At 45.0% G+C, this 144,179-nt stretch overlaps 4 protein-coding genes and 1 pseudogene across 4 annotated transcripts in view; all 5 read left to right on the top strand.

Moving 5' to 3' along the window:
- The first annotated feature begins 6,685 nt into the window (after positions 1-6,685).
- LOC139310086 (E3 ubiquitin-protein ligase TRIM39-like) lies at positions 6,686-45,349 on the top strand (annotated as a pseudogene).
- Positions 45,350-53,365: 8,016 nt separating this feature from the next.
- Positions 53,366-80,327, top strand: LOC139312086 (E3 ubiquitin-protein ligase TRIM39-like). Its single transcript, XM_070936609.1, has 7 exons — positions 53,366-53,779; positions 65,803-65,898; positions 69,729-69,959; positions 72,305-72,327; positions 76,477-76,595; positions 77,744-77,776; positions 79,679-80,327. Exons 1-7 carry the CDS (start codon positions 53,366-53,368, stop codon positions 80,191-80,193), a joined length of 1,431 nt encoding a protein of 476 aa, XP_070792710.1. The 3' UTR covers positions 80,194-80,327.
- An 8,244-nt stretch (positions 80,328-88,571) lies between these two features.
- LOC139312087 (E3 ubiquitin-protein ligase TRIM11-like) lies at positions 88,572-104,638 on the top strand. Its single transcript, XM_070936610.1, has 7 exons — positions 88,572-89,008; positions 96,168-96,263; positions 97,774-98,004; positions 99,014-99,036; positions 101,553-101,671; positions 102,487-102,519; positions 104,001-104,638. The coding sequence occupies exons 1-7, from the start codon at positions 88,595-88,597 to the stop codon at positions 104,522-104,524; spliced, it is 1,440 nt and encodes a 479-aa protein (XP_070792711.1). The 5' UTR covers positions 88,572-88,594; the 3' UTR covers positions 104,525-104,638.
- Positions 104,639-111,458: 6,820 nt separating this feature from the next.
- Positions 111,459-120,245, top strand: LOC139309332 (E3 ubiquitin-protein ligase TRIM39-like). Its single transcript, XM_070933389.1, has 7 exons — positions 111,459-111,872; positions 112,650-112,745; positions 113,324-113,554; positions 114,768-114,790; positions 117,184-117,302; positions 118,114-118,146; positions 119,624-120,245. Exons 1-7 carry the CDS (start codon positions 111,459-111,461, stop codon positions 120,136-120,138), a joined length of 1,431 nt encoding a protein of 476 aa, XP_070789490.1. The 3' UTR covers positions 120,139-120,245.
- A 14,368-nt stretch (positions 120,246-134,613) lies between these two features.
- Positions 134,614-144,179, top strand: part of LOC139312084 (E3 ubiquitin-protein ligase TRIM39-like) — a 10,761-nt gene continuing 1,195 nt past the window's right edge. The window contains exons 1-6 of the mRNA XM_070936606.1: positions 134,614-135,033; positions 135,861-135,956; positions 136,547-136,777; positions 139,080-139,102; positions 141,296-141,414; positions 142,722-142,754. Of these exons, the coding sequence (XP_070792707.1) occupies positions 134,620-135,033; positions 135,861-135,956; positions 136,547-136,777; positions 139,080-139,102; positions 141,296-141,414; positions 142,722-142,754 (916 nt within the window). The 5' untranslated portion in view covers positions 134,614-134,619. The remainder of the gene's footprint in view (positions 135,034-135,860; positions 135,957-136,546; positions 136,778-139,079; positions 139,103-141,295; positions 141,415-142,721; positions 142,755-144,179) is intronic.

Raw genomic sequence — 144,179 nt, 5'->3', positions numbered from 1 at the left:
GTCAGCTGTGTTAGTCCAATACAGCTCAGATTTACTCCTCACTCTGACAGCTGATGCGTCCCCATTCGGAATTGGGGCAGTGTTGAGTCACCGTTTTCCGAATGGGTTAGAAGCACCGATAGCGTTCTACTCGAGGACTTTGTCCTCCGCAGAACGTAACTACAGTCAGCTTGACCGGGAGGCTCTTGCGGCTGTCGCTTCTATCAAACGCTTTCACGAATATGTGTATGGCAGGCCGTTTGAATTAGTAACAGATCATAAACCTCTGTTAGGGTTACTGGATGATTGCCGCCAAACGCCTCTGGTCATGTCCCCTCGCATGTCCCGGTGGTCAGTATTCCTGGCCGCTTATAACTACTCATTAGTCTACAGACCAGGTAAGCTCATTCCCCACGCGGACGCACTGAGTCGTTTCCCTTTGCCGGCCCCTGTACTGGATCCATCTCCGGCCCTGCCTGTCCTTCTGGTGGACAAGTTGTCATTACCACTGACCTCCACTGACATAGCAGCCCACTCCCTCCGTGACCCGATCCTCTCTCAGGTTCTCCACTGGGTTACTAAGGGGTGGCCTTTAGGGCAGGTGCCTCCTGCTTTTGCTCCTTACCGTACCCGCCAAAATGAGTTATCGGTCCACCTAGGGTGTCTACTGTGGGGACACAGGGTTGTGGTTCCTCCCTCCCTCCAGCCTGAGGTTCTTAGATGTTTACATACAGGCCACCCAGGCATCGTACGTATGAAAGAGTTAGGGCGTAGTTATGTGTGGTGGCCCTTATTCAACCACGATGTCTCTCCATGGGTCTCCGAGTGTCAGCCTTGTCAGCTCTCCCGGCCAGCCCCTCCGTCCACCCCGTCCAGGGATTGGGAAACTCCCCGCGGCCCCTGGTCGAGGCTGCACCTGGATCTTGCCGGCCCTTTCCGGGGCCGACATTTCTTAATCGTAGTAGATGCCCTATCAAAATGGGTGGAACTGGAACTCATGCCTTCCACAACTGCTGAGGCCACTGTTAGGGTATTACGACGCCTTTTTACCACCCATGGGATCCCGGATGTGATCGTTACTGATAATGGACCTCAGTTCATCTCTGCCACTTTCCAGTCTTTCCTCGTGAGTTTAGGAACCCGTCACGCCCAGATTGCCCCTTACCGGCCGTCAGGGAATGGTTTGGCTGAACGGGCTGTGCGGTCTGCCAAGGACGCGTTGGCCCGGTTTACCTCGGGGAGCTGGCAGGACAAGATTGACACTTATCTGTTTGCTCAACATGTGACTCCTTGCCCGCTCACCCATCGCAGTCCCGCGGAGGTTTTGATGGGGCGGCGGCTGCAAACGGTGATGGATCGTTTGCACCCTACCTATGCTCCAGAGGGCTATCAGGGTGTTAGTGTGGGGCTCAGGGCATTTAAGGAAGGAGACCTGGTGTTTGCCAGAAACTATGGGGGCGAACCTCGTTGGTTACCGGGATGGGTGATAGATGTAACCGGCCCCTGTTCTTACAGGATTCAACTGACTGATGGTCGATCGTGGCGCCGACACGCGGACCAACTGAGGGGCCGACAAGATACCCCATCAGACGCTGGGGACAGAAGAGACCCAAGCGTAGTCCTACAAGATGTAAAACCACCCAGATACGCCCTGGTGGCCGTCACACGTCCTCCAACCCCCCAGGGGCCGAGTCTCACCCAAGACTTACCAGCACTTCCGGATGTCCCCATTGGCTATGACGGCTCGCCGGCCACGCCAGCTCCTGACACTGATCTGCCCCCCTCTGCCGCTGCAGCCGCGCCGGCGCTGAGACGTTCATCTCGTCTGCGCAGGCGCCCAGAGTACCTTAAAGACTATGTCTGTTCAAGCCAGGGGTGAAGGAGTGTTGTGTTCAGCGGCCCCGGCAACTGGGGACGCCACCCCGTTATTGGCCAAGAGGCGTGGCCTCCCTAAAGCGGGAGTATCTGTGGTTGCTGATTGATTATCGTTTGACAAGCTAAGGAGTATAAATAGGCTGTCAGTTCTCCTCAGCCTTGTTCGTGTTTTCTCAATGCCTGTTGCTGTTTAATAAAGTGTTCTGTTTAAACGCAACCTCGGCCTAATTCATGCCTGAACAAACTATTTAACAGAATGGTGGTAGCTTTATGGTAGAAGGCCAGAGAAAGGCAGGATATGCAGTGGTGACAGCATGGGAAGTTGGAGAAGTCAACCCATTACCAGTAAACATTTCTGCCCAACTGGCTGAACTGGTCACTCTAACTAGAGCCTTACAGCTGGCTCTGGCAAATATACCTTTGGAGCCTTGCGTGCCCATGGAGCCTTATGGAAGGAAAGAGGATTATTAAATGCAAGAGAATCAACTGTTAAATATAGCCCACAAATTTTAAAATTATTGGAGGCTGCTTGGCAAGCAAAACAAGTAGGAGTCTTACATGTCAAGGGACATTCTAAGATTCCCCTTTACACAAAAGGAAATTGGGCTGCAGATGGAGCTGCTAAGGAAGCCTCCCTACCACACTTAGAATGAACAGCCTACCTCATTCCTATTTCTCCCTACCCACTTCTCCACTCTCTTGGACTCCCAAGGGTAGGACATGGGCCACATCAGTTGGAGGCAGGGAGAGGAAGGATGGGTGGTGGAAGGTAGAGGGCAGACCTATTCTACCAAATACACCTCAGAGGATTCATTTATAACAAATACATGCCAGCACACAATGGGGGGTCAAAGGCACTGGTAGACTAAGTGACATGCTGTGTAGTAGACAAGGGTCTCTATTCCGCAGCCTCCCAAGCTGTAGCAGTTTGTCTGATCTATGCCAGAAATAATCCAAAAGTAGCCAGGCGCCCACCCCTTAGGAGTCCAACTTAAAGGCAACTACCCAGGGACAATTTGGGAAATAGACTTCACTGAATTCCCTAGAAAGCAAGCTTTTGAGTATGTTGTGGGACTAGCATGGACCTTCACAGGATGGCCTGAGGCTTTTGCTTGCAGGACTAATAGAGAGCATGAAGTAGTAAACGTCCTACTGGAAGAAATCATTCCTGGGGTTGGGCTGCCAAATAGTATATCCTTTGATTGTGACCCATATTTCACAGCTAAGGTTTGTGTGAACGGTTAAAGATCACTCGGAAGCTTTACTCAGTCTACCACCTGGCAAGTAGTCCTATGGCAGAAAAAGGTAATGACTGAAAAAACAACAACAGCTAGCTCACTTATGCCAGGAGGCTCACCTGTCCTCATTGCAAACTTTGCCACTCATGTTGTTAGGGCTGCACATTGCACCTCGACAGCGAATGGGCTTGAGCCTCTTTTGAGGCCCTTTTTGGGCGACCACATCCCTCCCTAAAGGCAGAGGAGAGGTCCATCCCACTGATGGGAGAACTGACCTTGTACCAATATGTAAGACAACTCCCTGGGGTTATGAATTTTTTCCCCTGTTATCTGCTGGAAAATCAATACCCTGGACTAGATCATCCAGTACATCCGTTTCAGCCTGCAGACTGGGTGCTTGTAAAGACATGGGGATTAACAACCTCCTTGGATCAGAAGTGGAAGGGACCGTTTCAAGTGCTTCTGACCACCCATGTGGCACTAAAAGTGGAAGGCCTGGCATCTTGGACAGATCACTTCCAGAGTGACGAAAAACCCACCATCTGATTCTTGGACTGTGCAGCCTGTGACTTCCTCAGTAGGAGAACTGGGACTTAAGTTATTGTTCTGGAAAGAAAAGCTTCCGGAACCATCGTTGCGTGAGAGGAGAACTACCATCTCCCATAGGTCTTCTCTCAACTAGGAAATTTCCCCAAAAGGTATTTGTAGCTCCCCACACTAGAATTAGGAGAGTTAGCCAATTATTACCACTAGCTGATTGGGGTGTGTGTATGTGAAGGCTAAGATATTAAGCCAAGTAGACTTAACTACTGTCAGGATGAGACCATATGATTTGTTATGTAACTGTGCTCCTCCCACCCACCTATATTATGCCCACTTTACCTGAAAGGAAGATTAGAAACCAGAGGGACCTTGAACGATCCAGAAAGTACCTGAAGAACTACCAACCCCTTTCTTTGTTCGGTGGGCTCTGGACCCTCAATAATGCCATGCAAGGCAGTGGAGGAAATCCAAGCTAACAAGACTGGGGAGTTTCTTTATTGCTGCAGCAAAAGATCAAGAAGCCATTCAGAGAATGACAGTTCAGTTCAGAATAGGATGGCTCTAGGTATATGGCATCCTAAGGAGGTGTGACAACAATGGACAACAATGCTGTGTGCAGATTCTGGACAAATCAGAGGAATTCCAAGGCCGAACTACACACATCACAAAGATAGCTGCAACTCCTCCCCCCACCCCCCATGGACGAATGGAAAGGCTGGTGGCATTGACTGACAGGATGGTTGCCTGATTCCAACTGGTTAAGAACCAGATATTGATGTTGGGTGAATCTTGGAAAATTAAATAGTTTTCAGATTCAAAGTGGGGGAGGGATGATGGGCTGGCTGCTAAAATAAAGCCAGGTTTTGCACACACTTGAAAGTAAGTCAGGAAGCCTGTAATTGTGGAGTCTGTCTGGCAAGAACAAAGGCTGCTTATCCACAGGAAATATGCATGTGTAAAGCTTGTAACAATTCTGGGTAGTTAGAAAGCTTATACAAGTAACTAGAGTTAGGCAAATTACGGACCTCAGCTAAAAGTTAGGAATAGAGATGGCCTGCAGCAAATCAAAGGGGTATTAGATAACTCCTGGGGCATTCATTAGCCAAGGCTTAGGAACAGGGACAGCTAGAGACCAATAGAACAAATTGTAGAATTATTACTAAAATGTTTATTAGATGATATTTCTTACTATCCCGCCTTGTCCTGCCTTCTTCTTTAGTGAAAATGTATAAAGCTTTCTTCATCCCTTGTTCTTGGCTCTCTTGGCATTTTGGCCAGGAGCCCTTTTCCTTGGGGTACCCCAATAAAAAGCAATCAAAACCTGCACCTCGTTTCTGACATTCTTCATTGGCCTCAGCACCAGACTCAGACCCCAATTGGGGACAACAATTAGTTAGGAACAGAATTGTTACCTAAGAGTGTCCATTAGTGTAAAAAAGAATGGTACAGCAAGATATAGAGAAATGTTTTCAGTGATTTTACTAGTAAGAATACGGACTTAAAAAACCAGATAGGATTTTGCTATACAGTACTTCCCTTTAACACACTAGATGATAAAATGTTAAACTTCCTAGGTTGAAGGTTTTCCTCCAACATAAATATGGGATATCAAAAAGAGATTTAGATGTGAATGTTATGGAAATTAGGTCTCTATAGTTTCCAGGCCCCAAATCTGTTTAATAGTACTATGGTAGCCTCAGTCATATTAGTAATTCCTTCCTTCCTTCCTTCCTTCCTTCCTTCCTTCCTTCCTTCCTTCCTTCCTTCCTTCCTTCCTTCCTTCTACCCTCCCTCCCTCCCTCCCTCCCAACAGAGAAGGGTTTTCACCTGGTGCCAAAATGCAGCCACTGTGGGTGCCAACTGAGGGTCTCTGGGGAGGACATTCCATAAATGAGGTGCCACCTCTGAAATGGCAAGATAAAGGAAGGGTCTTGGGAGTGTCCATGTCCCCTTGGGGAGCCCATTGTGACTAAGGAAGCCTCCCCCAAAAGCCCTTGAACAAAGGGCCTATAAGATGTTCTCCACCCACCAGATTCCCTCCACCCCCCCATGGGTCCCCCTGTCCTAGGTTGGCCTGAGACTCCTAATGGCTCTTTCTATCCATCTTTTGCCTTAAGATTTCCATCCAGCAAATGACCCCATTCCCAATTCTACGTATTCCACATTCTACAAGGTAGTCTTTGCCCAATTTTAGAGCTTTTCCTGATCCATTTCCTGATTGACTGGCTGGGAAAGGGACAGTTCAGGCAAGTCTTAATCTTCCGGATATTCATATTAGAAGTTAGAGAAAGGATTATAATTTCTACATTCTCCTTTATCTGTGAGATCTGTTATCCTATTGATAGCAGCCTTGGCTTTGGGGTTTTATCAAGGGTTTCTCCCAGTTTCTTCCATGCCAACTTTACTCCCATAAACGTTTCTGTCCCATAAACGTTTCGTTCTTCTCATTTTTTAAAAAAGCATTTTCCCCTTTAACAAGTGGCTGGCTGAATAATAATTGATGGTGAATCAGCCCCATGGAGGTTTCTTTCACCCCAGGATTTTTCAATATCTTTCCCTCTAGCAGGATACTTGGATCAGTAATTGACTGGGGGTCCGTCCCAAAAATATTTGCTTCTCCCCAGATTTTAAAAAGCAGCACTTTTTCGTGCCGCTGTTGATAAAAATAGGATCACCAACATGATTGCCAACGTCCGATGAGGGATATGAAGGAGAAGGAAGAGGAGGAGGAGGGGGAGGAGGAAGGAAGGAAGATGGAAGAAAGAAGAAAAAGAAGGATTATTATTTTGAAAACTCCCCCCCCCCTTTGATGAGCTGATTGGGCCAATAATAATTGATCGGGGGTCCATCCTGCGAATGTTTGCTTCTCTCCAGTTTGTTGTTTATAAAACATTTTTTCCCCTTTAAGAAGCCAGCGAGGCTGACCGCAAGAGCAACAACAATTCATTTCAGTTTCCCATCTGGGCACAGCCCAAAGGCGGTCACCTGATTTGGAGGAAAAGAAACGAAACTTAACTTTCTCTTTCTTTGTCCCGGCGGAGGAGGCGGTGATGGCGGCCGAAGCATCCTTCCCTGTTTTGCTGGAAGAAGCCACCTGCTCCATCTGCCTGGACTATTTCCAGGACCCCGTGCTCATCCCGGAGTGCGGCCACAATTTCTGCCGGGGCTGCCTGACCCGCAGTTGGGGAACGTCGGAATCAGAGGCTTCCTGCCCCCAATGCAGACAGACCTTCACGCCCCGCAGCCTCCTCTCCAACTGGCAGCTGGCGCGGGTGCTGGAAGGGGCCAGCCTATGCAGCAGCCGTCCGGGTGAGGAAGGAGGGAGCCTCTGCCAGAAGCACCGGGAGCCCCTCAAGCTCTTCTGTAAGGACCACCAGACCCTCATCTGCTTGGTCTGCTACCTATCCAAAGAGCACAGGGGCCACTCGGTGATCCCTGCGGAGGAGGCTTTTCAGGAATACCAGGTAGGAATCAGCCAGGAGGAATCGCTGTGGAGGGGCATCCAGATCCTTGGTCTTCCTGGCAATCCTTGGACCAATTTACTTGCTTCCTCTGTTGTCGGCAAACTGGGTTTAGCCTGGCGCAGATGTGAATTAGAACCAGACTGGAGAGGCCTTTCAAGGGACTTTTAATGAGGTACTTGAGCAAAAGGGTCTCAGCAGCTAAAGGAGCCAAGACCCCTGAACGATGTAAAAATTCAAAATATAGGGTTAAGGTTCCTTGACAGGAGTTTCTTTTGATTTCTTGTCCTGGCCTACTTTACTCACATTCCTCATACATTGCGTATTTGTGCTAATTAGCTTTCTTATCAAAAGAGCTGTGTGTTTTACTATTATAATAAGCAAGAAGTTTCCAAAGTTGATGTCTATGTGTTACCCCCATTGGTTACTGGTCTTATTACACTCCTCTACAACTTTCTGCCTCGGCCATTCCTTTAACAAACTTACCTGAGACCTTCACCTCCTGCTTTATCCTCTGTGGCTGAAATTTTTTTGAAGACTGATTTACCATAGTCTTTGATTTACAACCGTTCATTTAATGACCTTCTCATAAGCAAAGTCAATTGGGAAGCCAGAATCGCTTCACAACTGTGTTACTAAAAGTGAACAACTGCAGTGATTCACTTAACAACTGCAGCAAGACCTTGGAAATTTAAAAACAGAACAGCATTTAAAAAAACAAGGAATAAAAATTGACTGGTGGCCATATTTGCAAATTTGGACAAAATATAAAAAAGACAGGGAACAATATGGTATACACAGAGAACAATTGGAATTGGATAAGATATTATTAGGACCAGGAGAAAAAATTATCACAAAAATATATAATTTTCCGTTAAAATTTAAAATGGAAGAAGAAACCGTGAAGGAAACAATGATTAGCTGGGCAACAAATTTTGGCTATAACATTCATTTGGCTCAATGGGATTAATTATGGGAGAGAAACTATAAACTAACAATGTCAGCTGCTTACAAGGAGAATCTTTATAAGACGTTTTACCGATGGCACCTGCCACAAGCAAGATTGGCAAGGATGTTCTCAAAACAGGTCCCCAGATTGTTGGAGGTACGGCCATAGCCGAGGGACCTTCTACCATATGTGGTGGACCTGCCCTAAGATTAGGAAATTTTGGTGGAAGATAAAAAAATGCCTGGAAGAGATAATTGGGTGGAAGATAGAAAGAAAACCGGAAGTATTCCTCCTTGGTATTTAAGAAGGGAAAATGAAAAAAAAATTACAATATATCACATTACACATACTAACTGCATGTAGACTTGCCATAACACAAAATTGGAAACAACCGGATATCCCCTCCAGACCAATTTATAATTTAAAAAATTTTTGACTGCGCAGAAATAGACAGATTATCTATGGAAATTAAGAAAAGGGAAGACACCAAGTACTATTTAATTTGGAATAGATGGTATTCCTGGCTGGAGAGGAAATCTATAATGTAAGCGATATTTTGTTACGAAACTGAATTGTGAATAGAAGATATTGTAACTTAGATAAGGATGTAAGTTAAGACAGATAGAAGTAGAATTTGTGTATGGAAGTTAATTAGGATAGAGATACCGATATAGAAAAGCTGTTACTAGTGCTTAGGTTTGATGTGTTTCTTTTTGTTTGTTTGTTTTTGCTGTGTGTTAGTTTTTATTTTTTATTCTTTTCTATTTTTTGTACTGTACATTTTAATCTTTGAAAATTTAATAAATATTATTTTTTTAAAAAAACAACTGCAGCAAGAACATCACTTAACTGTCTTGCTTAGCAATGGAAATTGCCTGTAGGGCGAAATAGGCTCCCTTTGCCAGCTCCCTTTCCACATTTGCTCTAGGACGAAATTATCATTCTTCCAAAGTCTTGAGTGCAGACCCCGAAAAACACTCCTGCTGTATCAGGCCAAACGTTCATTTTCAGTGATGCTTCTGGATGACTGCAACCAGGAGACTCAGGCAGCTCACTTTAATGCCATTACAGGTAGTCCTCGACTTAAAACCATTCGTTTAGTGACTGTTCAAAGTTATGACGACAATGAAAAAAGTGACATAATGTTTTTCACCCTTATGATCATTGCAGCATTCTGTGGTCACATGATCAAAATTTGGACGCTTGCCAACTGTCATGTATTTATGATGATTGCATATATCTTCTAACTGGGTCTTCCCTCCGATGTAATCCTTTACCGAAAAGAAACTCAAAACTTGTATTTTTCAGATCAAGGTAGAAGATTGCCTGAAGGCTCAGAAGGAGGAGAAAGAAAAAATAGCTACATACAAAGGAGACACAGAGCAAACAGTGCAGGAGATGCTTGTAAGTATTGATCCAACGGTTAGGAGCTTCTGAGCTAATAGGAAGGAAAACACCATCTGCCATCTTTGATAATAGGCAGCCTGTGTTTTAGTACAAATTCTGACTTAAATGAAATTCAAGTTCATTTATTTATTTATTTATTTATTTATTTATTTATTTATTTATTTATTTATTTATTTATTATTGTGATTTATATGCCGCCATTCTCCCGAAGGACTCAGGGCGGCTTACATACAGCAATCAACAATACAAATCACAGTGTTAATTCAAATTAAAATTAAAACCCCCATTAAAAACAATTTAAAATTATAGCATTGTACAACCCCACGATCAGATTATTGTTGGAACAGCCACGCCTTCAGTTGGCGGGGAAAGGAGAGGAGGTCGGGGGCTATCCTGAGCTTGGTGGGCAGACCATTCCAGAGGGTCGGCGCTCCAACAGAGAAAGCTCTCCCCCTAGGGCCGCTAGCCGACATTGTTTGGCCGACGGCACCCTGAGGAGGCCTGCTCTGTGGGAGCACACAGGACGGTGGGAGGAAGGCAGAAGATGGTCCCGTAAGTACCCCGGGCCTTTAGGGCTTTATAGGTAAGCACCAGCACCTTGAAATGGACCCGGAGAACAACCAGCAGCCAGTGCAGCTCGCGCAGGAGAGGTGTAACACGGGAGTAACGAGGAGCCCCCGTAACTGCCCGCGCGGCCGCATTCTGGACTAGCTGGAGCCTCTGGATGCATCCCAAGGGAAGCCCCATGTAGAGGGCGTTACAGTAGTCCAACCGAGAAGTAACAAGGGCATGAGTGACCGTGGCGAGGGCATCTCGGTCTAGGAAAGGGCGCAACTGGCTCACAAGATGCACTTGTGTGAAAGCCCCCCTGGTTACGGCCGTCAGATGATCATCCAGGGACAGCCGAGAATCCAGGAGGACACCCAGATTGTGAACCCTGTTGGAGGGGGTAAGCATCTCCCGTCCAATCACTAAAGATGGTACTTATAGATCCTGAGATGCCGACATCCTCAGCCACTCAGTCTTGGAAGGGTTGAGTCTGAGCCTGTTCCTTCCCATCCAAGCCTGCACTGCCTCCAGGCAACAAGACATCACGGAAAGGGCATCCCCAGGGTGGCCTGGGGTGGAGATATAAAGCTGGGTATCATCCGCATATTGGTGATACCTCACCCCAAAACCACAAATGATCTCACCCAGTGGCTTCATATAGATGTTAAAAAGCAGGGGGGAGAGAACTGATCCCTGAGGCACCCCACAAGTGAGGGGCCTCTGGGAGGATCTCTGACCCCCCCGCCGATACAAACTGCGAGCGGCCCGAGAGGTAGGAGGAGAACCACTGCAACACAGTGCCTCCTATCCCCAACCCCCCGAGTCGCTGCAGTAGGATACCATGGTCGATGGTATCAAAAGCCGCTGAGAGGTCAAGAAGGACCAGGATGGAGGAACAACCCCCATCACGGGCCCGCCAGAGATCATTCACTAGGGTGACCAATGCCGTTTCCGTGCTGTGACTGCGCCTGAAACCAGATTGGTAAGGGTCCAGGTAGTCTGTTTCCTCCAGGAAATGAGGGAATTGCTGTGCCACCATGGTCTCAACAACCTTCACTAAAAAGCGGAGGTTGGAGACTGGACAATAGTTGTTAAGGGAGTCCGGGTCCAGGTTGGGCTTCTTAAGGAGGGGTTGAACCACCGCCTCTTTGAGTGCAGCGGGGACGAATCCCTCCCTCAGCGAGGCGTTAACAACAGCCTTGATCCAGTCTCCGGTCACCTCTCTGGCTGCAGAAACAAGCCAGGAGGGACATGGGTCCAATGCACACATGGAGGCCCCCAGCCGACCCATAATCCTGTCCACTTCATCCAACGAAACAGGCTCAAACTCAACCCAGGTCTAGGCCTGGTCTCCTCAGTGGACTCTGCTCAGTCAGAGTCCAACCTGGTCCGGATCTGAGCGATTTTATCTTCCAGAAACTGTGCAAAATCCTCAGCTCAGCCCTGCAAGGGTTCCTCCCTCGCACCAAGGTTAAGGAGGGAGTGGGTCACCCTAAACAGGGCGGCTGGGCGGTTTTCTGCAGAGGCAATGAGAGCGGCGAAATATTGTCGTTTTGCCGCTTCCATCGCCACAAATAAGACCTAGTTCTTAACTGTGTTCGGTCGGATTCAGATCAGGAGGACCTCCAACCACCCTCCAGGTGTCTTTTCCAACGCTTCATTTCCCTGAGCTCCGCGGTGAACCATGGAGCCGCCCGGGATCTGCATCGAATCAGAGGCCGCCACTAGGGCCTCGGAGGAATCGTGGGTTAAGGAGGCGGGAAATGATCCAAGCTCCATCAGGAACCTTTCGGGTTCCATCAGGCGCCTGGGGCGGAACCATCTCATTGGTTAAAGTTAAAGACGGTGTTAGGGCACAGAACGTGTTCTTAACCTGGGGACTAAGATGTCACCATTGGCTGAATGAGTCACAGTTGGGTTAAGTGCCCCTATCCCATGAGCCATCTTTCATACAATGGGTTTGTTTTGTTTAATAAATTAATGCAAACCATATTTCATCCTATTGAAAAAATTGTGAACACAAACATTTTTCTGTCTCCTTTTTTGGAATCCCTGATTGCTAAGAAAATTTTCATGAGAGGTCATTAAACTAGAGCCTTTAAAAAAAAAAAACCCTTTCCCCCTACGCTTTTTATTATCAAATGGGTTTTTTGTTTGCTTCGGATATTCTCCCACCTCACTTCTGGATTCTTCAAGGAATCTGTTTAATTATTATAACAATTAAAATAAAAGAAAAAATAATTAAGTAAAACAATTAAAAATAAAATTATGACTTTTGCTTTTTCTCTTTCTTGTCCTAGGACCTCATCAAAGACGTGAAGAAAAATGTAGTGGCTGAATTCAGAGAGCTACAACTCTGGTTAGAAGGACAGGAGAAGCTTCTATTGACTCAAATGGAAGAAACGGAGAAGGATATTATGGCAAGAAAGGAGAAGGGTTTGGCCAAGCACATGGAGGAACTGGGCTCTCTTGACCATCTCATCCAGGAGATAGAAGAGAAGCTTCAGCAGCCAGCCAGCAAACTCTTACAGGTCAGTCAGGAAGTTGAGATCATAGAATCCTAGGGCTGGAAGGGACCTTGGAGGTCTTCGGGTCCAATCTTCTACCCAAGGCAGGAGACCTCATAACCATTCACCAAAAATGGTTGTCCAAACTCTTATTGGAATCCTTCAGTGATGGAGCACCCAAAACTCAGGGAGGCAGGCTGTTCCACTGATAAATACTTCTCACTGTCAGGAAATTCTTCCTTATTTTAGCTTGACCAAGTTCAAAATCTTTTCTTCAACTCCTCATTTAGTAAACTTTTTGACTCTTTTTATGGAAAGGAAACTGGAAGGTATGAAGACTACAGGTAGTCCTTGACATATGAGCACACTTGGGCTTGAGATTTCTGTTGCTGAGGGAAACAATTGTTAAGTGAATTTTGCCCCATTTTACGACCTTTCTTGCTGCTGCTGTTAAGTGAATCTCTGCAGTGGTTAAGTTAGTAACACGGTTGTTAAATGAATCCGGCTTCCACACTGACTTTGCTTGTCAGAAGGTCACTAATGGTGATCACATGACCCCAGGAAGCTGCAACCATCATAAATATGAATTGGTTGCCCAGTGGCTGAATTTTGATCATGTGACCATGGGGATGCTGCAAGAGTCTTTTTTTTTAAAAAAAAAAAGTTTATTTACAACACAGTAAAACAATACAAGACATACAACACTTATATACAAGACTCTTTTTACAGCTTTTTCATAGTGGTCCTTCCTTATTATTTACTATTTCCACCAATTTTACTTCATTTTATTCCAAATTACTATCTGTCCCCAATATTTCATTTACAATATATTTCTCTTTTTCATTTCAATCACTAAATTGTATTTTACCAATTTTTCCCATTATTTTTGGACATTTCTTTATCTCCCCCTTATTTTTCTTCTTCATTTTTCCTTTCCTCCAACCACTCATACCATCTATACCAAATTTTATAGTATTCTGTATCCTCTTTTTCTGCAAGAGCCTTAAGTGTGAAAAATGATCATAAATAATTTTTTTCAGTGCTGTGGTAACTTCGAACGGTCACTAAATGAACTGTTTGGTCAAGGACTACCTGTAATGGCTAATATTAGGGATACATAATGTAATTCAGAAAAAGCAGGAATTCAAAGTTCTGGTCAATTGTCTATATATTCTTCACAATTTTAGGAATTCCTTCTTAGGGTTCCTATCCTATATTGGGGGAATGTGGTGGTGGGTGTTCTTTGTAGGGTCTCCCCCTCCCCTTAAATCTCTAGGCCAAGGAGAAATACAACACTGATCAGCTTCTCCAAAGTATTATCACCACCTGGATTTTCCAAAGTGCCTTCATTCTGGAAGCATAAATGCAGGGGATTTTTTTATCCTATTGATGCACTATTTTGTTTTTCAAATAGTCTTTTCTTTTTGCTATCATGTTTTATATATAAATATATATCTTCTGTAATTGTGTTGGATTCAATCTGGGTCTAATTTTTCTTAGACAAGAAAGTAAAAACAATACCACTCTAAAAAAAAAGGGGGGGGGAAAGAGCAATGGATTTTTTTAAAAAAATTGAAGTATTTTGTATGTCTGTTAGTGTCTGGTTGTCCAGAGGTTTCACTCATGTATTTTGTGACTGTAAGAATTTAATTTTCTGCCTAGGAAATGGCTCCTTTCAGTGCTTCCTCTCTTTATTTTTTAGGACATTGGAAGCATCTTGAAGAAGTAAGTAAATCCACCCTTTTCTTTACAGACTCAGAGATCAGAAGCTCTGCCAGCAGTTTTCCTATTTTGGAAAGGTTTTTCTTTATTTCACAGTATTTTATTGTAAGGACAACGTACTGTATTTCAGGGCTTTTTAGACCTTTCCTCAGACAACCTCAACACAATATAATTAGCAATATTTAATTCTCCCCAGCCCCTCCCCCCCACAGCCCTCCTCCTTCCTGGGCAGCACATCACAGGTGGCAGTAGCCAGCCAGGCATGCCGCCCCCCCAGCCCCTCCCCCCCATCCGCGGCAGCCCACCTGCAACTTACCAAAAGCTAGGAAGGCAACAGCAATCAAGCGGGCGAGGAGCAGAGCAGCTGGGCCTGGGCCGAGTGGTTTGGGCAAGCAGCGACTGATAGCAAGCAAGGAGAGCAATAAGTGAGCATCCAAGAGTTCAGCCTCACACACTTGGTAAGAGGAGCTGCCCAGTGGCATGCGTGCCCCGGGAAACAAACTTTCAGTTTCTGATGCACACATGTGCACTGGCCAGCTAGTCTGATGATCTGAGCTTTGGGTTGTGAACCCGGAAGAGGAATGGCCGATGCCGCGCGTGCCAGGTGACATGGCTCCACATGCCACCTGTGGCACGCGTGCCATAGGTTTGCCATCACGGACTTACATATCACGTCTGATTTAAAAAGAGTTACAGTTGCAGGGGGGAGCCCAACTCCAGCACTCTCTGCCACCCCCTTTGCCTCTTAGCGCATTCTGGACCAGTTGGAGCCTCCGGGTGCTCCTCAAAGGGAGCCCCATGTAGAGAGCGTTGCAGTAGTCCAGGCGCGAGGTGACGAGGGCATGAGTGAGTGTGCACAGGGAATCCCGATCAAGAAAGGGCCACAACTGGCGAATCAGGCGAACCTGACAAAAGGTCCCCCTGGCTACAGCCATCACATGTTCCTCCAAGGACAGCTGCGAATCCAGGAGGACTCTCAGATTGCGCGCCCTCTCTGCGGGGGCCAAAGACTCGTCCCCGATAGTCAGTGATGGAGTCAACTGACTATATCGGGATGCCGGGAGCCACAGCCACTCAGTCTTGGAAGGGTTGAGCTTGAGCCTGTTCCTCCCCATCCAGATTCGCACGGGACATCACTTCAAGGGCATCGTTGGGGTGGCCTGGGGTGGAGATGTACAGTTGGGTATCATCAGCGTACTGATGGTACTTCACCCCAAAGCCACGGATGATCTCACCCAGCGGCTTCACATAAATGTTGAAGAGAAGGGGCGAGAGGACCGACCCCTGAGGCACTCCACAAATGAGAGGCCTCGAGGTCGACTTCTGCCCCCCTGCCAACACAAACTGCGACCGGTCTGAGAGAAAGGAGGAGAACCACCGTAACACGGTACCCCCCATCCCCAACTCTTCCAACCGGTGCAGCATGATACCATGGTCGATGGAATCAAAAGCCGCTGAGAGGTCTAACAGGGTCAGAACAGAGTATCAACCCCTGTCCCGAGCCCTCCAGAGATCATCTACCAATGCGACCAATGCCATTTCTGTGCTGTGCCCAGACCTGAAACCTGACTGGAATGGATCTAGATAAGATCCGTTGGCATGTAGCGAAGAGGGGGCCGCTACATGGCATGTAGCGAAGAGGGGGTTGAGGGGTTTTTTATCGGGTTTTTTAAGGAAAATTTTAAGGGGACCCGGGAGGAGGGGAGGGGGTTGTAGAGATGGACCTGGGGGGGTTCATATAGCCACTGGGCGGGATGATGTGTCGCTTGGGCGCAGCAGAGGGATCACAGAAGAAAATTGGTCTGGGGAACAACGAGATGTCAGGAAGGGCAGTGTAATTGAAATAGTGAGTGGGAGGGGCAGATATGATGGGCGCAGGGGACCACATCATGTTCCGGGGGTGCGCATACGCTGTCTACGAGCGATTGCACACTCCGGCCCCCAATGCGCAACTTGGGTCCTGGGTTGCACACAGCCTCAGGCCCTGGGTCCACGGTTGATGTTATATAATGCCAGGTCAGTTGTTAACAAAGCCCCCCTCATTTGTGATCTTATTTTGGAGGGGGGTGCAGACCTGGAAGGTATTACAGAGACCTGGTTGGGCCACGACGGCGGGGTTCCCCTCGTTGAAATGTGCTCACCAGGTTTCTGTGCATTTCACCAGCCAAGGGCTCAGGGGAGGGGTGGGGGAGTGGCGGCGATTATTAGGGAAAGTCTTAGTCCGAAGGAAACCACTGTTCCTCAGATTGCCGGATGTGAGTCCCTCCTCGTGAAGTGGGGCCGTGGGAGACAGATGGGTTTGCTGACTACGTACCTGGCTCCCTGCCACGTGGCGGCGACCCTGCCCGAGCTGCTCGACGTTATTGCCGGGGGTGGCGGTTGATACCCCCAGACTTATTGTTATGGGGGATTTCAACCTGCCATCTGCAGTTGAGGCGTCAGAAGTGGCTCGGGAGTTCATGGCTTCCATGGCAGCCATGGACCTGACCCAATTAGTTCAAGGCCCTACTCACACAGGGAGACACACTCTGGACTTGATTTTTGTCTCTGGTCAGTGGTTGAATGATCTTGGTAGAGGGGACTTAGACATTAAACCGTTGTCATGGACAGATCATTCTCTTCTTCGCTTGGACTTTCCTGCCGTTTCCCCCCACTGCAGGGAGACGGAACCGATGAAATGGTTCCGTCCCAGGCGCCTGATGGATCCCGAAAAGTTCCTGACGGAGCTTGGGCCATTTCCTGAGACCTTGGCACACGACTCGACTGAAGACCTGGTGGCCGCCTGGGAGAGGGTGGCCGCCTGGGAGAGGGTGGCCGCTGGGGCTTTGGACCACGTCGTGCCTTTGCAGCCTCTGACCCGATGCCGAGTTCTCCGAGGAGCTGAGAGAGATGAAGCGTCGGAAAAGACGCTTAGAGAGCATTTGGAGGACTAGTCAATCCAATTTCTACCGGACACTGGTGAGGTCTTATATCAAGACCTACCTAGTGGTGATAAAAGCGGCGAAATCTAACTATTTTTCCGCTCTTATCGCATCTGCAGAGAATCGCCCAACCGCTTTGTTTAGGGTGACCCACTCCCTTCTTCGGGGGGGAGTGCGGGAAGATCCCTTGCAGGGTCAAGCTGAGGATTTTGTGCAATTCCTGCATGATAAAGTCGCTCGGATTTGGGAAGGCTTGGACTCCGACTGGGTGAGTCCAGGGGAGGAGACGAGGGCAGGTCTTGAGAACATTATCTGGGAGGAGTTTGATCCTGTGGCTTCCGAGGATGTGGACAGGGTTCTGGGTAGGATTAGTGCCGCCACATGTTTATTGGACCCGTGTCCCTCCTGGTTGGTACTGGCCTCCCGGGAGGTTACACGAGGCTGGCTCCAGGGGATCATAACTGCTTCTCTGAGTGAGGGTGCCTTTCCTGCTGCCTTGAAAGAGGCAGTGGTGAGGCCCCTCCTCAAGAAGCCTTCTCTGGACCCGGCTGAATTAGCCGACTACCGTCCGGTCTCCAACCTTTGTTTTGTGGCGAAGGTTGTTGAGAGTGTGATGGCACGACAACTGCCCGGGTACCTGGATGAAGCTATCTATCTGGACCCGTACCAGTCGGGCTTCAGGCGGGGGTACAGCACAGAAACGGCATTGGTCACTTTGGTGGATGATCTCTGGAGGGCTCGGGACAGGGGCTGCTCCTCTGTCCTGGTCCTGTTAGATCTCTCAGTGGCTTTTGATACCATCGACCATGGTATCATGCTGCAGCAGTTGAGGGGGTTAGGAATAGGGGGCACCGTTTTGCGGTGGTTCTCCTCCTTCCTCTCTGACCGCTCGCAGTTCATGTTGACGGGCAGAGGTCGACTTCGAGGCGCCTTGCATGGGGGGTGCCGCAGGGGTCGGTCCTCTCGCCCCTTCTGTTCAACATTTATGTGAAGCCGCTGGGTGAGATCATCCGTGGTTTTGGGGTGAGAATCCATCTGTATGCTGATGATACTCAGCTGTACATCTCCACCCCTGACCACCCCAATGATGCCCTCGAAGTGATGTCCCAGTGCCTGGAGGCCGTGCAGGTCTGGATGGGGAGAAATAGGCTCAAACTCAACCCCTCCAAGACCGAGTGGCTGTGGTTTCCGGCGCCGCGATATAGTCAGCTGGTACCATCGCTGACTATTGGGGGTGAGTCTTTACCCCCCACAGAGAGGGCCCGCAATCTGGGCATCCTCCTGGATGCACGGCTGTCTTTAGAAGAACATATGATGGCTGTGGCCAGGGGGGCTTTTTATCAGGTTCGCCTGATGCGCCAGTTGCAGCCCTTTCTGGACCGCGACGCCTTGCGCACAGTCACTCACGCCCTTGTCACCTCCCGACTGGACTACTGCAGTGCTCTCTACATGGGGCTCCCCTTGAAAAGCACCCGGAGGCTCCAGCTGGTCCAGAATGCGGCCGCGCGGGTGGTTATGGGCGCAACTCGTTGTGCCCACGTGACACCCCTCCTGCGTGAGCTGCACTGGCTTCCAGTGGTCTTCTGGGTGCAATTCAAGGTGTTGGTTACCCCCTTTAAAGTGCTCCATGGCATTGGACCTGGGTACCTTTGAGACCGTCTTCTGCCACCAGTAGCCTCCTACCGGCCAGTCCGCTCCCACAGAGAAGGTCTCCTCAGGGTGCCATCGGCCAAATTATATCGGCTGGCGACACCCAGGGGGAGGGCCTTCTCTGTGGGAGCCCCTGCTGTTTGGAATGAACTCCCCCCAGAAATACGTAAAATCTCTGATCTCCGTGTATTTCGCTGTGCCCTCAAAACCATGTTGTTCCGCCAGGCTGGGCTATCAATATAAAGATTTTAATTGGTTTTAAATTGGGTTTTTAAATTCGGGGTTTTATAAATTGGGCCTATTATTTAATAATTTTAATTATTTTTAAATATTGTCTGTCTTTGTGTTTTTAATTAGGCTGTATACCGCCCTGAGTCCTTCGGGAGAAGGGCGGTATAGAAATAAGATAAATAAATAAATAAATAATAAATAAATAAATAAATAAATAAATAAATAAATAAATAAATAAATAAATAAATAAGATGTTTCCTCCAGGAATTGTGGAAACTGTCACGCGACCACACTCTCAACAACCTTCGCCGCTCCCCCCTCCTGTATAAGATCGTGAATGAGGGGGGCCTTATTTACCACGGACCTTGCGTTGCACAGCATCAGTTGAAGGCCCAGATCCTGAGTATCTGTGCCACCTAGTATCTGAGAGGAGCCTTGGGGACCAGGGCGCACAATTGCTCTCAAACAGCAAGTGCGCACCCCCGACACATGATGTGGTCTCCTTCCCCCGCCATAACTGCCCCACCCATCAACTGTGCTGATGGTACATCCCTCATTGGAATAGCCCTCCATCCCCTCCCCAATCCCTTGCCTTGCACCCTCCAAACCGCCAACCTGTGCCGGGCTCGGCTCCGACCTTAGTGGATTACCCCCCACTCCCATCCCCTTTGGTCGTCCTCCTGGTTCCCCTTAAAAAATTATTAAAAAGCTCCCTCCCAGAAACCTTTAAAATCTTATTTAAAAACTTCCCCAGAAAACCCCACAGGCCCTTCCTCGCGCCATGCCATCTCTCAGGATTCCAAAATCCGTCATCGAGGTAGGCCCTCGATAAAGTGGAAGGCCAAACCTGCAAGAGGGGGGAATCTCGCAGGGCAAGGAGTTCAGACACTGAGTACATCCAATCATTAGGGGTGACAGTAGTCCATGGTCAGGAGACCACCATGATGTTATAGCACATGGGAAAAATTCCAGTCCATGGCTCAAGCAACCAGACTCCATAGCCCTCTCACAGCAGTGGAGGGGGAGGTACATGCCATTCAGCACCCAGAAATTTCTTGGCCAGACCGTCCTCTCACGAAGGCCGACCAGTAGAATTTTGATGGAAACCCAGTAGTGAAGGCAGCCATACACCGACTCCCGCCGGCCTTGAGTCCACAGATCCAGTTCTGCATCTGGGTTAGGAGGCGTCAAGGAGCCCAATCCTCCAGCTCATGGACAGGATTTAGTTCAAAATTTAGTTCAGAAAGACTCTTACACAGGCAGGACAATCAGAGATGGCTTGATGGAAGTAGGGGAAGTAGGAATAACTCAGCAGGCCAGGATAAGCACGGTAGCAATGACCATAATGAGGCCTAATAGAGCCTAAACTCGGTCAAAAAAGGAAGGAGGGAGGGGGAAATACAGACAACAGGTGTCAGTAGAGATTTTCCGGTCCCTCGAATCCCTCAGAACTTCCAGTTAATAGTAATAGTGCTCCCCAGTTTTTCCCCCTCCAGCTCACCCTGGAGGTCTCCAGGTCCGTATGGGGGGGGGGGCTACTCCCAAGGGCCAAGCACACATCAACCGCTCAGGAAAATCCAATGTTAGAGACTGCTGCCAAGAGTCCCACGCCATCTCGGTTAGGGTCTACAGGCCTGTGGGGAGCCGCCCTGGCACCAGCCGCCGTCCCCCGCGACCGCTGTCGTGGCCGCCATCGCCGCCGCCGACACCGTCGCCATTGGCCCTCCCGAGGTCATCTCCAGCTGCCCCTCGCCTCCACGAATCTTTCTCGAGGCATCCAGGGGCACGGGAAAACTCCGCAGGGGGCCTCAACGCCACCATTGTCTGATGTCGCCGACCGCCGTCCCGCCAATCACCAGGCAGCTGCTGAACCAGCCACAGCCGTCCCGCAAGGCTGCGCCCACCGTTTTGCTGCAGTTTTTCTGTCTCCCACTGTCTTTGCTGAATGCCATCCCCCTCAGAGCTGGGATAACCCGGAGAGCTGGCGAAGCTCTCAAAATGCTCCACAGACACTCCTTTACCCAGGCGGGGGGCTGTAGATAATCAAACTGGCCCCCCTGAAGCCTCTTTGAACCAGGACATCACCCCGAAGATCGGAGCTCTAGCACTGGGGTGCCATTTTGGACATGCGCAGAAGGGAATGACTTAATAGCTGTCCATCAACACCCCACTTAACAACTAAAAGCCATACACAACCAGGCACTGTCACGGGTAAATGCCTTATTCTCAAATGGAGAAAATATATGTTCACAGGATATCAGGGGTTAATTCATCCTTCCTTTCTTAATGTATTCATATGTAACCACTCCCACCTATAACCCCGCCTCATTGTTATAAAAGGGGATGTACGCACCTCCTACTTGCTTCTATCTGCAACCATTCAGAGAATATAGAATGCCTACTGTAAATAAATAGTACTTTGTTTTTAATACTTCGTTCCTGAATTATTTATTGAGTCTGATCCTCAAATTTATGCAACAAGCTGGTAGCAGAGGATGGTTAACTGACTCAATAAAAATAGACATGCCTAAGAAAGAAAACTCCAGAAACAAAAGAGAAAGACCCAACACCAGGGCACACAATAAAGAAATGGAAACAGATCAAGAAATGATCGATGAATATACAACTATAATAACAAAAGAATCTGAAGACTGCACTACAGACAACGAAGAGGTAATCGATGAATCTGACAACCAAGAAGAGAACGAGATAGAAAACAACGATCTCAGATCAGAGATACTGAGACTGCTGAAAAGCCAAAAAGACGACAAAAATCTCATCGCGAACCTCCAAGACATCATAAAAGACAGCAGAGCAGCGAGAGAAAATCACATCGTAGCAACTGAATCTAAAGACCTCAAAACAGTGAGCGAATTGCCTATAGATGAAAATATAACAAAAAGAAAGACTAACGGTCCCACGCAAAATTTTGAATGGCAGCCATCTTGGTTTCAACAGACCACTAAGATGAGCGAAGCAGAGCCAATCAGAAAACAGAATTCAAAATGTCTAGCGCGAAAAGTACTACACAGTGTGAAAAGTAAAAAAGAAAAATTCTACTCTTCAGAAGAATCTGATACAGACATCGAAGAAACTCCAATTGAACTGCAAATAGAATCAGCCATGAAAACGCTTTTTGCAACCTTTGGTCCAAATCTGAAAATAACAAAAAAATCAACAAAAGCTGCCGATCAAAAAATAAAGAAAAGGCAAGCAAGCAAGCAAACGTCTCAGAATCTACCCGCTTCTATCCGGACGGCAAGAACGCCAACTCCTGAACCCAGAGAACCTTGCAAATACTCGCCAATGCCGCAGACGCTTCCGGGAGCCAGAGACCTCAACCAGGACAGCTTCGGTGAAAGGAAGCAAGCGCCAATCGTCGCCTGGACATCCAAGGTCGAACCGGAGACCGAGTCATCAGAGGAAGAGCGCTACGAGAGAGCTACAGTGACGAGAACCTCTCCCGACAGCTTCAGGGACGAAATGAACAACGCGCATGCACAAACACACGCAGACAACTACAGAGGCCATGAAGAACAGAGAGAACCATTCAGACTGATTGCAAGCATTCCTACACCATTCTGCAACTATCAACATTTACAAGATCATGGACAGCCTCCAGTTGTAAGTAATGCAACAAATAATATTGGGAACTTGCCTAATGATTTCCCAAAATTGAGAATAGACGGTATTAATTTACAAGAATGGTGTCAACAACTTCAGGTTGTTTTCCTAAGAGAGAATTTATTATTTTTCATAACTAACCCTACCAAAAAACCTTGGACTCTAAAATTGGACTGCCTGCACCACAGAGCATTCTACTTATTAATATCTAGCATATCTCCTGCTATGTATCATAGTATTAAGCATAATCTGACTGTCTCAGAAATAATTCATTGCATGTTTAAATTGTTTCATAGTGAAAGTGTAGCAACCACAACAAGAATGTCTAAAGATTTCTTCTCAGCCAGGATAAAACCTGGGACTACTGTAAGTGAACATTTAATATCGCTAAACAAAATCAGAGCAGAACTTCATTTAAGGGGAGAAATAATATCAGACCAAACAATGAAAAGTGTTATCATTAACTCATTAGACTCATCATGGGATAACTACATATCACATTTAGACACAATTAATTTGGGATACCTATCCATAGAGAATTTATCAAATAGACTAATAGCTGAAGATAATTTAAGAAGAAGCCGCAGCAGTGCATACATGGAACATATACAGACTAAGAGAGTAGTATTTCAAGAAAAACATCGAGAATCAATTGAATGTTATAATTGTGGATCCAAAGAACATTGTAGAAGAGATTGTCCTAAGTTTCTTAGAGAAAGACAAAAACATGACTATAGAAGCAGATATCATAACAGACAATCATCTATTGATAGATACAGGTATAGAAACTCACCAAATTTTAGAGAACGTAGAGGGGGCAGAGATAACTCAAGAGATAGGAAGTCTGGATCATTAAACGGATTAGATAAACATACCATAACCAACAAACAAAATTCAAAAGATAATGCTTGGCTCATTGATTCTGGGGCAACTAATCACACAACACATGATAAGAAAATACTATCTTCCTTCATAGAAGATAAATTTGTAATCAAGGTAGCCAATCAAGAAGAAGTCCAAGTTATTGGAAAAGGAAGTGTAAATTTACCCGGTCTAGGGAAAATAGAGGGGGTATTATTGATACCCGAAATACCTCATAACATACTTAGTGTAATAAAGCTAAGCAGAGACTCTGACATAGATATAGTCTTCTCAAAGGGAAAAGCAATTCTAGAGAAAAACAAAACAAATTTAGGTAGTGTGGTTATCAAAGGAGGCCTACCATATTTAATCACAGAAGAAAAATGGCTACACAACATTGATTCAAACATGGAAAATGACACTAGCATAGAAAATGAAAACATCAGTAATAGTGACAATGAGGAACATGAAACAAATCATAATCACGAAAATACATCTATTGGTGATACACTCAATAACAAAAAACCAACGATTGGAAAACCAATTCATGATGAATGTGCACATATATTACATAGAAAATTAGGACATGCTAGCTTTCTTGTAATACAAAAAATGATTGAACATGCTGAAGGTGTTAAAATAAAAAATTGTAAAAATTATTTGGAATGTTCAGTATGTAAGTCCTCAAAACTCAGAACTAACCCCAGACCAAAAAAGGCAACAAGATCATCTAATCACATTTTTGACCTGGTACATATGGACCTAGTTGGTCCATTAACCCCATCAATCACATATAGAAAACGATATTTTCTTACTATTGTAGACGACTATAGTCGTTATGGATTTGTCTATACTTTAAAACACAAAGATGAAACATTTCAAAAATTTAAAGAATTTTATAAACGTGTAGAAACACAACACAATATTAAAATAAAACAAATCATGACAGACAGGGGATCTGAATTCATGTCAAAAGAATTCTCCCAATGGCTAAAAGACAAAGGAATGTTACACTTCACATCTAGCCCTTTCTCTGCATTTCAAAATGGAGTGGTAGAACAAAAGAATTCGACACTACAAACCATGATTAGATGTACATTAGAAGATGCTGGCTTAGGAAAACAATTCTGGTCAGAAGCCTTATTATATTCCAATTATACCCTAAACAGAACTTGGTCCAGTGTCATAAACAAAACACCATATGAATTAATGTATAATAAAAAACCTAAGATAACCCACATGCACGTATTTGGAGTTACAGCGGATGTACACATACCAAAGTGCATGTCCAAGATGGCGGCGCCCGCTGGGATCGCGATCTGACAATGAGGGGGGCCGACCTACCCTTTGGGTCCTTTGGGGGTCGTGTTGAAGATCTCCGACCCCAGGACCAGTCAGGGGAGCTCCTCGCCAGCACGGAGAGGGTTTTCTTTCCCTCTGTGACTGGGTAGAGAGGAAGGGGCGATGCGTGGAGCGCCAGGCTGATCAGCTGGGCGTCAGCAGCGTCGGCAGCATTTTTTCACAGCCGGCGGCCATCAATCAGTGGGAGCGGTGCTGTGCTGGGGGCGCCGCCGCGCGGCAAGCTTCTAAGCCCAGGGGGGTTGCCCGAAGGGCTGCAAGATGTGTCGGGCACCCCCGAAGACCTCTGGGACGTCGCCAGGCTCTTTCGGGGGCTGGCGACGATGGCGCGGTGGCGGCGGCGATGGCGGTTGCTGTGGAGGCTAGCTGGCGGTCAGACGGCGCTGGGGACCCCCCCCCTCAGAATAGGAGCTGGGGGGGCAACAAACCAACAATCCAACAGGCCTGGGAGACCTGCCACCATGGTTGGGGCGGAAAAGACCCGGAGCGATTTTCTGGGCCTTGGGAAGCCTCAATTTGTGGTTGTACGGGGGGCTGGGGACTCGAGAAAACTGCCCCATTTCTGCCCCATTTCTCTCTCCCCCAGCGTTCCTCGTTAAAACTGGGCCCACCTGGACCAACTGTCAGCCTGTGGGACTCATTGGCGCGATGCCCTATTATTATTACTATTCTGAACCCCCCTGACTCTGGAGAGGGCTATTTCCATCTGAATGGGAGACCGGTACAAGACTGCATCCCGTCAGCTGAGGGGGCTAGACATTTGCCTGACCACCGTGAGAGGGTGGCCAGGTGCCAGAGCCCCTGAGGGCTGAACCGGGAGGCTTTTACATAAATGCACTTTATCAGCGAGGGGATTTTACCAGCGAGGAGACTTTACCATAGGTCTTTACCTCCAGACAAACCGCCATGAGAGGGCGATTTTGGACCTGACCCCCGGACGCTGTCTTTATGCATCGGTTCATTGCTACCACCTCACCACAAGAGGGGGCTGTCCAGCTGACCTAACCTCCGTGAGAGGGTGGTTGGATCTATTTCCCCCTTGGAACTGTGGTCGTCTTGGCTTGGACTATGTCCTCTGTTGTGAGGGGACAAGGGACTTGGTCCTGTAAATATGTCTCTGAGACTCCCCATTCCTTTGTCTTCTCCCCGGTCCTTTATATATACCCTCAGGGTATGGTCTTATTACCCATTATGATCAATGTACTCAGCAGCGGAGCTTCTTGGTCTGCGAGACTCCCCCCTCTCGCAGGCTTGGCCCTCCATTCTATCGAGGGCCTACCTCGATGACGGGCTCTGGAGTCCCGAGAGGTGGCATGCCGCAAAGAGGGGGCGGCGGGGTTTTTTAAAATTGTCCTTGTCTAAACTTTTAAGGGGTTCGGGGAGGGGGGTGGGATTGGAATTAGGGTTGTGGGTTTGGGGGATAACCCACTAGGGGGAGAGTCGGGCTTGGCCAGGACGTTCGGCGGGGGTGGTGGGGAATCCGGAGGGGGTCGAGCTGGTCCAGATGGTGTTTTTACCATCGGTACTGTGTGTGGGAGAGGTAGATATGGCGGGAGCAGGGGGCCATATCATGTTAAGGGAGCACGCGCCCGCTGTCTTCAAGCGGTAGAGTGCTCCGGCCCCCAAGGCTCCACCCATTCTCCAGGTAGTACAGACCTTCAGGGCCCGGGCCTTCGCCTGATGTTGTGCAACGCCAGGTCTGTAGTAAATAAAGCCCCCCTCATCTGTGATCTTGTTTACGAGGGGGGAGCGGACCTGGCAGGTATTACGGAGACCTGGTTGGGCCCAGAGGGAGGGGTCCCTCTGGTAGAAATGTGCCCACCAGGTTTCCACGCATTCCATCAGCCAAGGCCACAGGGGAGGGGCGGGGGAGTAGCGGTTATTATTAGAGAAGGCCTTAGGCCGAGGGAGACCACTGTTCTCAGCTCTCTCGCTTCACACCTGAGGTCGGTAATAAACCACGCTGCAGTCAAGGCTCGTTAAGGCAGGAAACAGTTTATTCAGCGTCCGGAGGTGCTGCAAACGCTTGCTGAGTTCAGGTAAAGATAATACAAAGTCGGCGTTGGGCGTCACCGCCACTCAGCGCAGGTTAAATAAGCACGCCCATTAGCCGTATTTCCGGGCTCCTCTCTGCCGGCGCGCCCCAGCAATTAGGAACGGCAACGCGCAGCAGCTGTTCAGCATCCTATCTCGGCCGCATTGTGACCGCCCGCCTACTCCTTCTCACACCCACCGTCACCAGATCGTGCTCAGAACTGACATCCCGAATCACACCCCACCACCCCCCCTGCTCGGTACTTCTGCTTCTACAGGAAAGATCCCATCGTCAGATTGTCGAGCATGGGGTCTCGACAGGCGGCTCCCCCTACCAGGGGTCCACCTGTAAGAGATAAGATAAGAGATTAACATGTAATTATGCAGTTGCTTGTACACTATTCCCAGGCTTGTGGGGGTATTTCTTGTGATACCGTTTAAGCAACTTTTCAGCCCGAAGATTTTCAACTGGTACCCATGAGGCATCTTCCAGAGGATAGCCCTTCCACCTCACTAGATATTTTAATGTCCCTCTACTTAATTTGGAATCCAAGATTTCTATAATTTCGTAATGGGAGCCGACTAAAGGCCCTGGACGTTGTGGAGGGTTACGCATACCAGTTGCGGGCTTTAACAGGCTGCTATGAAACACCGGATGGATCTTTCCCAGTAATGGTGGTAACCGAAGTTCAACTGTTACTGGATTTATAAGCTTTACAACAGTAAAAGGCCCGAGGTATTTGGGACCTAGCTTTTTACTGGGTATCTGTAACCTAATGTATTTAGTGGATACATATACCTGATCTCCAACCTGAAACGGTTTGTGGTCTTTCCGTTTCCTGTCTGCGAATGTTTTATACTCTTGTGCCGCTTTTTGTAACGCCTCTTTGATTTTCGGCCATTGGACTCCAATCCGTATTCCCCACTCCTTAGGAGATACCTTCTCCAGCTCACCTACGTCAAGTTCGGGGATTGCAATAAAGTCTCGTCCATACACGATTTGGAATGGAGTAGCACCAGTACTTCGGTGTACCGCGTTGTTGTAGGCTACCTCAGCGAGTGGTATGAGCTCTGACCAATCGGACTGCTGATATGATACATAACAACGTAGATATCTCTCTATCATAGCGTTCGCCCTTTCTGCAGCCCCATTGGTACTAGGGTGGTAAGCGGAGCTTAACCCTTGGGATGAACCGATCAAACCAATAAACTCACGCCAAAAGCGCGCTGTAAATTGTACCCCCCTGTCCGATATGATTCGTTGGGGCGTCCCATGCAACCGGTATATGTGTCGTATGAACAACCGAGCCAATTGTCTTGCAGTTGGCAGGCCTTTACAGGGGATGAAATGAGCCTGCTTAGAAAAAAGATCAACCACAGTCCATATAACCGTGTGGCCTTTACTATCAGGCAGGTCTACCACGAAATCCATCCCTATTTCTTCCCATGGTCTGCTGGGCCTAGCGACCGGTTGTAACAAACCGAGTGGTTTACCGGGCTTTGTTTTCATTACAGCACATACGTGACACTCTTTCACATATTTTTCTACCTCCTTCCGCATACGAGGCCACCAGAACTGTCGCCGAACGAGATGGAGTGTTTTCAGAAACCCAAAATGTCCAGCGGTTTTGGAATCATGACATTTATTCAACACTGTTGTCCGCATGGATTGTGGTATATATATCTTGGATCCCATCCACGCTAAGCCCTCACGCATGGTTACCATTGTTCTGTGCTCAACCAACCAAGGGTCGCACTGCACTGCCTTTTCCAATTCTACCTTCCACTCGAATCGGGTTGATTTATCGCCCACCCCTGCTATCGGTTGGGGTTGTGGGATTATCGCTTGCACCACATCTTCCCGTTTACTATCGAATTGAGGCATCCGGGACAATGCATCGGCTAGGAAGTTCCTGCCCCCTGGGACATATTTTAACTCGAAATTAAATCGCTGAAAGTACTGTGCCCAACGAACCTGTTTTGGCGACAGTTTCCTAGGGGTTTGCAAGGCCTCTAGGTTCTTATGGTCTGTCCAGACCTCGAACCTTCTGTCCGTTCCTTCCAACAAATGTCGCCAGGTCATTAAAGCCCATCGCACCGCAAAGGCCTCCTTCTCCCAAACAGCCCAACCCCGCTCTGTGGGTGTCAATTTGCGGGATGTGTACGCACACGGACACAGGGTTCCATCTAATGTCCGCTGCAACAGCACAGCCCCCACCGCTACGTCACTAGCATCTGCCTGTACTACAAACTCCAACGAGGGATCTGGATGTTTTAATACAGGTTCCCTAGCGAACAGACTTTTCAACCGCTCGAACGATTGTTGACATTCCATGGTCCATGGTAACAGTTGTCCTGGTTTTACCTTACCCCCTCCTAGATGCTTCGTCTTTAACAAGTTTGTCAATGGGAGGGCTACCTGTGCGAACGATGGGATAAATTGCCGATAGAAATTGGCAAAACCAAGAAAGCTTTGTAACTGCTTCCGAGTTTTGGGTGCTTGCCACTCCAGTACTGTTGACACTTTTTTTGGATCCATCTCCACCCCTCGTGCTGAAATACGATACCCAAGATAGTCTAACGTAGTGCAGTGGAATTCGCACTTCGACAATTTGACAAAGAGTTTTGCGTCCAGTAATTTAGACAGCACTTTCCTCACTAGCTGGACATGTTCCTCCATCGTATCGGAGTATATCAAAATGTCGTCCAGGTACACAAGAACGCCCCGATATAGATGCTCATGCAACACCTCGTTTATAACCTGCATAAACACGGCAGGTGCGCCTTGCAACCCAAAAGGCATGACACGGAACTTATAGCTTCCTAACGGGCAATTGAAAGTTGTTTTCCACTCATCTCCTGCTCTTATTCTTATTCTGTAGTAAGCTTCCCGTAAATCCAGTTTCGTGAACACCTTCCCAGTCGCCAGTGTGGCTAATAAATCCTTCATCAACGGCAAAGGGTAAAGGTGTTCGACACAAACAGCATTCAGGCCCCTGAAGTCAACACAGAGACGGAGACCACCGTCTTTCTTTTCGCGAAACAGAACCGGGGCTGCCATACGCGCCCGACTGGGCTGGATAAACCCCCTAGCTAGGTTTTTATCAATGTAACGCCGCAGCTCTTCTAACTCTGGTTTTGTCATGGCGTACATACGCGGTTTAGGAAACTTCGCCCCCGGTATCAGCTCTATGGCACAGTCTGTCACTCTGTGAGGCGGCAGCGTCTCACACTCACGTTCGTCGAATACAGCTGCTAAATCTTTATATACATCCGGATATCCTGACCCAGCATGTCCTAAGCCATGACACTGCTGGACCTGTGATTGGGGTTCGGGAATTGGGTCTGGCCCTAAACTGATCTGCAGCTTCCGGTAACCTCCCTCCCACCATATAGTGGGACGCCACTTATCCAACCATGCAAGGCCCAGGATAATCGACTCGACCATCCGGTCGACTACAATAAACCGGATCCGCTCCGTGTGTTCCCCGATCTCCAAGTAGACGGCCTCTGTAACGTGAGAGGCCGGTAAACCTCCTAACAATGACCCATCCATCTGTTCAAAACGGATAGGGGTCTTTAGTTTCACCCGTTGTAGTCCCAAACGATCCGCAACTGTACTGCGGATAAGACAACGAGTACACCCCGAATCTATGAGCGCTCCCTGTGGAACCCCCTTTAGAGTGCGTATATTGCGTAGCACCACTGGTATTACAAACGGACGTATAGGACCGCTTACCATAGGGTCCTCTGGTCCACTGTCATCGCTGCCATCCGTTACTGTTGGCAAAGCCCCTTCCCCCGAAGGGCTCTGCACACCGGTTAACGTGGATCGGGAACAGCTAGCGGGCATCGGTGTGGACGTGGATGTTCGCTCTGATGTTGACCGTGCCCTTTCCCGCACCTTGGCTCCAGACGGCGGGGTGCGTGCTGGTGAAGCTTGCAAGGGGGGTATGGGACACTCGGCAGCCCGGTGTCCTAGTTGGTTGCACCGGAAGCAACGGAAAGCCCCTCGTCCTCCGCCTGCTGTTGGTCTGCCGGGCGCGGGGCTCACCCCATACTCCTTTGGTTTCGGTCCGGTTGGTACAAATCGTTGGGGTTGTTGGCCCACGCGCCCCCGAAACTCCCGTAGTCCAACCTCTAACTCCACTGCGGCCTTAAACCATTCGGACAGTTTTGGGGGTAACCCACGGTATACGCAGGCTTGTTTCACCTCCCTGTCCAGGCCAGATCGAAACTGGTGTACTAGTAACCGTTCGGGCCAAGACCTAAGTCTTCCTGCCAGCGTCCGGAAGTCCTTCACGTATTCTTTGGCCGGCCGGCCTCTCTGTCGCAGCGCCAATAATTCCCCCTCGGTGACCTGGACTCTGGCGCTGTCTTCAAAACGTCCCCGCAGCGCCTCTAAAAACAGCCCCACGTCGGCCAGTTCCCTAGCATGTTCACTATGTAAGTCTGCAACCCAATTAGCAGCCTCCCCCTGGAGAACTGCGGTTATGGCCATAATTACAGCCCACTGAGAGGGATACAGATGGCCATAGAGATCCGTGTGACTGAGCACCTGGCTTAGGAAGATAGAGACCCTATCAGGGCTCCCGTCAAACGTAGCCTGTATAGGGGGAGGACCCCACACAGCGGGGAGTTGCTGAGGCCACATTCCGGGTGGCAACATCATGGGGGGGAGATGGCTGCTGGCTCCACTGTCCTGCACCGGTGCCCCTGACCGAGGCTGTCCTCCAGCACCACTCTGGTCCATCCCCCTCCTTGCCACCCTTGGCTGCCGTTCGTGGGTAGTGTCGCGGGGCGGCTCGCTTACTGAAGAACCCCTGGGTCGGGACTGTCCCATTGGCTGGCCTCTGCTGCCTTCCCTCCGTTCTACCCGCAACTTTGGGCTTGCTAAATGGAAGCGGGACTCCCGACCCCCTCCTCCTCTCTGCCACGAGTCAGGGACTTCCGTTCCCATCCAGGGCTGCCAGGACGCTGCATCTCTGAAACTCCCTTCCCCGAATTTTTCCCTTAAGATATCCAGAGTGGATGCTCCAAGGCCAGTAGACTGACTCTCATCCCATTCTTCGTCTTCTAGCCATTTCCTCTCCCTCCAGCCACGGAAGGAAGACTCCCCCGAGTAACCCCCGGGGGTTGGGGCTTTATAGGTGCCAGAGCCCACGAGAGCGGAGCTCTGCCACCACTCTCCTGCCGAGCTCTTCAGCCGCTGCGTCTCGGTCGAGTCCTGGGTCTCGACGGCACCTTCGGCGGGTTGAAGCTTCCTCTCCTTCGCTCTAACCACTGGAAGGTCTTTGGGGCTCGGTTCCTCCGCCTGCAACACGGCGTTGTCGTCCTCCAGTCCCTCGGGAATCGCCGCCCCGGCATCCGCTCCCTCCGCCATCCCTTCGCTCTCGGCGTTACTCACGGTGAAAAAGGGGGGGCAACGCCGACTTTCTCTCAGCTCTCTCGCTTCACACCTGAGGTCGGTAATAAACCACGCTGCAGTCAAGGCTCGTTAAGGCAGGAAACAGTTTATTCAGCGTCCGGAGGTGCTGCAAACGCTTGCTGAGTTCAGGTAAAGATAATACAAAGTCGGCGTTGGGCGTCACCGCCACTCAGCGCAGGTTAAATAAGCACGCCCATTAGCCGTATTTCCGGGCTCCTCTCTGCCGGCGCGCCCCAGCAATTAGGAACGGCAACGCGCAGCAGCTGTTCAGCATCCTATCTCGGCCGCATTGTGACCGCCCGCCTACTCCTTCTCACACCCACCGTCACCAGATCGTGCTCAGAACTGACATCCCGAATCACACCCCACCACCCCCCCTGCTCGGTACTTCTGCTTCTACAGGAAAGATCCCATCGTCAGATTGTCGAGCATGGGGTCTCGACAACTGTACCTCAGACAGCTAGTTGTGAGTCCCTCCTTGTGAAGTGGGGCCACGGGGTTCAGAGGGGTTTGCTGATCACGTACCTGGCTCCCTGCCACGTGGCGGCAGCCCTGCCCGAGCTACTCAACGTTATTGCCGCGGTGGCAGTTGATACCCCCAGACTTATGGTCATGGGGGATTTCAACCTGCCATCCGTGGGTGAGGCGTCTGAGGTGGCTCGAGAGTTCATGGCTTCCATGACGGCCATGGACCTGACCCAACTAATTCATGGCCCTACGCACACTGGGGGAAACACACTGGACTTGCTTTTTGTCTCTGGACAGTGGTTGAGTGATCTTGAGATAGGGGATATAGTCATCGAGCCCTTGTCATGGTCAGATCACTCGCTCCTTCGCCTTGACCTTCGAACCGCGGCACCCCGCTGCAGGGAGGCGGAACCGGTAAGATGGTACCGCCCCAGGCGCCTGATGGAACCTGATAGGTTCCAGATGGAGCTTGGGCCAATCCCGGAGGTTCTGGCTCATGCCTCATCTGGGGACCTAGTGGCCGCCTGGGATAGGGCGGCTGCTGGAGCCCTGGATCGAGTCGTGCCTTTGCGGCCTCTGACCCGGCGCCGATCTCGCCTGGCTCCTTGGTTCACCGAGGAGCTGAGGGAGATGAAGCGCCGGAAAAGATGCCTAGAGAGCTGTTGGAGGGCTAGTCTTTCTGAATCTGACCAAACACTGGTAAGATCTCATATTAGGAGTTACCTAGTGGCGATAAAAGCAGCAAAATGCACTCATTTTACTGCTCTTACTGCGTCATCAGATAATCGCCCGGCCACCCTGTTTAGGGTGACCCGCTCCCTGCTCCACCAGGAAGCGCGGGAGGACCCCTTGGAGGGAAGAGCCGAGGATTTTGTTCAGTATCTGTATGACAAAATCACTCAGATTCGGGCAGGTCTGGACTCTGACGGGATAGATCCAGCGAGGGTAACGGAGACAGGTCTTGAGACTGTTATCTGGGATGAGTTTGATCCTGTGACCCCAGATGACGTGGACAGGATTCTGGGTAGATTGAACGCGACCACATGTTTGTTGGACCCGTGTCCCTCCTGGTTAGTGCTGGCTTCCCGGGAGGTGACGCGAGGCTGGCTCCAGGGGATTATAAATGCTTCGTTGGGTGAGGGTGTCTTTCCCGCCGCCCTGAAAGAGGCGGTGGTAAGGCCTCTCCTCAAGAAGCCTTCCCTGGACCCGGCAGTATTGGCTAATTATCGTGGAGTCTCCGACCTTTGCTTCGTTGCGAAGGTTGTTGAGAGTGTGGTTGCGCGACAGCTACCCCAGTACCTGGATGAAGCGTCGTATCTAGATCCGTTCCAGTCGGGCTTCAGGCCTGGGTACAGCACGGAAACGGCATTGGTCGCGTTGGTTGATGATCTCTGGAGGGCTCGGGACAGGGGTTGTTCCTCTGTCCTGGTCCTGTTAGACCTCTCAGCGGCTTTTGATACCATCGACCATGGTATCATGCTGCACCGGCTGGAAGGGTTGGGGGTGGGAGGCACCGTTTTACGGTGGTTCTCCTCCTTTCTCTCTGACCGGTCGCAGTCTGTGTTGACAGGGGGGCAGAGATCGACCCCGAGGCCCCTTATATGTGGGGTGCCGCAGGGATCGGTTCTCTCGCCCCTTCTGTTCAACATTTATGTAAAGCCGCTGGGCGAGATCATCCGTGGTTTCGGGGTGAAGTACCATCTGTACGCTGACGACACCCAGCTGTACATCTCCACCCCGGACCACCCCAACGGTGCCCTTGAAGTGATGTCCCAGTGCCTGGAGGCCGTACGGATCTGGATGGGGAGAAACGGGCTCAGGCTCAACCCATCCAAGACCGAGTGGCTGTGGTTTCCGACGTCCCGATATAGTCAGCTGACGCCATTGCTGGCTATTGGGGGCGAATCATTGGCCCCCACGGAAAGGGCTCATAACTTGGGCGTCCTCCTGGACTCACGGCTGTCTTTAGAAGAACACTTGACGGCCGTGACCGGGAGGATTTTTCATCAGTTTCGCCTGATTCGCCAGTTGCGTCCCTTTCTAGATCGGGACTCGTTACGCACAGTCACTCATGCCCTCGTCACCTCTCGTCTGGACTATTGTAATGCTCTCTACATGGGGCTCCCCTTGAGGTGCGCCCGGAGGCTCCAACTGGCGCAGAGTGCGGCCGCGCGGGTGGTTATGGGAGCAACATGGAGCTCCCATGTAACACCTCTCCTGCGCGAGCTGCACTGGCTCCCGGTGGTCTTCCGGGTGTGCTTCAAGGTTCTGGTTACCACCTTTAAAGCGCTCCATGGCTTAGGACCTGGTTACTTACGGGACCGCCTACTACCATTAACAGCCTCCCACCGACCAGTACGCTCCCACAGAGAGGGGCTCCTCCAGGTGCCGTCGGCCAAACAATGTCGGCTGTCGGCCCCTAGGGGGAGAGCCTTCTCTGTGGGGGCACCGACGATCTGGAATGAGCTCCCCCCAGAGATACGGAGGATTCCGGATCTGCGCACCTTCCGCCGCGAGTTGAAGACGCTTTTATTTCATCAAGCTGGCCTCGCCTAAATCTTCTCCCTTTTAACTGTAAATTTTAAATTTTTAATGTATTTTAAAATTATGGGTTTTTAATTATGGGTATTAATTCAGCCAAATTTATTTAATTCATTTTTATTTGATTTTAAATTTTGTATATTTATGTGTTTTACTTCATGGCTGTGCACCGCCCTGAGTCCTTCGGGAGTAGGGCGGTATAGAAATTCAATAAAATAATAATAAATAAATAAAATAAATAAAACAATTGAGACGTAAAGGAGATAACTTATCCAGAAGACTTAGATTCATGGGATATGAAACAGGTACAAAAGGATACAGATTTATTGATAATAACAACAAATTCATAATTTCTAGAACAGCTGTATTTCATGAACAGGCCAATTGGTCTAAGATACATCTTAATGAGATATTTCCAATCACAAAGACAGACATTAAAAACCAAGATAGGACAGAAAAGGAAGAGCATAATCACCCCAGAATAAAAACAGATTCATTAACTAAAAAGGAAGCAAGATACTTACACGATAACGATAGCAAACCAGAAAAAACAATTAGGTGTAACAGAAATCAAGTACCAAATAAATATAAGGATTACGTAATGTATATAAATAATGAAGCATCAACACCCAACACATACGAGGAAGTATTAAAGCTCCCCATTGAAGAAAGAAAAAAATGGGAATTAGCCATGGCCAAAGAAATGGACAGTTTACGAGAATTAAATGTATTCACACCAACACCTGCACCAAAGGACAAAACAATTATAAGCACCAGATGGATATTCAAAATTAAAAATCTGGAAGAAGGCAACACATTATATAAAGCTAGATTAGTTGCACAGGGTTACGCTCAAAAGTATCCTGAGGATTATACAGACACATATTCTCCCACTGTAAGGACTGAAAGTGTTAAGACAGCTTTAGTTATAGCATCTGCACTTAATCTTGATGTCTTTCAATATGATATACAAACTGCATACTTACATGCAAAGCTTGATAAAGAGATATATGTAAGGGCCCCTCATAGCCAATATACAAATAGAAATGAAACTTGGTTATTGAACAAAAGTTTGTACGGACTAAAGCAATCCGGCAAACGTTGGTATGAATGTTTGGTCAATGTACTCAAAACTATGAATTTCAATGCTACAACTGCAGACAATTGTTTCTTTGTCAGAAAGGATGGTGATTCACTAGAATTTGTGTTAATTTATGTGGATGACATTTTATATATTGGTAAGCATAAAGAGAAAAGAGATACATTTGTAACAAAACTGAATGAACATTTTTCTTTAAAGTCACTAGGAAAAGTAAATAAATATCTTGGAGTTCAAATCAGTAAGACAAAAAAAGGATTTAAATTATCTCAAAAAGATAAAATTATAGAACTCCTGAATAAATGTAATTTGAGTGATGCGAAGCCTTGTGATACTCCAATGCAAGCTGATTTTTTAAGAAACATGAATGAATCATCCCCTGAATTTAAAGATAATACACTTTACAGATCAGTTATTGGTTCCCTTTTGTATATATCTAATTGGACTAGACCTGATATTGCTCTACCCCTTAATTTATTATCTAGATATGTTAGTAAACCCTTAATGTATCATTGGGAAGCCATTAAACGAGTATTAAGATATCTGAAGCACAGCTTAGACTTCTGTCTACTATTGGAACCCAACGATGTTAATGAACCCATTCTCACTTGTTACGCTGATGCAGATTGGGCAGGTGACACTAAGTGCAGAAAAAGCACTTCAGGCTATGTATTTTTTCTTCTTTTTTTTTTATTGAAAAAGTTTTCAAATACAAATTTTTTCCCCACATTTTTCTCCCCCCCTCCTCCCTAACCCCCCCCCACCACCCATCCCCCCAATGACTTCCTCACAACAAAAACCTAATTCATAACAGATTATATAATATTTTACCATCCCCTTACTCCCTCCTCTAAATACTAACGCTTATTTACTAATAATATTATTAATATTATTACTTCCCCCTTTTAGCATACATTTCAAAATATCATTTTACTATAACATTGCATAACTTCTAATTTAACCTAATAATATTATTATAACTCCCGATTTAACAGTAATCTGCCCTATTTCTCCTCCCCATACTTATATCTGTATATTAATACAACATTTCATAACAACCTTCCATTTTAAAACTATGTAATAAATCCTGCTTTAACATTTAATCTTTTGTATATATTAATATAACATTTCAAAGCAGCCTTCCCCATAAATCCTAATTTAGCATTTATTCAGCTCCATCCATTTGCTCCACTCCCATAGGTATATCACTTAAGCATCCCTTTTCTTAAACTAAACAATCAGTAAACTAACCTATCTCCACCCACTTTCATACAAAGTTGCCATACACAACAGTTCTTAATATCTTTAATCTACTACCCACCCTACTAAAAAAAAATTCCATTATGTAGAAAAAATCAATAACTTTAAGTTTATAATCCATATAATATCTTCTTTAGTGTCTTTCCACTAGATTGTTGAATACATCATCCATATTAGGGTAACATAGCATCCTAGTTGCAACGGATGGTTCCAAATCCTCAGTTGTCTTCTGCCCCCATCAGTAATAAATCTCCTCCTATATATATATATATATATATAAAAAAAAAAACAACAACCACCCGAGTGACATTATAATTATATTCCATACAATATCTGTAATTGTGGTTTTCTTCAGGATTATTAATTCCCATCATCATAATGGGTAACAACCAGATCTTCTGCATGCCCCAGCGTAATTCTCTTGCCTTATAGCTCGACATAAATATAATACATTTATCAATAAAAAGAACTCCAAAATAGATAATTCCAATCCAACCAGTTTAAGGCTCTTTTCACATCCCAAAATTACGGCATTGCAGAGGTCTGTCACTCTCCTCAGGATATTGTTAACCAATACTTCGCCTCATCTGTCTTTTCATATGTTCATTCATTTTTTTTTTTAAAAAAAACTGGCTTCACTGTTGCTTAATTTAGAAATTTTTATTTTTGTGAGACCTATTTCTTTTTTTCTTTTCCTTTTGTGGGTTTGTTCTCCATCCTAATTTCCTTTCTGTAAGTTGTATATCGACTGAGCGATTTTCGTTCTGCTTTATAACTTGATCTTGTTGGTTTTGCTTTAACTCATATTTCTTTTCTGACAATTGTATATCAGCTAATTGATTTCCATGCTTGTCTGTGACTTGATGAGTCATAATCACGTTGGAATCCGATGCCACTTCTCTTTTATTTATAAATAATCCAGCTGGGGTGTCTAAAGAATCCGAAGGCAAAGTCTCTATAATTCTGTGTTTTCCCTTTATTTCCAATTCCTTCTGCTTATCCTGTATTGTGCATAGAGATGTTGAATTCATTTTCAAAATTTTTTGATAAAATTCTTCCGCTTTTTCAATAGTATTTAATTGATATCTTTCTCCTTGATATCTCAATATAATACCAACTGGGGCATCCCACCTGAATAGGATATTTCTCTTTTTAAGTTCAGTCACCAGAAAACCAAATTTCTTTCTTTCCAATAAGATCTTGGGCGGGAGCTCTTTATATATCCAAATCTTTCTTCCAAACCATTGCAAAATAGAATTGTAAGAATTTTGCACAATATTATTTCTTATCTCCTTGTCTGTAAAATAAATCACCACATCTCTAGGCAGTTGCCTTTGCTTTGCAGTCCAGGAATTTATTCTATAAATTCTATCAATCCTACAAAATACTTCCTCAGGTTGAACCTTTAAAATCCCAGCCAGAATTTCAGAAGATATTTTCCTTAAATCATCCCTGTTGTTTTCCTGCAGTCCTCTCAGTCTAATCGCATATTCAGTGAAATTATATTGCATCATTAAAACTTCTCTTTCAATCCTTTGTTGCAAATTTTCTACATTACAAGTCTTTTGATCAGCCTCCATTTTAGGTTTTTCTTCTGAGCTATTATCTTGAGTATTTGTCAAGTAACTTTCAATTTTTTGTATTCTATTGTCCAAATTGTCCTCAGTTTCTTCCATTTTAGACTCTAATAACTTAGTATTTGCGTCCAACTGGATCATAAATTCTGAAAAACCATTAGCCATTTTTATAATCTTTCGTTCCAAAAAATCAAACTTTGATTGCACCAATTCTTTAATTTCCTGCTTAAATTTTTCAAAGTGCTGATTCACAATCTCATCCCTTCTTACAATCTCCTCTAAGAGAAATTCTATTATGTTGAAATCAGATTTCTGAGACTGGAGACTTAGAACTTGTTCATGTAATTTGTTAATGGGGGAATCCCCCCCCCACTGCTTGTTTGTCTGACTTTATAAATCTCAATGCCATGTTTCCGCCCAGACAAACTTTTTTTAGAAAAGAGAAGAAAAGCAGAGAAAAAAAAAACTTCTTTCCAACCAAGATCAATATCAAATCTCCAGGAGAAAAAAACAAAACACAAAAGTGAAGTTTTATCTTCAATTGTAGCCAAAAGTATTTATTCCACTACTTTGTAGTAATAGAAAACAGAAGGACTTTCCCTTTCAGCCCCTTCTCAAGCTGCGGCAGTCGCCATTTTTAAAAATCTTTTTTTTTCCTTCTTTCTTTCTTGAATAACTTTTATAAAATAAATAAAATACTTGCGATTCAGGATCACGGGTCCAGCTCACCTCCTCTTTAATTAATCTGTTAAATTTGTGGGTTTGTTCTTGTCGCCTAGCTCTGCATAAGCAGAGGTCTCCCAAAGCCCGGAGCGGTGGCTAGGGATATGGGGAGTCTCATCTGCTCCATCCCAAAAGTAAAAAAAAACTTTTGGGGCCACGCAGAGAGCTCTACCCACCCCAGCCGGCTCTATCTCCATTTCCTTGTGGAAACGGAGTTTTTTCGAGCCGCCATTCCATTGTGAAGGCGGCTCTTACAGGCAGTGGGGCTGGCGATCCCGAGAGATCGTCTGGCGGCAACAAGCAGCAAACCGGAAGGCTATGTATTTTTTCTTAACAATTGTCCAGTCTACTGGTATACTGGGAAACAAGATCTAGTAGCCACATCAGCAACTGAGGCAGAATATGTTTGTTTGTCTAAAGCCTCTAATAATCTTGTATGGTTTAATGATTTATTATCAGATGTCTGGAAGAGTCCTTCATTACCTTTTATTATACATGAAGATAACAAAGCTGCTATAGAGATATCTAGGTCTGATGCCATTGGTCAAAGATCTAGACATATAGATATCAAATTCAAACATGTAAGACAATTATCTCAAGATGGATTCATTAAAGCTATTCATTGCGAAACCTCAGAACAAACAGCCGACATACTGACTAAGCCTTTGCCATCAAAACAACACAAATATTTAACTTCAAAACTACAAGTTTTATATTGTTCTGAATCTGAGTGTAATTACTGCTGTATGTCGAATCGGCATTTAGAGAGGGATTTGTCACGGGTAAATGCCTTATTCTCAAATGGAGAAAATATATGTTCACAGGATATCAGGGGTTAATTCATCCTTCCTTTCTTAATGTATTCATATGTAACCACTCCCACCTATAACCCCGCCTCATTGTTATAAAAGGGGATGTACGCACCTCCTACTTGCTTCTATCTGCAACCATTCAGAGAATATAGAATGCCTACTGTAAATAAATAGTACTTTGTTTTGAATACTTCATTCCTGAATTATTTATTGAGTCTGATCCTCAAATTTATGCAACAGGCACCACATAAATACAAGGCATGGAACAGCCCAATGCACACATTCTGGAGAGAGTGTTCCAATATTTGAGGGTCTGTCACAGAGAGAAGGGGGTCAATCTGTTTTGCAAAGCACCTGAAGGCCAGGCAAGGAATAATGGATGGAAACTGATCAAGGAGAGATTCAACTTAGAAATGAGGAGAAATTTTCTGACTGAGGACAATCAACCAATGAAACAGCTTCCCTCCAGAAGTAGTGGGAGCTTCATCACTGGAAGTTTTCAAGAAGAGGCCGGACTGCCACCTGTCAGAAACAATGTGGGGTCTCCTGCTTGGGTGGTTGGGGGGGATGCTGGACTAGATGACCTACAAGGTCGCTTCCAACTCTGTTATTCTGTTATTTTGTCCTTCCAGGTACCAGGCTAAGGAAACATATGAGAATCCGGTGGATTTACTTCTAGAGCCAAAGGGGACAATGTGGGATTACAGTGATATGACTGAGCTTCTGAAAAGTGCCATGAAAAAACTGAGAGGTAAAAAACAGCCACCAAGGTTTTACACTGGATGACATTTTGAGCATCCAAGAGAGATTCTGGGTCAATGTCACATGGATCAAATAGGGATCGATTTCAGGATCAGTGTCTCAGTTAGGATTGTAAATGGAGACTACCTGTAGTCTTCGTAGCCCAAATCAGTAGTGGGTTCCTACCGGTTCGCTCTGGATCTTGCAAACTGGTAGTAGCGGTGGCGGGAGGCTCCGCCCATCCACCTGGACATCATCACAGACACTCTGCGCACGCACGCACATTGTGAACCGGTAGCGAAGGTAAGTGGAGCCCACCCCTGGCCCAAATCCATATGCCCTGATCACTGGGGAAGCAGAATAAGTTTCCACTAAGTATAATGGAATACATAGAGGTAGTTCTTGACTTACGACCTCAGTTGAGCTGAAAATTTCTGTTGCTAAGCAAGGCAGTTGTTAAGTGAGAAGTGCCCCATTTTACGAACGTTTTTGCCTCAGTTATTCAGAAAATCACGGCAGTTAAGTGAATCGTGGTTGATAAATGAATTTGGATTCATGCATTGATTTTGCGTGTCAGAAGCTCCCCAGGAAGGTTGAAGAGGACAATCCCAGAATCATGGGATGCTGCAACCATCGTAAATACAAGCTGGTTCCCAAGTGCCCAAATTTTGATCACGGGACTGGGGAGGCTGCAACCATCATAAGTGTGAGAACCGATTATAAAGCTCCTTTGTCAGTGCTGCTATAACGTCACTAAAAAAATAGTTGTAAATTGAGGACTACCTGTATATGGAATTTATTCATTTATTTTTATTATTTATTAGTCCAATTTATATGCCGCCCTTCTCCGTAGACTCAGGGCAGCTTACAATGCATTATAGCAATAGCCTGCATACTTTTTGTCTATACCTGCTTATTAGGGCTCCCCCCCCCAAGCAGTGTTGTTCTATACAAAGTTGGCTTATTGGCCTCACAATCCAGGTTCTCAATTTACCTACCTCGAAAGGATGGAAGGCTGAGTCAACCTTGAGCCTGGTGAGATTTGAACTTGCACTAATTGTAGGCAGCTGGCAGCTAAGTGCTAGCACTTAATAGCACTTTAGTCCACTGCACCACTGAGGTGCATATATAGTAGAACATATTTATACCTAATGGAATATATATAGCCACCAATGACATTCTGGCTTGTAGCTTTCCCTATTCCTTATTTCCTGATCTGAGGCCAAGGAAAGCAAACCAGGGAATCTGAGGGAGGCCCTTCTGTTGCTCCAATTCCAGGGATGAGATGCTGAATTCCTCCCTTTTCTTCCCCAGATACTCTGGAAAGTGGACTTCAACTACAGGAAGGTAAATATGAGTTACAGGAATTGGATTTCCTTGCTATTTTAAGCTCTGATGCCAGTAACTTTAAGAGAAACATAATAGATGAAAAAAAAAAGAAAAATAAAGGATTAATTACTATATAAGACTATGATGATCCAGTAAACTTTAATGATTATATGATTTATGAACTATTACTTGCCATTTATATGTACAATATTAGCTAATGCAGTGGAGAAAAATTCCTTGTGTGTCTGATCACATTTGGCCAAATCAAGTGGTTGTTCTGTTCTGTTCTGTTCTGTTCTACTCCTCTACTCCTGCTCCGCTCCGTTCTGTTCTATACATACCATATTTTTTGGAATGTAAGACGAACCTTTCCCCCCCCTAAAAGAGGCTGAAAATTTGGGTGCAACTTATACTCCGTATGTAGCTTTTTGGAAGCTTTTTTCAGCCCCACCGAGGCACTAATGAAGCACTAGCAAGCAATCTTCCCAGCTTTGCCTGCTCCCTCAACTCCCTGAGTGAAGCAGTCTCCCTGCTTTGCTCTGACTCTCAGCTGTTCTTTAGAAGCTTTTTCCTGCCCTAACCAGGTACCAGCCGAGTGAAGCTTTGCCTGCTTTTCTCATTGCTGCTTCCTCTCAGCTGTGCCTTAGAGGCTGTTTTTTATCCCCAAGCAGGGGATAAAAAACCAGCAAACTAATGTGCTGAAGCTGACCAGACTAAGGACGATAGCCAGATGAATACCTGGTAGGCAGATTTTTTTTTCCTATTTTCCTCCCCAAAAACTAAGCTGTGTCTTATACTCTGGTGCGTCTTATACTCTGAAAAATACGGTAATCTAAAAAACTGAAGCCAATCTTGGTGTAGAATGAAATACCTGGACAAATGGGAAAATATGACCTGGGAGTGAAAGGAATCTTGAATTCCTACCAAGCTAATAACATCCTCTTGATTTTACTGCCTGACTATAAGTTGGTGAGAGACCAGGTCTTTGGGAGCAGAAATTAGGTCCTTTGGGTCAAAGCAAATAGCAAAGTTGGAGCATCAGGGTTGCCTCCACTCTGTGGGCCATCAGACTTGTGAAAGCAGAGGTTTCCTGTATAAGATCCTCCCCTTTTGTACATCCCTGTGATACCCTGATGCTCATAGAGAAAAAGATGGAGCCTCCTCACATCCCATCATGTGTCCTAAGTTACCTCTGGGGGATCCTTCTGACTTTTCCCAGTTCAGAATTGAAACATGGCAGCCTCTTGTTCTGCCTGATCTTCTGGAAGAGGTGGAGCCCTATGAAGTGTTTGAAGGACTTGGCCATTGTGAGACTTGTGGACTTCAGTTCCCAGAATTCCCCATCCAGGATGGCAAAGCTGGACGGTAATCAGCAGAGTGGTGGCCACATGGGAGACTAGAGACTAGGGGAATTGACCAGTGGAGCCAAGAGACGAAGAGCTGAGGGGAGGAGCCAAAAGCTGTACAGGTAGTCAACGTATCCTGAAGGTGTGCAGCTTAGTAGCAGCTGGAGGGGAGGCAGATGGACTGGAAGATGGCGAAGGCAACCTAAGTGAATGGAAGGAGAAGGCCAGAGGAGCGCTGAAGAGGCCGGCAGTTAACAGAGGATGGGACTAAGACAGTGGGAGAGCCCGAGTGCTTGGAGAAAAGGGAGCAGAGGGACCTGGACAATAGCAGCCCCATCAGCCATTGGAATTCTGTTAGTTGAAGTCTACAAGTCTTACAGTTGCCAAAGTTGGAGGACTCTTGACCAGGCAATGCTTAGGTGTTGTTTAAAAGAACAATGAGTCCTCCAGTCCTGGGGGCGGGGTGGTGTTTGGAAGCTGAACTCCATTCACACAAGAGGGTTAAGCTCTTGGGGGTGAAGATACAAACCAGGCCTGCAGCTGAAGCTCTTGTTTTTTTCCTTCTTCTCTTCCCCCTTACAGAGAATGTAACTCTGGATCCAGACACAGCCAATCCTGACCGCCTTGAAGTCTCCCAAGATCGAAAAAGTCTCAAAGGAGTTAAGCCAGTTAAAGAAAAATATCTTGTCTCAGACCCCAGGAGATTTCTATTTCAACCTTGTGTCCTTGGCTGTCAGAAGTTCTCAACAGGGAGACATTTCTGGGAAGTTATGGTAGGAGGTAAAGGAGAATGGAGTGTAGGGGTTGCCAAAAAGCCAGTGAACTTAACAAATCTTGATGAGGAGACCATGTTCTGGATGTTTTGGAAATGGGAAGGGAAATACTCAGCTGTATCTCCATCAAAACACTCTCAACTGGTCCTGACTGAGGAGCCCACGAGGATCCGCATCTCCCTCAGCTGCGAAGGGGGACAAGTGAGCTTTTTTGATGCCAGGACAGCAACTCTGCTCCATACATTCTCAGACGCTTCCTTGGTTGGAGAGACCCTTCTGCCCTCTTTCTTTTTGGGTGAGGGTGCCTGCATGACACTCCCCTAAAAGAAGGGACCTCCATAAACAAAACTCCCTATTTGCCAAGCAGGGATCTCCGAAAGCCTTTAAAGCAGAGATTCCTTAGCTTTTTGCTACTTCAGCTTTTTTTATTGTTCTATGCCACCCTGGTCAGTCAATCAGTCATTATAAAGGAATAACCTGATCATCATTTCTATTTGTCTGGATAAAAAAAAAAAATGAAGTGTCCTAGGATCTTTATCGGCTTTAGCATCATGTGTTCAGGTGTATCAGTATTAAAAATACCTTACAGCTAAGCCTGTCAATCATGGTTTTATATGTCTGTCACAGCTCTTCATCCCATTTATGGATCATGCTTGTTTGTTTCATGTTAGTTGCAATCAATGATTGTGTAGGTGTCCATAACTCCGTATATTCTATAATCATCCCCTTCTTTTTTGCTTTCCTTCCCCCTTTTTTCCTCCCGTTTCCTTTTAACACATAATTGTCATAATCCAAGGAACCCTAGCAGGGCTTCAACAAGTATTATACTCGATATAAGCTTTATAGCCTCACAGGTATAGGAGGAGGAAGATGGGTTGGATATGTTTGCCACCTTGAGTTATTTGTAAAAATAATAAAAGGAGAGATCAAAATAAATAAGGGGAGTGAAACTTAACTGATATGGTGACTTTGAATGCTGACAGCAGATCTCTGGAACCCCTCAAAGCATCTGAAGAACTGAAGATTGACAAGCTGCTGTTGGCAAAGGAGCAAATGAGTAATCCTAATGAACATACCTAATACAGGTAGTCCTGGACTTACAACTGAGCCCCAAATTTCTGCTCCCAAGTGAGTCAGCTGTTAAGTGAGGTTTGCCCCATTTTAACTCTCACGGGGGAAGAAGGGAATGAAAAGGAGGAGGTTTTGGCAGGAAAAAGGAGGGGAGCAGTGGATAGAGAGAGAGGGCGAGAGGGATAGGTGGGTCTCTTTGGGGGCAAACCTGAGGGAGAAGGGAGAGAAGGGAAGTGGGGCCTCCTGGCTCACCTGGCCTCCACCCCACCAAGTGAGGGGGGGAAGCGACACATGAGGACGGGTTGAGGAAAGGGAGAGAAAGGAGTGGGGGGAAAAGGAGGGAAAAGTGTGTGAGGAAAGGGAGAGAAAGGAGGAGGAGGAAGGAGGAAGGAGTGGAGAGAAAGGGAGGCAGGCAGGGGAATCACGGGAGGAGCAGAGGCAGTGGCAGGAGAGACCAGCAAGCAGGAGGGGGCGGGGGAGAGAGGAGAGAGAGGGAGAACTGGCTGAATAGCCATCTGACCCCCACCCAACCATGTGAGGGAGCTGAGTGGAGTGGCAGCCACAAGGAATGGACTGTACCAGGGGAAGGCGCCTGGATGGTTGGAAAAGAAGGCAAGGGGTATCTATCACATGACTCGGGGACCCTGCAACCGTCATAAATATGAGCCAATAGCCAAGCGACTGAATTTTGATCAAGTAATCATGAGGATGCTGCAATGGTCATAAGTGTGAAACATTGTCATAAATCACTTTTTAATGTCTATATACATTAAAAATGAGAAATATTAAAATGCCTATTATTTGACTTTGCATATGTCAAATTGGGAGCCACTGATCTAGCCCAACAGACTATCAAAAGGGATGGGGATTATGGTATCCCAAGGCATGTCAACAAACTCAAGATGGCAGCTAGCTCCTCCTTTTCCCTATAAGTAAATAAGGGGTGGGGCTTCCCTCCCTTAGGTCTTTGTTGACTCCCTCTAGGGTTGTTTCTGCGTTGCATCTCCCCACTTCTGAGAATATTTAAAAGAGATTTAGATGTGAATGTCCTCTAAATTAGGTCTCAACCCTAAACCTGTTTAGTAGTAGTACTGTAGTTGCAGTCATATTTTTTTTTTATTTATTTATTTATTTTTGTGATTTATATGCCGCCATATATAAATGAGATGGAAGTCAGATCCAGTGGGATCTAGTGGTTAAGGCGCCAGGCTAGGAAGAGGAAGACTGAGTTCAAGTCCTGCCTTAGCCATGAAAGCCAGCTGGGTGACTTTGAGCCAGTCCTTCTCTCTCAGTCCAACCACCTCACAGGATTGTGGGGAAAACAGGAGGAGGAAGATGCGTTGGATATGTCTGCCACTTTGAGTTATTAGTAGAAAGAATAAAGGCCAGATACTCAATAAATACATACCGTAGGTGTTAGGTAGGTAGATATTTAGATAGATATTTAGATATTTAGATAGATAGATAGATAGATAGATAGATAGATAGATAGATAGGAAGGAAGGAAGGAAGGAAGGGAGGGCCAGTGGAGTCGGGGTTCTCCTCGCCCTCTTGATATGGCTGCTGGTCCACACTGGTTCCTCACTCAGACACCTCTACTGGCCTGGATCATGTAGTATGGTGGTCAGTCTCTCAGCAGGCAGGTCAAGTGATGAGATGGTATTCATGTGGCTGGTAGCCCCCCTCTTCCCCTCCCTCCCTCCCCCTCCCTCCCCCTCCCCTCTCTTGAATTGCCTGCTGGCATCTCCTTCCACCCCCTCTGCTCCTTCATGGATTCCTCTGCCTGCCCCACAGAAGCCTCTCCTCTCCTCCCTATTGCCATCACTCCCTCTCCTTTCCCTCCTTAAGCCTCCTTTCCTATCCTCTCATGCCTCCTTTTCCCCAGGAATCCCTTCCTATCCTATCACAGGACTGTTGTGGGGAAAACAGGAGGAGGAAGGTGTGTGGGATATGTTTGCCACCTTGAGTTATTAGTAGAAAGAATAAAGGCAGGATACAAAATTAACTTTGATATGGTGACTTTGAATGCTAACAGCAGCTCTCTGGAACATCTCAAAGCATCTAAACAACTGAAGATTGAGAAGCTGCTGTTGGCAAAGGAGCAAATGAGTAATCCAAACATACCTAATACAGGTTGTCCTTGATTTACAACCAATGAAGCCCCAAATTTCTGCTGCCAAGTGAGACTGCTGTTAATTGAGTGTTGCCCCATTTTAAGTGCATCAAGGCAGAAGAAAGGAATGAAAAGAGGTTTTGGCAGGAAAGAGGAGGAGAGCAGGGGGGAGAGAGAGAGAGAGAGGGTGAGAGGGATAGGTGAGTCTCTTTGGGGGGAGAAGGGAAGTGGGGCTTCCTGGCTCATCTGGCCTCCACCCCACCAAGTGAGGGGGGATGAAGCAACACATGAATATAGGTTGAGAAAAGGGGGAGAAAAATGAGGGAATGGAGAAATGAGTGTGGGGAAAGGTAGAGAAAAATGTGTATTGAAAGCCTGAGGAGGAAGGAGAAAGAGATGGAGAGAAAGGGAGGCAGGCAGGGGAATCAACGGAGCAGAGGCAGTGGCAGGAGAGAGAGAGAGAGAGAGAGAGAGAGAGAGAGAGGAAGAAGGGCTGACCGGCATCTGGCCACCATCCCACCGTGTGACCCGCCAGCTGAGAGGAGACTGCAGAAGGGACCGGCTGGAAGGAGAAGACAGGAGAGTCCAGCTGAGCAGGGCAAGTGGAGGGCCTGAGCAAAGGGACCAGAGTGGAGTGGCAGCCACAAGGAATGGAGGGTAGCAGGGGAAGGCGCCTGGATGGTTGGAAAAGAGGGCAAGGGGAACCCGGACCCCAGGGAAACGGGGGTAGCGTTATATGACCATCTTTCCTGTCACAGTTGTTAAGTGAAGCACTGCAGTTCTAAACTTAGTGACACAATTGCTGAGTGTCTTGGGCTTCCCCGTTGACTGCTTGTCAGAAGGTCCCAAAGGGCGATCATGTGACTGGGAGACGTTGCAGCTGTCATAAATACTTGCCAATTGCCAAGCAAATGAATCTTGATGAGGTAATCATGGGGATGCGGCAATGGCCATAAGTGTGAAAATCTGTCATAAGGCATTTTTAATGTTTTATATACATGAGAAATGTTAAAACGCTTATTTATTTGACTTCACAGACTCCAAATTGAGAGCCACTTATCTGGCCCACAGAATCTCAAAGGGATGGGGATTACAGCAAAGGTATCCCAAGGCAGGTCAGCAAAGTCAAGATGGCAGCCTGCCCCGCCTTTTCTCTATATGTAAATAAGAGGCGGGGCTTCCACGCCTAGGCCTTTGTTGACTCCCCCTAGTGGTGGTCTTGCTTTGCAACATCTTCCTTCCTTTCTCCCTCCCTTCCCCCCTCTCTCCCTCCCTCCCTCCCTTCCTTCCTTTCTCCCTCCCTCCCTTCCTTCCTCCCTCTCCCTCCCTCCCTCCTTCCCTTCCTTCCTCTCTCCCTCCCTCCCTCCCCTCCCTCCTTCCCTCCCTCCCTCTCTCCCTCCCTTCCTTCCTTCCTTCCTCCCTCCCTTCCTCCCTCTCTCCCTTCCTCCCTCCCTCCCTTCCTTCTTCCCTCACCTCCCTCTCCTTCCCTCCCTTCCTCTCCCTTCCTCCCTTTCTCCCTCCCTCCCTTCCTTCCTTTCTCCCTCCCTCCCTTCCTTCCTACTTCCCTTCCTTCCTACCTCCCTTCCTTCCTTTCTCCCTCCCTCCCTCCCTCTCTCCCTCCTTCCCTTCCTCCCTCCCTTCACTCCCTTCCTCCCTCCCTCTCTCCCTCCCTCCCTTCTCAGAAAGATCTTCACCTGGTGCCAAAATGCCACTATGGGTGCCAATTGAGGCTCTCTGGAGAGGGCATTCCATAAACGAAGCGCCACTCCCGAAAAGGCAAGAGAAAGGAGGGGGCTTGGGAAAGTCTATATCAGCGGTCACCAACCGGTGGTCTGCAGACCTCTGGTGGTCCACGAGAAACTTTTGGTGGTCCGTGGAGAAACCTTCGTGCTTTTGCCGTTGCGCCCTGTTGGAGGAGCTGCTCCGGGAGGACCAATGGGCCAGTCCTGGGAGGGCGACTACTACAGCTCTGGATACGGGAGCGGCCGTGGCGGGGCTGGGAATCTCTGCACCCACTTTGCAGGTGGGGCAATTGGCAAAAGGCGCGCAGCCTCTCCGTCCGGGAGGGAATCCTGGCGCTGGGGCCGCGGCGGGGGAGGGGGCGGCGCAAAGGGGCCGAAGCAGCGACGGCGATGGCTGGAAGCTGCGGGAGCGAAGCGCTACGTGCACCTGCGCGGCATCCGCCTTCCGCCTCGGGAGATTTGCGCCAGCCGGGGGGGCCACGCAGCCCTCGTCTCCTGCTGCTTGGGACGCGGAGCGGTAAACGGCGCCTGGTCCGGGGAGCAGCCAGATTTTGCTCTCCATTGCAGACGCCAGATCGGCCCCCCGCAAGCTCTCGTCTCTCGAGGAGCCCGGCCGAAGTTTCCCGCACCGCTTCAGCGAGCGCTCCTCCAGAGAGAGAGAATGAGACAGAGAGAGAATGAGAGAGAATGAGACAGAGTGAGAGAATGAGAGAGAATCAGAATGAGAGAGAATGAGAGAGAGAGAAAGAGACAGAGAATGAAAGAGAGAGAATCAGAGAGCAAGAATCAGAATGAGGGGGGGGGAGAGGGAGAGAAAGAGAGATGTGAGAGAGAGAAAGAGAAAAGGGGAGAGAGAGAGTGGGAGAGAGATGGGAGAGAGAGAGGGAGAAAGAGAGAGAGAAAGAGAGAGGAGGGAGAGTGCCTGAAAGACAGAGCAGAGATGCCCAGCCCAGTCACAGCCAGTCCCATATTCCAGAGCTGTAGTAGTCACACTCACAGGACTGGCTCATTGGTCATCCCGGAGCAGGTCCTCCAATAGGGTGCACCAGCAAAAATACGAAGATTTCTCCACGGACCACCAAAAGTTTCTGATGTGCATTACAATGCCTTCTGCTTTGCCTTTCCACCTGTAAGCAAGCTACGGGGTCTCCCAGTACAGGGGTGTTGATGTTGGGTGAATCTTGGAAAATTAAATAGTTTTCAGATTCAAAGGGGGGGGGGCAGGGGGGAGGGATGATGGGCTGTCTGTTAAAATAAAACCAGGTCATGGCACACACTTGAAATTAAGTCAGGAAGCCTGTAATTGTGGAGTCTGTCTGGCAAGAACAAAGGCTGCTTATTCACAGGAAATATGCATGTGTAAAGCTTGTAACAATTCTGGGTAGTTAGAAAGCTTATACAAGTAACTAGAGTTAGGCAAATTACAGACCTCAGCTAAAAGTTAGGAATAGAGATGGCCTGCAGCAAATCAAAGGGGTATTAGATAACTCCTGGAGGATTCATTAGCCAAGGCTTAAGAATAGGGACAGCTAGAGATCAATAAAACAAGTTGTAGAATTATTACTAAAATGTTTATTAGATGATATTTCTTACTATCCCGCCTTGTCCCGCCTTCTTCTTTAGTGAAAATGTATAAAGCTTTCTTCATCCTTTGTTCTTGGCACTCTTGGCATTTTGGCCAGGAGCCCTCTTCCTTGGGGTACCCCAATAAAAAGCAATCAAAACCTGCACCTCGTGTCTGACATCCTTCATTGGCCTCAGCACCAGGCTCAGACCCCAATTGGGGACAACAATTAATTAGGAACAGAATTGTTACCTAAGAGTGTCCATTAGTGTAAAAAAAAGGATGCTACAGCAAGATATAGAGAAATGTTTTCAGTGATTTTACTAGTTAGAATACAGACTTTAAAAATTAGATAGGATTTTGCTATACAGTACTTCTCTTTAACACACTAGATGATAAAATGTTAAACTTCCTAGGTTGAAGGTTTTCCTGCAACATAAATATGGGATATCAAAAAGAGATTTAGATGTGAATGTTATGGAAATTTGGTCTCTATAGTTTCCAGGCCCTAAATCTGTTTAGTAGTACTATAGTAGCCTCAGTCACATTAGTGATTCCTTCCTTCCTTCCTTCCTTCCTTCCTTCCTTCCTTCCTTCCTTCCTCCCTCCCTCCCTCCCTCCCTCCCTCCCTCCCTCCCTCCCAACACAGAAGGGTTTTCACCTGGTGCCAAAATGAGGCCACTGTAGGTGCCAACTGAGGGTCTCTGGGGAGGACATTCCATAAATGAGGTGCCACCTCTGAAATGGCAAGATAAAGGAAGGGGCTTGGGAGTGTCCATGTCCCCTTGGGGAGCCCATTGTGACTAAGGAAGCCTCCCCCAAAATCCCTTGAATAAATGGCCTATAAGATGTTCTCCACCCACCAGAATCCCTCCCCCTCTTAGGTTGGCCTGAGACTCCTAATGGCTCTTTCTATCCATCTTTTGCCTTAAGGGAGCTCATTGGTCAACCTTGAAGATTTCCATCCAGCAAATGATCCCATTCCACATTCTATATATTGCATATTCCACAAGGTAGTCTTTGACCAATTTTGGAACTTTTCCTGATCCATTTCCTGATTGGCTGGCTGGGAAAGGGACAGTCCAGGCAAGTCTTCCTTTTCCAGATATTCATATTAGAAGTTAGGGAACAGATTATAATTTCTACATTCTCCTTTATCTGTGAGACATCCTATCGATTGCAGCATTGGCTTTGGGGTTTTATCAAGGGTTTCTCCCGGTTTCTTCCATGCCAACTTTACTCCATTCCGTTTCTGTCCCATAAACGTTTCGTTCTTCCCATTTTTTAAAGAAGCATTTTCCCCTTTAACAAGTGGCTGGCTGAATAATAATTGATGGTGAATCAGCCCCATGGATGTTTCTTTCTCCCCAGGATTTTTCAATGTCTTTCCCTCTAGCAGGATACTTGGATCAGTAATTGACTGGGGGTCCGTCCCAAAAATATTTGCTTCTCCCCAGATTTTAAAAAGCAGCACTTTTTCGTGCGGCTGTTGATAAAAATAGGATCGGCAACATGATCGCCAATGTCTGATGAAGGATATGAAGGAGAAGGAAGAGGAGGAGGAGGGGGAGGAGGAAGGAAGGAAGGAAGATGGAAGAAGGATTATTATTTTGAAAACTCCCCCCCCCCTTTGACAAGCTGATTGAGCCAATAATAATTGATCGGGGGTCCATCCTGCGAATGTTTGCTTCTCTCCAGTTTGTTGTTTATAAAACACTTTTTTTCCCTTTAAGAAGCCAGCGAGGCTGACCGCAAGAGGAACAACAATTCATTTCGGTTTCCCCGGCTGGGCAGAGCCCAAAGGCGGTCACCTGATTTGGAGGAAAAGAAATGAAACTTAACTTTCTCTTAAGTTGGAGGAGGCGGCAATGGCGGCCGAAGCGTTCTTGCCTGTTTTGCTGGAAGAACTCACCTGCTCCATCTGCCGGGGCTTTTTCCAGGACCCCGTGCTCATCCCTGAGTGCGGCCACAACTTCTGCCGGGGCTGCCTGACCCGCAGTTGGTGGACGTCGGAATTGGAGGCTTCCTGTCCCAAATGCAGTCAGACCTTCGGGATCCTCAGCCTCCTCCCCAACCGGCAGCTGGCGCGGGTGGCTGAAGTGGCCAGGCGATGCGGCGGTCCTAGGGATGAGGAAGGAGGGAGCCTCTGCCCGAAGCACCGGGAGCCCGTCAAGCTCTTCTGTAAGAACCACCAGACCCTCATCTGCGTGGTCTGTGACCGATCCAAAGAGCACAGGGGCCACTCGGTGATCCCAGCGGAGGAGGCTTTCCAGGAATACCAGGTAGGAATCAGCCAGGAGGAATCGCTGCGGAGGGGCATCCAGATCCTTGGTCTTCCTGGCAATCCTTGGACCAATTTACTTTTTCTGTTGTCCACAAACTGGGTTTAGCCTGGCGCAGATGCGAATTAGAACCAGACTGGAGAGGCGGCTCAAAGGACTTTTAATGACGTACTTCAGTAAAAGGGTCTCAGCAGCTAAAGGAGCCAAGACCCCTGAACGATGTAAACATTCAAAATATAGGGTTAAGATTAAGGTTCCTTGACAGGAGTTTCTTTTTATTATTATTAAAAAGTTTTTAAAAAGTTTTACACATGTTTTCCCCCTCTCCTCCCCCCCTCCTGCCCCAACCCCCCCTGGACTTCCCAGAGCAAATACAGGATATAGAATTTAACAAACACAAAAAAGAAACCTGAGCTAACTATCTATAGATTTATCTCCCCCTTGCACTTTAACTCCCCTTGTTCATATCTAAATATAACTATTTAAACCAATTATTGCTTGAAAGTAATCAATCCAACTTCGTTCTTATCCAGTATTCAATAATAAGCAAGTCTTCTTTCTTCCAGCATTACACAATCAAAGCCCAATTACAGTTAACCATCAGATCCCCAACCCTTACATATATTAACACATTGACAAAATATTTTAACCAATCTCAAATAAAGTATATTGTAAGAGCCTTTTTTTTTTACTTTTTACTCCATAAACTTATATTAAATCTTACTGGAAACATTCCTTGCTTAATAACTTTGCCTGAACTTATTCATCTTATTTTCTACTATATAAAATATTATCAAAAACCTTCCCTCAACCCTTGCACCACTTATATTTTCCTTATACCCCACTAGTTTATATTTTTTTTTATTGAAAAAGTTTTTCAAATACAAATTTCCCCTTTTTCCCCCCTCCTCCCTAACCCCCCTCCCCCTCCCCTCCCCCTGTGGCTTTTTCAAAATAAAACCCAAATTCATAACAGATTATATAATACTTTACCATCCCCTTACTCCATCCCCCATATGCTGACCCTTTCTTTCTAATAATATTATTATATCCCCCTTATACTATACATTTCAAAATAACATTCTACTATAACATTATATAATAACTCCTAATTTAACATAATAATATTATTATATCTCCCAGTTTAGCAATTTCTACTCATAATCTACCCTTTTTCTCCCCCCCATACATATATCTCTTAAATCAAATCTTTTATGTATATTAATATAACATTTCAAAGCAACCTTCCACTATAAAACTATATAATAAATCCTAATTTAACATTTATTCAACTCATAGTCTGCCCATTTCCTCCACCCCCATAGATATATCTCTTAACTCAAATCTTTTACATATATTCATATCTAAACATAATATCCCTTTTCTTAAACTAAACAATCAATAAGCTAACCTGTCTCCACCCACTTTCCTACAGGACTACCATACTTAATAATTCTTAATATCTTTATTCTTCTGCCCACACCACTAAAAAATTTCCCCTTATGTAAATAAAATCCCCTTAAAATGACTTTAAGCTTGTAATCCATATGATATCTTCTGTAATGTCTTTCAGCTGGATTGTTAACTCCATCACCCATGTTAGGGTAACATCACATCCTAATTCCAACAGTATGTTCAGTATCTTCAATTACCATCTGCCCCCATCAATAGCAAATATCTTCATAAAAAAAAAAAACAACCACCCGGGTGACTTTATATTTGTATTCCATATGGTGTCTATAGTAGTGTCTTTCATCTAAATTATTAATTCCAACCACCGTAATAAGGTAACAACCAGATCTTCTGCGTGCCCCAATCCCATAACTCTCTTGCCTTGTAGCTCAGCATAAACATAGTACATTTATCAAAGAATCCAAAAAAGATAGTTCCAATCCATTCAGTTTAAGGCCCTTTTCACATCCCAAAAGTACAGCACTGCAGAGGTCTGTCACTCTCCTCAAGATAATATAAACCAATACTTTGCCTCAGCTATCTTTTCATATATTCAATCATCTCTTAGATAACTGGCATTACACTGTTGTTTAGTTTAAAAGTTTTTGTTTTTGTGAGACCTGCTTCTTCTTTTCTTGACTTTTTGTGGGTTAGATCTCCATCCTGATTTCCTTTCTATAAATTGTATATCAACTGTTTGGTTTTCATGCTGATCTATAACTTGATCTTGTTGGTTTTGCTTTTGTGGCTTAAATCTCCATTCTGGTTCTATAAATTGTATATCAACTGATTGATTTCCATGCTGGTCTGTAACTTGATAAGTCATCACATTAGAATCCAGAGCCGCCTCTCTTGTATTTATAAATAGTCCAGCTGAGACCTCTAAAGGAGAATCCAGAAGCGGCTCATCTACAAAGACCTCTGTAACTTGTTGTTTTTCCATTACTTCCACCTCCTTCTGCTTATCCTGAATTTCTATCTCTTGTTGATTTTGCTTTTCTTTATTCCACTCATATATTATACATGAAGATGTTGAACCCATTTTGAGAACCTTGTAATAAAATTCTTCCACTTTTTCAACAGTATTTAGTTGATATCTTTCTCCTTGATATCTCAATATTATGCCAACTGGAACATCCACCTGAATGAGATGTTTTGTTTCTTTAGCTCAGTCACCAAAAATCCAAATTTCTTTCTGTCTTTTAACATCTTGGGCGGCAACTCTTTATATATCCAAATCTTTCTTCCATACAGTTGTAGAGTAGAATTAAAGGATTTTTGCACAATATCATTTCTTATTTCTTTATCTGTAAAGTAAATCACCACATCTCTAGGCAATTGCCTTTGCTTTGCAATCCAAGAATTTACTCTATAGGCCTTGTCAATCTTACAAAATACCTCCTCAGGATGAACCTTTAAAATCCCGGCCAGAACTTCAGCAGATATTTTTCTTAAATCATCTCTATTATTTTCCTGTAACCCTCTCATTCTAACTGCAAATTCCGTGAGCCTGTATTGCATCATTGTAACTTCTTTTTCAATCCCTTGCTTTATATCTTCTGCATTGTAAGTCTCGTGACCAGCTTCCTTTTTAGACTTTACTTCTAAACTATTGTCTTGAATATTTATCAAATCATTTTCAATTCTTTGTATTTTATTATCCAAATTATAAATCTTATCATCAACTTCCTCCATTTTAGACTCTAATAACTTGATATTTGTATCCATCTTTATAACTATTTCTGAAAAAGCATTAGTTACTGTTACAATCTTTCATTGCAAATTATCATACTTTAGTTGTATAAATTCTTTAATTTCCTGCCTAAATTTTTCAAGATTCTGGTTCACAGTCTCGTGATGTCTTGCCATTTCCTCCAGGACAAATTCTTTTAAATTAAAGCCATTCTTCTGAGTCTGTAAGCTCGAAACTTGTTCACATAATTGTAAATGGGGGAACCCCCCCCCCCCGCTGCTTGTTTGTCAGGCTTTATTAGCTTTAACGCCATCCTGCCACACAGACAAACTCTTTTTAAAGAAAGAGAGCTTCTTTCCAAACAAGATCAATATCAAATCTCCAAGAAAAAAGAAACTTAAAATAGAAATTTTTCTTCTAGATTCTAGCCAGCACTGTTTATTCCACTACTTTGTAGCTTGTTACGGAAGGACTTTAGCTTTCGGCTTTCTTCTTCTCAAGCCTCAGCGGTCGCCATTTTAAACTTTTTTTTCCTTCACTTAAGATCGCTTATAAAATCGTTAAGAATACTTGCAATTTAGGGTCCCAAGTCCAAATCTCATCCTCTTTAATTAAACAATCTGTTGATTTTCGTTGAAAGGCTTGGTCTCGTCGCCTGGCTCTGCAAAAGGCAGAGGTCTCCCGAAGCCCGGAGCAGCGGCGAAGAAAATAGGGAGCCTCATCCTGCTTCGTCCCCAAGAGTAAAAGAAAAACTCTGGGGACTTCGCAGAGGGCTCTACCTGCCCTCGCCTGCTCTATCTCACATTTCCTTATGGAAATGGAGTTTTTCGAGCCGCCTTTCAGATGTAAAGGCGGCTCTTTACGGGCGACGGGGCTGGCGGTCCCAAGGGACCGTCTGACAGCGACGGAACCCCACTAGTTTATATTTATTCTTCAACAAAGCATTATTTAATATAGTATTAATGTAATTTAAAACAAAATATAAAGGTTTAATTAATATCCTTCTTCTAACCCATAAACTTATATTGAATGATCTACACTGTCCATAACTTTCTCATCCACAATATTCAAACATAACAATACGTAATATAACTTTATCTTTATCTTTAAATACAGATTTAATCATTCCTTTTCACTATTACTATCCTCCCCAACAAAGAGGATTGTAATTTTCCCTTCTCCATTTTTTCCTGACTTTTTTGCGAACTTTCTTCTTTCTTTCTTTCTTCTTCAGTCTTATTCCTCTGCCACAATCCTGTTCTCTTTGCAAAGTAATTCCTTTCAATAAAAACACCTCTTTAACTGCGATTGGGAGTCCATTTTTGTAAAAAAGTTGTAAAGTTTCACTTCGAATCTTCCTTTTTGTATAAAGAATCCCAACGCCTCCTGACAATTTTCCATTTGTCTGTATCAAAGCCTTTGGAGGAATGTCTCTCAATATTTCCTGGTTACACTCCTTCAAGCCTCTCTGCCTTTCCTTCTTAATTTGAAGAACCTCCATTTCATTTTCCAAAGGCACAATAAACTGGGTTTTTTCTTCCGCCTCCTCATTCAGCAACTGAAATACCGATACAGTATCTTCACTTATATCTTTGTTTGGGATTTGAGTAAAATCCTTCTTGAAAAACCCTTCAATTCTTTCCACTAACGTGGAGGTAAATGATTCTAAAATTTCTTCAAAAAGATCCACAGTCAGCATTTGTGAGCCTTCATCACTTTCAGAAAAGCCAGCCATTTCCCCCCCCCAATAAAACTTTTCCTTTTATACTTTTCCAACAACTAAGTCAATTATTCCAATCCTTAAGTGGTACAAGTCTTTTTTTTTTTTTTTTAGAAATAATTTTTAAATCCTTCTCCTCTTAGAATAAAGTCCTCTTCTTTTAAGCAGGGGCTTTCAACACCACATAGTACTTTGTATCTAACTTTCATTTCTCCACGCCCCGTTAGAGTCAAACGCCATCTTACTTTCCCTTTCTCCCATAGAAATTCAGAGGGAAGTGATAGATTTTTCGGAGTTAAAGTTTAGTACTTGCAATTTTCGTTTCTCCTGTATTTGCTCTGCCAGCTTTCAAGTCCAAAATTTTTTTTTCTTTAAAATTGTGTTGCTGGGGTGGTCGCGACGTCTGGTTCTGCTTGAAGCAGAAGCGTCCCAGGTCCAGAGCAATGACGGGCTTCCTGGGGAGCTCTCACCCTTTAAGCCCCAGATTTAAAAAGAACCTGGGGCTTTTGGAGAGCTCTACCCACACCCGTCAGCTCTCTATCCCCCCTTCTCCCAGGGGGAAAGTTTTCAAGCCACTAGACAGCTGATTTTCACTGTTCTAGCAGCTCTAACGGAGTCCTGGGGCTGGCACTTGCAAGGGAGTGTCTTTTGGTGCCGCGGAGCCACTGGAAGTCCGACAGGAGTTTCTTTTGATTTCTTGTCCTGGCCTACTTTATTCACATTCCTCATGCATTGCGTATTTGTGCTAATAAGCTTTCTTATCAAAAGAGCTGTGTGTTTTATTATTATAATAAGCAAGAAGTTTCCAACGTTGATGTCTATGTGTCCCCCCATTGGTTACTGGTCTTATTACACTCCTCTGCAACTTTCTGCCTCTGTCATTCCTTTAACAAACTTCCCTAATTCCAACCTGAGACCTTCACCTCCTGCTTTATCCTCTGTGGCTGAAATTTTTCTGAAGACAGATTTACCATAGTCTTTGAATTACAACTATTCGTTTAGTGACCTTCTTACAAGCAAAGTCAATTGGGAAGCCAGAATCACTTCACAACTGTGTTACTAAGTGAACAACTGCAGTGATTCACTTAACAACTGCAGCAAGACCTTGGACATTTTTAAAAAACAGAACAGGATTTAAAAAAACAAGGAATAAAAATTGACTGGTGGCCATATTTGCAAATTAAGACAAAATATAAAAAAGACAGGGAACAATATGGTATACACGGAAAACAATTGGAATTGGATAAGATATTATTAGGACCAGGAGAAAAAATGACCACAAAAATGTATAATTTTCTGTTAAAATTTAAAATGGAAGAAGAAACCGTGAAGGAAACAATGATTAGCTGGGCAAGAAATTTTGGCTATAACATTCATTTGGCTCAATGGGATAAATTATGGGAGAGAAACTAAAAACTAACAATGTCAGCTGCTTACAAGGAGAATCTTTATAAGATGTTTTACCACAAGCGAGTAAAACAAGCGAGATTGGCAAGGATGTTTTCAAAGCAGGTCCCCGGATTGTTGGAGGTACGGCCATAGCCGAGGGACCTTCTACCACATGAGGTGGACCTGCCCTAAGATTAGGAAATTTTGGTGGAAGATAAAAAAATGGCTGGAAGAGATAATTGGGTGGAAGATAGAAAGAAAACCGGAACTATTCCTCCTCGATATTTAAGAAGGGAAAATGGAAAAAAATTTACAATATATCACATTACACATACTAACTGCATGTAGACTTGCCATAACACAAAATTGGAAACAACCGGAAATCCCCTCCAGACCAATTTATAATTTAAAAAATTTATGACTGCGCAGAAATGGACAGATTATCTATGGAAATTAAGAAAAGGGAAGACACCAAGTACTATTTAATTTGGAATAGATGGTATTCCTGGCTGGAGTAAATCTAAAATATAAATGATATTTTGTTACGAAACTGAATTGTGAATAGAAGATATTGTAACTTGGATAAGGATGTAAGTTAAGACAGATAGAAGTAGAATTTGTATATGGAAGTTAATTAGGATAGAGATACTGATATAGAAAAGCTGTTACTAGTGCTTAGGTTTTGATGTGTTTGTTTTTGTTTGTTTTTGTTGTGTGTTATAGATTTTTATTTTTTTTCTTTTCTATTTTTTGTACTGTATATTTTAATGTTTGAAAATTTAATAAATATTATTTTTTTAAAAAAACAACTGCAGCAAGAACATCACTTAACTGTCTTGCTTAGCAATGGAAATTGCCTGTAGGGCGAAATAGGCTCCCTTTGCCAGCTCCCTTTCCACATTTGCTCTATGTTATGTAAATAGGTTTTCTAGGCGGGAAGTTTGAATTAACTGACCATCAGCTGATTGGCTGACCACAATCGAGAAAGAGCTGAGACCACGTTCCAAGAGAGACACGGAGCGACCGCATCCTGAATCCAGCCAGGCGAGCAAGCAGAGCACAGGAGAATCACGAGACGATGTCTGCCTACACACCGCCAGCGCCTTTCAAGCCCAAGGAGGAAAAGTGGGGATTCTACTTGTCCCGGTTCGAGTGTTTCATGGTGGCCAACGACCTGCAAGGGCTACCGGACGTTCAAAAGAAGACCCTATTCCTGAGCCACTGTGGACTTCGGGTATTCGACACGGCCGAAGCATTGTCGGAGCTGAATTCGGTCCACAACATTTCCTGGTCGACACTACAGACCCTGCCGAAAGACCACTATGCCCCAACGCCATCGAAGTACGTCAGAGGTACGAGTTCCGGCAGAGGCTGCAGCAGGATGGCGAATCGATCAGCGAGTATGTCGCTGCCCTGCGTAAGGCCGCAAACCAGTGCAAGTACCGAGACCTGGATGAAATGCTCCTAGAGCAACTAATTTGTGGAGTGAGGGACAGCCGACTACAACAGAGACTATTCGCGAGGTCAAACCTGACCCTGCACATTGCCCTGGACGAAGCGAGAGCCCAAGAGTCGTCCATAAAGGCCGAGAGACTACAAGGCACCATTCACGGCAGGACAGTGCAGAGCTCAGCGACCGTGCACCGGGAAGCCGTAAGCACCGAGAGCGAGAGGGAGTCTGAAGAGGAGGTCTACCGCACTGAGCAGTCCAGGATGGACCAGAGGGAAGCCAGAGACAGGTGTGCCAGCTGCGGAGGACCTCATCCCCGACAGAGCTGTAAGTTCAGGGACACAATCTGCCGTTCCTACAAAAAAAAGGGTCACATCGCTCGAGTCTGCAGATCCAAGTCAGCCCAAATCTACAGACCACGAGGCCAACCCGGACAATCTGAGGCAGCGCCGCGCCAGCGGCCCAACAAAGATGGCGGAAGCTGGAAGGGCGCGAAATTCAAAGATGCCGGGGCCTACAACATTCGCATCAGGCAGACCTGCACCTATCCGGGGGAGAAACCCTACACCACGGTCGAGATTGAGGGACGTGAGTGCCAGATGGAGATCGACACGGGATCCCCCATATCCATCATGTCGTGGGCCAATCTGAAGAAAGCCATCCCCAACGTACACAAGCAACAACTCCAGCCACAATGACGCAGGCTGAAAGACTACCTGGGCAATCGCATCCCAGTCGAAGGTAGAGACGAGTTCCAAGTGAAATATGGGGAGTTTACTGAGAAACTGCCCCTCACCATTGTTAGCGGCAAGCTCCCGAGCCTCCTGGGCATGGACTGGTTTCGAGCCCTGGGCATGGGATTCACTGGAGTAAGGAACATACGAAGCACCCTGAAGGACGACCTGATGCAAGAGTTCCAGGACGTTTTTGACGAACGGCTTGGCAAATATGTGGGGACCCCCATTTCGTTCAACCTCAACCCCAACGTTGCCCCTATTCATTTAAAGCCAATGAGGGTACCGTTCGCCCCAAACCCAAAATTGATGTCGAGCTGGACAAATTAATCAAACAAGGGGTGCTTGTGCCAATCGACCATGCCAAGTGGGAGACCCCAATCGTAACGCCAGTAAAACCGGACGGGTCAGTGTGCATATGCGCTGACTATAAGTGCACAATAAATAAGGCCCTGCAACAAAGCGCTTATCCGGTGCCCATTGTCCACCATTTACTGCATTCCCTGGGTCCCGGCAAGATCTTCGCAAAACTTGATCTTGTGCAGGCATACCAGCAACTGCCGGTAGATGGTGCTACCGCGGAAGCACAGACTATCGTAACTCACAGAGGGGCTTTCAAATGTACCCACCTGCAGTTTGGAGTTAGCATAGCCCCCGGACTTTTTCAAGGTACCATGGAGCGGCTACTACAAGGGATCCCCAGGGTGGTCCCCTATTTCGATGATGTGCTCATCACCACTGAAGATGAGCAGCAGCTAGGGGGGAGGCTGAGGAAGGTCCTAAAGAAGTTCAGAGACACGGGACTCAGGGTCAAGCGCAACAAATGCATGATCACGGTCCCTTCAGTGGAGTTCCTGGGGTACAGAGTAGATGGCACCAGCATACAGCCCACAGAAAGCAAAATCAGGGCAATCCAAGAGGCACCCACCCCCAAGGACAAGGCGGAACTACAAGCGTTCCTGGGACTGTTAAATTTCTATGCGATCTTTTTAAAGGACAAGGCAACAGTGGCTGAACCCTTACATAGACTGTTAGCCAAGAAATCCATTTGGAAATGGGGGAAGGCCGAAGACAAAGCATTCGCGGGAATTAAAAAATTGCTGTCAGCTGAGAGTTTTCTAATACAGTACAACTCCACGCTTTCCCTTGTTTTAACTTGTGACATGTCTCCGTTCGGGGTGGGAGCCGTCCTGAGCCATAGACTCCCGAATGGCCTAGAGGCGCCCATCGCCTACTACTCCCGAACTCTGTCAAGTGCCGAGAGGAATTACAGCCAGCTTGACAAGGAGGCCCTGGCCGCCGTCTCGGGAGTAAAAAAGTTCCACGAGTACCTATTCGGGAGGGACTTTGATCTGATCACCGACCATCGACTGCTCCTGGGTCTCCTTGCGGGAGACTGACCAACACCGGCAGCCCTATCGCCCAGGATGACATGCTGGGCCATCTTCCTCGCGGTATACTCATTATCGCCTGGTACATCAACCAGGGGCGGACATGGGCAACGCGGACACACTCAGCCGATGCCCATTACCCGGCAACTTAGAGGATCCCACACCCGGCATTCCCATTCTGCTGATAGATGTACTAGACTCGGGACCCATTACATCAGCAGAAGTGGCGGGAGCTTCAACCAAGGACCACGTGATCCGGATGGTCACAAGTTGGGTCATGAGGGGGTGGCCGGAAAGGATTGGGAGTGGGGAATTTAAACAGTTCGCGAACAAACAGGACAAACTAACTATGCAAGGGGGGTGTCTGCTATGGGGCGATCGGGTCGTTATTCCCTTGTGCCTAAGGGAGAAAGTGTTAATGTTGTTGCATGAGGGGCATCCTGGGATTGTTCGGATGAAGAGGCTAGCCAGGAGCTACGTCTGGTGGCCCAATATGGATGTAGACATTACCGAGTGGGTGGGGAAATGCCAGCCCTGCCAAGAGTCTAGGCCAGATCCGCCGACAGCACCAGGAAGGGAGTGGGAAAGACCCCAGGGACCCTGGTCTAGGATCCACATAGATTTTGCCAGCCCGTTTCACGGATTGATCTTCATGGTCATCGTAGATGCATTTTCCAAGTGGCTGGAGGTTAAGTTAATGAAGGCCACTACCACTGACGCAGTTATCAGGGAGCTCAGACAGTTATTCACCACCCATGGGCTACCGGATATCCTAGTTTCGGACAACGGGCCACAGTTCACGGCGACACGGCGAGGGGTACTTAGCGGACCTAGGGATCAGACATGTCCTTTCGGCCCCATTTCATCCAGCTAGTAATGGTCAGGCTGGGAGATTTGTGATATCGGCCAAGGAAGCCCTCTCACAGCTAGGCCCAGGGGACTGGCAAGAAAGGGTAGACAAATTCCTAACGGCGCAACACTCCACACCTTGTACAGCCACAGGCCGAAGCCCGGCAGAACTCTTAATGGGAAGGAAACTCCGAGGGGTGCTGGATAGGCTCAACCCCAACTACTCCCCAGAGGTTTTTAAGGGGGGGGAAGAGGAAACTCAGAGAATTTGCCATAGGAACTCCAGTGCATGCCAGGAACTATGGGAGGGGCCCACCCTGGGAGGCAGGAACAATTACAGAAATTACGGGGCCCAAATCGTACAGGGTAGACATGGGGGACGGGAGAGTTTGGCACAGACACATTGATCAACTGAGGAAACGAGTAGCCGCAGACGCCGAGGAAAGATTCGACGAACCGATCCCTGACTACCAATCAGAACCACAAACTACATCAAGCCCGGCCAGAGCGGAGGACTTAGCTGACGATTCTGGCATCCAGCGCTGCCCAATCGCAGAGGTCCGGCCCACCGGGGAAGTCGCCACCCGCGAAGAAGTCTCGGAGGTTCCATTGGCGGAGCAGGGAAAAACAGGGAGTCCCTCCGACCTGCTTGACGCCGCCCCTCTGACTGAATTGCGCAGGTCGACTAGGATACGTACACGCCCTAGTCACCTGAGAGACTTTGTATGCAAATAACACCTAAGTGACTTCTGCGAGGGGAGGAGTGTTATGTAAATAGGTTTTCTAGGCGGGAAGTTTGAATTAACTGACCATCAGCTGATTGGCTGACCACCACAGCTGCAAGGTATATAAAGGGAGCTGGCTCCCTGGGTCAGTCGCTGGGTTCTCACCATATAATAAAGAGCTGTTGTCACTCACTACTCCGGCTTGCTGCGTCCTCATTCACCCAACTTAACACTGTAGAGCGAAATTGTCATTCCTCCTAAGTCTTGAGTGCAGACCCCGAAAAACACTCCTGCTGGATCAGGCCAAACGTTCATTTCTCAGTGATGCTTCTAGGATGACTGCAACCAGCAGACTCAGGCAGCTCACTTTAATGCCATTACGTGTAGTCCTTGACTTAAAACCATTCGTTTAGTGACTGTTCAAAGTTACGACGACAATGAAGAAAGTGACATAATGTTTTTCACCCTTATGATCATTGGAGCATTCTGTGGTCACATGATCAAAATTTGGACACTTGCCAACTGCCATGTATTTATAACGATTGCATATATCTTCTAACTGGGTCTTCCCTCCGATGTAATTCTTTACAGAAAAGAAACTGAAAAGTTGTATTTTTCAGATCAAGGTTGAGGATTGCCTGAAGGCTCAGAAGGAGGAGAAAGAAAAAATAGCTACATACAAGAGAGACACAGAACAAACAGTGCAGAAGATGCTTGTAAGTATTGATCCAACAGTGAGGAGCTTCTGAGCTAATAGGAAGGAAAACACCATCTGCCATCTTTGATAATAGGCAGCCTGTGTTTTAGTACAAGTTCTGACTTAAATGAAATTCAAGTTTATTTATTTATTTATTTATTTATTATTGTGATTTATATGCCGCCATTCTCCCGAAGGACTCAGGGCGGCTTACATACAGCAATCAACAATACAAATCACAGTGTTAATTCAAATTCAAATTAAAACCCCCATTAAAAACAATTTAATATTATAGCATTGTACAACCTCACGATCAGATTATTGTTGGAACAGCCACACCTTCAGTTCGCGGGGAAAGGAGAGGAGGTCGGGGGCTATCCTGAGCTCGGTGGGCAGACCATTCCAGAGGGTTGGCGCTCCAACAGAGAAAGCTCTCCCCCTGGGGGCCGCTAGCCGACATTGTTTGGCCGACGGCACCTTGAGGACGCCTGCTCTGTGGGAGCGCACAGGATGGTGGGAGGAAGGCAGAAGATGGTCCCGTAAGTACCCCGGGCCTAAGCCATGTAGGGCTTTATAGGTAAGCACCAGCACCTTGAAACGGACCCGGAGAGCAACTGGCAGCCAGTGCAGCTCGCGCAGGAGAGGTGTAACACGGGAGTAATGAGGAGCCCCCGTAACTGCCCGCGCGGCCGCATTCTGGACTAGCTGGAGCCTCCAGATGCATCCCAAGGGCAGCCCCATGCAGAGGGCATTCCAGTAGTCCAACCGAGAAGTAACAAGGGTATGAGTGACCGTGGCGAGGGCATCTCGGTCTAGGAAAGGGCGCAATTGATGCACAAGACGCACTTGTGTGAAAGCCCCCCTGGTTACGGCCATCAGATGATCATCCAGGGACAGCCAAGAATCCAGGAGGACACCCAGATTGCGAACCCTGTTGGAGGGGGTAAGAATCTCCCCTCCGATCACTAAAGATGGTACCTCTAGATCTTGAGATGCCGGCATCCACAGCCACTCAGTCTTGGAAGGAAGTCTGAGCCTGTTCCTTCCCATCCAAGCCCGCACTGCCTCCAGACAACGGGACATCATGGAAAGGGCATCCCCAGGGTGGCCCAGGGTGGAGACATAAAGCTGGGTATCATCCGCATATTGGTGATACCTCACCCCAAAACCACGAATGATCTCACCCAGCGGCTTCATATAGATGTTAAGAAGCAGGGGGGAGAGAACTGATCCCTTAGTCACCCCACAAGTGAGGGGCCTCTGGGAGGATCTCTGACCCCCCGCCGATACAAACTGTGAGCGGCCCGAGAGGTAGGAGGAGAACCACTGCAACACAGTGCCTCCTATCCCCAACCCCCCGAGTCGCTGCAGTAGGATACCATGGTCGATGGTATCAAAAGCCGTTGAGAGGTCAAGAAGGACCAGGATGGAGGAACAACCCCCATCACGGGCCCGCCAGAAATCATTCACTAGGGCAACCAATGCCGTTTCCGTGCTGTGACCGCACCTGAAACCAGATTGGTAAGAGTCCAGGTAGTCTGTTTCTTCCAGGAAATGAGGGAATTGCTGTGCCACCACGGTCGCAACAACCTTCGCTAAAAAGCGGAGGTTGGAGACTGGACGATAGTTGTTAAGGGAGTCCGGGTCCAGGTTGGGCTTCTTAAGGAGGGGTCGAACCACCGCCTCTTTGAGTGCAGCGGGGACAAATCCCTCCCTCAGCAAGGCGTTAACAACAGCCTTGATCCAGTCTCCGGTCACCTCTCTGGCTGCAGAAACAAGCCAGGAGGGACACGGGTCCAATGCACACATGGACGCCCCCAGCCGACCCATAATCCTGTCCACTTCATCCAACGAAACAGGCTCAAACTCAACCCAGGTGTCCCCACCAAGACTAGGCCCGGTCTCCTTAGTGGACTCTGCCCAGTCAGAGTCCAACCTGGTCCGGATCTGAGTGATTTTATCTTGCAGAAACTGTGCAAAATCCTCAGCTCGGCCCTGCAAGTGGTCCTCCCTCGCTCCTGCAAGGGGTCCTCCCTCGCTCCTGCAAGGGGTCCTCCCTCGCTCCAAGGTTAAGGAGGGAGCAGGTCACCCTAAACAGGGCGGCTGGGCGGTTTTCTGCAGATGCAATGAGAGCGGCGAAATATTGTCGTTTCGCCGCTTTCATCACCACAAGATAAGACCTAATATAGGTTATTAACTATGTTCGATCAGATTCAGATCGGGAGGACCTCCAACCACCTTCCAGGCGTCTTTTCCGATGCTTCATTTCCCTGAGCTCCACGGTGAACCATAGAGTCACCCGGGATCTGCGTCGGATCAGAGGCTGCATAGGCACGATTCAATCCAGGGCCCCTACCGCAGCCTGTTCCCAGGCCGCCACTAGGGCTTCGGAGGAATCGTGGGTTAAGGAGGCGGGAAATGACCCAAGCTCCATCAGGAACCTTTCGGGTTCCATCAGGCGCCTGGGGCAGAACCATCTCACTGGTTAAAGTTAAAGACGGTGTTAGGGCACAGAACTTGTTCTTAACCTGGGGACTAAGATGTCACTATCAGCTTGCGCTGCGTGTCCGGGTGTGTCGGAAAGAAATACGCTACAGCCAGGTCTCAGTTGCTGCAATCGTTTAATCCAGGCAATCTCCAGCACTACCAGTGGCAATTCTGACATTCAATGCGAAGATACACAAAGTCAGCGTTGGGAACGGCGGCCTTCCAACGCCGTTTAAATAAGCGTGCCGGCAATTACAGCCTGTTAACACGCCCTTCTGGGTATCGCAGCTACCACCCATGCGCGAATCAGCAACCTCTCCAATTCCGGTGTCTGGCAGCAAGGCAGAAGGGCGTCAGAAACATAATGCCTCTCCCGGCCGCAGCGTGACCAACCGCCTATCATTACATCTATCACCCCCACCACTAGCGTGAATATGAATCCCCAAACCACCCCCCACAGGCCCCTCGCCGCTGAAGCCAGGTATCCTTTATAGTATCAGGATCCGCAGTCACCATTACAAGTTGGGGTGTCGAGGGGATCTCGACAGTCACCATTGACTGAATGAGTCACAGTTGGGTTAAGTGCCCCTATCCCTTTTTTTTTTTTTAATTTGATTTTATTATAACATATAGTGATACAATCGGTACATTTTCGGTTCATTGGTGCAATTATATACATATGTACATCTACATGCATTATTACTTGTCTTTCATTTGATATTGTTTCTTAAAGCTAAATTTAATTTCAAAACACTTCAAAATAATAGTACTCAACTCTCTAAGGCTAAATATAATACTATTCATATAGATTTTGTTAATTAGTTAATATTTAATCTCTATTTCCTTCTTTATTTCTTTTCCCCATCCATTCGTACCACATGTCCCACACGCTATAAAATTCCGAATCTTCTCTGTCATTAATTTCTAAAGTCAATTTGTTCATTTCGGCGCACTCCAATATTTTTCCAATATTCTTGAGGTGGTATTTGTTTTTCTTTCCAATACTGGGCAAAGGAAATTCTAGCGGCTGTCAAAATATGTATAATTAAATACTTTTTCTTTTTTGCATATTCAGTTTTCAAAATTCCCAGGAGAATGAGTCACAGTTGGGTTAAGTGCCCCTATCCCATGAGCTGTGTTTTATATAATGGGTTTGTTTTGTTTAATAAATTAATGCAAACCATATTTTATCCTATTGAAAAAATTGTGAACTCAAACATTTTTCTGTCTCCTGACTCAAATGGGTTTTTTGTCTCCTTCGGATATTCTCCCACCTCATTTCTGGATTCTTCAAGGAATCTGTTTAATTATTATAACAATTAAAATAAAAGTAAAGTATGTCTTTTGTCTTTCTTGTTCTAGGACCTCATTGAAAAAGAGAAAAAAAATGTGGTGGCTGAATTCAGAAAGCTACAATTCTGGTTAGAAGGACAGGAGAAGCTTCTATTGACTCAAATGGAAGAAATGGAGAAGGATATTATGGCAAGAAAGGAGAAGGGTTTGGCCAAGCACATGGAGGAACTGGGCTCTCTTGACCATCTCATCCAGGAGGTAGAAGAGAAGCTTCATCAGCCAGCCAGCAAACTCTTACAGGTCAGTCAGGAAGTTCAGATCACAGAATCCTAGGGCTGGAAGGGACCTTGGAGGTCTTCTGGTCCAATCTTCTACTCAAGGCAGGAGACGTCATAACCATCCCCCAAAAATGGTTGTCCAAACTATTATTGGAATCCTCCAGTGATGGAGCACACAAAACTCAGGGAGGCAGGCTGTTCCACTGATAAATACTTCTCACTGTCAGGAAATTCTTCCTTATTTTAGCTTGCATCTCCAGGTGAGCTTCCATCCTTTTTCCCTATGAGAGCCCTTCAAGTGTTGGACGATGGCTGTTGTGTCTCCCATAAGCCTTTTCTTCCTTAGGCTAAGCATACTGAGTTCCCTTAGCCATTCATTGTATGGTTTGACTTCCTGGCCTCTTACCATATTCATTGCTCCTCTCTGCATTCTTTAGCCCGTCCACAGAATACTCTTTTTGACCCTTTCCTTTTTTTTTCTTTCATAAATTTAATCAAAATTATAATAGTGAAAAGTACCAATGGAAATAAAGAAAATAGGGAAATGGAGAAGGAAAAGAGTGGGAAAGATGTGTAGGATAAAGGAAAAAGAAAAAAAGGTCTCTCAACTTTTTTTCTGCACAGTAAAATACAAAATAAAATTACAGCCTCAACGTTTTAATTTTGCATATTTAGTAAGTATTAGCCATGTCTATAGAAACAGATTAGTCTAATAAGTAAAACCAAGCATCAAGAATTCATATTTTTCTATCTCGAGCACAAAGTTTAGAAGCAGCTTCCAAGAAGCAGCAGTTTAGAAACAACAGGTTATATCCAATTAAAGCAGTCAATTTTTTCATTTTTTCTAGCTCCACTTTTTCCATCCATTTTTCTCTTGTGGGGATTGATATATATGTCCATGTCTGCATGTAGCATTCTGGTTGCATTCGACCAAGTTGAAAATCTTTTTTTCAACTCTTCATTTAGTAAACTTTTTGACTCTTTCCATGGAAAAGAAACTGGAAGGTATGAAGACTACAGGTAGTCCTTGACATATCAGCACACTTGGACTTGAAATTTCTGTAGCTGAGTGAAACAGTTGTTAAGTGAATTTTGCACCATTTTACGACCTTTCTTGCCACTGTTGTTAAGTGAATCTCTCCAGTGGTTAAATTAATAACACGTTTGTTAAATGAATCCAGCTTCTGCATTGACTTTGCTTGTCAGAAGGTCACTAATGGTGATCACATGACCCCAGGACGCTGCAACCATCATAAATATGAATCGGTTGCCAAGTGGCTGAATTTTGATCATGTGACCATGGGGATGCTGCAAGAGTCTTTTTTTTTTTAAAGTTTATTTATTTATAACACAGTAAAACAATACAAGACATACAACACTTATATACAAGACTCTTTTTACAGCTTTTTCATAGTGGTCCTTCCTTATTATTTACTATTTCCACAAATTTTACTTCATTTTATTCCAAATTACTATCTGTCCCCATCATTTCATTTACAATATATTTCTCTTTTTCATTTCAATCACTAAATTGTATTTTACCCATTTTCCCCATTATTTTTGGACATTTCTTGATCTCCCCCTTATTTTTCTTCTTCATTTTTCCTTTCCTCCAACCACTCATACCATCTATACCAAATTTTATAGTATTCTGTATCCTCTTTTTCTGCAAAAGCCTTAAGTGTGAAAAATGATCATAAATAATTTTTTTCAGTGCCGTGGTAACTTCGAACGGTCACTAAATGAACTATTTAGTCAGGGACTACCTGTAATGGCTAATATTACAGATACATAATGTAATTCAGAAAAAGCAGGAATTCAAAGTTCTGGTCAATTGTCTATATATTCTTCACAATTTTAAGAATGCCTGCTTAGGGTTCCTATCCTATATTGGAGGATGTGGTGGTGGGTATTCTTTGTAGGGTCTCCCCCTCCCCTTAATCTCCAGGCCAAGGAAAAACCCAACACTGATCACCTTCTCCAAAGTATTATAATCACCTGGATTTTCCCAAGTGCCTTCATTCTGGAAGCATAAATGCAGGTTTTTTTTTTTAATCCTATTGATGCATTTTCTTGTTTTTCAAATAGTCTTTTCTTTTTGCTATCATGTTTTATATATAAATATATATCTTCGGTAATTGTGTTGGATTCAGTCTGGGTCTAATTTTTCTTAGACAAGAAAGTAAAAACAATACCACTCTAAAAGAGGGGGGGAAAGAGCAATGGATTTTTTTTAAAAAAATGGAAGTATTTTATATGTCTGTTAGTGTATGGTTGTCCAGACACTCATTTATTTTGTGACTGTAAGAATTTAATTTTCTGCCTAGGAAATGGCTCCTTTCAGTGCTTTGTCTATTTATTTTTTAGGACATTGGAAGCATCTTGAAGAAGTAAGTAAATCCACCCTTTTCTTTACAGTCTCAGAGATCAGCAGCTCCTCCAGCAGTTTTCCTATTTTGGAAAGTTCTGTTTGTATTTAGCAGTATTTCATACTGTATTTCAGGGCTTTTTAGATATTTGTTCAGACAACCTCAACACAATATAATTAGCAATATTTGATATGATCAATTATTATGTTGGTTGCACACTCAGCCAGAGGTTTAGACTGAATTTGCCTTTTTATCCACTTAGTGAGTCCTTCCCAAGAAGAGACAGATGTTTGATAGTTTTAAAAGTATCATTGTAGGATGTAAGCTGTTCCAAGTAATGCAACTATCATAAATACACATCGGTTGCCAAGCACCCGAATTGTGATTACAGGGACACTGTGACACATGTTAAGTGGGAAAATGGTTGTAAGTCAGTTTTTTGAGAGCCACCCCGTATAAATAGCATTGTTTGGAATAGCGGTTTGCACGACCCACTAAGGAAGACAGTAACAGTAAAATACAAAACTGTAACAATTAATTGCACATTTATTCAAAATCCAATTGAAAAATCTTTTGTTAATTCAACAAAATTGTTGAACATGATCCAGTGATACCAGGTTTTCAAAGTCTGATAATCATTTATCAAGAACCTTAGCAACTACTTACTTAGGAAACTCAGTAAAATTTAGTAACTACTTCACTGTTCAGTAAATTCTTAATGTGATGGATGGGCTTGATGAAGTGATTCCAGTTTCCCAATGTCTGGTTTTAAGCCACTTAGCAGGAGTCTTAAATCACCACGATCAGTAATCTGGACTCGATTTCTCTGCTTGGAGAGAAGTTGGATGACCACACTGAAACCACGTTCCACCAAATATGATGTTGGAAATGAAACAAGGAGCTTCTTAACCACTGTCCATAGTGCAGGATAGCGATCAGAAATTTCCTTCTGTAATCAAAACTCTTGGTACGATTTCTTAAACTTTCGCTTCAGCTCAATGTCATTTTGCAACTCTATTAGTTGATCCTCCACTACCCCATCTTCCTCATTATCTGAAAATGGATTTATCACCCAATCTGGAATTTCCATCAAAAGAAGATCCTGATATTGCTCAGACGTATCTTCATGCAGCATGTCCAAATGGTCACAAAAAACTTGCAGATCATCATCTTGTATCCCACCTTTCTCTTCTAGCTCGGACAAGCTCGGAAATTGGTATAGCTCGCGATGGCCTATATTGCGCTTGAATAGAGTTAACTTTGAAATAAACGTAGAGATGACAGATTTGGCCTTAATAAGATTGACCTCATTTTCTTACAACTGCAAATTCCCTTCATTGAACTTTGCAAACAGTTCTGATAAATAAGCAATGTCATGCTTGATCTCTTTGAGTTCATCATTAAAGTAATGACTGATGGCCACCGAATGTCTTCACCTCTGCAGATTCTCAAAGATTTCTGAGACCAGTGTTGAATACTTATTTCTTTATTTCTTTATAATTTAATTTCTAACCGCCCTTCTCCTGAAGGACTCGGGGCAGTGTCCAGCCAATTAAAACATAATATGTATACATCGATATGGCAACGACAGCGGCAACAGCCCCTCCCACAGCAGCCCACCTGGATCCTCGGCAGGGGGTGGCAGGCCTGGCTGGCCGCATACTAGCCACTCCGGGAAGGCCTCTGGTGATATCGGGGTCTGTGGCAAAGCTCCCGATTTCTCCAAATGCCTCTTTCTTACCGTTGTACAGGGATGGGCTGCGGTGGGCAAACTTCAAAAGTTCTTGCGCCGCCACCTGCAGCGTTTGCTTGGAGCTGGTTTGGAAAGGGGAAAAACGCAGCCGAATTAGGCAAGACACCCCCCCCCCCAGATCCCTCCAAACGGGTCTCCCTTTAGTAGCCTCCCTGCTGAAAAGCTTTCCTGCTTCTCTTCTACCTGCATTCTGTTACCGGCTCTGCACACAGGTAGCGGCTGGTGGCCCCAGGTAGCAGCGTCTTGTTGGTCTTGGGGGGGAGGGTGGAGAGCCAGTAACAGTATGCAGGTAGAGAAGCGGGAAATGCTTTTCGCGCTCCCAGTTCATTCGCTGCAAGAAAGAGTGGGCGCTCGGAAGAGCGGGCTCCGTTTGGGTGGGTGATCACTGTTGGGTCGCGTAGTTCAGTGGGGAGGCTACCGAAGGGTGACCAGTTTGGAGGGATCTGGGTGGGTGGGGGGGGGTGTCCCGCCTAATTTGGCTGCGTTTTTTCTCTTCCCAAACCAGCTCCAAGCAAGTGCTGCAGGTGGCAGCGCAAAAGCTGCTGACGCTTTGCACCACAGCCAATCCCCTTCCCACGGTAAGAAAGAGGCATTTAGTGAAATCGGGAGCTTTGTTGCCAACCCTGATGTCACCAGAGGCCTTCCCAGAATGGCTAGTATGCAGCCAGCCAGTCAGGCCTGCCCCCCACCCCACCCCGCGGGGCAGCTTACCTTGATCCTGGGCAGCATGGCACTGGCGGCAACCAGCCAGGACTGCTGTCCTGCCCAGGCCTCCCCCCTCCCCCACAGCCCTCCTCCTTCCTGGGCAGCACGTCACTGGTGGCAGCAGCCAGCCAGGCATGCTGCCCCCCAGCCCCTCCCCCCATCCGCGGCAGCCCACCTGCAACTTATCAAAAGTTAGGAAGGCAACAGCAGTCAAGCGGGCGAGGAGCAGAGCAGCTGGGCCTGGGTCGAGTGGTTCGGGCAACCAGTGACCAATAGCAAGCAAGGAGAGCAATAAGAGAGCATCCAAAAGTTCAGCCTCACACGCGTGGTAAGAGGAGCTGCCCAGTGGCATGCGCGCCCCGGGAAACACACTTTCAGTTTCTGATGCACACACGTGCACTGGCCAGCTAGTCTGATGATCTGAGCTTTGGGTTGTGAACCCCCGTTGCCTCTTAGCACCCCCCTGCTGCCCCCATTGCCTCTTAGCGTCCCCTAATTCATCCCGCCCACTTTGGGAACCACTGGTTTAATCTATGAATATCAGTTTGAGTGTTATATCCATCTTCTAATTGTTTATTTACCTCACCCATATTAGTCATCAGTCATTTGGTCAGATACAATCCTGTCAGTGTATAAGAAATTATGAGCTGGTATAGCCATAACAACAAGACAGCCAATGGAACTGTTTGGTGACTAACAAACAGGATCTATTGTGAGTCATGGGAGTTGGCTCGGAGCCTGGGCGGGGCTTAGCTTTACTGATCTGTATATACATAAGAGTTACTTTGTCCTTGCAATATAGCTTCTGTGTTTCTGAGTTCTGGTTATTCTGGTCCTGGCTTCTACTGCATGGGTATTGTATACATGCATCATGCTCTATATTATTGTATATAAAGAAGTTTCTTCTATAAATGAATCCTGCTGAATTATTTACTTGTGTGCTGGTTGGATTGCTGCAAACTCTGACAAATCCATTGTTTTGGCCAAGAGATTCACAAGTATTTTGAAGAGTACGGAGCCCAAAACTGGAACTTAGTTGCCTCTACTAGATCTCTTGTTTAAGTTGATGAAGGTAGATGAGTGCAGTTCTGGATCAGGATTCACTGAGTCGCACATGGTGCCTATATTTGAATAGCTAGCCAGAGAAATGACTGAAGCCTGGGAAACAGGGCCCTTGTCAGTCAACAGGAGTGCTGATTTCCCACCATCTTACCAGGTACTTAGGATCTGAGGACAGGGCAACACAAGACAATGACAATCAATGACTTAATAGCTGTCCATCAACACCCCACTTAACAACTAAAAGCCATACACAACCAGGCACCACATAAATACAAGGCGTCGAACAGCCCAATGCACACATTCTGGAGAGAGTGTTCCAATATTTGAGGGTCTGTCACAGAGAGAAGGGGGTCAATCTGTTTTCCAAAGCACCTGAAGGCCAGGCAAGGAATAATGGATGTAAACTGATCAAGGAGAGATTCAACTTAGAAATAAGGAGAAATTTTCTGACTGAGGACAATCAACCAATGAAACAGCTTCCCTCCAGAAGTAGTGGGAGCTTCATCACTGGAAGTTTTCAAGAAGAGGCCGGACTGCCATCTGTCAGAAACAATGTGGGGTCTCCTGCTTGGGTTGTTGGGGGGGATGCTGGAGTAGATGACCTCCAAGGTCCCTTCCAACTCTGTTATTCTGTTATTTTGTCTTGCCAGGTACCAGGCTAAGGAAACATATGAGAATCCGGTGGATTTACTTCTAGAGCCAAAGTGGACAATCTGGGATTACAGTGATATGACTGTGCTTCTGAAAAGGGCCATGAAAAAACTGAGAGGTAAAAAACAGCCGCTGGGGTTTTACACTGGATGACATTTTGAGCATCCAAGAGAGCTTCTAGGTCAGTGTCACATGGATCAAAGAGGAATCAATTTCAGGATCAGTGTCTCAGTTAGGATTGTAAATGGAGACTACCTGTAGTCTTTCTAGCCCAAACCCAAATGCACTGTTCACTGGGGAAGCAGAATAAGTTTCCACTAAGTATAATGGAATATATGCAGGTAGTTCTTGACTTACGACCTCAGTTGAGCAGAAAATTTCTGTTGCTAAGCAAGGCAGTTGTTAAGTGAGTAGTGCCCCATTTTACGAACTTTTTTGCCATATTTATTCAGAAAATGACGGCACTTAAGTGAATCGTGGTTGATAAATGAATTTGGATTCCCCCATTGACTTTGAATGTCAGAAGCTCCCCAGGAAGGTTGAAGAGGACAATCCCAGAATCATGGGATGCTGCAACCATCGTAAATACAAGCTGGTTCTCAAGTGCCCGAATTTTGATCACGGGACTGGGGAGGCTGCAACAGTCATAAGTGTGAGAACCGATCATAAAGCTCTTTTGTCAGTGCTGCTATAACGTCACTAAAAAAAAATAGTTGTAAATTGAGGACTATCTGTATATGGAATTTATTCATTTATTTTTATTATTTATTAGTCCAATTTATATGCCGCCCTTCTCTGTAGACTCAGGGTGGCTTACAATGCATTATAGCAATAGCCTGCATACTTTTTTGTATATACCTGCTTATTAGGGCTTTCCCCCCCCCCCCGCGGTGTTGTTCTATACAAAGTTGGCTTATTGCCGCCACAATCCGGGTCCTCAATTTACCTACCTCGAAAGGATGGAAGGCTGAGTCAACCTTGAGCCTGGTGAGATTCGAACTTGCACTAGTTGCAGGCAACTGGCAGCTAAGTGCTAGCACTTAATAGCACTTTAGTCCGCTGCATCACGGAGGTGCATATATAGTAGAATATATTTATACCTGATGGAATATATATAGCCACCAATGACATTCTGGCTTGTAGCTTTCCCTATTCCTTATTTCCTGATCTGAGGCCAAGGAAAGCAAACCAGGGAATCTGAGGGAGGCCCTTCTGTTGCTCCAATTCCAGGGATGAGATGCTGAATTCCTCCCTTTTCTTCCCCAGATACTCTGGAAAGTGGACTTCAACTACAGGAAGGTAAATATGAGTTATAGGAATTGGAATTCCTTGCTATTTTTAGCTCTGATGCAGTAACGTGAAGAGAAACATAATAGATCAAAAAGAAAAATATTGGATTAATCACTATATAAGACTATGGTGGTCCAGTAAACTTTAATAATTATATGATTTATGAACTATTACTTGCCATTTATATGTACAATATTAGCTAATGCAGTGGAGAAAAATTCCTTGTGTGACTGATCACATTTGGCCAAATAAAGCTGTTGTTCTGTTCTGTTCTGTTCTGTTTTACTCCTCTACTCCTACTCTGCTCCGTTCCGTTCTATAGATAGCATATTTTTTGGAGTGTAAGACGAACCTTTCCCCCCCTAAAAGAGGCTGAAAATGTGGGTGCATTTTATACTCCGTATGTAGCTTTTAGGAAGCTTTTTTCAGCTCCACCGAGGCACTAATGAAGCACTAGCAAGCAATCTTCCCAGCTTTGCCTGCTCCCTCAACTCCCTGAGTGAAGCAGTCTCCCTGCTTTGCTCCGACTCTCAGCTGTTCTTTAGAAGCTTTTTTCTGCCCTAACCAGGTACCAGCCGAGTGAAGCTTTGCCTGCTTTTCTCATTGCTGCTTCCTCTCAGCTGTGCCTTAGAAGCTGTTTTTTATCCCCAAGCAGAGGATAAAAAACCAGCAAACTAATGTGCTGAAGCTGACCAGACTAAGGACGATAGCCAGATGAATACCTGGTAGGCAGATTTTTTCCCCTATTTTCCTCCCCAAAAACTAAGCTGTGTCTTATACTCCGGTGTGTCTTATACTCTGAAAAATACGGTAATCTAACAAAATGAAGCCAATCTTGGTGTAGAATGAAATACCTGGACAAATGGGAAAATATGACCTGGGAGTGAAAGGAATCTTGAATTCCTACCAAGCTAATAACATCCTCTTGATTTTACTGCCTGACTATAAGTTGGTGAGAGACCAGGTCTTTGGGAGCAGAAATTAGGTCCTTTGGGTCAAAGCAAATAGCAAAGTTGGAGCATCAGGGTTGCCTCCACTCTGTGGGCCATCAGACTGGTGAAAGCAGAGGTTTCCTGTATAAGATCCTCCCCTTTTGTACATCCCTATGATACCCTGATGCTCGTAGAGAAAAAGACGGAGCCTCCTCACATCCCATCATGTGTCCTAAGTTACCTCTGGGGGATCCTTCTGACTTTTACCAGTTCAGAATTGAAACATGGCAGCCTCTTGCTCTGCCTGATCCTCTGGAAGAGGTGGAGCGCTATGAAATGTTTGAAGGACTTGGCCATTGTGAGACTTGTGGACTTCAGTTCCCAGAATTTCCCATCCAGGATGGCAAAGCTGGACGGTAATCAGCAGAGTGGCGGCCACATGGGAGACTAGAGACTAGGGGAATTGACCAGTGGAGCCAAGAGACGAAGAGCTGAGGGGAGGAGCCAAAAGCTGTACAGGTAGTCAACGTATCCTGAAGGTGTGCAGCTTAGTGGCAGCTGAAGGGGAAGCAGATGGACTGGAAGATGGCGAAGGCAACCTAAGTGAATGGAAGGAGAAGGCCAGAGGTGCGCTGAACAGGCCGGCAGTTAACAGAGGATGGGACTAAGAGTGTGGGAGAGCCCGAGTGCTTGGAGAAAAGGGAGCAGAGGGACCTGGACAATAGCAGCCCCATCAGCCATTGGAATTCTGTTTGTTGAAGTCTACAAGTCTTACAGTTGCCAAAGTTGGAGGACTCTTGACCAGGCAATGCTTAGGTGTTGTTTAAAAAAACAATGAGTCTTCCAGTCCTGGGGGGGGGGGGTGTTTGGAAGCTGAACTCCATTCACACAAGAGGGTTAAACTCTTGGGGGTGAAGACACAAACCAGGCCTGCAGCTGAAGCTCTTGTTCTTTTCCTTCTCTCCCTTCCCCCTTACAGTGAATGTAACTCTGGATCCAGACACAGCCCATCTTGACCGCCTTGAAGTCTCTGAAGATCGGAAAAGTGTCAAAGGAGTTGAGCCAGTTAAAGGACAATGTTTTCTCCCAGACCCTGTGAGATTTGTATTTGTGCCTTGTGTCCTTGGCTGTCAGAAGTTCTCCACAGGAAGACATTTCTGGGAAGTTATGGTAGGAGATAGAGAAGATTGGGGTGTAGGGGTTGCCAGTAAGCCAATGAACTTAACAGATGTTGATGCGCAGATCATGTTCTGGGAGTTTCGGAGATGGGGAGGGAAATACTCAGCCAAGTCTCCGTCAACACGCTCTGACCTGGTCCTGACTGAGGAGCCCACGAGGATCCGCATCTCTCTCAACTGCGAAGGTGGACAAGTGAGCTTTTTTGATGCCAGCACAGCAACTCTGCTCCATACATTCTCAGACGCTTCCTTGGTTGGAGAGACCCTTCTGCCCTATTTCTGTTTGTTCCAAGGCGCCTGCATGACACTCCCCTAAAAGAGAGGACATCCATAGACAACTGTTTGGAAAAATCCCTATTTACTAAGCAGGGATCTCCGAAAGCCTTTAAAGCAGAGATTCCTTAGCTTTTTGCTACTTCAGCTTTTTTTATTGTTCTATGCCACCCTGGTCAGTCAATCAGTCCTTATCAAGGAATAACCTGATCAGCATTTCTATTTGTCTGGATAAAAAAAAATGAAGTGTCCTAGGATCTTTATCGGCTTTAGCATCATGTGTTCAGGTGTATCAGTATTAAAGATACCTTACAGCTAAGCCTGTCAATCATGATTTTATATGTAAGTCACAGCTCTTCATCCCATTTATGGATCATGCTTGTTTGTTTCATGTTAGTTGCGATCAATGATTGTGTAGCTCAGTATACTTAACTCAGTATATTCTATAATCTTCCCCTTCTTTTTTTCTTTCCTTCCCCCTTTTATTTTCCTCCGGTTTCCTTTTAAGACAGCGGTTCTCAACCTGGGGGTCGCGACCCCTTTGGGGGTCGAACGGCCATTTCACAGGGGTCGCCAAAGCCCTCTCTCGCCCCCCCCCCACGCCTTCACTCACCCTCACCCTCTGCCTCTGCTGGATCGCCCGGTCGCCATTCGCTTACCCCGCCCACTCCCAATCTATTGCTGCCTCCGGAGTCCCAGCTGATGGCTAGAGGGAAAAAAACTTTAAATTCTTGCCACGGGGCTTCAAAGAGCTAGCTGCAAAGAGGTAAATTCCTAGAGCAAAGTTTTTCCCCCCTAGCTATGCTGAAAAAGCAAAATTGAAAGTAAAGAAGGGTCTTTGTTGCAACGTGACAAAATGAGGCAGAGAGATTTCTTTTTCTTTTTCCTCACCAAAAAAGGTAGGTGCAAAACTGCAAACAATGCGAAATTTAGGGCAAAAGAGGAGGTTCAAGATTTTAAAACACAAAAGAAAAAAAGCTCTATTTAACTAGGGAATTGTAATAATTGAGATACTATTAATTGTATATTGTGTTGAAAGCAGAAATGGTTAAGTTGTGGTTTTGTTGCAGGAAATGAAACGAGACTAGGCCCAGCTCTCCAATGCAGGAAAAAGTTTATTGTGCACGGTTCAAACAGCCCAAAGGCAAACAAAAAGTCTGAACGCTAATGGCTTCTTCTGGCCATGTATTTATACAGTTTAAAGGCAAAATTATTACAGAGAGTGATGCATTTCACACGTAGAAGTTACCCTTTAATCTATCTCTAGGAAAGACATAACAGCCCTGTTCCCACAGGCTCAGGTTTCCAGCTCCGAAGCTCAAGACATAATAAAAGGAGATAAGGAGCTCAAAGGCACCTCACAAGCAGTAAAGAGGACAGTAAGGAAAGCAGTATTTCTTCTCTAGAATCTACATGACATTTGGGGTGCAATAAACATTAAACAACAGGATGTATCTGTTTAGGGTCAGTTTGCCCTTTTACAATTCTGTACCTACGTCAAATACCATTTGTCATCTCAGCACTTGGCACGGAAGAGGCACTTCTGTCTTGACCAAAGATTTGGATTTCTAATATTTGAGTTTTATCCCAATATCGAATCTTAGCCTGGCTCAGTTTGGGGGAATATATGGGGGAAATTATTTGGTTTATTATTATTGGTAAATATAATTAATTGATTTGTAAGAAATTGGATTACATGGAAATAATTGGAATATTCATGTTCATATTGATTAATATACAAAAAAGATAGTTATATAACTAATTGATTTATATTAAAATGTTGAATTTGTATTAAACAACTGTATTACATTGAAGGGAAACAATAATAAGGATATAATAAATAATACTAGAATATGATATCCTGGTATACTAGACTCTGTAACCATTAGGTTTCTGTAATACATATATGCCTTTATATTTGTATCTCCTGTAACAAACATATTCTGTTATTAGGCCTGTAATGTATCTGGTATTTGTCAAACATATGTCCCTGCCATTTGACCTGAACCCATATTAATCTTCTCCCTGTTTTTTTCTTGTGCCATCTAAGAGCATGGTACTATCTCAGTCTTAATTTATGTTGATCTGGATAGACTCCTACTTTCCAGGGCCAGGGGGCCTAAGTGGCCAATTGAGTAAACAAAGAAATGCTCAAGATGACTAATTGGGAAGTTTCTATTCCCCCTTGCAGGGCAACAAGGAATGCACAGGCCTGGATTGGGAGGCCAGAGTTGGGTACTAAGCTGACGTCTCTGAGGGTATAAAAGGACGCCGTACCTTCCCCAAGGTGTGGCTATCTCCTCGCATGCATTGTATCTGTATGTTCTGGATATAGTTCCACCCAGTATTTTGTTTTTGGCCATAAACAAAATCTGTTTTTTTTTGCAAGCCTCGTCTTGAGTCTCTCTCTTTGGCATTCTGGTGACTCAAGTGTATTTTGGGACCTTACATTATATAGTTTTATAGCGGAAGGTTGCTTTGAAATGTTATATTAATATACATAAAAGATTTGATTTAAGAGATATATGTATGGGAGGGTAGAAAAAGGTTAGATTATGAGTAGAAATCGCTAAACTGGGAGATATAATAATATTATTATGCTAAATTAGGAGTTATTATATAATGTTATAGTAGAATGTCATTTTGAAATGTATAGTATAAGGGGGATATGATAATATTATTAGAAAGAAAGGGTCAGCATATGGGGATGGAGTAAGGGAATGGTAAAGTATTATATAATCTGTTATGAATTTGGGTTTTATTATGAAGAAGCCACGGGGGGAGGGGAGGGGGAGGGGGGGGTTAGGGAGGAGGGGGGGGGAAAGGGGGAAAAATTGTATTTGAAAAACTTTTTCAATAAAAAAAAATGTAAAAAAAAAAAAAAGAACCCTGTAATTCTGAGGTAGTGAAATGTCAAATTGAGAGTCACTGATCTAGCCCAACAGAACCTCAAAAGGGATGGGGATTACGGCCAGGGTGTCCCAAGGGATGTCAACAAACTCAAGGTGTCAGACAGCTCTGCCTTCCTCACAAATAAGGGGTGGGGCTTCCCTCCCTTAGGCCTTTGTTGACTCCCTCTAGGGTTGTTCCTGCTTTGCAGCATCTTCTCACTTCTGGGGGACCAGACCGCCTGCTGCTACCGACGACCTCCCATCGACCCGTGCGCTCCCACAGAGAGGGCCTCCTCCTCGGGGTGCCATCAGCCAAACAGTGCAGGCTGGTGACCCCCAGGGGGAGGGCCTTCTCTGTGGGGGCGCCTACCCTCTGGAATCAGCTGCCCCCAGAGATAAGGAGAATCCAAGACCTCAGTGCCTTCCGTCGTGCCCTTAAAACCCATTTTTTCAAGCAAGCCGGGCTGGCTTAAGAAGAAATTTTTAAATGTTTTTAAATGTTTTAAATGTTTTAATTGGGCCAAATTTATATATCTTTTAATTGTTTTTAATATTTGTACTGCATGTTTTTTAATTCTGGCTGTACACCGCCCTGAGTCCTCAGGGAGAAGGGCAGTATAGAAATTCAATAATAAATAAATAATAAATAAATAAATAAATAAATATTTAAAAGAGATTTAGATGTGAATTCTATAAATTAGGTCTCTAAAATTTCCAGGTCCTAAACCTGTTTAGTAGTAGTACTGTAGTTGCAATCATATTCGTGTTCTTCCTTCCTTCCTTCCTTCCTTCCTTCCTTCCTTCCTTCCTTCCTTCCTTCCTTCCTTTCTTCCTTCCATAGAAATGCCTTCACCTGTTGCCAAAATGATGCCACTGTGGGTGCCAATTAAAAGGACTCTGGGGAGGTCATCCGGAAATTATGTGCCACCACCAAAAAGGCAAGATAAAGGATCCACCCACCAGATTTCCCCCCCTCCTCCCTCCTAAATTGGCCTGAGACTACTACTAACTCTTTCTATCCATATTTTGCCTTAAGGCACCTCAAACTTGAAGATTTCTATTCAGCAAATGATCTTATTCCACATTTTATATATTCCATATTCTACATCTACAAGATAAGTCTTCTGCATCTCCCTTGTACGGACTGCCCCAGGCTGCCTCTTCACCTTGACTTTTGGCCAGTTTTAGAGCTTTTCCTGGTCCATTTCCTGATTGGCTGGCTGGGAAGGGGGCATTCCAGGCAGTTCTTCCTCTGCTGGATATTTGTATTAAAAGTGACCAAAGAAAAGAGATTAATTCCTACCTGTCCTTCTCCTTTATCTCTGAGACATCCCATCATTTGCAGCATTAGATTTGGGCTTTTATCAAGGGCTTCTTACTGTCTCTTTCATTCCAAGTTTACTCCCTCTGGTCACATGTTTCCTTCTTCCTAGATTTTAAAAAGATTTCCCCTTTAACAAGCTGGTTGGATCAATAATATTTTTAAAAAGTTTTTTTTATTTTAAGTACATTAAAAGAAAACATAGACACACAACATTTATACAGATATCACTTTTTCCTTCAGCTACTTCGAAGTGGTCCTTTCCTTCTATATTCAGCTATTTACAGATATTTTAATATCTTATTCAACATTTATTTTCCATCTTTCTTTATTCCATCTACCCTGTGTCTTGATCTACAACATTTCTTTTGCCCCTCTTTCCTTTATTCCTCTTTCTCATTTATCCTATGCTTCTTTCTCATTTTTCCTTTGCCTCTTTCTCATTTTTCCTATGCCCCTATAATAATTGATTGGGAATCCGTCCTATGGATGTTTCTTTCTCCCCAGGATTTTTCAAAATCTTTCCCTTTAGCAAGTGGGGGGGGCGGGACGATGGCCCTTTTATAACTTGCAGACTTCAACTCCCAAAATTCCTGAGCCAGCTGGCTCACAAATAAGTCAATCAGTCAATCAATCAATCAGAATAGAGCTGGAAGGGTCCTTGGGGGTCTTCTAGTCTAGCCTAAGGTGACCAGACGTCCCGCTTTTGGCGGGACAGTCCCGCTTTTGAGCAATTTGTCCCGCGTCCCGTGGCGTTTCAAAAAAGTCCCGATTTTTCTTGAGCCCCAGCTGATGGCTAGAAGAAAAAAAAACTGTTTAAACTCTTGCCCTGGGCTTCAAAGGGCCGCCCTACAGGCAATCAGTGTAAAGCAGGTTTTTTTCCCCTAGCTAAGCTTCAAAAACGAAACCGAAACCGAAACCAGGGTCTTTGGTGCAGCGTGACAAAATGAGGCAGAGAGAGATTTATTTTTATTTTTATTTTTCCTCCCCAAAAAAGGTAGGTGAAAAACTGCAAACAATGGGAAATTTAGGAGGAGAGTTCAAGATTTTAAAACACAAAGGAAAAAAAGCTGTATTTAACTAGGGAATTGTAATAATTGAGATACTATTAATTGTATATTGTGTTGAAAGCAGAAATGGTTAAGTTGTGGTTCGGAGGAATATATGGGAGAAATTATTTGGTTTATTATTATTGGTAAATATAATTAATTGATTTCTAAGAAATTGGATTGCATGGAAATAATTGGAATATTCATGTTCATATTGATTAATATACAAAAAAGATAGTTTTATAACTAATTGATTTATATTAAAATGTTGAATTTGTATTAAACAACTGTATTACATAATTACATAATTAAACAATGTGAGGATGGATATAAAAATAGATGACAATGGGAAGGGGTATAATATAGAATAGAAGGGAAAAATTGAATTTGATTAAGATTAGAGATGAGGATGAAGGGTAATATTGGTTTTTTAAAAAAATAGATGAGGAATAAATATGGCAAAAAGGAAATATAGAAATTGTAAATTTAATTGAAATGACTAAACCCTGTTTAAATTTGTGAACCAGCCAAATATTCTGTTCAAAGAAAATACATTGTATGTTTGTATGTGTGTTTCTAATTATTGCTATTTATTCATATTTGTTCTCTTTTATTCTTTAAAGTTTAACAATTCATTCTTTATCTTAATATCTTTATATTTGCTTGGGGTTGGCTTTCTTCCCTTTCATCTTTTTTATTGTACAGCAATCTTTCTCCTCAAACCTACCACCTCTCTCTTTTCTTTCCTTCTTACTTTCTCTTCCCTCCACCCTCTTTTTCTCCTCCCTACTTCCTCTTTCTTTCTCCTTCTCCTCCTCTCTTCCTCCCTCTCTTACCCTCACTCCTACTCTAATTTCCATTCCTTCATCCCTCTCTATTGCTGTAATCCTTTAATGCATATGGACTACTCAGAGGGCTGAAAAAGTTATTTTTGACTGGTCCTCACACTTTTGACCAGTCCTCGAACTTACGACTGTCCTCACATTTTACATTTTTGCCCTATCTTGTCATCATGGTGAAGAGAAGCAGTTGTGAAATGAGTGACGTGGTTGTTAAGAATGCTGCATGGGCATAAATGTGAGGATGGTCATAAGTGTGAGGACCAGTCAAAAGTGCGAGGACCTGTCAGAAATGACTTTTTTCAGCTCTCTGGTTAGTCCTTTTGTGCATATGGACTACTCAGAGGGCTGAAAAAGTTATTTTTGACTGGTCCTCGCACTTTTGACCAGTCCTCGAACTTACGACTGTCTTCACATTTTCCGTTTTTTTCCCTATCTTATCACCATGGTGAAGAGAAGCAGTTGTGAAATGAGTGACATGGTTGTTAAGAATGCTGCATGGGCATAAATGTGAGGATGGTCATAAGTGTGAGGACCAGTCAAAAGTGCGAGGACCTGTCAGAAATGACTTTTTTCAGCCCTCTGGTTAGTCCTTTTGTGCATATGGACTACTCAGAGGGCTGAAAAAGTTATTTTTGACTGGTCCTCGCATTTTTGACCAGTCCTCGAACTTACGACTGCCCTCACATTTTACATTTTTGCCCTATCTTGTCATCATGGTGAAGAGAAGCAGTTGTGAAATGAGTGACGTGGTTGTTAAGAATACTGCACGGGCATAAATGTAAGGATGGTCATAAGTGTGAGGACCAGTCAAAAGTGCGAGGACCTGTCAGAAATGACTTTTTTCAGCCCTCTGGTTAGTCCTTTTGTGCATATGGACTACTCAGAGGGCTGAAAAAGTTATTTTTGACTGGTCCTCGCACTTTTGACCAGTCCTCGAACTTACGACTGTCTTCACATTTTCCGTTTTTTTCCCTATCTTATCACCATGGTGAAGAGAAGCAGTTGTGAAATGAGTGACGTGGTTGTTAAGAATGCTGCACGGGCATAAATGTGAGGATGGTCATAAGTGTGAGGACCAGTCAAAAGTGCGAGGACCTGTCAGAAATGACTTTTTTCAGCCCTCTGGTTAGTCCTTTTGTGCATATGGACTACTCAGAGGGCTGAAAAAGTTATTTTTGACTGGTCCTCGCATTTTTGACCAGTCCTCGAACTTACGACTGCCCTCACATTTTACATTTTTGCCCTATCTTGTCATCATGGTGAAGAGAAGCAGTTGTGAAATGAGTGACGTGGTTGTTAAGAATACTGCACGGGCATAAATGTGAGGATGGTCATAAGTGTGAGGACCAGTCAAAAGTGCGAGGACCTGTCAGAAATGACTTTTTTCAGCCCTCTGGTTAGTCCTTTTGTGCATATGGACTACTCAGAGGGCTGAAAAAGTTATTTTTGACTGGTCCTCGCACTTTTGACCAGTCCTCGAACTTACGACTGTCCTCACATTTTACGCTTTTTTCCCTATCTTATCACCATGGTGAAGAGAAGCAGTTGTGAAATGAGTGACATGGTTGTTAAGAATGCTGCACGGGCATAAATGTGAGGATGGTCATAAGTATGAGGACCAGTCAAAAGTGTGAGGACCTGTCAGAAATGACTTTCCAGCCCTCTGAGTAGTCCCTATACACATAGCCATGGCCACCCGGTCACATGACCAGCTAGCCACGCCCACCCAGTCACATGGCCTCCAAGCCATGCCCACACAATAAGCCACGCCCACAATGGTGTCCCTCTTACCAATGTTAAAATCTGTTCACCTTACCCTATACACATAGCCATGGCCACCCGGTCACATGACCAGCTAGCCACGCCCACCCAGTCACATGACCAGCTAGCCACGCCCACAAAATAAGCCACGCCCACAATGTCCCTCTTTACCAATGTTAAAATCTGGTCACCTTAGTCTAGCCCCCTGCTCAAAGAGGAGACCCTGTATATACCATTTGAAATCCACAAGTCATAAAGGGGCCATGGTTCCCCACCTCTCCTTTAGCAGAATGTTTGGATCAATAATTGATCTAGGGAGGGGGGGCATTCCATGAATGTTGGTTTCTCCCTAGTTTTTTTTTTTTTGATCGGGGGTCCGTCCCGCGACTGATTACTCCTCCCCAATTTGTTCCTTTTAACATACTGCAGTTCTTTAAGAAGCCAGCAAAGCTGACCGGAAGAGCAACAACAATTCATTTCGGTTTCCCGCCTGAGCGGAGCCCAAAGTCGGCCAGCTGATTCGCAGGGAAAGGCGCGAAACTTAACTTTTTCTTTCTTTGTCCCGGCGGAGGAAGCGGCGATGGCGGCCGAAGCGCCCTTGCAGGGTTTGCTGGAAGAAGCCACCTGCTCCATCTGCCTGGACTTTTTCCAGGACCCCGTGCTCATCCCGGAGTGTGGCCACAACTTCTGCCGGGGCTGCCTGACCCGCAGTTGGGGAACGTCGGAATCGGAGGCTTCCTGCCCCCAATGCAGGCAGACCTTCGCGCCCCGCAGCCTCCTCCCCAACAGGCAGCTGGCGCGGGTGGCTGAAATGGCCAGGCGATGCGGAGGTCCTAGGGACGAGGAAGGAGGGAGCCTCTGCCCGAAGCACCGGGAGCCCCTCAAGCTCTTCTGTAAGGAGCACGAGACCCTCATCTGCGTGGTCTGCTACCTATCCAAAGAGCACAAGGGCCACTCGGTGATCCCTGCGGAGGAGGCTTTCCCGGAATACCAGGTAGGAGTCAGCCAGGAGGAATCGCTGCAGAGGGGAATCCAGTGCCAGCCCTTGCAGTCTTTTTACTAGTTTACTTGCTTCCTCCTGCTTCATCCCACCCCTTATCTCCCTGCCTGCAATTTTTTTTCCCCAATTTTTTTTTATTTTTCAAAACACAAAACGTAAAATACATCTCTTTAGAGCAGGTACTTGTTCCGTCATATAATAAGTACAATTATTAAGATTCCCACAATCAATTTTGTTCCCATTGTTATCCAATTACATCTTCTTTTAAAGAAAAAGAAAAAAGAAAGAAAAAAATCTTATTCTAAACATTTCTCATTCAATTATTTCGCCCAACATTCTAGACTATAAACACCATTCTAAACGTCTCATTTTAACAATATTTCAAATACATTTCTCAATTTAAGACCCATTACACCAAATCTATATTTCACCTCTTCTTGATCACAACTAATATCCAAATCTTATCAAAAATTTATTTCCCTTTTCTCTTAGTAGTTTATATAACTCCAATCTGATTATTTAACTGGTTCACAGTTATATTATTATTCTCCTGTAAAGTTTCTTCCACTTTCTCCTAATTTTATTTTTTAGCTGGTTAACATCTTGATCTGCTGCTTTCCAGCAACGCTTACCTCCACTCCTAACCTTAAATTATTTTGGCTGGTTCACAGTATGATTTTAACTACACACCAACCTTATTTCCTTTACTCCTCCTATATTTATTTTATAACTGGTTTGCAACTTAAATAGTTGCTTTCCAGTAGTGCTTTCCTCCGCTCCCACCTTTATTTTTAACTGGTTCACAATTATATTTCAATTGATCCCCAGGTATAGTCTCCTACCTTTTTATTTTTAACTAGTTCACAGTTCATATAAACTGTTACCCAGCGTATGCTTTCCTCCACTCCTAACTCTGTTTATTGGCTGGTCCACAGCGTTGCTTTAACTGTTTTCCAGCTCATGCTTTCCTCCACTCCTAACTCTTATTTTAATTTTTAACTAATTCCAAGCTTTGTTTCAACTGTTTTCTAATATAATACCTTCCTCTACCATATTTATTAACCTGGGGCAAAACTCTACTTTAGCTAATTTCCAAAATCATATTTCACATTACTCCTAGTTTCACATGTTTAATTGATTGATAACATTTTGTTTTAATTATTATCTTGCTTGCATTTTCCTCCCTTCCAATTTCTCTTATTCAATCTGTTAGCTTCAAATTACTTCACAATATATTACCCATATTGTTTTTCCATTTATTCTCCTTCGCCTAAGGGAGGGAAGCCCCACCCCTTATTTGTGTAAAAAGGCATAGCTGGCTGACACCTTGACTTTGTTGACATCCCTTGGGACACCTTTTTTTTTTTTTAATTTGATTTATATGCCGCCCTTCTTCGGAGACTCAGGGTGGCTTACAATGCGCTAAGCAATAGCCTTCATACTTTTGTATATTTATACAAAGTCAGCTTATTGCCCCCATAATCTGGGTCCTCATTTTACCTACCTTAGAAAGGATGGAAGGCTGAGTCAACCTTCAGCCTGGTGAGATTTGAACTTGCAGTAATTGCAGGCAGCAGATGTAAGTGGATGTAAATTAGTCTGCTGAGCCACCAGAGCCCAGCAGACGGCCAGAGCCCCTGGCCATAATCCCCATCCCTTTTGAGGTTCTGGTGGGCTAGATCAGTGACTCTCAATTTGACATATCACTACCTTAGAATTACAGGATTCTATTGTTGTAAATCAGAGGTCCAGGCTTTTGCTCTGTTCCAAGATGTCTCCCAGATGTCTCCCCGAGAGCTTTATTTTTATCCCACCCCTTATCTCCTTGCCTGCAATTTTTAAAAAACAGGTTGACATTCCTGTTGTCACTGATCAAAATTCAGATGCTTGTCAACTATCATATTGTGTTGTCCTGGGCTCTTGTGATCACTCTTTGCCATCTTCTGATAAACAAAGTCAATGGAGAAGCCAGATTCGCTTAACAGCTGTGTGACTAACCTGACAACTGTAGTGATTCACTTAACAACATTCAGAAGAAAGGTTGTAAAATGAGACAAAACTTCACTTAACTGTCTTGCTTAGTAATATGTTCTGAGATCACCGACAGAACTGAGGCGAGGCGTCAGTAACAAGAACCCTGTATTTATTACTTGAAACATGCATTGTAACAACTCCCGCGCTTGACAGCTCCTTTTATACCCTAGCTGTCATCGCTTCAACCAATCAGCAATTAACACGGCAACCAGCCCGGCCACTAGAGGCCGCTATTAACAGAACCAATATGTAACACTCCTCCCCACCCAGCTTGCGCCTATTACCCGTCAGGCGCATGCGTAGTCGCTTAGATAGGTAGGCCTCCGGCGGACCTGCCCTTACCGCCTAGGTTCCGCCCCTTCGGGCGGTTCTGGCGGCAGGTTTGAGCTGTCAGAGCGAGTCACCACAGCCTTCCTGTTTCGTGCGTCTCCGGTGTATACCTCCCCGTCTCGTCCCCCAGGAACAGGTAAGTCCTCAGACCCGGCATGGGCCGGAGAGGTTTCTCTGGCCACTAACTGTTGTCCTGCTTCATTGGCCCTCTGGTAGCTAGGGCCCTCACGACTGTCTTCCTTTCTGACCTGCCCGGGACTTAATCCCCGCCGGGATCGAAGCTGGTCCTTGTGGCGCTTCCAGATCTGGCCTTTGTCCACCTCAACTCGGTATGAGCATGGGCCCCCAATACCCACGACTCTTCCTGCCAGCCAGAATGGAAGACCTGCATAATTGCGGGCGTAAACTGGGTCCCCGATGTTGTAGGGACGGTATCTGCTATGGGAGTCCAAAGGTTTACTAGGGCAGTATGATGGGTGAATGCGGTCAAGTGGCGTGCGCAATTTCCGGCCCATCAAGAGCTTGGCTGGGCTCTTATTGGTCAGCTGACAGGGCGTTGTGTGCTGGGCCATTAAATATTCCTCCACCCGGTCACGCCAACTCCCGTGATCCAATTTCTTTAACGCATCCTTTGCGGATCTAACGGCATGTTCAGCAAAACCATTGCTGGATGGAAGAAAAGGAGAAATTAAATAGTGGCAGATACCCTGATGAGCTTAGGAACGCCTCGAACTCTGCAAAAGTAAACTGGGCCCCATTATCGGAGACAACCATATCCGGCAATCCGTGGGTAACAAAGAGCTGGCGCAACGCCTTAACAACCGCCTCAGAAGTGGTGGAAAGCATGTGAACAACTTCCACCCACTTCGAGAAGGCGTCAGCCACAACCAGAAAAGACTGTCCTTTCATCGGTCCAGCCAGATCTATATGTAAACGCACCCAGGGCCCCCCAGGATCCTCCCACCCCCGAGGGTGGTCCCTTGCAGGCATAGGCATGGATTCCTGACACTTAGAACATGATGAAACCCAGTCAGTAATATCCCGATCAAGAAGGGGCCACCACAAATAAGCGCGACCCAGGGCTTTCATGCGGACCACCCCCGGGTGACCCTTATGCAGTTGCTGTAAAAGAGGTTCCCGCAAGGGAGGCAGTATGATGACACGGTGGCCCCACAATAAGCAACCGTCCTGGGTGGATAGTTCAAGACGACGGGAAGCGTAGGGCTGGAGATTAGGTGAAAACGGACCTGGAGGCCAACCCCTGGCCATCCAATTGAGGACCACAGCGAGGGTCTTGTCCCTAGTGGAGGAACGGGCAACGTCCAGAGCGGTGAGTGGTAACAGCGAATCCTCAATCAGCAACACCGGGGAGGCAGGAACAGGGTCCTCAAGCAGGGTAGTGACGGGGCATCGACTTAAAGCATCAGCATGTGTGAGGTTACGACCGGGGCGGTAGATCAACTTGTAGGAATAGGCGGCCAAAAAAAACAGAATAACGAGTCATGCGTGGGGATAAGATTTACGGTGCGATTCGGTCGCCCGCTAATATGCCCAAAAGGGGCTTGTGGTCGGTATACAAGTCAAACGAGCGGCCATAGAGGTAATGGTGGAAACTTTTCAAGCCGGCCACGAGAGCGAGAGCCTCTTTATCCAATTGTGAGTAATTACGCTCTGCAGGAGCCAAGGTTCTGGAAAAATAAGCGATAGGCAGTTCACGGCCAGATGACAAACTATGACTTAATACTGCACCAACCCCATAAGGGGAGGCATCGCAGGCTAAAACCAAGGGGAGGTTGTTGGAATACTGCGTGAGTAAGGCATTAGATGTGAGAAGGCATTTCACAGAGAGGAACGCAGCATCCTCCCTCACACCCCATTTCCACGGGGCTCTGCAGTCCAACAGACGGTGCAGTGGTTCTGCCACCGACGCCTTATGGGGAAGGAAGACAGCGTAGAAATTTAAAAGACTGAGGAAGGATTGAAAATCGGCTTTGCAGGTTGGGGTAGGGGCGTCCAGAATTGCAGAGGTTTTAGCCGCCGTTGGGTGAATGCCAGTGCCATCGACTAAAAACCCAAGAAACTCCACCTGTGGTACTGCAATCTTACATTTGGTTTTGTTAACCTTAAGGCCCGCCCCCTTGAATTTTAGTAAAACTTGGCACAACCGGTCCATCAATTCCGACGTGCAAGTCGCTGTGACCAGGACGTCGTCGAAATATGGTATGACCCCGGGAATTCCCAGCAGCAATCGCTCCATCATGCTCTGGAAAATTTCTGGGGCAACACTTACACCAAATTGAAGGCGGCGACGTTGGAACGCCCCCTGTGGGTCACAATAGTCTGCGCCTCTGGTGTCTTGTCATCGACCCTCAGTTGTTGATATGCCTGGGCCAGGTCCAGCTTGGCAAAGACAACCCTGGCCCAGGGAGTGCAGGAGATGCTGCACTACAGGGACAGGATACGCATGACCCAGAAGTGCCTTGTTTAATGTCACCCGATAATCGGCGCATATTCGGACCGAGCAGTCTGCCTTGATTGGAGTTACGATCGGTGTTTCCCACTGGGCGAACTCCACCGGCTCTAACACCCCCCGCGATATAAGTTTATCCAATTCAGCGTCAACTCGCGATTGCAATGCAAAAGGGACTCTGTGGGGTTTTAGGCGTCGAGGGGGAATTTGAGGATCCAGGCTAAAGAAAACTGGGGGCCCCTTATAACATCCTAATTTGCCATCAAACACAGACAGAAATTCATGCACCAGTCTGTCCAACTCGGTCGAGCGGATGGTATTCACCCTGTGAAGGGTGAGACCCAAAGCCTGGAACCAGTTTAATCCTAAAAGACTCGGGAGCGGGGCTTCTACTACAATCAGTGGCAGGCGGCCAGAATAGTTCTTAAATTGAACCCGGAAATGACCACTCCCCACAATGGTTATTGGGTTCCCTTGAAAATCCCGCAGCTGCACTTGGCATGGTGCTAGATGGCGTTTGGCAAGACAGGGCATTAACCGTTTCACGGTGCTCCAGGATACAATCGAACTTGCCGATCCGGTATCCACCTCCATACTGCATGGCCAGCCCTCTATATTAACTGACAGGGTAATTTTGTCCCAGGCCGTCACATCGTGGACGGGAGATACCATATACACACACCCCGGCTCGCGGCTCTGTTGCATTCAGCCACTCTGGTAATTCGGCCGCCTGACAGGACCCTGTCTATCACCTCTGGGGGGGGGGGTTTACAGCCAGCTCCGCCGGGTTAGGTGACTGGCAAACCCTTGCGATGTGGCCCCGGTGCCCACAGCGGTGGCAAATTGCCTCCTTTAAACGGCAATCCGCTCTCAGGTGATTCCCCCCACAACTCTTACAGTCTCCCTGTGTTTGCCTGGCTGATCTCCCGGGGCGCTGCATCTCTTTGATACGATCGACAGTGTTCTCTCCACACGTGTCGTCATCGTCGCTCAATTCAACATTAGTTTGGTGTATAGATTCTCCCTTATGGTTACAGCCTGTTTGGCCCTTGGGCAAATCTGCGAGGGACAGCGCGGCCAATTCCGCAGCACACGCTTCATCCAGAGCCTCCTGGAAGGAGAGCTCTGGCTTCGCAATGAGGCGTCTCTTCAGGTTTTCATCCCTCACGCCGCTGACCAGCCTGTCCAACAAATAGTCATTTAAGTCCACGAATTGGCAATGTCTGGCTGCTTTTCTCAATGCAGCAATATATTGGCTGATGGACTCCCCTTCAGCCTGATCGCGGTGATAGAAGTGCTGCCTGCGCGCTATGCGAGATGGCGCAGGAGCATAGTGCCTTTTTAATTTGAGCATGAAGTCTTCCTATGTCCCTGCATGAATGGACTGTGGGGCCATAAGGGTCATCGCAGTCTCGAACATTTCGGGGCCACAGAAACTTAAAAAATACGCCGTCTTCCGTTCGCTAGACAACTCTCGATAGTCGTTAGCTATAAAAAACAATCGAATCTGGCCACAAGTGCCTCCCAGGACTCCGTCGCTGGGTTGAACGGGGCGAAGTTCTGTGAGGAAGCCATTTCCCTCTCTCCCCCTCACTGTCAATCAGTGCTTCACTCGACAACGATCCAGCAACTCGTACTCTTACTGTTCCTGACAGATGACCACCATTGGACATCCCATCCTCGTCGCCACTAATATGTTCTGAGATCACCGACAGAACTGAGGCGAGGCGTCAGTAACAAGAACCCTGTATTTATTACTTGAAACATGCATCGCAACAACTCCCGCGCTTGACAGCTCCTTTTATACCCTGAGCTGTCATCGCTTCAACCAATCAGCAATTAACACGGCAACCAGCCCGACCACTAGAGGCCGCTATTAACAGAACCAATATGTAACACTTAGCAACAGAAATTGCCTGTAGGGAGAAATAGGCTCCCTTCACCAGCTCCCTTTCCACATTTGCTCTAGAGCAAAATTGTCATGGAGACCTCCAAAATCTTGAGTGCAGACCCCGAAAACACTCCTGCTGGTTCAGCCCAAACTTTCATTTCTCAGTGATGCTTCTGGGATGACTGCAACCAGGAGACTCAGGCAGCTCACTTTAATGCCCTTGCAGGGAGTCCTTGGCAATGAAAAAAGTGACAGAATGTTTTTTACCCTTGTGATCATTGCAGGCATTCCATGGTCACAGGATCAAAATTTCGACGTTTGCCAACTGTCATGTATTTATGATGATTGAATATATTGGGTTTTCTCATTGGGTCTTCCCTCCGATGTAATTCTTTATGGACAAGAAACTCAAAACTTATATTTTTCAGATCAAGGTGGAGGATTGCCTGAAGGCTCAGAAGGAGCAGAAAGAAAAAATAGCTACATACAAAGGAGAGACAGAGCAAAGAGTGCAGGAGATGCTTGTAAGTATTTGATCCAACGGTTAGGAGCTTCTGAGCTAATAAGGAGAAGCCCATCCACCATCTTTGATAATAGGCAGCCTGTTTGTAAGTACAAGTTTTGACTTAAATTAATTCAAAGTTAAAGACTGTGTAGGCCACAGAAGTTGTTCTTAACCTGGGGACTGAGATGTCACCATTGGCTGAATGAGTCTCAGTTGGGTTAAGTGCCCCTATCCCATGAGCTGTGTTTTATACAATGGGTTTGGTTGGCATAATAAATTAATGCAAACCGTATTTCATCCTATTGAAAAAATTGTGAACTCAAACATTTTTCTGTCTACTTTTTTTTAAAAAAAGTTTTAAAATATTTTAAAACAAATTTCCCCCCCTCCTCCCCCACCCATTCCCTTCTCCCTCCTCCCCCCCCCCCCCCGACTTCCCAGAGCAAAATACAGGGTATTGCATTTAACAAACATAATCAAACATAAACAAACCAACTATAAGCTCTTAACTCCCTCTTACACTTTAACTCCCCCATACATACCAAAATATCAGAGTAGAAAAGTTCACCTAAATATTTCATTCATAAGCTATTTGCAACTTTTTAGTCCCACATTTGTTTTGTATATAATCAATCCATCTTCTCCATTTCAATATGTATCTTTCATTCTACCGATCCTTCAAATATGCAGAGATTTTAGCCAGCTCCGCCAAATTAGCTACTTTTAATGTCCATTCTTCAATAGTAGGTAGTTCTTCCTTCTTCCAATACTGCGCCACCAAAAGTCTGGTTGCAGTTATTAAGTTCAAAATCAAATTAGTCTCTATAACTGTACAGTTATACCCAATAAAAACAACTGTGGAGTAAATTTTATCTTCTTTTTAAGAATATTTTGTATAATCCACCATATCTTAATCCAAAATGCCTTAACGTTTTTATATGTCCATCATATATGAAAATACGTTGCATCATCACATTTACATCTCCAACACGTAGATTGTAAACTTGGATACATACAAGCTAACTTTTTGGGATCTAAATGCCATCTGTAAAACATTTTATAAAAATTTTCTCTCAAGTTTTGGGCTTGGGTAAATTTTACATTTCTGATCCATATTTTTTCCCATACTTCCATCATTATTGGTTCCCCAAAGTTTTGTGCCCATTTTATCATACAATCCTTCACTAACTCAGTTTCTGGGTCTATTTCTATCAATACATTATACAACCTTTTAATATGCATTGGGCTTTGATCCCTAATTGTCTACTTTTTTGAAATCCCTGATTGCTAAGAAAATTTTCATGAGTGATCATTTAAACTGGAGCCTTTTATTTTTCTTTTTAGAAACTTTTCCCCCTTGCGTTTTTTAACGTCAAAAGGGTTTTTTTCTCCCTAGGAAATTCTCCCACCTCACTTTTGGATTCTTCAAGGAATCCATTTAATTCTCGTGACAAAATTAAAATTATTAAATAAAATAATTAAAATAAAATAAAATTATGCCATTTGCTTTTTTCTCTTTCTTGTTCTAGGACCTCATTGAAAAAGAGAAAAAAAATGTGGTGGCTGAATTCAGAGAGCTACAACTCTGGTTAGAAGGACAGGAGAAGCTTCTATTGACTAAAATGGAAGAAACGGAGAAGGATATTATGGCAAGAAAGGAGAAGGGTTTGGCCAAGCACATGGAGGATCTCTGCTCTCTTGACCATCTCATCCAGGAGATAGAAGAGAAGCTTCAGCAGCCAGCCAGCAAACTCTTACAGGTCAGGTTGTATCATAGAGATCATAGAATCCTAGGGCTGGAAGGGACCTTGGAGGTCTTCTCTGCCCAAGGCAGAGTCCTTATTCCATCCGGAACAAATCTATTATTGGAAGCCTCCAGTGATGGATCACCCAGAAGTCTGGGAGGGAAGCTGTTCCACTGATAAATACTTCTCACTGTCAGGAAATTATTCTGTATTTTAGGTTGGATCTCTTTGTGATGAGTTTTCACTTCAGGTGCTACGGAGACTAAATCGATGCCCTTTTCTCTATGACAGTCTTCCAAGTATTGGAAGATGGCTGTAGGGTCTCCCCTAAGCCTTCTCTTTGTTAGGCTGAGTCCCCTTTGCCATTCATTGTACAGTTTGGCCTCCAGAGCCCTTATCACCTTTATTGCTCCTCTCTGTCTCAGCATTTTTTTGGTATCATGGTGTACCAATGATGAAATGGAATAGCCTGCTTTAGCCCCTCCACAGAATACTCTTTTTGACCCTTTCCTTCCCCCTCCCCAGAAATTTAATTGAAATTATAATAGTGAAAAGTACAAATGGAAATAAAGAAAATAGGGAAACGGAGAAGGATAAGAATGGGAAAGAAGTGTCAGATAAAGGGAAAACAAAACATTTTCAGCACAGTAAAATACAAAATAAAATTACAGCCTCAAGTTTTTATTTTTTATATTTTCTCATTATTAGCCATGTGTATAAAAACAGATTAGTCTAATAAGAAAAATGTAGTACAGAAAAAGCAGGCCATGCAAAAAGCAGGAATTCAAAGTACTGGTCACTGTCTCTATATTCTTCACAATTTGAGATTCCTATCCCCTATTAGAGGATGTAGTGGTGGGTGTTCTTTGTAGGGTCTCCCCCTCCCCTTACTCTCCAGGCAAGGAGAAACCCAACACCGATGACTTTCTACAAAGTATTATAACCACCTGCATTTTCCAAAGTGCCTTCATTCTGGAAGCATAATTGCAATCCTTTCAATGCTTTGTCTCTCTCTTTTTTTTAGGACATTGGAAGCATCTTGAAGAAGTAAGTAAATCCACCCTTTTCTTTACAGTCTCACAGATCAGCAGCTTCTCCAAAAGTTTTCCTATTTTGGAAAGTTCTGTTTGTACTTAGCAGTATTTTAATGTAAAGATTGCGTACTGTATTTCAGGGCTTTTTAGAAATTTCCTCCGATAACTTCAACACAATATAATTAGCAATATTTGATATGATCAATTATTGTTGGTTGCATAGTCAGCCAGACATTTAGATTTAATTTGGCATTTCTTCCCTATTGAGTCCTCTCTAAGAAGAGACAGATGTTTGATGGTTTTAAAGGTATTGTAGGATGTAAACTGTTCCAAGTAATGCAACTATCATAAATACATGCCAGTTTCCAAGCACTAGAATAGTGATTACAGGGACATTGTGACAGACGTTATCTGCGATTTCATTGCATTACCTTTAAGTTTAAGGTTAAGTTTACTTTAGTGTTATTGCACCTCGTACATTGAAATTAAATGCCATCTTCAGTGTACATCATACATAAGAAAACTATAAATAATAATAATAAAACAAAAACAAATCCTTCACATTCTACACAATTAAATTGAAAACCTGTGATACTGCATTAGTATTGCACTATACAGTAGAATTCAACATAGTTACCGCTCTGGGATAGAAGCTGTTTTTCAGCCTATTTGTCCTTGTTTTTATTTACCGTCTGCCAGATGGCAATACTTCAACAAAAGGGGTGCCCAGGATGAGATGGATCTTTAGGAACGTTTTGAACTTTCTTAAGGCAGCGGGAGCTATAAAGCTCTTCCAAGGAGGGGAGGGGGCAACCAATGATCCTCTGGGCAATGGTCTTAACCCTCTGGAGCGCTGTCCTATCTGCCATGGTGCAATTGGCAAACTATACACAGGTGCAGTAAGTTAAGATACTCTCTATAGTGCAGCGGTAGAAAGTCACCTGCAGTTTTTCATTCGGTTGTTTTTTCCTGAGTAGTCTCAAGTAGTATAATCTCTGCTGGGCCCTTTTGACCAGTGCTGCAGTGTGAGCACCCCAGGTCAGATCCTCTTTTATGATAACACCCCAAAACCTAAAACTGGCCACTTGCTCCACCTGGTCTCCATTGATCAGCGAGGGCTGGATATCTGATCTATTCCTTCTGTAGTCCACTATAAACTCCTTGGTCTTATTGGTGGTAAGGACTAAATTATTGTCTCCACACAGTGAAAGCAACTGGTCCACCTCCTCTCAATAGGCAGACTCATCCCACCCCCTGGAGATGAGTCCTACCATTGTTCTATCATCTGCAAATTTAATAATAGTATTAGTGGCGTGAGTGAGAATGCAGTCATGTACGTAAAGAGTATAGAGTAAGGGACTCAACACAAAACCCTGTGGTGTACCAGTGTTAAGAATAAGGGCCGAGGAGGTGTGATTACCTAATCTGACCCTCTTGAGAGCAGCCAAACAGGAAATCCATAATCCAAAGGTAGATTGAATGAGAAAGTCCAAGGTCCTTAAGTTTAGATAGACACTAGTCTATGTGGAAGAATTGTGTTAAATGCAGAACTAAAATCCATCAAGATCAGTTTGAATGTTATATCCATCATCTAATTACCTACGTCACCCATAGTAGTCATGTGTCATCAGTCATTTGGTAAGATACAATCCATTGATTTGGCCAAGAGATTCACAAGAATTTTCAAGAGTAGGGAGCCCAAAAACTGAAACTTATTGGCCTTTACTAGATCTCTCCTTTAACTTGACGAAGGTGGATGAGTGCAGTTCTGGATCAGGATCCACTGAGTCGCACATGGTGCCTATATTTGAATAGCTAGCCAGAGAAATGACTGAAGCCTGGGAAACAGGGCCCTTCTCAGTCAACAGGACTGCTTATTTCCCACCATCTTACCAGGTCCTTAGGATCCGAGGACAGGGCAACACAAGAAAATGACAATCAATGACTTAATAGCTGGCAATCAACACCCCATTTAACAATTAAAAGCCACACACAAGAGAGGGAGGGAGGGGGGAGAGAGAGAGAGGGAGGGAGGGAGGGAGGGGGAGAGAGGGAGGAGATTAGATCCTGTAGCTAGCCAATCCTCAAGCACCATCTGATGGTTTAGAAAGCTTCTATTGGCAGGTTGATAAAGGTTGCAGGAACTGGGCATGGCTAGTCTAGTGAAGAGAAGGACCAGGGGAGACATGATAGCAACAGTGTTCCAATATTTGAGGGTCTGTCACAGAGAGAAGGGGGTCAACCTGATTTCCAAAGCACCTGAAGGCCAGACAAGGAATAATGGATGGAAACTGATCAAGGAGGGATTCAACCTGGAAATAAGAGAAAAATTCTGACTGAGGAGAATGAACCACTGGAAGAGCTTTGCCTTCAGACGTTCTGAAAGCTTCATCACTGGAAGCTTTCAAGAAGAGGCCCGACTGCCATCTGTCAGAAACGGTGTGGGGTCTCCTGCTTGGGTGGGGGGTTGGACTAGATGACCTACAAGATCCCTTCTAACTCTGTTATTCTGCTATTTTGTCTTGCCAGATATCAGGCAAAGGAAACATATGAAAATCCGGTGGATTTACTTCTAGGGCCAAAGTGGACAATCTGGGATTACAGTGATATGACTGAGCTTCTGAAAGGGGCCATGAAAAAACTGAGAGGTAAAAAACAGCCGCTGGGGTTTTACACTCAATGACATTTTGAGCATCCAAGAGCGATTCTGGGTCAATGTCACATGGATCAAAGAGGGATCGACTTCAGGATCAGTATCTCAGTTAGGATTGTAAGACGAGACTACCTGTATTCTTCGTAGCCCAAACCCAAATGCACTGATCACTGGGGAACCAGAATAAGTTTCCACTAAGTATAATGGAATCTATGCAGGTAGTTCTTGACTTACGACCTCCGTTGAGCTGAAAATTTCTGTTGCTAAGCAAGGCAGTTGTTAAGTGATCTGTGCCCCATTTTACGAACGTTTTTGCCAGAGTTATTAAGAAAATCAGGACAGTTAAGTGAATCACGGTTGATAAATGAATCTGGCTTCCCCCATTGACTTTGCTTGTCAGAAGCTCCCCAGGAAGGTTGAAGAGGACAACCCCAGAACCATGGGATGCTGCAACAACCATCGTAAATACAAGGTGGTTCCCAGTGCCTGAATTTTGATCACGTGACTGGGGAGGCTGCATCAGTCATAAGTGTGAGAACCGGTCATAAAGCACTTTTGTCAGTGCTGCTATAATTTCACTAAAGAAATAGTTGTAAATTGAGGACTACCTGTATATGGAATATACAGGTAGAATATATTTATACCTGATGGAATATATATAGCCACCAATGACATTCTGGCTTGTAGCTTTCCCTATTCCTTATTTCCTGATCTGAGGCCAAGGAAAGCAAACCAGGGAATCTGAGGGAGGCCCTTTTGTTGCTCCAATTCCAGTGATGAGATGCTGAATTCCTCCCTTTTCTTCCCCAGATACTCTGGAAAGTGGACTTCAAGTACAGGAAGGTAAATATGAGTTATAGGAATTGGATTTCCTTGATATTTTAAGCTCTGATTCCAGTAATGTGAAGAGAAACATAATAGATCAAAAAGAAAAATATAGGATTAATTACTATATAAGACTATGATTATCCAGTAAGCTTTAATGATTATATGATTTATGAACTTTTACTTGCCATTTATGTTCAATATTTGCTAATGCAGCAGAGACAAATTCCCTGTGTGTCTGATCACACTTGGCCAAATAAAGCTTTTGTTCTGTTCTGCTCTACTCCTACTCCGCCCCGCTGTGTTATGTTCTGTACGTAATCTGAAAATATTGAATTCCTACCAAACTAATAACTTCCTGTTGATTTTACTGCCTGATTATAAATTGGTGACCAGGTCTTCGTTAGCAGAGAAATTAGATCCTTTGGGTCAAAGCAAATAGCAAAGTTGGAGCATCAGGCTGGTCTCCACCAAGTGGGCCATCAGACTGATGAAAGCAGAGGTTTCCTGTGCAAGATCCTCCCCTTTTGTACATGCCTGTGATATCCTGATGTTCCCAGAGAAAAGGAGGGATCTTCCTCACATTCCATCCTGTGTCCCAAGTTACCTCTGGGGTGTCCTTCTGACTCTTACCAGTTCAGAATTGAAACATGTCAGCCTCTTGCTCTGCCTGACCTTCTGGATTAATGCTCCAGACAGAGTCCCTGTTCAACCTGGGCCCTCCCAGCAACTCTCTGAAGGCAAAGCCAAAAACTTTCCTGCCAATTCCATTAATCTCATCTGCAAGATGGAAGCTAAAGAGAATTGTGCACGGAGGCTGAAAGAGGTGGAGCACTGTGAAGGGTTTGAAGGACTTGGCCACTGCAAGACTTATGGACTTCAGTTCCCAGAATTCTCCAGCCAGCATGGCGGAGCTGGAGGGCAATCAGCATAGTGGTGGCCACATGAGAGACTAGAGACTAGGAGAATTGACTAGTGGAGCCAGGAGACAAAGAGCTGAGCAGAAGAGCCAAGAGCAATACAGGTAATCAACGGATCCTGAAGGCGTACAGCTTAGTGGCAGCTGAAGGGGAGGCAGATGGACTGGAAGATGGCGAAGGCAACCTAAGTGAATGGAACAAGAAGGCCAAAGGCGAGAGGGGTGACAAAGAGGCTGGCAGTTAACAGAGGATGGGACTAAGACAGTGGGAGAGCCTGAGTGCTTGGAGAAAAGGGAGCAGAGGGACCTGTACACTAGCAGTCCCATCAGGGGAATTCTGGGAGTTGAAGTCCACAAGTCTTACAGTTGCCAAAGTTGGAGGACTGTTGACCAGACAATGGCTTAGATATTGTTTAAAAAAACAATGAGTCTTCTAGTCCTGGAGGGGGTGTTTGGAAGCTGAACTCCATTCACACAAGAGGCCATAGGGTTAAGGTTTTGGGGGTGAAGACACAAACTAGGCCTGCAGCTGAAGCTCTTGTTCTTCTCCTTCCTTCCTTCTCTCCCTTTCCACTTACAGGGAATGTGAGTCTGGATCCAGACACAGCCAATATTGACTGCCTTAAGTTGTCCAAAGATCAAAAAAGTGTCAGAGGAGTTAAGCCAGTTAAAGAAAAATATTGTGCCCCAAATCCCATGAGATTTGTTTGTCATCCTTGTGTCCTTGGCTGTCAGACGTTCTCCACAGGGATACATTTCTGGGAAGTTATTGTTGGAGATAGAGAAGGATGGGGTGTAGGGGTTGCCAGTCAGCCAGTGAACTTAACAGATGTTGATAAGCAGACCAGGTGTTGGATGTTTTGGAAAGGCCTAGGGAAATACGAGGCCGTATCTCCATCAAAACGCTCTGACCTGGTCCTGACTGAGGAGCCCACGACGATCTGCATCTGTCTCAACTGCGAAGGGGGACAAGTGAGCTTTTTTGATTCCAGCACAGCAGCTCTGCTCCATACACTCTCAGACACTTCCTTGGTTGGAGAGACCCTTCTGCCCTATTTCTATTTGGGTGAGGGCACCTGCATGACATTCCCCTCAAAGAAGTGACCTCCATAAACAAAACTCCCTATTTGCCAAGCAGGGATCTCTGAAAGCCTTTAAAGCAGAGATTCCTTAGCTTTTTACTACTTCAGCTTCCTTTATTGTTCTATGCCACCCTGGTCAGTCAATAAGTCATTATAAAGGAATAACCTGATCATCATTTCTATTTGTCTGGATAAAAAAAAAGAGGAGCTTTATTGGCGTTAGCATCATGTGTTCAGATGTATCAGTATTGAAGAGACCTTACAGCTAAGCCTGTCAATCATGATTTTATATGTCTGTCACAGTCTTCATCCCATTTATGGATCATGCTTGTTTGTTTAATGTTAATTGCAATCAATGATTGTGTAGGTGTCCATAACTAAGTATATTCTATAATCATCCCCTTCTTTTTTTCTTTCCTTCCCACTTTCTTTTAACACATAATTGTGTTTTTATACTTACGTAGGTTATCTACAACAATCGGATTACTGATTGTAAGACTGATTGTAATTTTATATGGGAGGTGTGTAATGGATTGCAGTTCCTTCTTTTGCAATTTTGTGCCAATAAATTTATTCAGTACAATACATAGAAACAAAAGAGGCACACAAAACAGAAAAAAAATAAAACATACCGTCTGTTATCAAGATAGAAAACGTGAGTCCTCTGTGCCCTAAATGTGTCAGCTGGCTCAAGCCAAAAGTCAAAAAGAATTGTTAATAGAATTGTACAAATGAAATACATTATTAAATAAATGCATTATCTGACAGTAACACTGTTTTTCCTTCTTGGCTTAAGCCACTCTGCCTTTTATTGAGTAACTACAAGTATCGGGAGTAAAAGAAGCCAATCTAGTTTGGTGGTTAAGAATTCTATTGTCCAATTTATCTTGAATTTCTTCCATTTTAGACTCTAGTACATTAGTATTTGTGTCCAACTGTATCATAAATTCTGTAAAGCCATTAGCCACTTTTGAGAATTTTTTCTCCAAAGAATCAAACTTAGATTTCACCAATTCTTTAATTTCCTGCTTAAATTTTTCAAGTTGCTGATTCATAATCTCCTCCCTTCTTTCAATCTCCTCTATAAAAAATTCTATTATATTAAAATCAGGTTTCTGAGACTGAAGAGTTAAGACTTGTTCCTTTAAGTTGTTGGTGGGGGAATCCCCCCCCCTTCTTGTTTATCTGACTTTATGAGTCTCAGTGCCATGTTTCCGCCCAGGCAGGCTTTGTTAAAAAAAAAGCAAGAAAAAAAAAAGGGACTTCTTTCCAATCAACAACAATATCAAGTCTCCAAGGGAAGAAAAAGAGAAAAAGACACAGGAGCGAAGTTTTGTCTACAAATGTAGCCAGTGGTATTTATTCCGCTACATTGTAGTAATAGAAAATGGAAGGACTTTCCCTTTCAGTCTCTCCTCCAGCCGACCCCATTTTAAAAGACTTTTTTTCCTCTTTCTTTTCCTCCTCTCTCTTAAGTAATTTTTTTTTAAAAAATCAGTAAAATACTTGCGGTTCAGTATTACAGGTCCAGCTCACATTTTCTTTGAGTAGTCTGTTAAATTTGCAGGCTTGCTTTTGACGCCTGGCTCTGCATCAGCAGAGGTCTCCCAAAGCCCGGAGCAGCAGCTGGGGATACGGGGCATCTCATCTGCTCCGTCCCAAAAGTAAAGGAAAAACTTTTGGGACTCCGCAGAGAGTTCTACCCACCCCTGCCGGCTCTATCTCCGTTTCCTCATGGAAACGGAGTTTTTTCGAGCCGCCATTCCGTTGTGAAGGCGGCTCTGACAGGCGATGGAAGCTGACGATCCCAAAGGAACGTCTGGCAGCGACAAACAGCAAACCGGAAGTCCTTTTTTGAACCGGAATTCAAAAAATTGAAAATGATTTGACAAACACTCAGGATAATAGCTTAGAAGAAAAACCTAAAATGGACGCTGATCAAAAGTATGGTAATGCAGAAAATCTGCAACAGAAGATTGAAAAAGAGATTTTAATGGTACAATATAACTTCACAGAATATGCGATAAGATTAAGAGGTTTGCAGGAAAATAATAGAGATGATTTAAGGAAAATATCTTCTGAATTTCTAGCTGGGATTCTAAAGGTTCAACCTGACGAAGTGTTTTGTAGGATTGACAGAGTTTATCGAATCAACTCCTGGATTGCCAAGCAAAGGCAATTGCCTAGAGATGTGGTGATTTATTTTACAGATAAAGAAATTAGGAATAATATCGTGCAAAATTCCTTTAATTCTAATTTGCAATTGTATGGAAGAAAGATTTGGATTTACAAGGAACTCCCACCTAAGATATTGATGGAAAGGAAGAAATTTGGTTTTCTGGTGAATGAATTAAAAAAGAGAAATATCCCATTCAGGTGGGACGCCCCAGTTGGTATTATATTTAGATACCAAGGAGAAAGATATCAGCTAAATACTGTTGAAAGAGCGGAAGAATTTTATCAAAATAGGTTGAAAATGAATTTAACATCTTCAGGTATAATACAGGATAAGCAGAAGGAGCCGGAAATAAAGGTAAAATATCGAATTACAGAGACTGTACCAGATGAATTGCCTTTGGATTTATTGGATACCCCAGCTGGACTATCTACAAATTTGAGAGAAGTGGCATCTAACCTTAATGTGATGACTTATCAAGGCAAGGATAAGCATGGAAACCAATTAGGGGATATACAAGGGATAAAAAAGAAACATGAGATACAAAAACAAAACCAACAAGACCAATCTACAAAGCAGAATAAAAACCGACCAGATGATACACAATTTGTAGAAAGGAAACCAGGATGGAAACCAAACCCACAAAAAGAAAAGAAAAAAAGAAATAGGTGGCATAAAAATAGAAATTTCTAAATCAGGCAACAGTGAAGCCAGTGACTTTAAAATATGAATGATTATGTGTAAACACAGAAGAGGCGACGTATTGGTTAATATCATCCTGAGGATTGTGGCAGATCTCTGCATGGCCGTAATCTGGGGACGTGAAACGAGCCTTAAACTGATGGATTTGAATTATCTATTTTGTAATTTCTTTTTGTGTTGATAAACATATTATATTATCTTGAATCACAAGGCAAGAGAATTATGCTGGGGCATGCAGAAGTTCGGGTTGTTACCCACTACGATGATGGGAATTAATAATCCTGATGAAACCCATAATTATTACTATATGGAATATAATTATAATGTCTCTCGGGTGGTTGTTTTTACTTTTATATATATAAGAAGATATTTACTACTGATGGGGGCAGATATGATTGAAGATCCTGAATAAACTGTTGCACCAGCAAGCTATGTTACCCGATTATGGATGTTGGTTCTACCAATCCAGTGGAAAGACCTCAAAGAAGATACTATATGGATTATAAATTTAAAGTCATTGTCTTTTCTTTTTTTTTATTTAGATATAATGGAAAATATAGACATATATTTTTAAGTAGTGTGGGCAGTGAATCAAAGATATTAAGAAATGTTGTGTATGGTAATTTTGCATGATAGTGGGTGAATAAGCTAGTTAGTAGATTGATTAGTCTAAGAAAAGGGATTTTTAAGTGATATATTTAGGGGAGTGGAGGAAATGGATAGAGTGGAATAAATGTTAAACTAGATTTTATGGGGAAGGCCGCTTTGAAATGTTATAGTAATATATATAGAAGATTAAATGTTAAAGTAGGACTTATCGTATAGTTTTAAAGTGGAGAAGTTATTCTATAATGTCATAGTATAATGTCTTTTTTTTTTCCTTTCTTTTCTCTTTTCTGAAATGTATGGATAAAGGGGGATGTTATAATATTAATAATATTTTTAGTAAGTAAAGGTCAATATCTAGAGGAGGGAGTAAGTAATCTGTTATGAATTAGGGTTTTTTTTTTTTTGTTATGAAGAAGTCACAGGGGGGGATGGGTGGGGAGGGGGGGTTAGGGAGGGGGAGGGAGAGGGGGAAAAAAAGGGGGGGAAATTTGTATTTAAAAAAAAAAAAGAATTCAAGCTAGAAGCCCTGAGTTCTAATCCTCCCTTAGGTACAAGGCCAGTTGGACCCATTACTCTCACTCAGCCTTAGGAAGAGGGCAATGGCAAGCCACTCCTGAATTTTTATCGAGAAAAGTGGAGGGAGATTCGTCTAGGTAGCCACCAGTGGCCAACACTGAGGCAGCCCAAAAGCGGCTTTGATATTGAGATGGGCGTCAGATCCAGTTTGATCTAGTGGTTAAGGCACCAGGCTAGGAAGAGGAAGACGGTGAGTTCAAGTCCTGCCTTAGCCCTGAAAGCCAGTTGGTAACTTTGAGCCAGTCATTCTGTCTCAGTCCAATCCACTTCACAGGTTTGTTGTGGGGAAAATAGGAGGAGGAAGATGTGTTGGATATGTTTGCCACCTTGAGGTATTTATAAAAATAAAGGCGAGATACAAATAAATAATAAGGGGAGTGAAACTTAACACTGATATGGTGACTTTGATTGCTAACAGCAGCTCTCTGGAACATCTCAAAGCATCTAAATTGAAGTTGCTGTTGACAAAGGTGCATGTGAGTTATCCAAACTTACCTAATACAGGTAGTCCTCGATTTACAACCACAATTGAGCCCCAAATTTTTGCTGTCAAGTGAGACGGCTATTAAGTGAGCTTTGCCCCATTTTAAGTGCATCATGAGGGGGAAGGGAAGGTAAAGGAGGAGGTTTTGACAGGAAGGAGGAGACCAAGAGAGAGAGATGGGAAGAGGGAGCAGAGAAGGGAAGTGGAGCTTCCTGGCTCATCTGGCCTCCACCCCATAGAATGAGGGGGGAAGCAATGCATGAGGATAGATGGGAAAAGGGGGAGAAAGGAGCGTTGGGAAAGGTAGGGAGAAGTGTGTGAGGAAAGACAGAAAGGAGGAGGGAGGAGAAAGATGGAGAGAATCAAGGAAGGAGCAGAGGCAGCGGCAGGAGAGGCTAGCAAGCAGCAGGAAGGAGAGAGGAAGAAGGACCAACCAGACTTCTGACCACCACCCAACCGTGTGATCCGCCTGCTGAGGAGACAGCACAAGGGTCCAGCTGGAAGGACAAGATAGCAGAGTCCAGCTGAGCCGGGCAAGTGGGGGGACCCAAGTGGACTGGCAGCCACATGATGGATTGTAAGAGGGAAAGGGGGACCTGGTCCCCAGCGACCCTTTCAGGGGTGACGCTACATCACCATCTTTCATGTCACAGTTGTTAAGTGAATCACTTCCGTTGTTAAGTTAGTGACACAGTTGCTAAGTGTGAATCTGACTTCCCCGTTGACTCTGCTTGTCAGAAGGTCACAAAGGTTCATCACACGACCAGGGGACCCTGCAACCGTCACAGATATGAGCCAATTGCCAAGTGACTGAATGTTGATCATGTAATCGTGGGGATGCTGCAATGGTCGTAAGTGTGAAAATCTGTCATAGGGCACTCTTTAATGTCTATGTGCATTAAAAATGAGACATGTTAAAATGCTTGTTTATTTGACTTCACAACCTACACATGGAGAGCCACTGATCTAATGATTAAAATTAAATTAAAAACATAATTAGCAGTATTTGATGCTGCTGGCTAGGTGGCTCAGTGGCTAAGACGCTGAGCTTGTCGATCAGAAAGGTCGGCAGTTTGAATCCCTAGTACAGGTCTCAAGCATGAGCAGGGGGTTGGACTAGATGACCTCCACGGTCCCTTCCCACTCTGTGACTGTTACATGTGAATTGTTATAGTCCATCTCACACTCAGCCGGATGTTGAGAGTGAATTTGGCCTTTTGATCCACCTGTTGAGTCCTTCCCAAGAACAGACAGATGTTTGTTGGTTTCAAAGGTATCATTGTAGGATGTAAGCTCTTCCAAGTAATGCAACTATCATAAATACCTGCCAGTCTGAAAGCACCCAAATTGTGACTACAGGGACACTGCAACAGATGTTAAGTGTGAAAATGGTTTTAAGCCCTTTTTTCCCCCCCAGAGCCGTTTGTACCTGGTTGCTAACAAATAGTCATAAATTGAAGGTTACTTGTAACTCCTTTCGTCCTTATTAAATTTTATTGCGTTCCCTTTAATCCATCAAGATCAGTTTCAATGTTATATAAAGCTTCTGATTGATTACGGAGTGGGCGGAAATATAGGGGAAAATCTGAGGGAAAGCTGAGGAAAGGGGAGGGGGAGGAGGAGGAGGAGGAAGGGGAAAGAGATGGAGAGAAAGGGAGGCAGGCAGGGGAATCGAAGGAGGAGCAGAGACAGGAGAGAGAGGGAGAGGGAGAAGGGCCGACTGGCCATCTGATCACTCCCACCACTGCCTGATCCGCCTGCTGAGAGGAGACTCCAGAAGGGACCGGCTGGAAGGAGAAGACAGCAGAGTCCAGCCGAGCAGGGCAAGTGGAGGGCCTGAGCAAAGGGACCAGAGTGGAGTGGCAGCCACAAGGAACGGACAGTGGCCCTTTCGGGTGTTGAAGTCAATCAATCAACCAATCAGAAGAGACCCTATATATACCATTTGAAACCCACAAGTCATAAAGGGGCCGTGATTCCCCACCTCTCCATTAGCAGAATGTGTGGATCAATAATTGATCGGGGGGGGAGGGGATCCCATGAAAGTTGGCTTCTCCCCAATATTTTAAACTTGTTTACTCTCTTTAACAGGATCAATTGTAATTGATTGGGGTTCGTCCCAGGGATGTTTCCTTCTCTCCACAGTTTTTAAAACAATTTTCCCTTTAACGAGCTGGTTGGGCTGAGAATAACTGATCGGGGCTCCGTCCCTTGAATTTTTCCTCCTCCCCAGTTTGTTCCTTTTAAAATACTGTCCTTCTTCTTTAAGAAGCCAGCGAAGATGCCCGCAAGAGCAGCAACAATTCATTTCGGTTTCCCGTCTGGGCAGAGCCCAAAGGCAGTCAGCTGATTCGCAAGGAAAGGCGCGAAACTTAACTTTCTTTCTTTGTCCCGGCGGAGGAGGCGGCGATGGCGGCCGAAGCGCCCTTGCAGGATTTTTTGGAAGAAGCCACATGCTCCATCTGCCTGGACTTTTTCCAGGACCCCGTGCTCATCCCGGAGTGCGGCCACAACTTCTGCCGGGGCTGCCTGACCCGCAGTTGGGGGACGTCGGAATCAAAGGCTTCCTGTCCCCAATGCAGGCAGACCTTCGCGCCCCGCAGCCTCCTCCCCAACAGGCAGCTGGCGCGGATGGCTGAAGTAGCCAGGCGATGCGGCGGCTATCCGGGCGAGGAAGGAGGGAGCTTCTGCTCGAAACACCGGGAGCCCCTCAAGCTCTTCTGTAAGGGCCACCAGTCCCTCATCTGCTTGGTCTGCTACTTATCCAAAGAGCACAGGGGCCACTGGGTGATCCCTGCGGAGGAGGTTTTCCAGGACTACCAGGTAGGAGTCAGCCAGGAGAAATCGCTGGGGAGGGGAATCCAGTGCCTGCCCTCGCAGTCTTTTTACCTCTTTACTTGCTTCCTCCTGCTTTATCCCACCCCTTATCTCCCTGCCTGTAATTTATAAAAAACAGGTTGACATCCCTGTTGTCACTGATCAAAATTCAGGTGCTTGTCAACTGTCATGTTGTGTTGTCCTGGGCTCTTGTGTTCACTCTTTGCCATCTTCTGATAAGCAAAGTCAATGGGGAAGCCAGATTCGCTTAAGTGCTGTGTGACTAACCTGACAATGCAGTGATTCACTTAACAACAGGGGGAAGAAAGTTTGTAAAATGAGACAAAACTTCACTGTCTTGCTTAGCAACGGAAATTGCCTGTATGGAGAAATAGGCTCCCTTCACCAGCTCCCTTTCCACATTTGCTCTAGAGCAAAATTGTCATGGAGTCCTCCAAAATCTTGAGTGCAGAGGCCAAAAACCACTCCTGTTGGATCAGCCCAAACTTTCATTTCGCAGTGATGCTTCTGGGATGATTGCAACCAGGAGACTCAGGCAGCTCACTTTAATGCCCGTGCAGGTAGTCCTTGGCAATGAAAAAAGTGACATAATGTTTTTTACCCTTGTGATCATTGCAGGCATTCCATGGTCACATGATCAAAATTTGGACGTTTGCCAACTGTCATGTATTTATGATGATTGAATATACTGTATCTTCTAACTGGGTCTTCCCTCAGATGTAATTCTTTATGGACAAGAAACTCAAAACTTGTATTTTTCAGATCAAGGTTGAGGATTGCCTGAAGGCTCAGAAGGAGCAGAAAGAAAAAATAGCTACATACAAAAGAGAGACAGAGCAAAAAGTGCAGGAGATGCTTGTAAGTATTGATCCAACGGTGAGGAGCTTCTGAGTTAATAGGAAGGAGAACCCCATCCGCCATCTTTGATAATAGGCAGCCTGTCTGTAAGTACAAGTTCTGACTGAGATTAATTCAAAGTTAAAGACTGTGTAGGGCACAGAACTTGGTCTTAACCTGGGGACTGAGATGTCACCATTGGCAGAATGAGTCTCAGTTGGGTTAAGTGCCCCTATCCCATGAGCTGTGTTTTATGCAATAGGTTTGGCTTGCTTAATAAATTAATGCAAATCGTATTTCATCATTGAAAAAATTGTGAACACAAACATTTTTCTGTCTACTTTTTTGAAATCCCTGATTGCTAAGAAAATTTTCATGAGAGATCATTTAAACTGGATCCTTTTTTTTTTCTTTTTAGAAACCTTTCCCCCTTGCGGTTTTTAATATCAAAAGGGTTTTTGTTTCTCCTTAGGAAATTATCCCACCTCACTTTTTGATTCTTCAAGGAATATGTTTAATTATTATAACAAAATTAAAATAATTAAGTAAAATAATTAAAATAAAAGTATGCCTTTTGCTTTTTCTCTTTCTTGTTCTAGGACCTCATTGAAAAAGAGAAAAAAAATGTGGTGGCTGAATTCAGAGAGCTACAACTCTGGTTAGAAGGACAGGAGAAGCTTCTATTGACTAAAATGGAAGAAACGGAGAAGGATATTATGGCAAGAAAGGAGAAGGGTTTGGCCAAGCACATGGAGGATCTCTGCTCTCTTGACCATCTCATCCAGGAGATAGAAGAGAAGCTTCAGCAGCCAGCCAGCAAACTCTTACAGGTCAGGTTGGATCATAGAGATCATAGAATCCGAGGGCTGGAAGAGACCTTGGAGGTCTTCTCTGCCCAAGGCAGAGAATAGAATAGAATAGAATAGAATAGAATAGAATAGAATAGAATAGAATAGAATAGAATAGAATAGAATAGAATAGAATAGAATAGAATAGAATTACAGCCTCAAGTTTTTATTTCTTATATTTACTCATTATTAGCCATGTGTATAAAAACTGTTTAGTCTAATAAGCAAAATCAAGTATCAAGAGTTCTTTTTTTTTCTATCTCAAGCAGAAAGTTTAGAAGCAGCTTCCAAGTAGAAGCAATGGGTCATATCTAATTAAAGCAGTCAATTTTGTCATTTTTTCTAGCTCCATCACTTTTTCCATCCATTCTTCTGTTGTGGAGGTTGATATTCCTTTCCATGTCTGCATGTAGGATTCTGGCTGCGTTTGACTCTTTCTAAGGAAAGGAACGGTCACTAAATGAACTATTTAGTCAAGGACTAACTGTAATGGCTTAAATTAGGGATACATAATGTGATACAGAAAAAGCAGGCCATGTAATAAGCAGGAATTCAAAGTATTGGTCACTGTCTTTATATTCTTCACAATTTGAGGTTCCTGTCCCCTATTAGGGGAAGTGGTGGTGGGTGTTCTTTGTGGGGTCTCCCCCTCCCCTTAATCTCCAGGCAAGGAAAAACCCAACACTGATGACTTTCTACAAAGTATTATAACCACCTGGATTTTCCAAAGTGCCTTCATTCTGGAAGCATAAATGCAGCGGATTTTTTTTAATCCTATTGATGCATTATTTTGTTTTTCAAATGGTCTTTTCTTTTTGCTATCATGTTTTATATATAAATATATATCTTCTGTAATTGTGTTGGATTCAATCTGGGTCTAATTTTTCTTAGACAAAAAAGTAAAAACAATACCTCTCTAAAAGGGGGGGGGGGAAAGAGCATTTTTTTGTTGAATTCAACCAGGGTATAATTTTTCTTCGGTAAAAAAGTAAAAACAATACCTCTTCAAAAGAGGTTGAATAGCTGAGGAAAAAAGAGCAATGGGATTTTTTTTCTTTAAAAAAATGGAAGTACTTTATATGTCTGTTAGTGTCTAGTTGTCCAGAGGATTCACTCATTTATTTTGTAAATGTAAGAATTTAATTTTCTGCTTAGGAAATGGCTCCTTTCAATGTTTCGTGTCTCTTTTTTTTAGGACATTGGAAGCATCTTGAAGAAGTAAGTAAATCCACCCTTTTCTTTACTGTCTCACAGATCAGCAGCTCCTCCAAAAGTTTTCCTATTTTGGAAAGTTCTGTTTGTACTTAGCAGTATTTTAATGTAAAGATTGCGTACTGTATTTCAGGGCTTTTTAGAAATTTCCTCAGATAACTTCAACACAATATAATTAGCAATATTTGATATGATCAATTATTGTTGGTTGCATAGTCAGCCAGACATTTAGATTTAATTTGGGATTTCTTCCCTATTGAGTCCTCTCTAAGAAGAGACAGATGTTTGATCGTTTTGAAGGTATCATTGTAGGAAACTATCAATAATAATAATAAAACAAAAACACATATCCTTCACATTCTACACAATTAAATTGAAAACCTGTGATAGTGCATTAGTATTGCACTATACAGTAGAATTCAGCAGAGTTACCGCTCTGGGATAGAAGCTGTTTTTCAGCCTATTTGTCCTTGTTTTTATTTACCGTCTGCCAGATGGCAGTAGTTCAAAAAAAGGGGTGCCCAGGATGAGATGGATCTTTGGGAACGTTTTGAACTTTCTTAAGGCAGCGGGAGCTATAAAGCTCTTCCAAGGAGGGGAGGGGGCAACCAATGATCCTCTGGGCAATGATCTTAACCCTCTGGAGCGCTGTCCTATCTGCCACGGTGCAATTGGCAAACCATACACAGGTGCAGTAAGTTAAGATACTCTCTATAGTGCAGCGGTAGAAGGTCACCTGCAGTTTTTCATTCGGTTGTTTTTTCCTGAGTAGTCTCAAGTAGTATAATCTCTGCTGGGCCCTTTTGACCAGTGCTGCAGTGTGAGCATCCCAGGTCAGATCCTCTTTTATGATAACACCCCAAAACCTAAAACTGGCCACTTGCTCCACCTGGTCTCCATTGATCAGCGAGGGCTGGATATCTGATCTATTCCTTCTGTAGTCCACTATAAATTCCTTGGTCTTATTGGTGGTAAGGACCAAATTATTGTCTCCACACCATGAAAGCAACTGGTCCACCTCATCTCGATAGGCAGACTCATCCCACCCCCTGGAGATGAGTCCTACCATTGTTCTATCATCTGCAAATTTAATAATAGTATTAGTGGCGTGAGTGAGAATGCAGTCATGTAGGTCAAGAGTATAGAGTAAGGGACTCAACACACAACCCTGTGGTTTACCAGTGTTAAGAATAAGGGCCGAGGAGGTGTGAGTACCTAATCTGAACCTCTTGAGAGCAGCCAGACAGGAAATCCATAATCCAAAGGTAGATTGAATGAGAAAGTCCAAGGTCCTTAGATAGACACTAGTCTATGTGGAAGAATTGTGTTAAATGCAGAACTAAAATCCATCAAGATCAGTTTGAATGTTATATCCATCGTCTAATTACCTACGTCACCCATAGTAGTCATCTGTCATCAGTTATTTCGTAAGATACAATCCATTGATTTGGCCAAGAGATTCACAAGAATTTTCAAGAGTAGGGAGCCCAAAAACTGAAACTTAGTGGCCTTTACTAGATCTCTCCTTGAAATTGATGAAGGTGGATGAGTGCAGTTCTGGATCAGGATCCACTGAGTCGCACATGGTGCCTATATTTGAATAGCTAGCCAGAGAAATGATTGAAGCCTGGGAAACAGAGCCCTTCTCAGTCAACAGGAGTGCTGATTTCCCACCATCTTACCAAGTACTTAGGATCCGAGGACAGGGCAACACAAGAAAATGACAATCAATGACTTAATAGCTGGCCATCAACACCCCACTTAGCAACTAAAAGCCACACACAACCAGGCACCACATAAATACAATGCATAGTACAGCCCAGTGCACACATTCTGGAGAGAGAGAAGTTCCCTGAGGATGGGCTCCAGCACAAGTCTGAAAGCTCAGAAGACAAAACTTCCAGTGACAAACTCAGACTGGATCCTGTAGCTAGCCAATCCTCAAGCACCATCTGATGGTTTAGAAAGCTTCTTCTATTGGCATATTGATAAAGGTTGCAGGAACTGGGCATGGCTAGTCTAGTGAAGAGAAGGACCAGGGGAGACATGATAGCAACAGTGTTCCAATATTTGAGGGTCTGTCACAGAAAGGAGGGGGTCAACCTGATTTCCAAAGCACCTGAAGGCCAGTCAAGGAATAATGGATGGAAACTGATCAAGGAGGGATTCAACCTGGAAATAAGAGAAAAATTCTGACTGAGGAGAATGAACCACTGGAACAGCTTTGCCTTCAGACGTTCTGAAAGCTTCATCACTGGAAGCTTTCAAGAAGAGGCCGGACTGCCATCTGTCAGAAATGGTGTGGGGTCTCCTGCTTGGGGGTTGGGTGTGTGTGTGTTGGACTAGATGACCTACAAGGTCCCTTCTAACTCTGTTATTCTGTTATTTTGTCTTGCCAGATATCAGGCAAAGGAAACATATGAAAATCCGGTGGATTTACTTCTAGGGCCAAAGTGGACAATCTGGGATTACAATGATATGACTGAGCTTCTGAAAAGTGCCATGAAAAAACTGAGAGGTAAAAAACAGCCGCTGGGGTTTTACACTGGATGACATTTTGAGCATCCAAGAGCGATTCTGGGTCAATGTCACATGGAACAAAGAGGAATCAACTTCAGGATCAGTGTCTCAGTTATAATTGTAAGACGAGGCTACCTGTATTCATTGTATCCCAAATCTATGTGCACTGATCACTGGGGAAGCAGAATATGTTTCCACTAAGTATAATGGAATATATGCAGGTAGTTCTTGACTTACAACCTCCGTTGAGCTGAAAATTTCTGTTGCTAAGCAAGGCAATTGTTAAGTGATCTGTGCCCCATTTTACGAACGTTTTTGCCACAGTTATTCAGAAAATCAGGACAGTTAAGTGAATCACGGTTGATAAATGAATCTGGCTTCCCCCATTGACTTTGCTTGTCAGAAGCTCCCCAGGAAGGTTGAAGAGGACAATCCCAGAACCATGGGATGCTTCAACCATCGTAAATACAAGGTGGTTCCCAGTACCTGAATTTTGATCACGTGACTGGGGAGGCTGCATCAGTCATAAGTGTGAGAACCGGTCATAAAGCACTTTTGTCAGTGCTGCTATAATTTCACTAAAGAAATAGTTGTAAATTGAGGACTACCTGTACATGGAATATATAGTGGAATATATTGATACCTGATGGAATATATATAGCCACCAATGACATTCTGGCTTGTAGCTTTCCCTATTCCTTATTTCCTGATCTGAGGCCAAGGAAAGCAAACCAGGGAATCTGAGGGAGGCCCTTCTGTTGCTCCAATTCCAGTGATGAGATGCTGAATTCCTCCCTTTTCTTCCCCAGATACTCTGGAAAGTGGACTTCAACTACAGGAAGGTAAATATGAGTTATAGGAATTGGATTTCCTTGCTATTTTAAGCTCTGATGCCAGTAACGTGAAGAGAAACATAATAGAGTAACAAAAAAGAAAACTATAGGATTAAATACTTTAAAGACTATGATGATCCAGTAAACTTTAATGATTATATGATTTATGAACTATTACTTGCCATTTATATGTAAAATAGGAGCTAATGCAGCAGAGACAAATTCCTTGTGTGTCTGATCACACTTGGCCAAATAAAGCTTTTGTTCTGTTCTGCTCTACTCCTACTCCGCTCCGTTCTGTTCTGTTCTATACATAATCTGGAAATATTGAATTCCTACCAAACTAATAATTTCCTGTTGATTTTACTGCCTGATTATAAGTTGGTGAGAGACCAGGTCTTTGGGAGCAGAGAAATTAGGTCCTTTGGGTCAAAGCACATTGCAAAGTTGGAGCATCAGGCTGGTCTCCACCAAGTGGGCCATCAGACTGATGAAAGCAGAGGTTTCCTGTGCAAGATCCTCCCCTTTTGTACACGCCTGTGATATCCTATGTTCCCAGAGAAAAGGAGGGATCTTCCTCACATTCCATCCTGTGTCCCAAGTTACCTCTGGGGTGTCCTTCTGACTCTTACCAGTTCAGAATTGAAACATGTCAGCCTCTTGCTCTGCCTGACCTTCTGGATTAATGCTCCAGACAGAGTCCCTGTTCAACCTGGGCCCTCCCAGCAACTCTCTGAAGGCAAAGCCAAAAACTTTCCTGCCAATTCCATTAATCTCATCTGCAAGATGGAAGCTAAAGAGAATTGTGCACGGAGGCTGAAAGAGGTGGAGCACTGTGAAGGGTTTGAAGGACTTGGCCACTGCAAGACTTGTGGACTTCAGTTCCCAGAATTCTCCAGCCAGCATGGCGGAGCTGGAGGGCAATCAGCATAGTGGTGGCCACATGAGAGACTAGAGACTAGGGGAATTGACCAGTGGAGCCAGGAGACAAAGAGCTGAGCGGAAGAGCCAAGAGCGATACAGGTAATCAACGGATCCTGAAGGCGTACAGCTTAGTGGCAGCTGAAGGGGAGGCAGATGGACTGGAAGATGGCGAAGGCAACCTAAGTGAATGGAACAAGAAGGCCAAAGGCGAGAGGGGTGACAAAGAGGCTGGCAGTTAACAGAGGATGGGACATAGACAGTGGGAGAGCCTGAGTGCTTGGAGAAAAGGGAGCAGAGGGACCTGTACACTAGCAGTCCCATCAGGGGAATTCTTGAAGTCCACAAGTCTTACAGTTGCCAAAGTTGGAGGACTGTTGACCAGACAATGGCTTAGATATTGTTTAAGAAAACAATGAGTCTTCCAGTCCTGGAGGGGGTGTTTGGAAGCTGAACTCCATTCACACAAGAGGCCTTAGGGTTAAGGTCTTGCGGGTGAAGACAAACTAGGCCTGCAGCTGAAGCTCTTGTTCTTCTCCTTCCTTCCTTCCCTTTCCCCTTACAGAGAATGTGAGTCTGAATCTATGTACAGCCAATCCTGACCGCCTTGATGTCTCCGAAGATCAAAAAAGTATCAGAGGAGTTAAGCCAGTTAAAGAAAAATATCGCGCCTCAAATCCCATGAGATTTGTATCTAGACCTTCTGTCCTTGGCTGTCAGATGTTCTCCACAGGGATACATTTCTGGGAAGTTATTGTTGGAGATAGAGAAGGATGGGGTGTAGGGGTTGCCAATAAGCCAGTGAACTTAACAGATGTTGATAAGCAGACCAGGTGCTGGGTGTTTTCTAAACGCCTAGAGAAATACAGAGCCGAATCTCCGTCAAAATTCTATGACCTGGTCCTGACTGAGGAGCCCACGAGGATCCGCATCTCTCTCAGCTGCGAAGGGGGACGAATGAGCTTTTTTGATGCCAGGACAGCAATTCTGCTCCATACAGTCTCAGACCCTTCCTTGGTTGGAGAGACCCTTCTTCCCTATTTCAGTTTGGGTGAGAGCAGCTGCCTGACACTCCCCTAAAAGAGGGGACATTCATAGACAGGAAAACTCCCTATTTGCCAAGCAGGGATCTCTGAAAGCCCTTTAAGCAGAGATTCCTTAGCTTTTTGCTACTTTTTAGCTTCCTTTATTGTTCTATGCCACTCTGGTCAGTCAATCAGTCCTTATAAAGGAATAACCTGATCAGCATTTTTATTTGTCTGGATAAAAAAAAAAAGAGGTATCCTAGGAGCTTTATCGGCTTTAACATCATGTGTTGAGATGTATCAGTATTAAAGATACCTTACAGCTAAGCCTGTCAATCATGATTTTATATGTCTGTCACAGCTCTTCATCCCATTTATGGATCATGCTTGTTTGTTTAGTGTTAGTTGCAATCAATGATTGTGTAGCTGTCCATAACTCAGGATATTCTGTAATGTTTCCCCCCTTTTTTTTCTTTCCTTCCCACTGTTTTCATCCACTTTTTCTTTTAACACATAATTGTCATAATCCAACAAACTATTTTAGGGCTTCAGCAAATGTTATACTCAATATAAGCTTTATAGCCTCACAGAGTGTTGTTTTTTTGTTTTTGTTTTTTTTACAAATCCTAGTACTTTTTCTGTCTTTTTATTCTTACGTAAGTTATCTGCAACAATCGAATTACTGATTGTAAGACTGATTGCAATTTTATACAGTAGGTGTCTCATGGATTGTAGTTTTGCAATTTTATGCCAATAAATTTATTCAGTGCAATACATAGAAACAGAAAATGCCCAGAAGACAGTAGACAAAAATAAAACATGCCATCTGTTATCAAGATAGAAAACGTGAGTCCTCTGTGCCCTAAATGTGTCACCTGGCTCAAGCCAAAAGTCAAAGAGAATGGTTAACAGAATTGTAACAATAAAATACATTATTAAATAAATACATTATTTGACAATAACACTGTTTTTCCTTCTTGCTTTAAGCCACTCTGCCTTTTATTGAGTAATTAGAAGTAATTTGAGTAAAAGAAGCCAATCTAGCGTGGTTGTTAAGAAATCAAGGTAAAGCCATGAGTTCCAATCCTCCCTTAGGTAGAAGGCCAGTTGGCCAGGTAGAAGGCCACTCAGCCCTAGGAAGTGGGCAATGGAAGCCACTCCTGGATCTTTAGCAAGAAAAGTCCAGAGAGCCACCAGGGGTCAACAATCTGAGGAACCTCAAAAGTGGCTTTGATATTGAGATGGGAGTCAGATCCAGTTTGGTCTAGTGGTTAAGGTGCCAAGGTTGGAAGAGGGAGACTGTGAGTTCAAGTCCCGCCTTAGCTATGAAAGCCAGCTGGGTGACTTGAGTCATTTATTCTCTCTCAGTCCAATCCACCTGACAGGATTGTTGTGGGGAAAATAGGAGGAGGAAGATGTGTTGGATTCGTTTGTCACCTTCAGTTATTTGTAAAAATAATAAAGATCAGATAAAAATAAATAAGGGGAGTGAAACCTAACTCTGATATGTTGACTTTGAATGCTTACAGCAGCTCTCTGGAACACCTCAAAGCATCTAAACAACTTGATGATAAGCTGCTGTTGGCAAAGGAGCAAATGAGTAATCCTAATGAACATACCTAATACAGGTAGTTGTGGACTTACAATTGAGCCCCAAATTATGCTACCAAGTGAAGCAGCTCTTAAGTGAGCTTTGTGCCATTTTAACTCTCATGAGGAAAGAAGGGAATAAAAAGGAGGAAGTTTTGGCACGAAAGAGGAGGAGAGGAGGGGATAGAGAGAGGGATAGGTGAATCTGGGGGCAGAGAAGGGAAATGGGATCTCCAGCTCACCTGGCCTCCCCCACACCAAGTGAGGGGGGGAAGCGACACTTGAGGATGGGTTGAGGAAAGGGGGAGAAAGGAGTATGAAGGAAAGGAAAAAGGAGGGAAAGGTAGGGAAAAGTGTGAGGAAAGGCTGAATTAAGAGGAGGAAGGAGAAAAAGAGATGGAGAGAAAGGGAGGAAGGCAGGGGAATCAACGGAGGAGCAGAGGCAGTGGCAGGAGAGGAGAGGCCAGCAAGCACCAGGGGAGAAAGGAGAGAGAGGAGGAAGGCCCACAACTCAACCATGTGACCTGCCTGCTGAGAGGAGACTCCAGAAGGGTCCAGCTGGAAGGAGAAGACAGCAGAGTCCAGCCGAGCAGGGCAAGTGGAGGGGCCTGAGCAAAGGGACCAGAGTGGAGTGGCAGCCACAAGGAATGGACTGAAGCAGGGAAGGGCGCCTGGATGGTTGGAAAAGAGGGCAGGGGGAACCTGACCCCAGCGGCCCTTTCGGGGGTAGAACTACATGACAATCTTTCCTGTCACAGTTGTTAAGTGAATCATTTCAGTTGTTAAGTTAGTGACACAGTTGCTAAGTCAATCTGACTTCCCCGTTGACTTTGCGTGTCAGAAGGTCACAAAGGGTGATCACATGACCGGGGGACATTGCAACCGTCATAAATATGAGCCAATTGCCAAGCGACTGAATGTTGATCAGGTAATCATGGGGATTCTGCAATGGTCATGTGTAAATCTGTCATAAGACACTTTAATGTCTATATACATTAAAAATGAGAAATGCAGCATCTCCCCTCTTCTGGGGAATATCTAAAAGAGACTTAGATGTGCATGTTCTGTAAATTAGAGGGCATTCCAGAAATGAGGTGCCACCACTGAAGAAGAAAGATAAAGGATAAAGATAAATCTGGGTAGTGTCCATGTCCCTTTGGGGACCCCATTGTGACTAAGAAAGCTGTGGGAAGCTACCTCCCTCCTAGAGGAATGAAATATTTTGAGAAATCTTAAAGAAAGGCAGGATAAAATATTTTCCCTAAAAGAGAAAAATCTTAAGGGAGACAGAAACTCAGAGCCTCAGCTCCCCCCCCCCCCCCAAACAGATACTGAGCAAGGGCAGTTTTAGAAATGGAGATTTGGTAATCCATTAAACAAAATCCTACCCAAAAAGCCCTTGAAGAAAGAGCCTAAGATGTTCCCCACCAGATCCCCCTACTCCTAAACAGATCCCCCCCCCCAAGTTGGCCTGAGACTACTAATTACTCTTTCTATCCATCCTTTGCCTTACGGGTTAAGGTTAGAAGTCAGAGAAAGGATTATAATTTCTATGTTCCCCTTTATCTGTGAGACATTCTATCAATTGCAGCATTGGATTTGGGGTTGTATCAAGGGTCTCTCTCAGTCTTTCATGCCAACTTTACTCCATCCTGCCCCAGAAATGTTTTTCTTCTTCCCAGTTTTTAAAAAGCATTTTCCCCTTTAACAAACTGGTTGGATCGATAATAATTGATTGGGAATCCGTCCCATGGATGTTTCTTTCTCCCCGGGATTTTTCAATATCTTTCCCTTTAGCACAGGGGTGGGGAATGGTGTCCCTTTTATGATTTGCCAATTTCAACTCCCAAAATTCCGGAGCCACTTGGCTCCGGAATTCTGGGAATAATAACAATAACAATAACAACAACAATAATAATAATAACAACTTTATTGTCATTGTACGTGTATACACAGTATACCCATGCAATGTAATTCACTTAACACCCAAAGACCAGGTCCAACACACATAACAATCCCCAAACACCCCCCCACCCACCACAAATTCCCCACCCCTAAACCACCCAAACATCCACACAACAGACCAAGTAATGCTGTCCAACAGCTCACTGATGGTGGCCCTTTAGTTCATTTATGCAATTATAGCTCTGGGATAAAAACTATTCAGAAAACGTGAATGGTCAAAGAATCACTCAATCATTCAAAATAGAGCTGGATGGGACCTTGGAGGTCGTCTAGCGCAGCCCGTTGCTCAAGCAGGAGACCCGATCTCATTTCAAGTCTACCAGTCACAAAGGGGCCATGGTTCCCCACCTCTCCTTTAGCAGAACTTTGGATCAATAATTGATCGGGGGGAGGGGATCCCAAGAATGTTGGCTTCTCCCCAGTTTTTTAAACTTTTTTTTCTCTTTAACAGGATGCTAGGATCAATTGGGTCGTCCCAGGGATGTTTGCTTCTCTCCAGTTTTTAAAACAATTTTCCCTTTAAAGAGCTGGTTGGGCCAAGAATAACTGATCGGGGCTCCGTCCTGGGAATTTTTGCTTCTCCCCAAATTGTTCTTTTTAAAATACCGCAGTTCTTTTTTAAGAAGCCAGCGAAGCTGAGCACAAGAGAAAGAACAATTCATCTCCGTTTCCCGCCTAGGCAGAGCCGAAAAGCGGTCACCTGATTCCCAGGGAAAGGCGCGAAAGTCACTTTCTCTTTCCTTTTGGAGGCGGCGATGGCGGCCGAAGCGCCCTTGCAGGATTTGGTGGGAGAAGCCGCCTGCTCCGTTTGCCGGGACTATTTCCAGGACCCCCTGCTCATCCCGAAATGCGGCCACAATTTCTGCCGGGGCTGCCTGACCCGCAGTTGGGGGACGTCGAAATCAAAGGCTTCCTGCCCCCAATGCAGGCAGACCTTCGCGCCCCGCAGCCTCCTCCCCAACAGGCACCTGGCGCGGATGGTGGAAGTGGCCAGGCAATGTGGCGGCCGTCCGGGCGAGGAAGGAGGGAGCCTCTGCCCGAAGCACCGGGAGCCCCTCAAGCTCTTCTGTAAGCACCACCAGACCCCCATCTGCGTGGTCTGCGACCGATCCAAAGAGCACAGGGGCCACTGGGTGATCCCTGCGGAGGAGGCTTTCCAGGAATACCAGGTAGGAATCAGCCAGGAGGAATCGCTGCGGAGGGGCAGCCAGATCCTTGGTCTTCCTGGCAATCCTTGGACCAATTTACTTGCTTCCTCTGTTGTCGGCAAACTGGGTTTAACCTGGCTCAGATGCCAATGAGAACCAGACTGGAGAGGTGGTTCAAGGGGCTTTTATTGAAGTACTTCTCAGCAGCTAAAGGAGCCAAGACCCCAAACCATATACAAATGCAAATTTTATACATTAAGGAAGTTAATCACTCATCGGTTCCTTCACACTTCACTTTTTTTATATATATTTTTTTTTTTTTTGAATAGTAGTGTCCCACCCACCATTCCTTCCTGGTCTTATTATACACTCATCTGCAGCTTTCTGCCTTGGCCATTCCTTTAACAAACTTCCCCAATTCCAACCTGAGACCTTCACCTTCTGCTTTATCCTCTGAGACTGCAATTTTCTGAAGACAGATTTACCATAATTCTTGGCTTAGAACCATTCATTTCATGAATGTTCAAAGTTACAACACTTATGAAAAAAGTGATTTATGACCGTTCTCAAACTTATGACCATTGTAGCATCCCTGTAGTCACTGATCAAAATTGGGACGCTTGGCAACCAGCATGTATTTATGACGGTTGCAGTGTCCCTGTCTTGCTTAGCAACGGAAATGGCCTGTGGGGAGAAATAGGCTCCCTTCACCAGCTCCCTTTCCACATTTTCTCTAGAGCAAAATTGTCATGGAGTCCTCCAAAATCTTGAGTTCAGACCCCGAAAATCACTCCTGCTGGATCAGCCCAAACGTTCATTTCTCAGTGATGTTTCTGGGATGACTGCAGCCAGGAGACTCAGGCAGCTCACTTTAATGCCCTTGCAGGTAGTCCTCGACTTAGAACCATTCGTCTAGTGACTGTTTGAAGTTATAATGACAATGGAAAAAGTGACAAGTTTTTCACCCTTCTGATAATTGCAGCATTCCGTGGTCCCATGATAAAAATTCGGACGCTTGGCAACTGGTTGAATATATCTTCTAACTAGGTCGTCCCTCCGATGTAATTGTTTACCGAAAAGAAACTCAAAATTTCTATTTTTTCTTCAGATACAGGTTGAGGATTGCCTGAAGGCTCAAAAGGAGCAGAAAGTAAGAATATCTACATACAAAAGGGACACAGAAAAAACAGTGCAGAAGTGGCTTGTAAGTATTGATCCAAGGGTGAGGAGTTTCTGAGCTAATAGGAAGGAGAACCCCATCCACTATCTTTGATGATAGGCAGCCTGTTTGTAAGTACAAGTTCTGACTTAAATGAAATTCAAGCTAAAGACGGTGTTAGGGCACAGAACTTGGTCTTAACCTGGGGACTGAGATGTCGCCATTGGCTGAATGAGTCACAGTTGGATTAAGTGCACCTATCCCATGAGTCGTATTTGATACAATGGGTTTGGCTTGCTTAATAAATTAATGCAAACCATATTTCATCTTATTGAAAAAATTGCAAAATCAAACATTTTTCTGTCTCCTTTTTTGAAATCCCTTGATTGCCAAGAAAATTTTCATGAGAGATCATTTAAACTGGAGCCTTTTTTTTTTTTTTAAGGAAACCTTTTCCTCCCCTGCGTTTTTTAATATCAAATGGTTTTTTTCTCCCTAGGAAATTCTCCGACCTCACTTTTGGATTCTGCAAGGAATCTGTTTAATTATTATAACAAAATTAAAATAATTAAGTAAAATAATTAAAATAAAATAAAAGTATGCCTTTTGTCTTTTCTCTTTCTTCTTCTAGGATCTCATTGAAAAAGTGAAAAAAAATGTAGTAGCTGAATTCAGAGAGCTACAACTCTGGTTAGAAGGACAGGAGAAGCTTCTATTGACTAGAATGGAAGAAACGGAGAAGGATATTATGGCAAGAAAGGAGAAGGGTTTGGCCAAGCACATGGAGGATCTCTGCTCTCTTGACCATCTCATCCAGGAGATAGAAGAGAAGCTTCAGCAGCCAGCCAGCAAACTCTTACAGGTCAGGCAGGAAGTTGGGATCATAGAATCTTAGGGACCTTGGAGGTCTTCTAGTCCAATCCTCTCTCTATGTTAGGAGTCCTTATACCATCCCGAAAAAATGGTTGTCCAAACTATTATTGGAAGCCTCCAGTGATGGAGCACACAGAACTCGGGGAGGAAAGTGGCCCACCAAATTTCCCCATGTCTCATTAATCCACAGAGTCAAATGTTCATTTTTGAGGGCAATTCCTATTGTTTATAATCCACACTACTTTTAAGATCTTCAAAAGGCTCACCAGTTACTCCCAAACAGCCAGAAAGGAAATAGATGTAGAACACAAAACAAAAAGACGGCCTTCCAGGTGTTGTTTACCTTTCACTTTCTTTCCCTTCTTTTTATCAATTCTGGCTTCCTATCAAGGTCTTTTCCAACCATGTAGTACAGGGGTGTCAAACTCCCAAATTGTATACATGAATACCTCTCTAAAAGATGTGAACAGCTGGAGGGAAAAGCAGTGGGATTTTTTTTTTTAAAAGTACTTTATATATATCTTAGAGTCTGGTTGTCCAGACATTTCACTGATTTATTTTGTAAACGTAAGAATTTAATTTTCTGTCTAGGAAATGGCTCCTTTCAGTGCTTTGTCTCTTTATTTTTTAGGACATTGGAAGCATCATGAAAAGGTAAGTAAATCCACCCGTTTCTTTACAGTCTCAGAGATCAGCAGCTCCTCCAGCAGTTTTCCTGTTTTGGAAAGTTCTGTTTGTGTTTAGCAGTATTTTAATGTAAAGACAACGTACTGTATTTCAGGGCTTTTTAGGCATTTCCTCAGACAGCGGGAGTATAATTAGCAATATTTCATATGATCAATTATTGTGGCTGGTTGCACAGTCAGCCAGATATTTAGATTGACTTTGGCATTTTTAGCCACCTATTGAGTCCTTCCCAAGAAGAGACAGAGGTTTTAAAAGTAGCTGTAAGGTCCTGCCTCCACTCCCCAATCAAGAAAGTTCGGACTCTTGAGACAGCAGCATTTCAAAAGGGACCTTTTATTGAAAGGAAGTGATTGCAAGACAAAAGCAAAGCAGTCTCTAAGGTCCCCTTAGGCAATTCTGTTAGGAATAATAATAATAATAATAATAATAATAATAATAATAATAATAATAATAATAATAATAATAATAATAATAATAATAATAATTTTATTTCTATACCGCCCTTCTCCCGAAGGACTCAGGGCGGTGTACAGCCAATTTAAAAACACAAGACACAACAATAATTAAAAATTAAAATAATTAAATAGATTTGGTCGGTTTAAAACCCCAAAAATTTAAAATACCCCAATTTAAAATCATTATGTTGATAGCCCGGCCTGGCAGAACAACAGGGTCTTCAATGCGCAACGAAACACCCGGAGGTCGGAGATCTTACGTATTTCCGGGGGCAGTTCATTCCACAGGGCTGGAGCTCCCACAGAGAAGGCCCTCCCCCTGGGTGTCGCCAGCTGACATAACTTGGCCGATGGCACCCTGAGGAGACCCTCTCTGTGGGAGCGGACTGGCCGGTGGGAGGCTATTGGTGGCAGAAGTCGGTCTTGAAGGTACCCGGGTCCTATGCCATGGAGCGCTTTAAAGGTGGTAACCAGCACCTTGAATCGCACCCGGAAGACCACTGGGAGCCAGTGCAGCTCGCGCAGGAGGGGTGTCACGTGGGCGCACCGAGTTGCACCCATAACCACCCGCGCGGCCGCATTCTGGACCAGTTGGAGCCTCCGAGTGCTCTTCAAGGGGAGCCCCATGTAGAGAGCATTACAATAGTCCAACCGGGAGGTGACAAGGGCGTGAGTGACCGTGCGCAAGGCGTCCCGATCCAGAAAGGCAGGGAAACGAAAGAAGGAAAGGGCTGAGCGTAATAAATTATTGGATGACCTGGTAAGAAGTGAGGCTATGTTACAGCAGGATCCAAGCAATATAGGATTTAAAATGAATTTGAAAGTAGCACGACACCAAATTAATTTATTAGATCAACAGGATTTGGAGAAAAAAATAAGACGGATGAAGCAAAGATACTTCGAAAGGGCAAATATTGGACCCGTGTCCCTTTTTCTTTTAACACATAATTGTGATAATCCAAAAAACCCTAGCAAATATTACACTCAGTGTAAACTTTATAGCCTCACAGGTTTTTGTTTGTTTGTTTGTTTGTTACAAATCCTAGTACTTTTTCTATCTTTTTAAACTTACGTAGGTTATCTAGAACAATCGGATTTAATTTAATTTATCGAATTTCTGTGCTGCCCAACTCCCAAGGGACTCTGGGCAGCTTACAGCAAAAAAATAATAATACAACAAAGAACATAGGAAACTTGTTAAAAACATTTTTTTACTGATTGGAAGACTGATTGTAATTTTATACAGTAGGTGTCTCATGGATTGTAGTTCCCTCTTTTGCAATTTTATGCCAATAAATTTATTCAGTAATCAGCCCAAAACGCTTCGATATTGAGTTGGGCATCAGATCTAGTTTGATCTACTGGTTAAGGCACCTGGCTAGGAAGAGGAAGACGGTGAGTTCAAGTCCTGCCTTAGCCCTGAAAGCCAGTTTGTAACTTTGAGCCAGTCATTCTGTCTCAGTCCAATCCACTTCACAGGTTTGTTCTGGGGAAAATAGGAGGAGGAAGATGTGTTTCCTATGTTTGCCACCTTGAGTTATAAAAATAATAAAGGCGAGATACAAATAAATAATAAGGAGAGTGAAACTTAACACTGATATGGTGACACTGATTGCTAACAGCAGCTCTCTGGAACATCTGAAAGCATCTAAACTGAAGACTTGACAAGTTGCTGTTGGCAAAGGTGCGGGTGAGTTATCCAAACTTACCTAATACAGGTAGTCCTCGATTTACAACCACAACTGAGCCCCAAATTTTTGCTGCCAAGTGAGACGGCTATTAAGTGAGCTTTGCCCCATTTTAAGTGCATCATGAGGGGGAAGGGAAGGTAAAGGAGGAGGTTTTGACTGGAAGGAGGAGACCAAGAGAGAGAGATGGCAAGAGGGAGCAGAGAAGGGAAGTGGGGCCTCCTGGCTCATCTGGCCTCCACCCCATAGAATGAGGGGGGAAGCAATGCATGAGGATAGATGGGAAAAGGGGGAGAAAGGAGGGTTGGGAAAGGTAGGGAGAAGTGTGGGAGGAAAGACAGAAAGGAGGAGGGAGGAGAAAGATGGAGAGAATCAAGGAAGGAGCAGAGGCAGCGGCAGGAGAGGCTAGCAAGCAGCAGGAAGGAGAGAGGAAGAAGGACCAACCAGACATCTGACCACAACCCAACCGTGTGATCCGCCTGCTGAGGAGACAGCACAAGGGTCCAGCTGGAAGGACAAGATAGCAGAGTCCAGCTGAGCCTGGCAAGTGGGGGGACCAAGTGGACTGGCAGCCACATAATAATAATAATAATAATAATAATAATAATAATAATAATAATAATAATAATAATAATTTTATTTCTATACCGCCCTTCTCCCGAAGGACTCAGGGCGGTGTACAGCCTATTTAAAAACACAGAAACAAACAACAATTTAAAATTTAAAATCATTAAATAATTAGGCTCCAATTAAAATCCCAAAAATTTAAAATACCCCAATTTAAAACGTTATGTTAATAGCCCTGCCTGGCGGAACAACAGGGTCTTCAGAGCGCAGCGAAACACCTGGAGGTCGGAGATCTTTCGTATTTCGGGGGGCAGTTCATTCCACAGGGCTGGGGCTCCCACAGAGAAGGCCCTCCCCCTAGGTGTCGCCAGCCGACATAATTTGGCCGATGGCACCCTGAGGAGACCCTCTCTGTGGGAGCGGACTGGTCGGTGGGAGGCTATTGGTGGCAGAAGTCACTCTCGAAGGTACCCGGGTCCTATGCCATGGAGCGCTTTAAAGGTGGTAACCAACACCTTGAATCGCACCCGGAAGACCACTGGGAGCCAGTGCAGCTCGCGCAGGAGGGGGGTCACATGGGCGCAACGAGTTGCACCCATAACCATCCGCGCGGCCGCATTCTGGACCAGTTGGAGCCTCCGAGTGCTCTTCAAGGGGAGCCCCATGTAGAGAGCATTACAATAGTCCAACCGGGAGGTGACAAGGGCGTGAGTGACCGTGCACAAGGCGTCCCGATCCAGAAAGGGCTGCAACTGGCGAATCAGGCGAACCTGATAAAAGGCCCCCCTGGCCACGGCCGTCATATGTTCTTCTAAAGACAGCCGTGCGTCCAGGAGGACACCCAGATTGCAAGCCCTCTCTGGGGGGGGCAAGGATTCACCCCCAATAGTCAGCGATGGCACCTGCTGATTATATCGGGGCGCCGGAAGCCACAGCCACTTGGTCTTGGAGGGGTTGAGTCTGAGCCTGTTCCTCCCCATCCAGGCCCGCACGGCCTCCAGGCAGCGGGACATCACATCAAGGGCATCGTTGGGGTGGTCTGGGGTGGAGATGTACAGCTGAGTATCGTCAGCGTACAGATGACACTTCACCCCAAAACCATGGATGATCTCACCCAGCGGCTTCACATAAATGTTGAACAGGAGAGGCGAGAGGACCGACCCTTGCGGCACTCCCCATGCGAGATGCCTCGAGGTCGACCTCTGTCCCCCTGCCAACACAAACTGCGAGCGGTCGGAGAGGAAGGAGGAGAACCACCGCAGAACGGTGCCCCCTATTCCTAACCCCCTCAACCGCTGCAGTATGATACCATGGTCGATGGTATCAAAAGCCGCTGAGAGGTCTAATAGGACTAGGACAGAGGAGCAACCCCTGTCCCGAGCCCTCCAGAGATCATCCACCAACGCGAACAATGCCGTTTCTGTGCTGTACCCCTGCCTGAAGCCCGACTGGTACGGGTCCAGATAGATAGCTTCATCCAGGTGCCGGGGAAGTTGTCGTGCCACCACGCTCTCAACAACCTTCGCCACAAAACGAAGGTTGGAGACTGGACGATAGTTGGCTAATTCAGCCGGGTCCAGGGAAGGCTTCTTGAGGAGGGGCCTCACTACCGCCTCTTTCAAGGCGGCAGGAAAGGCACCCTCACTCAGAGAAGCACTTATAATCCCCTGGAGCCAGCCTCGTGTAACCTCCCGGGAGGCCAGCACCAACCAGGAGGGACACGGGTCCAATAAACACGTGGCGGCACTAATCTTACCCAGAACCCTGTCCACATCCTCGGGAGTCACAGGATCAAACTCCTCCCAGATAACATTCTCAAGACCTGCCCTCGTCTCCTTCCATGGACTCATCCAGTCGGAGTCCAAGCCATCCCGAATCCGAGCGACTTTATCGTGCAGGAATTGCACAAAATCCTCAGCACGACCCTGCAAGGGATCTTCCCGCACTCCCCCCCGGAGGAGGGAGTGGGTCACCCTAAACAAGGCGGCTGGGTGGTTCTCTGCAGATGCGATAAGGGCGGAAAAATGGTTAGACTTTGCCGCTTTTATCGCCACTAGGTAGGTCTTGATATAAGACCTCACCTGTGTCCGGTCGGAATCAGATTGACTAGTCCTCCAAATGCTCTCTAGGCGTCTTTTCCGACGCTTCATCTCTCTCAGCTCCTCAGAGAACCAAGGAGCCAGTTGAGATCGGCATCGGGTCAGAGGCCGCAAAGGCACGACGCGGTCCAAAGCTCCAGCGGCCGCCCTTTCCCAGGCGGCCACCAGCTCTTCAGTCGAGTCATGTGTTAGGGTCTCAGGGAACGGCCCAAGCTCCGTCAGGAACCTTTCGGGGTCCATCAGGCGCCTGGGACGGAACCATCTAGTTGGATCCATCTCCCTGCGGCGGGGGACGGCGGTAGGAAAGTCAGTTGGAGGAGCGAATGATCTGTCCATGACAAGGGTTTAATATCTAGGTCCCCTCTACCAAGATCATTCAACCACTGACCAGAGACAAAAATCAGGTCCAGAGTGTGTCCCCCTATGTGAGTTGGGCCTTGAACTAATTGGGTCAGGTCCATGGCCGTCATGGAAGCCATGATGGATTGTAACAGGGAAAGGGGGACCTGGTCCCCAGAGACCCTTTCAGGGGTGACACTACATCACCATCTTTCATGTCACAGTTGTTAAGTGAATCACTTCCATTGTTAAGTTAGTGACACAGTTGCTAAGTGTGAATCTGACTCCCCGTTGACTTTGCTTGTCAGAAGGTCACAAAGGTTGATCACACGACCAGGGGACCCTGCAACCGTCACAGATATGAGCCAATTGCCAAGCGACTGAATGTTGATCATATAATCGTGGGGATGCTGCAATGGTCATAAGTGTGAAAATCTGTCATAGGGCACTTTTTAATGTCTATATGCATTAAAAATGAGAAATGTTAAAATTCTTATTTATTTGACTTCACAACCTACACATGGAGAGCCACTGATCTAATGATTAAAATTAAATTAGAAACATAATTAGCAGTATTTGATGCTGCTGGCTAGCCTGGCTAGGTGGCTCAGTGGCTAAGATGCTGAGCTTGTCGATCAGAAGGGTCGGCAGTTCGAATCCCTAGTACAACTCTTCTGCATGAATGAGCAGGGGGTTGGACTAGATGACCTCCACGGTCCCTTCCCACTCTGTGACTGTTACATGTGAATTGTTATAATCCATCTCACACTCAGCCTGATGTTTAGAGTGAATTTGGCCTTTTGATCCACCTATTGAGTCCTTCCCAAGAACAGACAGGTGTTTGTTGGTTTCAAAGGTATCATTGTAGGATGTAAGCTCTTCCAAGTAATGCAACTATCATAAATACCTGCCAGTCTGAAAGCACCCAAATTGTGACTACAGGGACACTGCAACAGATGTTAAGTGTGAAAATGGTTTTAAGCCTTTTTTCCCCCCAGAGCCGTTTGTACCTGGTTGCTAACAAATAGTCATAAATTGAAGGTTACTTGTAACTCCTTTCGTCCTTATTACATTTTATTGCGTTCCCTTTAATCCATCAAGATCAGTTTCAATGTTATATAAAGCTTCTAATTGATTACGGAGTGGGCGGAAATATAGGGGAAAGTCTGAGGGAAAGCTGAGGAAAGGGGAGGGGGAGGAGGAGGAGGAGGAAGGGGAAAGAGATGGAGAGAAGGGGAGGCAGGCAGGGGAATCGAAGGAGGAGCAGAGACAGGAGAGAGAGAGAGGGAGAAGGGCCGACTGGCCATCTGATCACCCCCACCACTGCCTGATCCGCCTGCTGAGAAGAGACTCCAGAAGGGACCGGCTGGAAGGAGAAGACAGCAGAGTCCAGCCGAGCAGGGCAAGTGGAGGGGCCTGAGCAAAGGGACCAGAGTGGAGTGGCAGCCACAAGGAATGGACCGAAGCAGGGAAGAGCACCTGGATGGTTGGGAAAGAGGGCAGGGGGAACCATATATAAACCCACAAGTCACAAAGGGACCGTGATTCCCCACCTCTCCATTAGCAGAATGTTGGATCAATAATTGATCGGGGGGGGGGAGGGGATCCCATGAATGTTGTATTTTAAACTCGTTTACTCTCTTTAACAGGATCAATTGTAATTGATCGGGGTTCGTCCCAGGGATGTTTGCTTCTCTCCAGTTTTTAAAACAATTTTCCCTTTAACGAGCTGGTTGGGCTGAGAATAACTGATCGGGGCTCCGTCCCTTGAATTTTTCCTCCTCCCCAATTTGTTCCTTTTAAAATACTGTCCTTCTTCTTTAAGAAGCCAGCGAAGATGCCCGCAAGAGCAGCAACAATTCATTTCGGTTTCCCGTCTGGGCAGAGCCCAAAGGCGGTCACCTGATTCGGAGGAAAAGAAGCAAAACTTAACTTTCTCTTTCCTTTCCCGGCGGAGGAAGCTGCGATGGCGGCCGAAGCACCATTGCGGGATTTCTTGGCAGAAGCCACCTGCTCCCTTTGCCGGGACTTTTTCCAGGACCCCCTGCTCATCCCCAAGTGCGGCCACAATTTTTGCCGGGGCTGCCTGACCCGCAGTTGGGGGACGTCGGAATCGGAGGCTTCCTGTCCCCAGTGCGGACAGACGTTCGCGCCCCGCAGCGTCCTCCGCAACAGGCAGCTGGTGCGGTTGGTGGAAGTGGCCAGGCGATGCGGAGGTCCTTGGGGCGAGGAAGGAGGGAGCTTCTGCCCAAAGCCCCGGGAGCCCCTCAAGCTCTTCTGTAAGGACCACCAGACCCTCATCTCCGTGGTCGGCGACCGATCCAGAGAGCACGTGGGCCACTGGGTGATCCCTGTGGAGGAGGCTTTCCCGGAATACCAGGTAGGAGTCAATCAGGAAGAATCACTGGGGAGGGGAATCCAGTGCCTGCCCTTACAGCCTTTTTACTAGTTTACTTGCTTCCTCCTGCTTTATCCCACCCCTTATCTCCCTGCCTGCAATTTTTTAAAAACAGGTTGACATCCCTGTTGTCACTGATCAAAATTCAGGTGCTTGTCAACTGTCATATTGTGTTGTCCTGGGCTCTTTTGATCACTCTTTGCCACTTTCTGATAAGGAAAGTCAATGGGGAAGCCAGATTTGCTTAATAGCTGTGTGACTAACCTGACAACTGCAATGATTCACTTAACAACATTTGGAAGAAAGGTTGTAAAATGAGAGAAAACTTCACTTCACTGTCTTGCTTAGCAATGGAAATTGCCTGTAGGGAGAAATAGGCTCCCTTTGCCAGCTCCCTTTCCACATTTGCTCTAGAGCGAAATTGTCATGGAGTCCTCCAAAATCTTGAGTGCAGATCCCAAAAAACACTCCTGCTGAATCAGCCCAAACTTTCATTTCTCAGTGATGCTTCTGGATGACTGCAACCAGGAGACTCAGGCAGCTCATTTTAATGCCCTTGCAGGGAGTCCTCGACTTAGAACCGTTTTTTTAGTGACTGTTCAAAGTTACGATGACAATGAAAAAAGTGACATAATGTTTTTCACCCTTGTCATCATTGCAGGCATTCCATGGTCACATGATCAACATTTGGACGTTTGCCAACTGCCATGTATTTATGACGATTGCATATACTGTGTCTTCTAACTGGGTCTTCCCTCCGATGTAATTCTTTACAGAAAAGAAACTCAAAACTTATATTTTCTCTTCAGATCAAGGTGGAGGATTGCCTGAAGGCTCAGAAGGAGCAGAAAGAAAAAATAGCTACATACAAAAGAGACACAGAACAAACAGTGCAGGAGATGCTTGTAAGTATTGATCCAATGGTGAGGAGCTTTTGAGCTACTAGGAAGGAGAACCCCATCCGCCATCTTTAATAATAGGCAGCCGGTTTGTAAGTACAAGTTCTGACTGAAATTAATTCAAAGTTAAAGACTGTGTAGGGCACAGAACTTGGTCTTAACCTGGAGACTGAGATGTCACCATTGACTGAATAACTCACAGTTGGGTTAAGAGCCCCTATCCCATGAGCTGTGTTTTATATAATGGGTTTCTTTTGTTTAATAAATTAATGCAAACTGTATTTCATCCTGTTGAAAAAAATGTGAACACAAACATTTTTCTGTCTACTGTTTTGGAATCCCTGATTGCCAAGAAAATTTTCACGAGAGGTCATTAAACTAGAACCTTTAAAAAAAGTTTTTTTAAAAAACCCTTTCCCCCCTACACTTTTTAATATCAAATGGGTTTTTTGTCTTCTTCGGATATTCTCCCACCTCATTTCTGGATTCTTCAAGGAATCTGTTTAATTATTATAACAATAAAAATAAAAGTAAAAATAACTAAGTAAAACAATTAAAATAAAATAAAAGTATGTCTTTTCTCTTTCTTGTTCTAGGACCTTATCAAAGAAGGGAAAGAAAATGTAGTGGCTGAATTCAGAGAGCTAAAACTCTGGTTAGAAGGACAAGAGAAGCTTCTATTGACTCAGATGGAAGAAACGGAGAAGGATATTATGGCAAGAAAGGAGGAGGGTTTGGCCAAGCACATGGAGGAACTGGGCTCTCTTGACCATCTCATCCAGGAGATAGAAGAGAAGCTTCGTCAGCCAGCCAGCAAACTCTTACAGGTCAGTCAGGAAGTTGAGATCATAGAATCCTAGGGCTGGAAGGGACCTTGGAGGTCTTCCGGTCCAATCCTCTTCCCAGCCATCCCCCAAAAATGGTTGTCCAAACTATTATTGGAATCCTCCAGTGATGGAACACCCAAAACTCAGGGAGGCAGGCTGTTCCACTGATAAATACTTCTCACTGTCAGGAAATTTTTCCTTATTTTAGCTTGCATCTCCAGATGAGCTTCCACCCCTTTTCCCTATGAGAGCCCTTCAAGTGTTGGAAGATGGCGGTTGTGTCTCCCCTAAGCCTTTTCTTCCTTAGGCTAAGCATACTGAGTTCCCTTAGCCATTCATTGTATGGTTTGACTTCCTGGCCTCTTACCATCTTCATTGCTCCTCTCTGCATTCTTTAGCCCCTCCACAGAATACTCTTTTTGACCCTTTCCTTTTTTTTTTCTTTCATAAATTTAATCGAAATTATAATAGTGAAAAGTACCAATGGAAATAAATAAAATAGGGAAATGGAGAAGGAAAAGAATGGGAAAGATGTGTAGGATAAAGGAAAAAGAAAAAAAAGTCTCTCAACTTTTTTTCTGCACAGTAAAATACAAAATAAAATTACAGCCTCAACGTTTTAATTTTGCATATTTAGTAATTATTAGCCATGTCTATAAAAACAGATTAGTCTAATAAGCAAAACCAAGCATCAAGAATTCATCTTTTTCTATCTCGAGCACAAAGTTTAGAAGCAGCTTCCAAGAAGCAGCAGTTTAGAAACAACAGGTTATATCGAATTAAAGCAATCAATTTTTTCATTTTTTCTAGCTCCACTTTTTCCATCCATTCTTCTCTTGTGGGGATTGATATATATGTCCATGTCTGCATGTAGGATTCTGGCTGCATTCGGTCAAGTTGAAAATCTTTTTTTCAACTCCTCATTTAGTAAACTTTTTGACTCTTTCTATGGAAAGGAAACTGGAAGGTATGAAGACTACAGGTAGTCCTTGACATATGAGCACACTTGGACTCGAAATTTCTGTTGCTGAGGGAAACAGTTGTTAAGTGAATTTTGCCCCATTTTACGACCTTTCTTGCCGCTGTTGTTAAGTGAATCTCTCCAGTGGTTAAGTTAATAACACGTTTGTTAAATGAATCCGGCTTCCGCATTGACTTTGCTTGTCAGAAGGTCACTAATGGTGATCACATGACCCCAGGACGCTGCAACCGTCATAAATATGAATCGGTTGTCAAGTGGCTGAATTTTGATCATGTGACCATGGGGGTGCTGCAAGAGTCTTTTTTTAAAAAGTTTATTTATTTATAACACAGTAAAAATACAAGACATACAACACTTATATACAAGACTCTTTTTACAGCTTTTTCATAGTGGTCCTTCCTTATTATTTACTATTTCCACCAATTTTGCTTCATCTCATTCCAAATTACTATCTGTCCCCATCATTTCATTTACAATATATTTCTCTTTTTCATTTCAATCACTAAATTGTATTTTACCAATTTTCCCCATTATTTTTGGACATTTCTTGATCTCCCCCTTATTTTTCTTCTTCATTTTTCCTTTCCTCCAACCACTCATACCATCTATACCAAATTTTATAGTATTCTGTATCCTCTTTTTCTGCAAGAGCCTTAAGTGTGAAAAATGATCATAAAGAATTTTTTTCAGTGCCGTGGTAACTTTGAACGGTCACTAAATGAACTGTTTAGTCAAGGACTACCTGTAATGGCTAATATTAGGGATACATAATGTAATTCAGAAAAAGCAGGAATTCAAAGTTCTGGTCAATTGTCTATATATTCTTCACAGTTTTAAGAATGCCTGCTTAGGGTTCCTATCCCATATTGGGGGAAGTGGTGGTGGGTGTTCTTTGTAGGGTCGCCCCCTCCCCTTAAATCTCCAGGCCCAGGAAAAACCCAACACTGATCAGCTTCTCCAAAGTATTATCACCACCTGGATTTTCCAAAGTGCCTTCATTCTGGAAGCATAAATGCAGGGGATTTTTTTAATCCTATTGATGCATTTTCTTGTTTTTCAAATAGTCTTTTCTTTTTGCTATCATGTTTTATATATAAATATATATCTTCTGTAATTGTGTTGGATTCAATCTGGGTCTAATTTTTCTTAGACAAGAAAGTAAAAACAATACCACTCTAAAAGAGGGGGGGAAAGAGCAATGGATTTTTTTAAAAAATGGAAGTATTTTGTATGTCTGTTAGTGTCTGGTTGTGACTGTAAGAATTTAATTTTCTGCCTAGGAAATGGCTCCTTTCAGTGCTTTGTCTCTTTATTTTTTAGGACATTGGAAGCATCTTGAAGAAGTAAGTAAATCCACCCTTTTCTTTACAGACTCAGAGATCAGCAGCTCCGCCAGCAGTTTTCCTATTTTGGAAAGGTCTTCCTTTATTTCGCAGTATTTTAATGTAAAGACAGTGTACTGTATTTCAGGGCCTTTTAGACCTTTCCTCAGACAACCTCAACACAATATAATTAGCAATATTTGATCTGATCAATTATTATGTTGGTTGCACTCTCAGCCAGAGGTTTAGACTGAATTTGCCTTTTTATCCATTTATTGAGTCCTTCCCAAGAAGAGACAGATGTTTGATGGTCTTAAAAGTATCATTGTAGGATGTAAGCTCTTCCAAGTAATGCAACTCTCATGAATACACACTGGTTGCCAAGCACCCGAATTGTGAGTACAGGGACACTGTGACAGATGTTAAGTGGGAAAATGGTTGTAAGTCAGTTTTTTGAGAGCTATTGTAACTGGTTGCTAACAAATAGTCATAAACTGAAGGTTACTTGTAACTGGATTTGTCTCTATTAAATTACATTGCATTAGTTTAATCCAGTGGTTCCCAAAGTCTTTCAGTCCACCGCCCCCTTGGTGCTACAAACTCATCCTCAGTGCCCCCCACCCCCACCCCTTATAAATAGCATTGTTCGGAATAGCGGTTTGCACGACACACTAAGGAACATAGTAACAGTAAAATACAAAACACAGCCGAATTAGGCAAGACACCCCCCCCCAGATCCCTCCAAACGGGTCTCCCTTCATTAGCCTCCCTGCTGAAAAGCTTTCCTGCTTCTCTTCTACCTGCATTCTGTTACCGGCTCTGCACCCAGGTAGCAGCCGGTGGCCCCGGGTAGCAGCGTCTTGTTGGTCTTGGGGGTGGGGGGTGGTGGAGAGCCAGTAAAAGTGTGCAGGTAGAGAAGCGGGAAATGCTTTTCGCGCCCCCAGCTCATTTGCTGCAAGAAAGAGCAGGCGCTCGGAAGAGCGGGCTCCGTTTGGGTGGGTGATCACTGTTGGGTCGTGTAGTTCAGTGAGGAGGCTACCGAAGGGTGACCAGTCTGGAGGGATCTGGGTGGGGGGGTGTCCCGCCTAATTTGGCTGCGTTTTATCTCTTTCCAAACTAGTGCTGCAGGTGGCAGAGCAAAAGCTACTGACGTTTTGCACTGCAGCCCATCCCCTTACCACAGTAAGAAAGAGGCATTCGGTGAAATCGGGAGCTTTGCTGCCAACCCTGATGTCACCAAAGGCCTTCCCAGAATGGCTAGTATGCAGTAGCCAGCCAGCCAGCCAGGCCTGCCCCCCCCCCCCGCCCCCACCCCGTGCGGCAGCTTACCTTGATCCTGGTCAGCATGGCACTGTCGGCAGCCAGCTAGGCCTGTTGTCCTCCCCAGGCCTCCCCCCCACCAGCCCTCCTCCTTCCTGGGCAGCACGTCACTGGTGGCAGTACTTACCTTACCCATATTAGTCATCAGTCATTTGGTCAGATACAATCTTGTTAGTTTATAAGAAATTATTAGCTGGAATAGCCATAACAACAAGATCAGCCAATGGAACTGTTTGGTGACTAAGAAACAGGATCTATTGTGAGCCATGGGAGATGGCCCGGAGCCTGGGCGGGGCTTAACTTGACTGATCTGTATATATATAAGAGTTACTTTGTCTTTGCAATATAGCTTCTGTGTTTCTGAGTTCTGGTTATTCTGGTCCTGGCTTAGTACTTGGTACTTAGGATCTGAGGACAGGGCAACACAAGACAACAACAATCAATGACTTCATAGCTGTCCATCAACACCCCACTTAACAACTAAAAGCCATACACAACCAGGCACCACATAAATACAAGGCATGGAACGGCCCAATGCACACATTCTGGAGAGAGTGTTCCAATATTTGAGGGTCTGTCACAGAGAGAAGGGGGTCAATCTGTTTTGCAAAGCACCTGAAGGCCAGGCAAGGAATAATGGATGGAAACTGATCAAGGAGAGATTCAACTTAGAAATAAGGAGAAATTTTCTGACTGAGGACAATCAACCAATGAAACAGCTTTGTCTCCAGAAGTAGTGGGAGCTTCATTACTGGAAGTTTTCAAGAAGAGGCCGGACTGCCATCTGTCAGAAACAATGTGGGGTCTCCTGCTTGGGTGGTTGGGGGGGATGCTGGACTAGATGACCTACAAGGTCCCTTCCAACTCTGTTATTCTGTTATTTTGTCTTGCCAGGTACCAGGTTAAGGAAACATATGAGAATCCAGTGGATTTACCTCTAGAGCCAAAATGGACAATCTGGGATTACAGTGATATGACTGAGCTTCTGAAAGGGGTCATGAAAAAACTGAGAGGTAAAGAACAGCTGCTGAGGTTTTACACTGGATGACATTTTGAGCATCCAAGAGAGATTCTGGGTCAATGTCACATGGATCAAAGAGGAATCGATTTCAGGATCAGTGTCTCAGTTAGGATTGTAAATGGAGGCTACCTGTAGTCTTCATAGCCCAAATCAGTGGTGGGTTCCTACCGGTTCACTCTGGATCTTGCAAACTGGTAGTAGCGGCGGCGGGAGGCTCCGCCCATCCACCTGGACATCATCACAAACACTCTGCGCACGCACCCACATTGTGAACCGGTAGCGAAGGTAAGTGGAACCCACCCCTGGCCCAAATCCATATGCCCTGATCACTGGGGAAGCAGAATAAGTTTCCACGAAGTATAATGGAATACATACAGGTAGTTCTTGACTTACGACCTCCGTTGAGCTGAAAATTTCTGTGGCTAAGCAAGGCAGTTGATAAGTGAGAAGTGCCCCATTTTACGAACTTTTTTGCCACAGTTATTCAGACAATGACGGCACTTAAGTGAATCGTGGTTGATAAATGAGTCTGGATTCATGCATTGATTTTGCGTGTCAGAAGCTCCCCAGGAAGGTTGAAGAGGACAATCCCAGAATCATGGGATGCTGCAACCATCGTAAATACAAGCTGGTTCCCAAGTGCCCAAATTTTGATCACGTGACTGGGGAGGCTGCAACCGTCATAAGTGTGAGAACCGATCATAAAGCTCCTTTGTCAGTGCTGCTATAACGTCACTAAAAAAATAGTTGTAAATTGAGGACTACCTGTATATGGAATTTATTCATTTATTTTTATTATTTATTAGTCCAATTTATATGCCGTCCTTCTCCGTAGACTCAGGGCGGCTTACAATGCATTATAGCAATAGCCGGCATACTTTTTGTCTATACCTGCTTATTAGGGCTTCCCCCCACCCCAAGCAGTGTTGTTCTATACAAAGTTGGCTTATTGGCCCCACAATCAGGGTCCTCAATTTACCTATCTCGAAAGGATGGAAGGCTGAGTCAACCTTGAGCCTGGTGATATTCGAACTTGCACTAATTGTAGGCAGCTGGCAGCTAAGTGCTAGCACTTAATAGCACTTTAGTCCGCTGCACCACTGAGCTGCATATATAGTAGAATATATTTATACCTGATGGAATATATATAGCCACCAATGACATTCTGGCTTGTAGCTTTCCATATTCCATATTTCCTGATTTGAGTCCAAGGAAAGCAAATCAGGGAATCTGAGGGAGGCCCTTCTGTTGCTCCAATTCCAGTGATGAGATGCTGAATTCCTCCCTTTTCTTCCCCAGATACTCTGGAAAGTGGACTTCAACTACAGGAAGGTAAATATGAGTTACAGGAATTGGAATTCCTTGCTATTTTAAGCTCTGATCTTCCCAGCTTTGCCTGCTCCCTCAACTCCCTGAGTGAAGCGGTCTCCCTGCTTTGCTCCGACTCTCAGCTGTTCTTTAGAAGCTTTTTTCAGCCCTAACCAGGTACCAGCCGAGTGAAGCTTTGCCTGCTTTTCTCATTGCTGCTTCCTCTCAGCTGTGCCTTAGAAGCTGTTTTTTATCCCCAAGCAGGGGATAAAAAACCAGCAAACTAATGTGCTGAAGCTGACCAGACTAAGGACGATAGCCAGATGAATACCTGGTAGGCAGGTTTTTTTTTCCTATTTTCCTCCCCAAAAACTAAGCTGTGTCTTATGCTCTGGTGCGAGTTATACTCTGAAAAATACGGTAATCTAAAAAACTGAAGCCAATCTTGGTGTAGAATGAAATACCTGGACAAATGGGAAAATATGGACTGGGAGTGAAAGGAATCTTGAATTCCTACCAAGCTAATAACATCCTCTTGATTTTACTGCCTGACTATAAGTTGGTGAGAGACCAGGTCTTTGGGAGCAGAAATTAGGTCCTTTGGATCAAAGCAAATATCAAAGTTGGAGCATCAGGGTTGCCTCCACTCTGTGGGCCATCAGACTGATGAAAGCAGAGGTTTCCTGTATAAGATCCTCCCCTTTTGTACATCCCTGTGATACCCTGATGCTCGTAGAGAAAAAGATGGAGCCTCCTCACATCCCATCATGTGTCCTAAGTTACCTCTGGGGGATCCTTCTGACTTTTCCCAGTTCAGAATTGAAACATGGCAGCCTCTTGCTCTGCCTGATCTTCTGGAAGAGGTGGAGCGCTATGAAGTGTTTGAAGGACTTGGCCATTGTGAGACTTGTGGACTTCAGTTCCCAGAATTCTCCATCCAGGATGGCGAAGCTGGACGGTAATCAGCAGAGTGGCGGCCACATGGGAGACTAGAGACTAGGGGAATTGACCAGTGGAGCCAAGAGACGAAGAGCTGAGGGGAGGAGCCAAAAGCTGTACAGGTAGTTAACGTATCCTGAAGGTGTGCAGCTTAGTAGCAGCTGGAGGGGAGGCAGATGGACTGGAAGATGGCGAAGGCAACCTAAGTGAATGGAAGGAGAAGGCCAGAGGAGTGCTGAAGAGGCCGGCAGTTAAGAGAGGATGGGACTAAGACAGTGGGAGAGCCCGAGTGCTTGGAGAAAAGGGAGCAGAGGGACCTGGACAATAGCAGCCCCATCAGCCATTGGAATTCTGTTAGTTGAAGTCTACAAGTCTTACAGTTGCCAAAGTTGGAGGACTCTTGACCAGGCAATGCTTAGGTGTTGTTTAAAAGAACAATGAGTCTTCCAGTCCTGGGGGGAGGGCGGTGTTTGGAAGCTGAACTCCATTCACACAAGAGGGTTAAACTCT

This window comes from Pituophis catenifer, unplaced genomic scaffold, assembly GCF_029215685.1.
Source record: "Pituophis catenifer annectens isolate HBS135680 unplaced genomic scaffold, rPitCat1.0.hap2 SCAF_2, whole genome shotgun sequence".
NCBI lineage: Eukaryota > Metazoa > Chordata > Lepidosauria > Squamata > Colubridae > Pituophis > Pituophis catenifer.
The sequence above is the reverse complement of the archived record's forward strand: the minus strand, read 5'-3'. Positions and strand labels throughout refer to the sequence as shown.

Coding starts and splice junctions, on each gene's coding strand:
- LOC139312086 (XM_070936609.1), top strand. CDS start 53,366: ATGGCGGCCGAAGCGTTCTTGCCTGTTTTGCTGGAAGAACTCACCTGC. Junction 53,780..65,802: donor AGGCTTTCCAGGAATACCAG/GTAGGAATCAGC, acceptor TGTATTTTTCAG/ATCAAGGTTGAGGATTGCCT. Junction 69,960..72,304: donor CAGCCAGCAAACTCTTACAG/GTCAGTCAGGAA, acceptor TTTATTTTTTAG/GACATTGGAAGCATCTTGAA.
- LOC139312087 (XM_070936610.1), top strand. CDS start 88,595: ATGGCGGCCGAAGCGCCCTTGCAGGGTTTGCTGGAAGAAGCCACCTGC. Junction 99,037..101,552: donor ATTGGAAGCATCTTGAAGAA/GTAAGTAAATCC, acceptor TTGTCTTGCCAG/ATATCAGGCAAAGGAAACAT. Junction 102,520..104,000: donor TGGACTTCAAGTACAGGAAG/GTAAATATGAGT, acceptor TTCCACTTACAG/GGAATGTGAGTCTGGATCCA.
- LOC139309332 (XM_070933389.1), top strand. CDS start 111,459: ATGGCGGCCGAAGCGCCCTTGCAGGATTTTTTGGAAGAAGCCACATGC. Junction 111,873..112,649: donor AGGTTTTCCAGGACTACCAG/GTAGGAGTCAGC, acceptor TGTATTTTTCAG/ATCAAGGTTGAGGATTGCCT. Junction 118,147..119,623: donor TGGACTTCAACTACAGGAAG/GTAAATATGAGT, acceptor TTCCCCTTACAG/AGAATGTGAGTCTGAATCTA.